Source organism: Pomacea canaliculata, linkage group LG4, assembly GCF_003073045.1.
Source record: "Pomacea canaliculata isolate SZHN2017 linkage group LG4, ASM307304v1, whole genome shotgun sequence".
Taxonomy (NCBI): domain Eukaryota; kingdom Metazoa; phylum Mollusca; class Gastropoda; order Architaenioglossa; family Ampullariidae; genus Pomacea; species Pomacea canaliculata.
The window spans coordinates 12,123,050-12,233,913 of NC_037593.1; the positions used below are offsets into that span (position 1 = coordinate 12,123,050).

Here is a 110,864-nt window from a genome sequence, read left to right on the forward strand (position 1 = left end):
ACTCGTACACACTCATACACACACGGATAAGATAAGCTTGAACTCACACGCCCTCTGGTCCATTCCGGGATGCTCGACTCGCAGAGTGCACGCAGAGAAGGTGAGGGAGGGACAGGGGTAAGGGGGTTGGGTATTTTCTGCTTTTTGATGGATATATGGCGTTTCAATCAATCAGAGAGAGGGGGAGAAGTCAGCTGGATTTTTGAATCATTGGTCGAGTCTTAAGTGTTTCTGCCATTAAACTTTCTAAGGACCTGCGTGAATAAGGCCCGTGACTGACCAATAAATGTGGTATCATATTTTTATAGAGATAAAATAAACCTTCATAGTAGCTGAAGATCAAATGGAGACGCAGTTTTACAATTAACTGAAATGCAAATTTATTACAAACGATAATTTGTATGTCGAATATGAGGAAATATACTGAATAATCAGTGTAAGAAAATTACACACAATTATACTGCCGGACCTAATCGCTCATACACTTCTTCCCATCAGTCTACTCATTAACTTACATGTGAAATATTTATATCCTCTGGTTCATTTTGCTACAAAGAAAAAGCAAAAATGATTTTTAATGGAAATGTTAGGTAATATTTTAAATAGGGAAAGCACAGGTACGACATATTAAAAGTAGGCAAAGGGGACATGCTGTCGAATGTGACATGCAGATAACAGTGACGCATTTGCCAGCCATAAACACACCCACGGGACTCGAATATAAAAACTGTATAGCAAGCACCACATGCATGAAACAAGATCCTCAGACAACCCACTTTCTCTGGGTGTAGCAAGCGCATGCGCACACCAGTCGATGTGAAATCCTCTTCATCGCATTCTGCCGAGGATACGACGTTCGTTCATATATTTCCAGCTTTCGGGTGGTGCAAGAGAAAACTTCATACTGCAGGAATTAATTTGAGGATAGGCTTGTCACCGATGAAAGAAGTGGGCATGTTCCTGATTTTACACCTCTGGGAGATGTTGGATGAACTTTGAACCTCTAGTAAGGACGAACGCATTGCACTTGTTGAAGACATTGCACTGCATCAAAGGGACGACAGTACACACGACAGTACCGGGTGAGATGTAGCAGCTAGGTATCCTGTGTACTGTTAACAGCCAAATGTTTACCTTCAAACAGAAATTTTTGTAACTTAAGTGTAACGAAGCTAATTTCAGTCTTGTAGGGAGTTGTAGTCGTATGCAGTTTGCATGCATGAGTGTTTTTAATTTTTTTTTGTTGGTATTTATGTGTGTATGTGAGCAAATGTATTTATATGTATTCGTGTGTTTACGTGTGTTTGTGCGCACGCGCCCGCGGGATCAAGAAGAGTGTGAAAAAGAGGAAGTGAATGAGGAATTTTCTGATAAAAATATTTTTTTGACAATAATTTTTAAGAATCACGTAATTTTCGGGGAAAAAAAAGAGGCAGTTTCGTATTTCCCTGGATTACACATTGATTACAAACGATAATTGAGTACAGCCCAATGAGAAAACTAGCTGTATAATCAGTGTTATAAAACTCACATTTGTCCCGAACATAATGCCAGACTTACTCGCTCTCAAATACCTGTCTGTCTTTCCTTCTCTCTCTCTCGCACACTTCTTTTCACGAGTCTGCTCATTAATTTACGTGTAAAATGTTTACATTATATGTGGTAAGTGTAAGCTGTTGTACGGTGTAGAGATTTAAACTGCTTTTAAGATTTGTGAGTTGTGCATTCAGCCCTATGGTGCAGCGCACTATCAAGTCAGTGAACATCGCGGTATGGCATCCTGACCCTCGCTGACCCTCGCTGACACTGCTGACGCGAGTTGACGTTCGTGTCGCGCAACAGTTGCGCAAGCATGTCGGTGCTGGCCTGAGGTGCCGACGTCGTCGTCTCAAGTGTTTTGCTGGGGTTTTTTTTTCCTATTTTTTTTATTCATCTGCGCCGCGAGTGATAGGAAAGTTGGAACAAATCAGCGACAGTCAGTGTGACGCGGAGTCACGAGCTAGGACAGCACAACATGGCGACCTTGAACTGCAGGTTGACACCCGCCAGCGTTGGGAGAAATGCTTTCAGCTGAAGAAGATAAGACTGAGAACAAGTGTGAGGGTACTTATGCAACAAAGCGCTGGATGCCGACATCTGCACGTAACTGTTTTAGAAGAGACCGGGATTTGCTTATGTGAGAACAAAAGAGTGCATTTCCTAAACTAAACCCTTAAGCAAAAAAAAAAACACCAAACAAAAACAAAACAAAAACACAACAAAACCAACTCCCCCTCCAAACCCCCCCCCCCCCCCTAAAAAAAAAAACCAACGAAAAAATGTATGCTCTTAGCGCTTAAAACAAGAATGAGAAAAAGACAGTATAGAAGGGACGAAAACAAATAAAAAACAGTACTGACAAAAATAGAAGACAAATATAGCAAACGCAAAGAGAAACCAAGTAACAAGAACTGAAATTATCGCGATTCTGCAAAGGAAGACGAGTAGGAAAGTATCAATAAGCTGAAAGGGATGATAGTGAACAATGACTAGCATTGTGTGGACTTTTGTTAGGAGTGATGCTGAAGGAAACGATGCGTTGTCAATGTAAATTTGAAGAATTCAATTGAAGGTAGGTGGTGGATATGAAAAGGGAGATAGCTTCATTGGTTTGCAGTGCAGTAACTAAAAATCCTGTGAACATATGTTGTTGTTCTTCTGGAGTGATGCCGATAACAGTGATGCCGTGAACACGCCGAGGAGACGCGGACATCAAGGTAGTGGAGCCAACACCACATGCATGAGACAGAGCTGTCGACCTTCAACTTTTTTTGTGTGCAGCAAGCACACCCGCTAAGTGAATGCCAGACACTGTATGTGAAATCGTCTTCATATATACATCGTTCGTTCATACACTTTCAACTTCTTAAATAATCGGGTGGGGCAAGAAAAAAAAATTCTTGCTGAAATTAATGTAAGGGTAGGTTCTGGCCGATGAAAGAATTAAGCGTGTAGCAGGTCTTGCACGTCTCTGAGATGTTAGTTGAACTTTGACCCGCTGGTGAGGACAAACGTACTTCATTTGTTGGAGATAATACCCAGCACCACACAGGCGCCGCACTCCACACACAGCACTTCAGAGATATAGCAGCTTGGTGTCCTGTGCATCCTGAAAAACATTACTAAATAAACCACAGCTAGATTTTTATCTTTGGGAATACTCTCCAAACAAAGAATCTGGTGAGTTTTTGTAAAATTTAATCGTATCGAACAAATTTTAAAATTCGGTATCGTGTGCAGCTTAAGTGCATGCATGTCTTTTTTTTATTTGTACACGTGTGTGTGTGTGTGTGCATGCGCGCACGCGAGATCAAGGGACAAGTGAGAAAGAAAAAATAAACAGAGAATTATCTGATTCAAATATTACTTTTAACAATAATTGTAAATAAGAACGCACTTTATAAAACACACATACATGACAGTGCACCTACTGTTTGTTATGTTTCTAGAACAATGGCGGCCTTGACCGCAGTAGCAGTTGCTGTGCTGGTTGCTGTAGCTGCCCTGGTGGTCTTCACACTGATGACTCCAACTCCTCTTACAACATCCATCGATGCTGAATACGATTATATTGTAGGTGAGGTCAGATTTACTTTTATTTATAAAAATGGGTACTCGAGATTTTCACACGGACAGAAGGTAAGTCTCTTAATGACCTTTAACCTTCCATGACTAGACTCGGAAGAGCGGGCAAAAGAAACCATGTCTGCCGACTTGCATAATGAGATGAGTGTAATAAATATAAATAACGACTGTCACCATCTTTCATAGAAATGAAATGTGTATGTGAAACGCCCTATGTTTTAGTGGGGGCGGGGTCAGCGGGCTGTGTGCTGGCCAGTCGTCTGTCGGAAGATGCTGACAAACGTGTCTTGCTTCTGGAGGCGGGGCCAGACGACCAGGGCGTGACAGATTTGTCCGTCCCCTACTACGGACTGTCCATCGTTTGGAGTAAAGACTTCAGCTGGGACTATTTCACCGAATCTCAAAGTCCCATCTTACAAGGCTATAAAGAACAGGTGAATGCTATCCAAATAAGTTGCACCCAAATAAATGAAAACGCTTATACTGCGCACTAACTCATTTAACTAATAAACTTATTGATTAGTTAATAATTCTTATGTCATTCCAATCATTTGTCTATTTGAAAAATGTCGATTATTATTGTTACTATTGTTGTTATAAGAATATTATTATTATTTAAAGAAAATGTCGTGGCCCAGAGGGAAAGTGCTCGGCGGAAGTTCTAACCTCAATGCTCTGATCTACATCCGGGGCAGTCGCCATGATTACGACAATTGGGCCAAGTCCGGGGCAGAAGGCTGGAGTTACCAGGATGTGCTGCCCTATTTTCTCAAGTCAGAAGACATTCGTGTTCCAGAATTGCAACGCTCTAGTATGTTGTCACCGAAAGCTAATGGAATATTTTACCTATTCATTATAAGAACACCCAAATTATTTCTCGCACAGAGCTATAACGACAGAACCAGATTTAATGTGAAATTGTAGTAAGGATATATATATATCAAGCACGATATTTTTGTCTCACTAAGAATATATCTCTAGCTTTATTTTCTGTACTTTCTTAATTAAACTGTTTTGCTATGTATCCCGAAATTATAGTTCTGAAACAATTTTCTACAAAATTTACCATCTATGAACAGGTAAGAAAGGAAGGTTCTATTTTTACAGAGTACCACGGGAGAGGGGGCCCACTGAAAGTGGAGAGTCCAGAAACAACACAACTAGGGCAAGAGATGTTACGCGCAGGGAAAGAGCTGGGCTTCCCTGAGGTGGACCCCAATGGCGAGACGATGCTAGGCAAGATGACATTATTGAACTCGCTAATTATCTTGCAATTTTTTTCAAGAAAGTATTTTGGAGAACATCACGTTAAAATTTGAAATAACTTATATTTTCGGATGTCTGTCAGGTTTCAGCAGGGTGCAGTCCACCCAGATGAACGGTGTCCGCTACAGCACGTCACGCGCCTTTTTACACCCTGTCCTTGACCGCTCTAATCTGCATGTTGGGGTCAATGCACACGTCACTCGAGTGTTGATCGAAGACGGAGTGGCGAGAGGAGTGGAGTTTTTTAAGGATGGGACCCTGCGCACAGTTCGCTCCAAGAAGGAAGTGATTGTGTCTGCTGGTGCCATCGGGTCACCTCAGATCCTGATGTTATCAGGGGTTGGTCCCAGAGACCATCTAGAGTCTTACGGAGTAAGTTCATCTACTGACCGTAAGAATCCTCTACATCTTATCAATCACCCCCCCCCCCTTTTTGTAGTCACCTCCCTGCCTATGCTGTTGCTCGTTGTAAGTCCTCCTGGTCATCGTTCGTCTACGTCTGTATCTTTGCTATGTTACCGTGACATGACACGCATCTTATCAGTTGTGTCATCCATCTGTCTCATTTCAATTGACCTCAGATCAAAGTTCATGCTGACCTTCCAGTAGGCGATAACTTGCAAGACCATCCACTTTTGGACATGGGCATTAGTGTGAACGACTCTATCGGCATCACTGAAGAGAAAGCCGCCAGCTTGTGGCAACGTGCAAAGTACTGGCTCTTTGGGAAAGGTATTTCTGGGCTACTACTTTTGTCTGGAAAAATCTCCTGGACTGGTGATCAGAGTATTATAGAGGTAATATGTGTAGATGTAGATATTCTTGTGGCTTATAGTTGTGGGATTTACTTACATAAGTTAATTGTTTACGCTTGAAGACTTACGACAAGGTACCAGAGCTCGTTCGGCTTTGTCTGTTTGTTCAAACTGATAATGTTTTTGTATATTCAGCACAAAACTTAAGATAAATTGTGAATTTAGATATATGTCTTGTCACTCAATGGATAACGTTTATTGTGCTGCTGATCACCAACTCCAAGTCTGTGGCAAATGGCGAAATGTGTTTGGTCTCATTTCATTTTATTGTTATTTTGTTAATATTGTTTTTCCTTGATATAATAAGTAAGCGCAAAGAATACTTGTGGTTGTGGTGCTGTGCGATATAAGATGTTATTATTATTATTTCCAAAATATAATCCTGCCTTCATCATGTCCACCACTACAATAATCAACACTGTTCATTTGCTTGTTTTGGGTAAATGGAAGGTCATGTGTTTATGTATTTGTCAGGTATTCTTTCTTCCACGTACGGCGTAGAGGCCCTGTCCTTCCAGGCCAGCACTGAAGAGAGGAGACAACTGGGATGGCCAGATGTGCAGCTGCATTTAATGTCATCCCTTGGTATTTTAGCTCCTCAAACACATACAACGGAGGTGAAAGAAGATTTTTTTTGAGAGTACCTTTCTACGTGACAATCCATACTCTCATATATTACATTTACATTTTCCGAAATAACCTACTTTAAATTGCTTTATGATCATACAATATTTACTATCGATGCTGGTTTTGTTGAGCGCTTCGTTGCTATAGGCAGTAAAATAAGATTATTGTTTATGCTGCTATTATGAGGTGAATTATGATTGATTACATTTTGTTCAAATTATTAGCTCTGAATCATCATCATATACATATATATACTGACGAATCGCTTAACATTAACTTTACCGTTACAAATCAAGCACTACTGACAATAAATTTGAATATCGACCTTAGTTGACTGAACTCATTAACCTTGACCTAACTCATTAGTTACTTCAGTTCAATCTCTTTTTACTCAAAACAAAACTGTAGTGATTTTACTTTTACACAGAACATTCGGCGGCTGTCAGCTAGAGGTACAGGATATGGAATAACATGCGTCAATACTCTGCTGAACGCTCTCAGCTTGGGGTCAGTGCGCCTGCGCAGTGGAAATCCTCTGGACGACCCCGTCATTGACCCGCACTATTTAGAGAGGCCAGAGGACGTGGAGGCACTTCTTTATGGTAAGTGCGGGACACAACTGGAAGTAAACGTTCGACCGACCTTTGTTTTTTATTTTTTCGGTTCTGCTGTATTTATTTTATTTGGTTCCTTTTCCTAGTTGTCTCTTCTTTCTTTCCTTTTATTGTCGATGATATGCATTGACAATGTTATTTATTTAGCTTGAGACCTCTGCAGTCGAGCTGCTTAACTTCTAGGCTACGAACTTTACCAACAAAACAGAGAAAACTATAAATAGGTATTTTTTATGTTTGAACGATCTGGTACTATGTATTGCTTCTTTTTATAGCTAATCGTAATAATTTTAGTCTACAATAAAGGTAGGCTAGCTACACAGTCACGGTAACTGCCTGGTAACGCGTCTACTTGAATAAAATATTAGAAGTTTATCTGACTAGGTGTTAGTTTTGGGGAAGCACGTGATCTACTGACCCTTGTCTGTATTAAATTATTTTACTGCACTTATTCATGCTTTCATTCCTTACATCACTGCAAGAAAATTCGCGTCACCATTCTGAACTTCCATTACCTCAAAGTGTACATCAAAACTAAAATTCACGTTTAACTATCATAAATGTTTTCCAGGTGTAAAAGCGTGTAAGCAGCTGATGCAGGCACCCGCTCTACGGAAACTCGGAGCCAAGCTGGCAGACAAACCGGTGAGCGCATGCGCGGACAAGCACGCGCCGGACTCTGACGATTACTGGCGCTGCGTCATTCGCTACTCACTGTCCACGACCTTTCACCCTACCGGCACGTGCAAAATGGGTGACGTCACTGACAACACCACAGTGGTCGACAGTCAGCTGAGGTGAGCCTCTGGAGAGACGGGCTTCTGTAAATATTCACGTCACTGGTGAACCCTAACCCTGACGTATTTAATGTAAGATTTATTGCTTTAAAACTTACCAGATAAACTATTTGTCATTCGGGATATAAGTGTCTTGGAATGGGACCTTGATACCTTGACCTGTCCTGTTTTGTTCAGGGTCAAGGGTATCCGCGGCCTGCGGGTGGTGGACGCCTCCATCATGCCCACCATCGTCTCCGGCAACACCAACGCACCCGTCATCATGATTGCAGAAAAGGCCGCAGACATCATCAGGGGGCGCTCTACTGTGTGACATCAACAGATCTTGTGATGAAAACACCTCAGGACTAAAGGAGTTTGAACTTTGGTCTTGTAGTTTTGAGGTATTCAGCCAGCCAGCTATTCATTCGTGGGAAGGTTTAAGGGGACAGTTCACTAAGCAAACCATACATTTTAAAACGTACTGCAGTATTTCTTGTGGTCTTTCTTCCTCTTGTGATGGTGGACAAGGAGGAGGACAGTTTCATTGTGATTAATATATACACAGCTTCTTTGCTTTTAGAACAAAAATGCCAGAAATTCATGTACCTTGACTCTTCCAAAAGTTAAATATTATTCCACACGTTTGCAGCGTTATATGCAACAGACAGAATAATAACAATAACAATAATAATGTAACCGAGTGATGGCCGGCCCTCTACAATAATAATAATAAAAACCGGATGATTTTAGTGCAATTTTTCTATCAAAATCACTTTAGAGAGCCGAGGTGGAGGCAAATGAAACCAATGAAACCAATGCAGTGCAAGATATTGTTCTTACGAGTTGAGCATGAGCTGCTTGGGGAAGAATTTTCCTCGGTAATGTCTAAAACATGGCCAAAGCACAAATTATCTTCAGTCTGGAATATAAACATCAAGAACAGCTAATATTTATTCTTCTATTCTCAACATATAACCATTTGCAGTTAATATCATTAGTTGGCTAACGATTGACCAACGTTTGTTAAACTACAGTCAGTCGTCTATATGTGTAATACAAGTTTTATTGCCAACATAGGACATGCATCGTCGTTATAAGATGGCTTACTATAATGTGAAGTTAGTATTTTAATGCGAAGAATTTTATTCTGATATTTACGTTCTTAATCCTTTAATATTTTACATTCTGTAAATTATCTATGTATATTTTTATATGTTTACATGACTTATAATAATAAAGTGTTTCATTTTTTACAAAAATTAAGGTTTAAAATATCAGTGTAAAGTGTTTATTCTTGTCTATATATAGATTGCTAATTTGTTAATAAATATCCTTATCAAAAAGTTTTATTATTTTCTGGCTAATATACACCTGGTCTGTAGGCGCCTATATAGGAGTGTGAAGTACAAAGATCCTGAGAAAATATACTGAATAATCAGTGTAACAAAATCGAAATTTTCTAACACAGTTATACTGCCGGACCTAATCGCTAATACACTTCTTCTCATCAGTCTATTCAACGTACATGTAACATTTTTATATCCTCTGGTTTATTTAGCTAAATGAACAAAGCCAAAAAGATTTTTAATGAAATGTTAGGTAATATTTTTAATAGGGAAAGAACAGGTACGACATATTAAAAGTAGGCAAAGGGGACATGCTGTCGAATGTGACATGCAGATAACAGTGACGCATTTGCCAGCCATAAACACACCAACGGGACACGAATATAAAAACTGTATAACAAGCACCACATGCATGAAACAAGATCCTCAGACAACCCACTTTCTCTGGGTGTAGCAAGCGCATGCGCACACCAGTCGATGTGAAATCCTGTATCGCATTCTGCCGAGGATACGACGGTCGTTCACATATTTCCAGCTTTCGGGTGGTGCAAGAGAAAACTTCATACTGCAGGAATTAATTTGAGGACAGGCTTGTCACCGATGAAAGAAGTGGGCATGTTCCCGATGTTACACCACTGGGAGATGTTGGATGAACTTTGAACCTCTGGTAAGGACGAACGCACTGCACTTGTTGAAGACATTGCACTGCATCAAAGGGACGACATACTGCACACACGACAGTACTCGGTGAGATGTAGCAGCTTGGTATCCTGTGTACTGTTAAAAGCCAAATGTTTACCTTCAAACACAGAATTTTTTAAACTTAAGTATAACGAAAATAATTTCAGTCTTGTGGTCGTGTGCAGTTTGCATGCATGAGTGTCTTTCATTTTTGTTTGTTTGTATTTATGTGTGTATGTGTGTTTACTTGTGTTTGGCGCATGCGCCCGTGATCAAGAAGAGCGACAATACTAAAAAGAGAGGCAGTTTCGTATTTCCCTTGATAACACATTGATTACAAACGATAATTGAGTACAGCTCAATGAGAAAAGTAGCTGGATAATCAATGTTATAAAACTCACATTTGTCCCAAACATAATGCCAGACCTAGTCGCTGTCACATACCTGTCTGTATTTCTCTCGCTTTCTCGCTCGCGCACTTCTTTTCACGTAGTCACGAGCTAGGACAGCACAACATGGCGACCTTGAACTGCAAGTTAACGACCGCCAGCGTTGGGAGAAATGCTTTCTGCTGAAGACGATAAGAATGAGGACAAGTGTGAGGGTACTTACGCAGCAAAGCGTTGGATGCCGACATCTGCACGTAACTGTTTTAGAAAAGACCGGGATCTGCTTATGTGAGAACAAAAGAGTGCATTTCCTAAACTAAACCCTTAAACAACCCCCCACCCCCCAAAAAAACAACAACAAAACAACAAAATACAAAAACAAAGCAAAACAAAACAAATAACAAAAAACAAACAAAAAAAACATGCTCTTAGCGCTTAAAACAAGAATGAGAAAAAGACAGCATAGAAGGGACGAAATAAAAAACAGTACTGACAAAAATAAAGGACAAATATAGCAAACGCAAAGAGAAACCAAGTAACAAGAACTGAAATTATCGTGATTCTGCAAAGGAAGAGGAGTAGGAAAGTATCAATAAGCTGAAAGGATGGTAGTGAACAATGACTAGCATTGTGTGGACTGTTTTTAGGAGTGATGCTGAAGGAAACGATGCGTTGTCAATGTAAATTTAAAGAATTCAATTGAAGGTAGGTGGTGGATATGAAAAGGGAGAGAGCTCCATTGGTTTGCAGTGCAGTAACTAAAAATCCTGGGAACATATGTTGTTGTTCTCTTAGACTGATGCCGTGAACACGCCGAGGAGATGCGGACAAGTCTGTCGACGACCCACTTTCTTTGTGTGTAGCAACCACACCCGCTAAGTGAATGCCAGACACTGTATGTGAAATCCTCTTCATATATATCGTTCGTTCATACACTTTCAACTTCTTGAATAATCGGGTGGTGCAAGAAAAAAATTCTTGCTGAAATTAATGTAAGGGTAGGCTTCTGGCCGATGAAAGAATGAAGCGTGTAGCAGGTCTTGCACGTCTCTGAGATGTTAGTTGAACTTTGACCCGCTGGTGAGGACAAACGTACTTCATTTGTTGGAGATAATACACTGCACCACACAAGCGCCGTACTCCACACACAGCACTTCAGAGATATAGCAGCTTGGTGTCCTGTGCATCGTGAAAAGCATTACTAAATAAAACCACAGCCAGATTTTTATCTTTGGGAATACTCTCCAAACATAGAATCTGGTGAGTTTTTGTAAAATTTAATCGTATCGAACAAATTTTGAATTCGATATCGTGTGCAGCTTAAATGCATGCATGTCTTTTTTTTATTTGTACACGTGTGTGTGTGTGCGCGCAGGCGAGATCAAGGGAAAAGTGAGAACGAAAAAATAAACAGAGAATTATCTGATTCAAATATTAGTTTTAACAATAATTGTAAATAACAACGCACTTCATAAAACACACATACATGACAGTGCACCTACTGTTTGTTATGTTTCTAGAACAATGGCGGCCTTGACCGCAGTAGCAGTTGCTGTGCTGGTTGCTGTAGCTGCCCTGGTGGTCTTCAAACTGATGACTCCAACTCCTCTTACAACAGCCATCGATGCTGAATACGATTATATTATAGGTGAGGTCAGATTTACTTTTATTTCTAGAAATGAGCACTCGAGATTTTCACACGGACAGAAGGTATGTCTCTGAATGACCTTTAACCTTCCATGACTAGACTCGGAAGAGCGGGCAAAAAGAAACCATGTCTGCCGACTTGCATAATGAGATGAGCGTAATAAATATAAATAACGACTGTCACCATCTTTCATAGAAATGAAATGTGTATGTGACACGCCCTATGTTTTAGTGGGGGCGGGGTCAGCGGGCTGTGTGCTGGCCAGTCGCCTGTCAGAAGATGCTGACAAACGTGTCTTGCTTCTGGAGGCGGGGCCAGACGACCAGGGCGTGACAGATTTGTCTGTCCCCTACTACGGACTGTCCATCGTTTGGAACAAAGACTTCAGCTGGGACTATTTCACCGAATCTCAAAGTCCCATCTTACAAGGCTATAAAGAACAGGTGAATGCTATCCAAATAAGTTGCACCCAAATAAATGAAAACGCTTATACTGTGCACTAACTCACTTAAACAACTAATAAACTTATTGATTAGTTAATAATTCCATGTCATTCCGATCATTTGTCTATTTGAAAAATGTCGATTATTATTGTTACTATTGTTGTTATGAGAATATTATTATTATTTAAAGAAAATGTCGTGGCCCAGAGGGAAAGTGCTCGGCGGAAGTTCGAACCTCAATGCTCTGATCTACATCCGGGGCAGTCGCCATGACTATGACAATTGGGCCAAGTCCGGGGCAGAAGGCTGGAGTTACCAGGATGTGCTGCCCTATTTTCTCAAGTCAGAAGACATTCGTGTTCCAGAATTGCAACGCTCTAGTATGTTGTCACCGAAAGCTAATGGAATATTTTACCTATTCATTTTAAGAACACCCAAATTATTTCTGGCACAGAGCTAAAACGACAGAACCAGATTTAATGTGAAATTGTAGTAAGGATATATATATATATCAAGCACGATATTTTTGTCTCACTAAGAATATATCTCTAGCTTTATTTTCTGTACTTTCTTAATTAAACTGTTTTGCTATGTATCCGGAAATTATAGTTCTGAAATGATTTTCTACAAAATTTACCATCTATGAACAGGTAAGAAAGGAAGGTTCTATTTTTACAGAGTACCACGGTAGAGGGGGCCCACTGAAAGTGGAGAGTCCAGAAACAACACAACTAGGGCAAGAGATGTTACGCGCTGGGAAAGAGCTGGGCTTCCCTGAGGTGGACCCCAATGGCGAGACGATGCTAGGTAAGATGACATTATCTATTGCACTCGCTAATTATCTGGATATTTTGTTAGATGTGAACTTGCAATTTTTTTCAAGAAAGTATTTTGGAGAACATCACGTTAAAATTTGAAATTTGAAATGTTTAGGGATGTCTGTAAGGTTTCAGCAGGGTGCAGTCTACCCAGAAGAACGGCGTCCGCTACAGCACGTCACGAGCCTTTTTGCGCCCTGTCCTTGACCGCTCTAATCTGCATGTTGGGGTCAATGCTCACGTCACTCGAGTGTTGATCGAAGACGGAGTGGCGAGAGGAGTGGAGTTTTTTAAGGATGGGACCCTGCGCACAGTTCGTGCCAAGAAGGAAGTGATTGTGTCTGCTGGTGCCATCGGGTCTCCTCAGATCCTGATGTTATCAGGAGTTGGTCCCAGAGACCATCTGGAGTCTTACGGAGTAAGTTCTTCTACTGACCGTAAGAATGATTTACATCTTATCAATCACCCCCCTTTCTGTAGTCACCTCCCTGCTACATGCCTATGCTGTTGCTCGTTGTAAGTCCTCCTGGTCATCGTTCGTCTACATCTGTATCTTTGCTATGTTACCGTGACATGACACGCATCTTATCAGTTGTGTCATCCATCTGTCTCATTTCTATTGACCTCAGATCAAAGTTCATGCTGACCTTCCAGTAGGCGATAACTTGCAAGACCATCCATTTTTGGACATTGCCATTAGTGTGAACGACTCTATCGGCATCACTGAAGAGAAAGCAGCCAGCTTGTGGCAACGTGCAAAGTACTGGCTCTTTGGGAAAGGTATTTCTAGGCTACTACTTTTGTCTGGGAAAATCTGTACTGGTGATCAGAGTATTATAGAGGTAATATGTGTAGATGTAGATATTCTTGTAGATTATAGTTGTGGGATTTACATAAGTTAATTGTTTACACTTGAAGACCTACGAACAAGGTACCAGAGCTCGTTCGGCTTTGTCTGTTTGTTCAAACTGATATTGTCTTTGTATATTCAGCACAAATTTGAAGTTAAATTTTGAATTTAGATATATGTCTTGTCACTCAATTGATAAGGTTTATTGTTCTGCTGATCACCAACTCCGTAAGATCAGCTTCAAACTTTATACTGTCAATACAGACCTCCATAATTCTCATCGTTTTTTAATTCTGTCAAATTTAGACATCTGCAACGATCTCCTTTCTTGCTGTCTTTAAGTATTTAATTCACGAAATTCAAGAAAGTACAGAACTAGGCTGGTCGTCTCATTTTCCAGACAAGGTATCCCCACCTCTGCACACCCTTCCCTGTTTACAACTAAGTCCCGAACTGACTATAAATATTAAACTCTGTTATGGATTCTTTACTGACTCCCCTAAATTTATCTGATCTCTTGTCTGTCCACATTCCTGCTCGAAACCTTCGCTCCTCATCTGACTCACCCTCTAGCTGTTTTCAAGTCTGTGGCAAATGGCGAAATGTGTTTGGTCATATATCATTTTATTGTTATTTTGTTAATATTGTTTTTCCTTTATATCCTAAGTACGCGCAAAGAATAGCTGTGGTTGTGGTGCTGCGCGATATAAGAGATATATTATTGTTATTTCGTCCAAAATATAATCCTGCCTTCATCATGTCAACCACCACAATAATCAACACTGTTCATTTGCTTGTTTTGGGTAAATGGAAGGTCAGGTGTTTATGTGTTCGTCAGGCATTCTTTCTTCCACGTACGGCGTAGAGGCCATCTCCTTCCAGGCCAGCACTGAAGAGAGGAGACAACTGGGATGGCCAGATGTGCAGCTGCTTATAATGTCCTCCTTTGGTATTTTCGCTCCTCAAACACATACAACGGAGGTGAAAGAAGATTTTTTCTGAGCGTACCTTTCTACGTGACAATCCCTTCTTTCATATATTACATTTTCCGAAATGACCTTCTTTAAATTGCTTTATGATCATACAATATTTACTATTGATGCTGGTTTTGTTAAGCGCTTCGCTGCTATAGACAGTAAAATAAGAATTAAGATGATTGTTTATGATGCTATTATGAAGTGAGTTATGACTGATTACATTTTGTTGAAATTATTAGAACTGAATCATCATCGTCGTCAGATACATATATATATATACTGACGATTCGCTTAACATTAACTTTACCGATACAAATCAAGCACTACTGACAATACATTGGAATATATCGACCTTAGTGACTGAACTTATTAACCTTGAACTAACTCATTAGTTACTTCAGTTCAATCTATTTTTACTCAAAACAAAACTGTAGTGATTTTACTTTTACACAGAACATTCGGCGGCTGTCTGCCAGAGGTACAGGATATGGAATAACATGCCTTAATACTCTGCTGAACTCTCTCAGCGTGGGGTCAGTGCGCCTGCGCAGTGGAAATCCTCTGGACGACCCCGTCATTGACCCGCACTATTTAGAGAGGTCAGAGGACGTGGAGGTCATTCTGTATGGTAAGTGCGGGGCACAACTGGAAGTAAGCGTTCGACCGACCTTTGTTTTTTTTTATTCTTTCGATTCTGCTGTATTTATTTTATTTGGTTCATTTACCCAGTTGTCTCTTTTTTCTTTCCTTTTATTGTCGATGATATGCATTGACAAAGTCATCTATTTACCTTGCGACTTCTGCAGTCGAGCCGCTTATATAACTTCTAGGCTACGATCGACTTCACCAAAAAACGGAGATAACTATAAATATGAATTTGATTATGTTTGAACGCTCTGGTACTATGCATTGCTTCTTTTTATAGCTATTCGTAAGAATTTTAGTCTACAGTGAATATCACTTATAGTAATCTTAGGCCGCCTACACAGTCATGGTAACTGCTTAATAACGCGTCAACTATAATACAATATTAATGTAGATGTTTATCTGACTATAGGTGTTAGCATAAGAAAGCGCGTGATCTCGTGGCCCCTTATTTGTCTGCTTTAAATCATTGTACTGCACATATTCATACTTTCATACATTACATCGCTGCAAGAAAACTCGTGTCCACATTCTGAAAAATTCACGTTTAACTATCATAAATCTTTTCAGGTGTAAAAGCGTGTAAGCAGCTGATGCAGGCACCAGCTCTACTGAAACTCGGAGCCAAGCTGGCAGACAAACCGGTGAGCGCATGCGCGGACAAGCACGCGCCGGACTCTGACGATTACTGGCGCTGCGTCATTCGCTACTCACTGTACACGTGCTTTCACCCCACCGGCACGTGCAAAATGGGTGACGTCACTGACAACACTACGGTGGTCGACAGTCAGCTGAGGTGAGCCGGTAGAGGGACTTCCTTTTGTAAGCATTTACCTCACTAGCGGTGACGTATTTAATCAAAGTCTGCTTTTAATTTATTTCCCTTTGCGATAGAAGTGTGCTGGAACGGGTGGATGGGATGGCATGGGGTGTCTCATGCACTGAGACCTTGACACCGTGACCTGTTCTTTTGTGATCAGGGTCAAGGGTATCCGCGGCCTGCGGGTGGTGGACGCCTCCATCATGCCCACCATCGTCTCAGGCAACACCAACGCCGCTGTCATCATGATTGCAGAAAAGGCCGCAGACATCATCAGGGGGCGCTCTACTGTGTGACATCAGCAGATCTTGTGATGAAAACGTCTCAGGATTAAGGGCCTCGAACCTTATAGTTGTTTTTTTTTTTTGTCTTAAAGTTTTGAGGAATTCAGCCATCCAGCTATTCATTCGTGGGAAGGTTTAAGAGGACAGTTCACTAAGCAAACCATACATTTTAAAGAGTAATGCAGTACACCTTGTGGTCTTTCTTCCACTTGAGATGGAGGACAAGGAGGACAGTTTCACTGCGATGGATATTTACACAGCCTCATTGTTTTTGGAACAAAAATGCCTGAATGTCATGTACTTTGATTTTTCCAAAAATTAAATATTATCCCAACACGATAACAGCTTATCCGCAACAGAGAGAATAAAAAGATTTAAAGGATAATTTTAGTGCAAATTTTCTATCAAAATTATTTTAGAGATTCAAGGGTGGGGCAAACAGCGGAGTGTTCTTTCAGTAAATGAAACCAACGCAGTGCAAAATATTGTTCTTTCTGATTGAGTATGAATTTTCCTTTTTATCATCTAAAACAAGGCCAGATGAGATTTTGTCTTATCTGTCAACACCAAGAATGAAACTAATATTTACGACGTGAATGTAGATTTTATTTTAAATAAACTCTTTTACAATCATCAAATGCTCATTCTTCTATGTTCTCAACATATGATCATTTGCAGTTAACAACATTAGTGTTAACGACTGACTAACATTCAATTGTCTATATCAGATCATAAGGTGGAATGATAAGTCCATGGGCACCTACTCAAAGGCTGCTGACAGACAAGATGTACAAAATGTCTCAACCGGTGGAGTAATCCTCTAATCGCTGGTTGTGTAGATTACTATAAATTGTTATCAAATGAATGTTTAATGTTGAAGAAAGTAGTTTTATACTAATGAAGGTATGTATTGAGACACAGATAGTGTTAATTAATTACATGTGACCGCATAGACTGTGCACATCATTAAATATTTTTTCCTTTTTTTAAAAAATATATTTTAGTTTCACCCTTATCTCAATTTTTAACTATGCATACTTTATGCATGGCCTCAGGAAATTATACATCTATGTAAGATTTTCTTGTAATTAAGCGATGGTAATGTAGGTGGAGGAGGTTAGGATTAAGAAACAGTTGCTTCACCCTTCCCTCACTTTATAGGTACTTGCATTTTGATCTATGACAAGTTTAGTTATCACTTTTTTTCAGAGGGAGAGTATTCACAAAGCCTTTAAGATGCTACCTTTTAGTTCTACTGATATAATGTTCACATCAGAGAGGTTTGAGAAGTTTTGTTTTCAAATTTGCATTTTGGCTGGAAAATATTGTAGTCTTGTTTATTGATCTAGACTGAAAAACAAATTCTGCTAAAGCCTAATACCAAACTTACAATATGTTCAAAGCCTTGAGTCTTCCAGATTGTTAGTTTTAACAAAAACAAATGCAAAATGTAAGGTCAAAACTTTTTTTAAAAAAAAAACAATGATTAAATATTGCTGGAAATTTAAAATGGGAGGGTTGGAGGCTCACCAATATGCTGATAACAATAAAAGCTGTTAATGGCTTTTAGTACTGCTTATTTTAATGTCTATATTTTGTGTTGATCGCCGCTTTTAATTTAAATTGTGTGATAGTACCTTTCTTCATTATGCATAAAAAAATGCATTTTTTCATGTCAAAAAGATTTTAAACGTGAACAGAGACTGAAATACCTGTGAACAGTGGCTTCTTGAAGGATGGGTTGTCATTAGAGTTTATATAGCATTTATAGCAATATAAGGTTACAACCAGCGATACTGAAGTGACACATTGAAGCTCAAAACTTTATGCAATTGTGTATTTTTGCTACAGCCTACACATCACATCAAAAATAATAATTCTTGTCCGAGCATTATTTATAAACTGCTGTTCATCTATAGAAATGGTTTGGTGCAAAATTGGATCCAAAATTATGAGTCCTTTTAATCATTTTCAGTAAACTTGAAAGAAACATGCAAGTTTGTCGTGTATGAAATGAACAATTTTATACAGCAAACTCTTATCCACAAATGCATCCCTAAAGAAGCAGGATAAAGAAGTGACACATGTATGAAAAACTTCTACAAAATATTTATTACCATGTGCCACATGGTCACATGAGAATCAAGTTGATCATTTTACTTATGATAATCAGATACAAAGACAGTTTGGTGCATATGTTAAATTTGCAAACCTTACACAGTTCTCCTACATGCCAAGTTATTGTATATATTGCACTTGTGTAGCTGACATTTAAATGCTTGCAATGGTTGTGTGCTGTGTATTACCCTGTGCCAGTCAGACTTTTTTGGGTGTGTTATACAGTAAAGAAAATTGTTTGAAGAATTAGTGTTATGGTAAAGCCTTTTGCACAGAATATGGCAAATAAGGCACACTCATCCTTCAACAAATCAGATGCATACTAATTATTCCTTTAAAACAAACTGGCGATAAAAAACATTTTATGGAGCGAAGCATCGCTTAGAGGAAGGCAGCAGCTCTTCTTTGCAAGGTTCTGGTTTAGGTCCCTGATAAAATGAAATGCCATTGTTTAGGAATTCTTCGCTGTTCACTTACAGATTCTGTTACCAATTACAAATTTGACATTTATACTACAGTTTCATATATAAGCTTAATGAAGTGACCATTAATTATGTTTAAGTCAACAGGAATTTTTTTTTCTGTCCAGAAAATGTTATTGGGGCAAAGAGAATTTTGCCTTACATTACATTTATAAAATTTTGTGCTGCATAAAAAAAAAATTACCTTGTATGTTTCACAAATAAGTTTCAGAAGATTCTTCACTGCTTTATTATTTATTTTCTCTGTATGAACCTGAAACAATAACTGAATTATGAAGCAAATACATCTTCAGAAAATTAGTGTTTGTATGGACATGTGTATATCCATGCACACAAATACATTCATGCGTTTAATTCACAAATGTGTCCCATAATGCCACCAGCACCATTTGTCTTATAGCCAATTAAGCATGCAACAGGTCAGACACTGAAAGACATTCCATCTCTAATAAAAACAGCAAATGACATACCCAAGTTGCTGTATGATTATAAGATGGTTTTTATCACTGAAATCGCATCAAAAATAATACTGATATAAAGCAGTAACTTGATATCACCTTCTTAGAAACTTTTGAAAATGATAAGGAATACAAATTTAAAGCACTTTTTTTTAAAACAATAATTCTTACAGGGTTAAGCTAACAGTACAAGCATATTTTCAATGTAGAATTGCCTGTTGCATTTCAGCAATTAAAAAAAGAAAAATAGAACTTCACTATCATACCCCATTCAAGGTGACCCAAGGAACATATTCATGAGAAGGCTGCAGGGCATCTGTCTTGAGTGCCATCTGGTGTTCCAAAGTGTTGCCAAGGCTGCTGTTGGCACAGTTCAAGATGTTCTGGACTGGAACTCCAGTTTTATTGGAGCACTGTCAGGAAATATTACACTTGCAGACTCATACTTCACCCTATACAGTAAAATCAGTCATGTGTGGGCGATACAAGAATATTTCAGAGCTACTATTACCAGACATTACAAAGATGGTGAAGTAGAAGGGGGCATAGTTATAGAGACTGTTGGACATCACCTCATCTACCCAGTCCAATCAATACCCTAACCCTAAAACCAAATCCTAAGTCACATGACTTTACAAGGCCGAGCCTAATTTTAACCAATGCAAAAATTCAAAAATATCATTCAACTTTCTCACTTAAAACAGTTTATTGCTTAGAATATTCTTTCCTCATAAAGGACGAGGGCTAAATGATAAAAGCCATTTTCTTGCTTATTTTACCTCTTGTTAACAAAGAATTGTCATTGTCATTAATGTCACATGACTTTATACCCCACTCCACTCTGTTCAATGTGCTCAACTCCACTACCTTCTGTCCTGATCATACCCAACACGTCTGTTCAAGTACCTAATTTCTATAACTCACTTTTCTGCAAGGGCTTCTCAACACCACACAAATTCACAAGTACGCCTAATGAGAAGTCACAAATGGACTTAAAATACCTTGATGTTATGATGTTATGTCTGTGTTTTTGCCTGTTGATATGTTTGGTCTATGTATTTAAGCTGTGTTCACTTTGAGTATATAATTTGTATATTTTTGTTTTAACTTCGCTTTTATAAAGCACATTGTGCTTCCGATAAATAAGAAAAATGTGCTACAAAAATATTTTATTCTTAATATTACTTCATTGATGGGTGTTGTAATCTGCTGCATGGTAGCTTTAGACCCTCTGGAACCAGATGCTTAGTATGATATTAACCACTAGTTGGATAGCTGACATAGCAGTCAGCTAAAGTGCTCCTAAAATGTTAGTGGCTTATTGCTCGTTGATAGGAGTTAAAATCCAATAGTGCAATTTTGCACCTGACCCAAGACTGTCAGGCATTAGCCATTCAGCTAGTAGTCAGTAGCATACTATGCACATGGTCATTTTTTTTTTTTATATATTATGACAAAGCTTCTCAGATCAAGATGGTTCTTTTAAGAACAAAGAAATACTCACAACAGATGCTGCTTCATATGGATTATATGATCGCAGTGATAGTTCCATACAGTGGATGAAGGGAAAGTAAATGCTGATGTTCTTCAACTCGTAGATAGCACAAGTCTGAGACAAAACAGATAATAATTAACATTCTAACATCTAGAACATGGATTGACACAATTCTTCCAAGAGACACTAAAGTTTTTAATTCTGTTTTATAAGGTTCCCCCAAAAGTGAGTTTTCTTTATAAAAGAGCCTTACATTATCCAACATTGTGGGTGTATAAAGGTAAGGCCCTATGCTCTTCAATGAGTAGCAAGGAATAAACTCTCTCTATATATATCAAGACAAGGAAAACATATAACCTCAATCGTATTCCCAATGCACTCCAATTCTCCATGCTGACAGGTAAATATGTACTCTCCTTGAGGTCCTTTTTGCTCCTGAAAATGCAAATATGATTCTGATTCCATCAACTGAATGTCTAATGTCTAAGTCTAGTGTCTAGTCTAATGTCTAAGTCTTTTATCATCAACAAAGCATCATGACCTACAGCCAAACATCAGTTACATTCATACCAAAGGAGACTTTTGATCATCTTCCTATACAGATTCATTAATGCATGCTGCTTCTAATGATTAACAAAGGTAAATAAAAACTTGCACCAGATGGTCAAAGGAGAAAATCTTACCTTAGCATTTCCGTAAGGAATAAGTGTAAGATTCATTATGTTGCCAACTTTCTGGAATGTCGGATATAATTGTCCTTCAATGAAATCCTGGCAGTCTGGACAGAGTGATTCATAGTAAAGCTCAAACTGCACTGGAGCAGCCACAGCTGACTGGGTCCACTCTGATGCTTTGCATTGTTCGTACACCTGGAATCAGGTTAAGCAGAGATCCTAAAGCTATGATATACAGGAAATTTAATTTAGGAATGCATGGTGTCACAAATGCAGAGATTTATGAAACTGTTGCAACTAGGATATGTTTTGAACGTCATGATACACATCTTATGAAATAAGCAAAAAAATAAATAAATGTAGATCTGTCTCCTGTCTAGGAATCAAGAATTAAGAAATTAAATGTCCCTAATTGTTATAACAAGAAAAGGGAGCATTAGGGTGGTAAAAGGGTAAATATACAAATGGTGGAAAAGGGTAACTACATAAATGGCTGGTAAGTCTGCATGGCAGAGCATGCAAAACACAGATGTATTTGATAATATGAGCACGGAATAAGAAACAAAAGACAGAATAAAAATGAAAAATCAGAGGTCACGAAATTCAAAGAGAAATGATGAGAGCAGCGATGTTTGATCAAGAAATACAGTTTGATAACGTTCAGCTTTGAATCGATACATTGTCACCGTTACTGAAATTAAGAGGGCGGTGGTTTGAAAGCTTTCTCACATGTTTGTGTTCGCGATTGTCGGCATTGGACACATGACGAGTTACCTACCTTGCACTGCTCCGCTATTTCTTCTGAGCTGCACCAGAGACTCGGTGGAAATCGGCAAACACTTGCCACAGCAGGCGATATTAAAGCAAGCAGCAGTACCGTGTTCATTGTGAGATATGAGAAGTCTAAAGACACGAAGCAAGTGACCACAATCCTCTGTACACAATATATACAAGCACTAACTTCGCTAGGGCATGTGATTTGTCATGTGACTAGGTGGAGCGGATCAAGTGACTGATCATGTGATCATTGACGTTGGATATACAGATAGCGATAAAGGCAGAGACAATGAATAAACTTATCTCATTATATGTCGCGCATGCGTTGGACTTTTATGAAGCCATGCATCGGTTAGACTCCTTTTAATTAGAGTTTAGAGGAAGGCAGCAGCTAGGTCTTCTTTGCAAGGTTCCGGTTTCGGTCCCTGGTGAAATGAAATGCCATTGTTTAGGAATTCTTCCTTGTTCACTTACAGATTCTGTTACCAATTACAATTTGACATCTATACTACAGTTTCATAATAAGCTTAATGAAGTGACCATTAATTATGTTTAAGTCAACAGGAATTTTTTTTTCTCTCCAGAAAATGTTATTGGGGCAAAGAGAATTTTGCCTTAAATTTGTAGCGGGAGCTGCGCGCTTGTTTAGGTCAGCGGGTACCACGTACTGACATTGCCGTTCCCTCCACTACGCATTCCCTCCCACCCCACGCTTGATCGCGCGAGAGGCGCGGCGCGAGACGGACAGCAACAGCGGGTGACGTATGCCCAAGCTGTCCGGTACAAATAGCGGGCGAAAAACAGCGCTCGTACCCTATCATCTTTCGGGCCGAGAGATCGACATCGTCGCAGGTTGTTTAAGGTTGAAGAATTAAGGATTTAAATGTCTTGCTCTTTTTACCAACCATCCTTATTTAGTTTACAGTTCATTCTCATGATATTGAAACTACAGGAATACTAGACAGTAACTGCATGTCATGCAAGGGATGACAATAGTCATTATTAACAGATAGCAGAACTGCTTTCTTTCTCTTGGGTACTTGATATTAATTTTTTTTTTTTAAATTTACATCCGTCATTCATATTTTTAGAAACGATTTGAGGAACTTTTTCGACAAGGATTACTAGAATCATCCTCACAGAATGTAACAAATTAAAAATAAAATATGAGCAGAAAGTAAGGGAAGATTCTCCGTGGTGTATGCGTGCATCTCTAGAACAGAAGGGCATTGCCTAGATTTGTGAAAATAGTATTTTGTACCGTGCTTTACCAGACCATTAACAATCGCACGCACTAGTAAAATATGCAGGCCTCATTAGAGGAGAAAAGAAACTCGATGTTATGGTTATCAGAAGCGCGATACAGCAAATTCTGCTTGAGAGACACATCTTGGCTCAAATACATCACAAACACACACACACACAGTGAGGGACGGGTTATAGAAAAAGAACAAAAAAAGAGAACCTAGGGCCGCGCCTTGAGGAACTGAAAGGAATGTAGATTTAGAGGTCTAAAATGACGAGCTAGTTTTCTTCGATCAGAAAGACGAATGCAAAAACAAACAAACAAAACAAAACATCCAAACAAAAACAAAAAATAACAACAAACCAAATAACAAACAAGAAAAACCAGCTAAAAAAAAGCGTGCTCTTATGACTGCCAAAGCCATTTCCAAGACATTAAGAATGAGGTGAAAACCGAACCTTCAGGCTCATCCACTGTACACAACTACCAACACCAGGAAGAGCAGCTTCGTTAGAGAGAGGACTGGTCTGAGACCATGGCAGAATACTGTTCTGCTGACACTGGCGTACAATGCAATCAAAACAACCGAGTATTTTGCGAGAAAACATTAAGCGTTAAACAGACAGAAGCGATAGCATTTACGATATATACTAGCGTCGGTTTGTTATGACAGATTACAGGTAAAAGATATAATGCTAATACTAGCATTAATGTTGTTTTTTTTTCCCTTTGCCTCGCTGGGCTCGATATCGTGACTGCATACGCAACGCATCAGTTCGTTTAGCTTACATTACCTGTTACAGCATGCTTTATTTTATGAGTCATTGTGGATGTAAGAGAGAACGCCAGTTAGCCAGATAACCAGAGACGTACAAAAGGATAGAAAATAGGTTCTATGTCAGGGACGCGTTCACTTCACGATTTCATACACCTCACACATCACTCGAACTCACTGACGGCCACATGTATGCACGTCCCCACGCGTGTTCTTTTCACACAGATATCACAGAGATTTGTCGTGGGCAAACAAGATTTATATAATTCAATATTTAAAATTAAACACATACAATATTGAAAATCATATACGGTGTAACATCGGTATAAATGTCTTTTTTTGCAGGCGTCGCTCAGTTAAGTTGGTCGTCCGTTTTTCTTTCGAAAAGTTCTCAAATTTCTACTTACAGTTTGGCTTCTGTTATTCACACTTATTCATACTTCCTCACTGTCCGAAGCGATCGCCCAAGAATAAACTTTCTGGTAAAAAATTTCACATACACTATACTGCATCCCAATTTTAATGATCGTAGTCACTCTCCTTTTCTGACTACACATTAAACAACGATGTCTTTTCCCTTTACGACATGCCCTTTCTTAAAATCCACAGTTGTAGGATTCTTATGTTCTCCATCTTAACAGAGTCGTACATTGATTAGTTTGACAATTCTTCTCTTCTTGAAAACTCTCACAATTTTCTGTTCTTATAAGGGGTAGATGCTTTCTTGGCCGACATCTAGGTGGCTACCACAAATAATTATTCTGGAACAACACACAAGTTCCCAAAACGGACAATCCATACATTCTGCCCGCTTCTCGTCCCTTCTCCCAGCCGTCTCTGTATCCACACGTACAGTCAGCTCGCTCCTCAGTTTTCCGCCCATCGTCTCTCCCCAAAAATCTTCTCCGTCGTTATGGAACAACACACAAGTTCACAAAACGGACAATCCATACACTCTGTCAGCTCATCGACCCTTTTCCCCGCCGTCTGCTTTCTTCCAAATAATTTTCCACTCTCACTACAATCTAAAATTACGTCATAAAATGACGTCGGGTTCTGACGCGAAACCACGACGCAGCAAAAACACGCATATATACTGGTAAGGGCAATAATCCCTGACTAACAACAGACAGGGGCAACAACCCCCTGTTCCTAACATTCTCAACGGGGAGTAAATTCATTTTATGTTGTTTTATAATTGATTGCTTTCACCTGGTATACTCTTTCAAAAACACAACCAGCCACATTAATGGCAGCTAGAGAACTGAAAGCTGGTTCAGGCTTTTTTTTTTTTTTTTTTTTAGCTGATGACTGAAAACAAATTCTACATTATCTCCGCATTATGTACATCATGTGAACATCATATATACATCTATATAAAATAGCCACGGTCTCTAATGCAGTCACTTTCCAAAAGAAGTATATCCCGAGTTCTATGCATAGTTGAGACTATGAACGTTAAACAACGTACTGGTGTCGCGGGTTGCTGTCTCCAATGAACGCACGTGATCGTGTTGGTCGGAGTGGAGCAGGTGTTTGGTGTAGTTGTTTGCGTTGGTCAAAGCCGCTCTCCTAACCCTGATCAGTATCTTGGGTCTCGGGGCTATCTCGTGTAGTTGGTGCACGTGAAGTTCTGTAGGCATACATAGAGCCTTCGGTATAGTTTCTGTCAGTGAGTGTGTGGTTGTTTTATAAAGTTTTCTACTAGTACTTTCCTCGCCTACGGCCATACCACGTTGAACACACCGGTTCTCGTCCGATCACCGAAGTCAAGCAACGTCGGGCCCGGTTAGTACTTGGATGGGTGACCGCCTGGGAACACCGGGTGCTGTAGGCAAACCTTTTGCTTTTCTTCCGTTGATTTAATAGTTTTCTGTATATTTGTCAGAGGCAGCCTTTAGCTGTGCCGTAAGTGTAGGCTATATACCGTATCACAAAAAATATCTTGTATCGCCTCATCCGAGCTCTTTACGATCTAGATGTAAACATATTTTTATAATTAAACTGGAAAAATAAATTACGATTACAAGTGTCCTGGAGAGGTCGTTTACCCTGGGCCCGTGCTGGCTCTCGGCGGCCGTGAGTTCAAACAAGATGTCCCTTAAAGACTCATTTATTAATAGAACATTAGAATTAAGAAAGACACTAAGTGTGATTATGTTATAGCTTTCTAGAACACAAGAAGTGATAATCAAATACTATATACAACACTACGCAGTCCCATGTCTTAAATTAATGTCAGCATGATTTACAGGATGTATGCACCTAACATCATAAAACAACTTACTGTAAACAATATTTTTCATTTGAATCAACGGGATGATAATAGTCTTGTTGTGAGGAATCAGTAGTAAAAATTCGCCAAGACTGGAATTAGTGTGCTTTCCACTTCACTGCCTTATGGTATATATCATTACTGTATCAACACCATGACTCAAAACACTCTTCTCAATAGCGCAATACCTGTCATGGCTGAAAGATTTGCTGAGCATGGCAGTTATGCTACAAAGCGAGCTAGCAAAAAAACAAAAAAAAAAAAAAAAAAACAACAAAAAACAAAGAGAGACTGGGAAAGAGAATGTGCGTGTGTGGTAACGTCGACAGAAACTATAAAACGTGTAAATAAAACCATAAATTAAAAACATTCGTGCAATGCATAAACCTTAAAAAAACCCCAAAGAAAACAAGATATATTAATGTTTTCCAAAACGCGATAGAACAAATACTCCAGTTTCACAAAGCCAGTTAACAAAAATAAATAAATTGAAAAGCTGTCCTGCTAAATAACAGGGAACATTTATCCTGTCATTAAATGAATGGAAATATGATAAATATCTAAATATCAGCCATCGGATGTGAGGCAACACCGACACTGCAGAGAATTATCCTAGATTAAGGGATTAAGAACGTGGGTGATTAAGGGATTAAGAACGTAAGTATTAGATATGAAAGACGATCAAGACAGCTTGGTTACAAAAGCAAACTGTACATTCACAGAGACGCAGAATAAACAAACCAATCAACCAACACCTTAGCTGGTTGTTTCATAAAAGCACGTGACAATCAGTTCATCTTTGTCGCATCGTTAAAATATTTTTCTAACTGTTTTCTAATCAAACACATTCATAATATATTGCTACAGACCTTGGTCAGCTTTACCATGAAACCAAAAAAAAAAAAAAAAAAAAGCGAGCGAAAAGGTATAAAAACAGGGTCGTCATCTAGTGAACTGGACTCGCTTCTGTTGCTATTGCTCTTGAAGGGGTTGTAGCTGTAGTCTGAGATGAGAAACATGAATGTGTTGGTGCTTGTCGGCCTTGTGGCCGGCATGTGTGCCGTGTGCACTGGAAAACCTTTCGGAAAAAGGGAACTGCCTGTGAATGCGACAGACCAAGGTAAACAGCATTTACTACACCATACTACTGTGACAGCTTTCTACTTCTTTGCTCCTTTGTTTTAGAAATTGAATCGCAAATTTTCATGTTGACTCCTTTACATCGTTGAAGGATGATCACGTAACATAATTAGAACGATTTTAAAATTGTAACAGGATTAAAAACATAATTAGAAGGAAAGCCATAACATTTTTATTCCACACAGCTCAAATGCACGTCATATGTCCTGAGGTGTTCGTATAACAGCTACTCGAATAACAAAATCTTGCGAAAGAAATAACCAAGGTGAAATCAAATAAAAGAAACGATGACTCGATGTATCTATTGTTCTGTTCGTACAGCTGGTACAGGTGGAAGCAACGGGACTTTGTCAGGTGACATTGATGCAGTCATCCAGGGACTACAGAAACAGGTAGAAACATTGAACGCTACAATGGCAGCAGATAAAGCAAAGGATGATACGATCAAGAAGCTTACCAGCATGGTCAACAGCTTGAAGAAAGCCAAACCACTCAGCGCCAAACAGGCTCAACCTATTGTCAAAAAGTAAGAGAAGTACAATGCATTCGTTCACACACAGTCCGTGGCGAGTGTGTATGCAATGCGTGAGTGCGTAAGTGAGTGCGTGCGCGCTGAAATATATTCGTTCTAGCTGGAAAATCTCGGCTTAAAATACATAAACACCACTTGATTTCATACATCCTTGGCATCGTGCTGAGAAAGATTAGAATTGAGTTGTCTCGCAACTATTCTGTAGATAAGGGCAAAGGTAAAGAATGAAACTTAAGTAGTCAGCTTTTTTCATTTCGTTGTTAGTGTTGTTGACATAGTGCTACAAAACATCGTATATTCAAGTATTGAAATATTTTCATAATCAATCAATCGCTCAAGGCATTTATAGTAAAGTAGTAAAGTGCTGATGCTTTATGATCAACACACAATTATAATCGAATATTTTGAACACTTCACATTAATACACATACTGGAGCCTGGAGCCTGAAGCCTGTGAGTTGAGTTAGTCAAGCAAAGATGTAAAAATGAATTTTTAGTTTTGACTGCTTAAAAGTTACTGACACGGAAAGCATAAGTATAATGTAATAAAAAGAAAATATATGACTGTTAATGAGCTGTGGCCAGACGTACAGTCGTACTTAGCTGGCTGATAATGTGTAGCTTACAAAATACTTTAGCTGATGGCAAGTCGACTATGGTTAGCATCCATCTAGTGCCACCGGTCTCTGGATGCTAGAAAGGGAAATAATTTTATTGCGCTTCTATACATTTCCAAAGGTTAAAGGTAAAGCTTTTATTTTTTTTCCTTTATTCAATAAAGTATTGCTTAGTTTGGTAACAATAAATAATCTAAAATTCTATATACATTTGTCACTCACAATATGTTGTAGTTATGAAGTATACAGTTTTATGAGTGCTTCTATGACTATAAAGCACCACACAGCGTGATGAGTGATGAGCGGGTAAGTGATGAGCGAAGAAATTGGTAAGAGTGTGAGTGAGTGCATACAAGTGTGTGAATGAGCGCATGCATGGACTGGCTTGCTGACTGACATCTTGTTTGTGTTATTTTAGAGTTGCAGCTAAAGCAGGGAAGACCAGTGCATTGAGCGGCAGTGACATACTCAAAGGTCTTACTGATCTTCTGAAAAAAATACCATTTAGTGCGAGCGGAAAAGGTGACAATGACCAGGATCCTGAGTCATCCACGTCAGAATCTGATGAAACAGATGAAGAAGACACGGAAGACCCGGAAGACCCGGAAGACCCGGATGAACAAGACCCGGAAGACACGGATGAACAAGACCCGGAAGACCCGGATGAACAAGACCCGGATGAACAATCACCTGACGAGACTCTGGACAACGACGCACCTGCAGAGAAACCAGACGAGCCAGCCTCCGATGAACAGGACGATTCAGCTCCCGCAGAAGAAACAGCAGAACAAGCACCTGTAGACGAAGAGGACGATTCACCTCCCGCAGAAGAACCGGCTGAGCCCGAACCTGAGAGTGAATCGGTCGTAGAAGAACCAGCAGAAACAGCATATGTAGACGAACAGGTCGAGACAGATCCTATTGAAGAATCCTACGATCCATCAGTTGAAGAACAGGTCGAGACAGATCCTATTGACCAATCCTTCGATCCATCAGTTGAAGAACAGGTCGAGACAGATCCTATTGACCAATCCTTCGATCCATCAGTTGAAGACCAGGTCGAGACAGATCCTATTGACCAATCCTTCGATCCATCAGTTGATGAATCCTTCGAGCCATCATATGACTCCTTCGAGCCATCATATGACTCCTTCGAGCCATCATATGACTCCTTCGAGCCGTCATATGACTCCTTCGAGCCATCATATGACTCCTTCGAGTCATTTGGTGGTGATTATTATTAACCAGTTGACCCAGAACCTGCGGAAGAACCGATCGCGGCACCTGTTGGGGAACCGGAGATGCAAAATGTTGAAGACATTGGGTCGGATGACATTGCTCTTTATGATATTGTTTCTGGCGACTTCGGATCTTTTAATAGGTTTGCATTGCGACGATGATGGCAGGTTTGAGATAAGCCTTCATGCGCTATAATGGTGGTCTTGACATACACCATTTGTCTATTTGCCTTTATTCTTCAAACACTAACCACTTCTTCTGTTGTAGTGGTTTGCACTGTCATAGAGGAGAAAACTGGCGAACGCTTGTTTTTAGAGTCTTTATTCCAATTATATCACTTCTGAATTAAAAAACCAGTCGATTTATTTATACTTTGAGAGAAAGTGAGTGAGAGGAGACACAATTACACACGAGAGAGAGAGAGAGAGAAAGCTTTTTTTTACACCGAGTCAGCAACTAAAGCTATATCATGGCAAAGCATCCGGCCTTGTAACCAGGTACCACATGCAGGGAAAAAGTATGCCCGAGACGAGATCTGAACCCAGGGCAGCCAATACATCACTATATTAGTAAAGGCTCTAGCCCTTGCAACACCGGGCCGCCTTGAGAGAGAGAGAAGGCAGAAGGGGAGAGACTGCAGAGAATGGGGAAATGCGCCCCACATAAATCCATTTTATTACTACTGCTTTATTCACTTATACAATTTACATATATTCACACAGCGGAAACAAATTATTTACTTCGTAAGTCTGAAGGTTTCCTATACCGCGCTTGCCGACAGACTTCATTCAACATAGATCGGACAAGCTCAACCTCGAACTGTCTGTTGAAAAAGCTTTCTAAATTAGTTTTTCTAGCTGTGGCTCACACACTCTCATGTAGATGAACCTGCTGTCGATACCCAAGAAGTTCCCACACTTATAGGATGGCCAAGCTTTGAGTTGTACACTACGCTGTACATTTTCATCCCTCCTCTGTCTAATTTTGTAGAAACTTATTACGTTAACAAGAGGAATAATATAAAAATATAAAACGCTACACTAAACTAACTATCGAAACGGTAGCTAATGAGAACTTGTCTGGGCAAAGACTGAAAAATAGTTGTAGCCGGTATCAATGTCACAATGTTCTCTGTCTTAAAAGGCTAGTAATTAAAGGATTTGTGGGGTCCATATTTTTAATGAATGGGTGAAATACACAGTTTTACCCAATGATTAAAAAACTTGTACTCGCCATTTCTTTGAAAACAAAAAAACGCAAAATGGTTGATTAAAATAGCCCACTGACTGATCGTTTGACCAGCTCTTCATCACGTGGACCTTAAAATGGATTCATTAATAAAAAAAAAAGTCTCTCCGAAAAAATTCCACCATATCATGTACTTGTTCTGCTGACGGTGCACTCTAAAACATGCACTTCATCATGGAATTAAAAAAATGCTCCTCCTAGTGTGAAAATTGCTTAACAAGAGAAACATTTATTAACAGTCTCGTCAAAGTGAGAATTTAATTTTGGAGGAAAATTATTGTGCTCACCTCAGTAAGTTATAACATCTTAACAAAAACAATTAAACGTTTGAATAATTCTTCGCTTACGTGCAATGATCATCCGTTTCCTTCTGATACCAAATATTGTAAATGTGGTGTTTGTGACTTTACAGCAGCTCAGCTACGAAAGTGTTTTGGGTATTAGGCCGCTAGGACAAAGTAACAGGTGATGCAACAACTCCCTAATAACCACCATATGTTTGTTTCTAGAGATGCATTAAAGTATGACAAAATATATCAACAGATGTGAGCATGCACAGCTTTGGGAGGGTAGAAGTGGTAATTAAAACTCGGGTATCAGGCCTCTAGGACAAATTAGTCACAGCCTTTATGAATAGGGCAGTTTGATAGAGATCGAAGCAGGGGCGTCCCTAGGCATGTGCAAAACTCTGCACCTGAACAAGGCCGCCACGCCAACATATATTAAATATAAAAGAGAAAGAGAAAGTAGCGACACAGCGGACGGTGTTGTGGCCGAAAAACATTGTTACTTGTTAACTAGTCCGCTGTATTTACTAATTATTTAATTGCTAGAGTCGGAACAGCAAGCTATACGTCATGATTTATTTTATTTTGATATGTTTTTTCTTCTTTCTTAAAGAATCCGTTGTTGTGTTGTTGATCGTGGAATTGGTGCATGTAACTTTCTGTGTATATTAGCTGAGAAGGGGGTGGGGGTTGTCTCGAGTGTGCGGCTGTTTAATAAAGCTTTGTAATGCTGCTGTCCTCGCCTACGGCCATACCACGTTGAACACACCGGTTCTCGTCCGATCACCGAAGTCAAGCAACGTCGGGCCCGGTTAGTACTTGGATGGGTGACCGCCTGGGAACACCGGGTGTTGTAGGCAAACTTTTTGCTTTTCTTCCGTTGATTTTAATAGTTTTCTGTATATTTGTCAGAGGCAGCCTTTAGCTATGCGGGGCCGAGAGCCGTAAGTGTAGGCTATATACTGTATAACAGAAATATCCTGTCTCTCCTCCTCTGAGATCTTTACGATCTAGATGTAAACATATTATTATAATTAAACTGGAAAAATAAATTACGATTACAAGGGTCCTGGAGAGGTGGTTTACCCTGGGCCTGTGCTGGCTCTCGGCGGCCGTGAGTTCAAACAAGGTGTCCCTTAAAGACTCATTTATTAATCGAACATTAGAATTAAGAAAGACACTAAGTGTGATTATGTTATAGCTTTCTAGAACACAAGAAGTGATGAGAAAAATCCTATATACAACACTACGCAGTCCCATGTCTTAAATTAATGTCAGCATTATTTACAGGATGTAAGCACCTAAAATCATGAAACAACTTACTGTCAGACAATTACTGTAAACAATATTTTTCATCTGAATCAACGGGATGATAATAGTCTTGTTGTGACGAATCAGTAGTAAAACTTCTCCAACACTGGAATTAGTGTGCTTTCCAGTTCACTGCCTTAGGGTCTATATCATTACTGTATCAACACCATGACTCAACACACTCTTCTCAATAACGCAATGCCTGTCACGTGACTTAAGCACGGCTGAAAGATTTGCTGAGCATGGTAGTTATGCTACAAAGCGAGCGAGCAGGAAAAAGAGAGACGGGGTTAGAGAATGTGTGTGTGGTGACGTCGACAGTAAATATAAAACGTTTAAATATAAACATACATTAAAAACATTCGTGCAAGGCATTCAGCTAATAACAATAAATAAATTGACAAAGTATCCTGCTAAATAACAGGGAATATTTATCATGTCGTTAAATGAATGGAAATAGGATGAACTAAATATCAGCCATCGGATGTGAGGCAACGCAGAGAATTATCCTAGATTAAGGGATTAAGAACGTGGGTGATTAAGGCATTAAGAACGTAGGTATTAGATATGAAAGACGACTGAGGCAGCTTGGTTACAAAAGCAAACTGTACATTCACAGAGACGCAGAATAAACAAACCAACCAACCAACACCTTAGCTGGTTGTTTCATAAAAGCACGTGACAATCAGCTCAACTTTGTCGCATCGTTAAAATATTTTTCTAACTGTTTTTTAATCAAACACATTCATAATATATTGCTACAGACCTTGGTCATCTTTACCATGTTCGGGTAAAAAAGAAATCGAGCGAAAAGGTATAAAAACAGGGTCGCCGTCAAGTGAACTGGACTCTCTTCTGTTGCTATTGCTCTTGAAGGGGTTGTAGCTGTAGTCCGAGATGAGAAACATGAATGTGTTGCTGCTTTTCGGCCTTGTGGCCGGCATGTGTGCCGTGTGCACTGGAAAACCTTTCGGAAAACGGGAACTGCCTGTGAATGCGACACACAAAGGTAAACAGCATTTACTACACCATACTACTGTGACAGCTTTCTACTTCTTTGCTCCTTTGTTTTAGAAATTAAATCGCAAATTTTCATGTTGATTCCTTTGCATGTTGAAGGATGATCACGTAACATAATTAAAACGATTTTAAAATTGTAACAGGATTAAAAACATAATTAGAAGGAAAGCCATAACATTTTTATTTCACACAGCTCAAATGCACGTAACATGTCCTGAGGTGTTCGTATAACAGCTACTCGAAGAACAAAATCTTGCAAAAGAAATAAACAAGGTGAAACCAAATAAAAAAAAACGATGACTCGATGTATCTATTGTTCTGTTCGTACAGCTGGCACAGGTGGAAGCAACGGGACTTTGTCAGGTGACATTGATGCAGTCATCAAGGGACTAAAGAAACAGATAGAAACATTGAACGCTTCAATGGCAGCAAATAAAGCAAAGGATGATACGATCAACAAGCTTCTCAGCATGGTCAAAAGCTTGAATAAAGCCAAACCACTAAGCGCAAAACAGGCTCAACCTATTGTCAAAACGTAAGAGAGATATGACAGTCCATGTCGAGTGTGTATGCAATGCGTGAGTGCGTAAGTGAGTGCGTGCGCGCTGAAATATACTCTTTCTAGCTTGAAAATCGCGGCTTAAAATACACGAAACACCACTTGATTTCATACATCCTTGGCATCGTGCTGAGAAAGATTAGTGTTAAGTTGTCTCGCAACTATTCTGTAGATAAGTGAAAAGGTAAAGAATGAAACTTAAGTAGTCAGCTTTTTTCATTTCGTTGTTAGTGTTGTTGACATAGTGCTACCAATCAGTCACCAGTCACATTAATACACATACTGGAGCCTGGAGCCTGTGAGTAGAAAGTTAGTCAAGCAAAGATGTAAAAATGAATTTTTAGTTTTGACTGCTTAAAAGTTACTGACATGGAAAGCATAAATATAATGTAATAAAAAGAAAATATATGGCTGTTGATGAGCTGTGGCCCGTCGTACAGTCGTACTTAGTGCGTCCGGTCTCTGGATGCTAGAAAGGGAAATAACTTCATTGCGCTTCTATTCTTTTCTAAAGGTTAAAGGTAAAGTTTTTATTTTTTTCCTTTCTTCAATAAAGTATTGCTTAGTTTGGTAACAACAAATAATCTAAAATTTTAGAAACATTTGTCAATCACAGTATGTTGTAGTTATGAAGTATACAGTTTTATGAGTGTTTCTATGACTATAAAGCACCACACAGCGTGATGAGTGATGAGAGGGTGAGTAAGTGATGAGCAAACTAATTGGTAAGTGTGAGTGAGTGCATACAAGTGTGTGAATGAGCGCATGCATGGACTGGCTTGCTGACTGACATCTTGTTTGTGTTATTTTAGTGTTGCAGACAAAGCAGGGAAGACCAGTGCACTGGGCGGCAGTGACATACTCAAAGGTCTTACTGGTCTTCTGAAACAATTGCCATTTAGTGCGGGCGGAAGAGGTAAAAATGACCAGGACCCTGAGTCATCCAAGTCAGAATCTGATGGAACAGATGCAGAAGACCCGGATAAACAATCACTTGACGAGACTCTGGACAACGAAGCACCTGAAGAGAAACCAGACGAGCCAGGCTCCGATGAAGAGGATGATTCTGATCCCGCAGAAGAAACAGAAGATCCAGCAGCTGTAGACGAAGAGGACGATTCAGATCCCGCAGAAGAAACAGAAGATCCAGCAGCTGTAGACGAAGAGGACTATTCAGATCCCGCAGAAGACCTGGCTGAGCCCGAACCTGAGAGTGAATCGGAAGACTATGAATATGAAGACTCCTACGATCCATCATATGAAGACTCCTACGATCAATCATATGAAGACTCCTTCGATCCATCATATGAAGACTCCTACGATCCTTCATATGAAGACTCCTACGATCAATCATATGAAGACTCCTTCGATCCATCATATGAAGACTCCTACGATCAATCATATGAAGACTCCTACGATCCATCATATGAAGACTCGGACGATCAATCATATGAAGACTCCTATGATTCATCATATGAAGACTCCTACGATCCATCATATGAAGACTCCTACGATCCATCATATGAAGACTCCTACGATCAATCATATGAAGACTCCTACGATCAATCATATGAAGACTCCTACGATTCATCATATGAAGACTCCTACGATTCATCATATGAAGACTCCTACGATCAATCATATGATTATTATTAACCAGTTGACCAGAACCTGCGGAAGAACCGATCGCGGCACCTGTTGGGGAACCGGAGATGCAAAATGTTGAAGACATTGGGTCGGATGACATTGCTCTTTATGATATTGTTTCTGGCGACTTCGGATCTTTTAATAGGTTTGAATTACGACGATGATGGCAGGTTTGAAACACGCCTTCATGCGCTATAATGGTGGTCTTGACATACACCATGTGTCTATTTGACTTTATTCTTCAAACACTAACCACTTCTTCTGTTTTAGTGGTTTGCACTGTCATAGAGGAGAAAACTGGCGAAAGCTTGTTTTTAGAGTCTTTATTACAATTATATCCCTTCTGAAAAAAAAACCCCTGTCGATTTATTTGTACTTTGAGGGAGAGTGAGTGAGAGGAGACACACATACACACGAGAGAGAGAGCTTTTTTTTTACACCGAGTCAGTAACTAAAGCTATATCATGGCAAAGCATCCGACCTTGTAACCAGGTACCACATGCAGGGAAAAAGTATGCCCGAGACGAGATCTGAACCCAGGGCAGCCAATCCATCACTATATTAGTGTATCGCAGCTCTTATCATGACAATTAGTAAAGGCTGTAGCCGTTGCGCCACCGGGCCGCATTGAGAGAGAGAGAAGGCGGAAGGGGAGAGACTGCAGAGAATGGGGAATTGCGCCCCACATAAATCCATTTTATTACTACTGCTTTATTTACTTATACAATTTACATATTCACACAGCGGAAACAAATTATTTATTTCATAAGTCTGAAGGTTTCCTATACCGCGCTTGCCGACAGACTTCATTCAACATAGATCGGACAAGCTCAACATCGAATTGTCTGTTGAAAAAGTTTTCTAAATTAGTTTTTCTAGCTGTGGCTCACACACTCTCATGTAGATGAACCTGCTGTCGATACCCAATGAGTTCCCACACTTATAGGATGGCCAAGCTTTGAGTTGTACTCTACGCTTTACATTTTCTTACCTCCCCTGTCTAAATTTGTAGAATCTTAGAAACTACATTTAACAAGAGGAATAATATAAAAATATAAAACGCTACACTAAACTAACTATCGAAACGGTAGCTAATGAGAACTTGTCTGGGCAAAGACTGAAAAATAGTTGTTATGCTTATTATCTTTTTATATTTAATGCTTAATTAATTCATTTCTATAGTTAATTTTTATGCTTATTATCTTTTTATATTTAATGCTTAATTAATTCATTTCTATAGTTAATTTTTTCCCTGAAAAGGGCGAGGGCTAAGTGGAAAAAAGCGCTCAGTTGCTTATTTTACCCCTCGTTAATAAAGAATTGTCATTGTCATTGTCATTGTCATTGTCACCTGTTTAGCCGCTGACCGGTGGAGTTATCGGCAGAGCGAGACTCGGGAGTGGTCTCCCTTACGAGAGCAAAGGTGAAGCAGACGGCAGGTACAACGATAATGACGGACGTCGTCAACGGACTGCGCTTTGCCTTCATAGGGCTGTTTCAGATTATCTTTGCTTGGGTTCAGGCCATTCTGCTGAGCATATGTCCACGTTTCCTTCGGAAACAATTTCTCTACAAAAATGTGACAGGAAAGGTAGTCTTAATTACCGGAGGAGGTAAGTGTGACAGAAAAATATTTCATATCACAGCGTGTTTGGCGTATTCTCTGTTAAAGGAAGTTTAAGAATCGTATTAAAGCACAGACTCTGGCTTATGAAAAGCTTATTTCATTTGCGTGCTGTGCATCACATAATCCACAAGTAGATTTTGCACGGTTTTTGTCGCTTGTCCTGTATTTAGGACTTGAGCGGGAGAAAAGTAGAATGAAACTGCATGACTTCCAAGATAAGGCTTTAAAAAAAAAAAAACCTACTGAAAGAAGACATTACTGGTTTACCAAAGTTTTGATATATGTATCAGAGCTTATTTTAGGGAAATTCTGCTTCAAAAACATAATTCATACATCAAAAGACTTGTTTAAGACGCAAATTTTTTTTCTTCTTGATGCACATAATGAATTACAGCTAGCATCCTGATCATTTCGAGCATTTAATATTTTATGTTTAGTCCAGCATTTGAAAGCTTAAACCTCTGAATGGTATACTCTGCAGAGTAAAAATAATGGTAGCATTGCTAGCAGAAAAATATATAAAAATAGCAAGAATGTTTAATATTAATAAAAATGCGCTTCTAAGAAAAATTGTTTGGAACAGAATTAAAAATAGTTGTCCATTAAAACAAGTAACCTAGAGAGTTTTTTTCTGTTTAACCTTAATGCCAGACTGCAGGATATTTTATTCACTTTTTTAATAGTTCATTATTGTGACGATTCAGATGTTAAATTTTTATTCTAATGTACAATAATCAGCTCTTTTATACTGCATCTTTAATCGTTATCCTTTATTCACCATTTAAAGGTTACAATGGAAATTTTCCTTTGGAACAAATTTAATGATAGAAATAAATGCATTAGAAGAAGAATTAATGCAAATCAGTTCATAGCCCTGACAACAGAATAATTAAGATTTTGTGAAGTGCCTTGAGCTTGTCCACATGGCAAGATAAGGCGCTATACAAGCCAACATTTATTATTATTTTTAATAGGTGTACCACAAGGCTCAACTGTTTGACAGTAGACACATCCTGGCATTAAAATACATAAATGTAATATCATGTGAGAGGGAGATGCAAGTGGTGAGGGGTGGTAGACACTATCGCAGTAATTTTTAGGTAACATTTCTTGACTCAAAATTTGCACATTGTGCCAAATTATATAGTTTTTAAATTTTAAAATGCTGCACAGCCAGACTGCAAAAAATGCTTTAAGTCAGGCATGTCAAACTGAGTGTCCCCCGAGGGCCACATGGGTCACATTGTGTTGTCATGAGGGCTGCATAAATGTACAGCGTCTTTGTGAGGGCCACAGGTGAACTTGCAAAGGGCGCATGTTTGACTTGACTGCTTTAGGCTATACAGATTCTTCTTAGTGATTGATTCATAGATTTATTGCCCACAGAGGGTAGGAAGCATCTGAAAAGATTTTTAAATCCTTGAAGATTTTCTCTTAACAAACTGCTGATCAATGGCACAAAGCTGCTGTTGCTGAATACTTATGATGTTACAAGCTAGTTTGACAACTTTAATAGCAATGCTAAGATTCTTACAGTTAAATTTACATACCTAGCTATAATATTAGATGTAAGAATGTTCTCTGCCAATGCCTTATACACGTTTTCTAGCAAGTGCATCCTGACATCAAAACATTTATACTTCCTCATATGGAATAGCCTGATTAGCTTTTTTACACAGACTGTGGACAGAAGTTTATAAAAAGTTTTCCTTTAATCAACAGCCAGCGGCCTTGGTAGATTAATGGCAGACAGGTTCGCACGTCTCAACTGCAAACTGGTTCTTTGGGATGTTAACGAGGCAGGTCTGGAAGAAGTGGTGAAAGAAGTTCGTGTGTATGGTGTGTCCTGTAAGGCCTATGCAGTAGATCTTTCATCACGTGAACTGATCTATGCTGTAAGCATAATTTTAAAGTCCTATTGTTATTGCTGTGTCGATTTTGCAAAGAACATCAGCTTTATCTCCTTTGTCTGACCTCTATTTTTATTCTGGGATAATATGTTGTTGCCACTTTATGGTAGATATATGTTTATGTAGTTATTTTTATTCAAAGATCAGTAAGAAAAAGTTGTTCCCAGAACACCAAGCTGGAGAAAGTACATAAAACAATCATTTTTAAGAGTTCCTGCTGACCAAAATTGTTGTTGTTGTAGATTTTTTTACTTGTTGGAATTGTAACATGCTAAAGAGAGAGGTTAGATTATCTTCCTCGTTCTTTGTGTTAACCAAGCAATCTTAACTTTACGGTATATGGTATAGAATGTGCCATAACAATTTCTTTAGTTTTCCTATTTTTGTGCCCTTGTTACCTGTGTTTTAAAGTTCATAGACTGTTGAGTTTTGCTTTTGTAAAATCTTCGTATCATTTTGTTTGTTTTTTTTTGTTTTAATTATTTATTCTTACAGACCTTCTTCTAGCTGTTTTCTGTTGATGCTGTGACCATAATAAGTAAAAAGGTCTATATTAACAATTGTTATAACAGGCTGCAGAGAAGGTGAAAGCTGCCCATGGTCATGTTGACATATTGGTCAACAATGCGGGTATTGTAACAGGAAAAAAATTTCTGGATTGTTCTGACAGCATGATTGAGAAAACCATGGATGTGAATGCCAATGCTCATTTCTGGGTAAGATGATGACTGAAATTATATAATTAAGTTATTTTTTGATACCATAAGGTTTCCTTTGAATAAAATGACAATCATTTTTTCTGTCATGGTATCTAATTAATTTGATTTTTAAGATAAGCTTTATGCTGTTTTTATGCTATTATACTTTGTTGTCTCCCTTGCATTATTGCACAGAAGGGAGGATATTCAAAGAAGTATATTCTGAGACCCTCTACATTGAGTGCTTACACTGAAGTAAGAGTACCTGGTGCATACATATACTTGTTTTCTTGCTCTATTTAGTAAATTTGCTTTTGTTAGAATATGTACTTCAGGGAGAAGGAAAGGGTGTGAAAAAAGGGGCACAAAACACCTCGTGTGTTTATTGTTCCCTGTGCAGACCGTCAAAGCCTTTTTACCAGATATGATGAAGCGAAATAGTGGCCACATTGTTTCCATAGCTAGCTCTGCAGGACTGTTTGGAGTCGCTGGTCTTGCAGACTATTGTGCTAGCAAGTTTGCTGCAGTGGGCTTTATGGAGTCGATGCGTGCTGAGCTTGCAGCGATGGGCTTGACTGGCATTCATACCACAGTTGTCTGCCCTTACTTTATCAACACAGGCATGTTTGATGGAGTCCGTAGCAAGTAAGTTGCCACCTACTTATCCTGATTCTGGCAAGATATACCTGCTCTTAAATCAGCGTGCATGGATGTAAACATTTGCATGTGTGTGTGTGTCACATGTGAAAGTAGGTTTGCTTGTGTATAAACATGGGTATGGGTGGAAGAGCATGACACATTGATTTCATAGATGGCGAGAAGATGTAACATACTTTTGAAAACTAAGCAAAATTTATGATACAAAACATTTTTAGTGCAATAGAGAAATGAACAATTTGTGCTGACGTACAGTACATTTAGGAACTTTTGTATGGCTTACAAAAATAGTAGCTATTATGAGACCAGATGTGGTTTAGAATTGTTTTGATAAGAACTAGTTCACAAGGATTTGATTTTGCGTTAAGTTAATTAGTCATGTGTGAAACTAATTGCACGTCTGTTTAGGTATTGAATTTATGTTTCATAGTTTCTCATCTATTTGCTTGTGGTTTTGGCAGATCTCTAGTAAAGATTACACAAGCATGGGAGAACAACAGTAACCGAATAAACAAAATCTTGCTGGCACCACAGAACAGAATATCTACAGACCTGAAGAAAACTCCTAAGAGAAGTATTTACAGTTATCTATAACATTTATCTCTTGTGCAGGTTCATGCCTATCTTGGACCCAAATGAAACTGTTGACAGGATAGTGGATGCTGTACTGTGTAACCAGGCTTTCCTGATCATACCCCGTTCTTTGTACTTGACTTACGCCATGAGAGGGTAGGTAGCTCCAGTAGCAAAATCTTGCTTGCTTCACATTTGCTATTAGTAACATGATCTGAATTCTCTTTGGGCTTGATTTTTTTTGTATCCTTATGATTGTGTGCAGCTTTATGCCAGTGAAAGTTGGAGCCATTTTGGCTGATTTTCTCGGAGTCAATGAGTCCATGACCGGTTTCCAGGGTCGCTTGGGACAGAAGAAAGGAGACTGACACTGTGATAATGATGGTACAAAACGTAAAGTCCAGTTTGTTTACTGTATTAGCATTACCCATCGTCCCAGTTTCTCCATGAAGTGGACTCTATCTCCTCTGGGAGTAAAATAACATTTTTCTTTGAATGAAATATTTCTTTTTACTAAATTTACTAGAATGATATAATGACAATGATAGCACTTATAAGCTGTTTCCTAAATTGAATAAAATATTCACCATGCTTTTCCTACCTTACAAAATAAAATATCATCATCCCTCTAGGCTGTACTTTCACTACACACGTTCAAAGAAACAAGAAAATGAGTAATCATACTCAATCCCTATACAGCCATATTACCCACACTTTGTGAGAAAGTGGTGGTTTTCATAGTGTGGTGAAGAAGGCAAGAGAGAAACATGAGTGTGCATGTATACATATACTTTGTGTGTGGTGGGATGATATATGAAGGACTTTTTTGTTTGATCTGGTAATGATCACAGTTGGTGTTGCCTGCAGTTTATATTTATGTTTTTCTTTTTTGCATAGTTTTATTTCAAATCTTTATTTTCTAATTCTATATATTTTTTATTTTCATCTCATAATGCATCCCATTTAAAAAAAGTGAATTATGTTCAAAGGAGTATAATTATTTTTGTGTTTGTTTGTTTTTTTTGTTTGGTAAATGCTTTAAACTTTGCCCAGGGATGCTGTTAGTGGGAGAAGGTTGATCATAATTATGCAAATTTGCATTTGAAACATGGTATGATTACAGTCACCAAATATAATTACACCAAAGAGGTATCCTCTTTGATTACACAATTACAACCAGATGTGATCGCAGATGCAGCTTAGAGCAATCTAAACAATTGTTTGTTATTTTTATTATGATTTTACAATAAAATTTTGTATCCTTTGCACTGGGCTATTCAATCAAAGTTTGACATGAGCGGTGAGCAAATGGATATCCTGTGAAAATGACTTGTGTAGACGAAGGCTTGAGCTGCATCGTATTGTGCCTTCCCAATGACTGGTACGTCCAGAACCAGTTAAGCGATAAGATGGCTTTAGCAAGTTATGCTACCAGCAGGAGAGAAGCTGTTGTACACCCCGGGCTCATAGTTATAAAGTGAGAGTAAGTCATGTGAGTTACCCCATTGTACTGACCCTCACTTCATAAATACTGCCCCTAGAGAAATACATTCAGCCTTGCTTTTCTAAATGTATTTTGTGAACAGGTATGGTTGTGCTTTCTTAGACTTAAAATAAAGGGCTGACTAAGTGAGATGATTTTATATGAATTTTGCAATGCATTGAATAAACATTGATAAATATCGGTGGTCGGGGAACAGACAGATATTGCATAAAATAAATTTATTTTATAGGAAACTTGAAAATCTAAAATATCGTGACACATAGCCAATGTTATGATTGTTTTTTATTTTTCATACTCAAGTTGTGTAATATTCAAGATGTGTGTTTTTTAGATCAACATCAGGGCTGATTTAATACAGCTTTTTCTTTGCATGAAGATGTACGCACCAAAGATGCAACACTCAGCGCATGCTTAGGATGAGGAGAATTACAGAACATATGCATATGCATGTATATGCACATAAACATAATAATCGACGCTTTCAGCTTCATATTTGTAGCAACCACAGAAAAGTCAATGTGAACAACTATCTCTCTCTCTCGCACACAAACAGCTGTTGTAGTTAAACTATCGCCACAATGACTTCATGATTTATAAAAACGTCTTGATTTGTTGCTCAGTCTTAACTCTTATTTTTTTGTAAACAATAAACTTGTCTAGCATCAACAGCTTCAGTAACCAGTACTTTGTGTCAAGAACCAAAGATGTGTACAGAAGCTGTTGAAAGGCTCGTTTGGTACTTCTCTCAACTACAGGTTAAATAAAATTACGGTGTGGAAATCATGATAGGGTGCTGTGTTCACTCAGAAGTGGTGAGTGAGAAAAATCAAAGCAATCATACAATAGGAGATAATTGTGGGAATGCTGGCTCATTCCACCGACATGACAAAATCTCCAAGACACCACCGAAGGTCAAAACCTTGAACTGACACCGTCACCGAACTGGCTAAAGCAGCGAGTCTTTCCCAACCTTCCTCGGAAAAAAGTCTTGGCATAAAAAGTAAAGTTTTTTCGCTAGACACAGAATGTATTCTGCTATCACAGTTGCCCTGGTGACAAAATGACAAGGCGGTCCTTCTGGGCTGAACATTCGCGGTTTTCACACAGGTGTTCGACAGTCAGGGTGAGGCAGGTGAAAGGAAAGGCAGTTTCTCAATGGCAGCTAATCAAGGCTTTAAAAGTCGAGGGTTAAAATATGCCGTCAGTTAGCCACACGCCCTTTGAAGGTGTCCATCATTGCTGAAGCTCCCAGATAGTCTTGAAGAAGCCAAGCGCACTTGACTGGAAGAATGCTGCACAACATCATCATAATCGTCATCGTCATCATCACTTCACAGCGATAAAAAGAAAGAGAAATTTAAGAGTATTAGTGAAAGGCAGGCAGGCAGGTCGAACGGTGGCAAACTATGACAAACGAATATTTTCTCTTAAATAAAAAATTCAAGCAGAAGACTAGGTCAGTAAATCTCAACAATCTCTAGTCAAAATAAAGAAGAAAAGCACGAAACACGAGGGCTTTAAGTGCAACAAGGAATAATTTGACGTGTACACACGCGCGGACGCACGCACGCATACTAACCCTTTCAATGCATAAAAGCAGTAGAGCACATGCGGTAAGATGATAAACTCCTGGTTGCGTAGAATGGCTTTCATGATTTGATGTGCGACATACTCTGGCTCCAGGGCATTCATGAGCCAGGGGAATCTGTCAGCAGGAATAGTTGACAAATTACACAACTTTTCTCGCCATTTGCATGGCTAGGCATTCAGAGAATGGGAAAGCTACCAGCTTGAGTGTGCAAGTAGCCTGACAGGTCTAGCAGCAACAAAATGTTCGCTTGGCTGCCCAGTATAAAAAGCAAAGATGCTTGGCAAAGCTTGTAACCCTAACTCATGTGTGTACTCCTATATGGCACTAACAATGTGCCCGAGCTGTCATAGAAATTTTATTGTTAGCTTGGCTTGTTAAGCTGTTGCTTGTCGAAATAAAAATATAATAGAGAGTCTCGTGATCTTTACGGTTAGGGAAGTTATAATTTCCTCTCTCTCTATCACTGTTTTACCCAATCCTCAAAGGTCAGGTGTCCATTCAGCAGCTAAATCAACTGGCAAACACGGGTATCGAACCCGCCACTGTACACCTTTCAGGTGGGACCCCGTAGCTCTAACCAGTAGGCTATCCACTTCTGTTGCCAGTTAATGTTGTCTGGCAGCAAGAGAAGTTCAAAGGACCAAATAGCCGCTTTGACTACACATTGTGAACCGACCATTTCTTTTGGCAGGAAAATATGTCCACACCCTGCTAAGTTCAATAAACAAATTATTAGATGTCGAGCGACGGATTTACCTGACAGAGCAGCCGTCGAACATGCCCGTGGAGATCAGGTAAGGACAGACAACTGTTGTGTGGATTCCCTCCTTGTTTTGGGCCATGAGTTCGTTGCGCAGGGATTCGTCAAAGCCCACAGCAGCGAACTTGCTGGCGCAGTAATCCGATAGTCCGGTGACCCCTAGCAACCCGGCAGAGCTGGCTATGGTGACTATGTGGCCGTGATTTCGAATCATCATACTGGGCAGAAAGGCTTTCACTGTCTGAGGAGAAAACACAGGCAGGCACACACGATGAATTATTCTGGTATGATTTGGAATTATTAGAGACAAGTTTTACTGCTATAAATACCATAAAGAGAGTTATTAATCATCAAACTGTATCGTCACCGAGAAAATGTGTGTGTGTGTGTGTGATATCATCAAGAAGATGATGAAGAAGAGTACAAGATTATAGTTGATGAGAGTGGAAAGAGATAAGATTGAGGAGTGGAGATCAAGAGTGGGGGGAAGGATGAGAGACGCAGTGACATGAGTACAAGCTGCACATACAAGAAGTAATGGTGGTGGAGGAGGTGGATGCAATGCAGATGACGATGAAATAGAAGATCTTGCAACTAAATGGAAGGCATTGAAGAAACTCACCCAGAAATGAGCCATGCTGTTGACTTGCATGGTCTTTAGCACCATGGAGTCTGGACAGTCCAGGAACTTCCGGCCAGTCACTATGCCCGCGTTGTTCACCAAGATGTCCACAGACCCGAGGTCTGACATCACCTGGACACAAGTACGCCATCAGAAAAAAGTTTCGTGTGCAGTTGGGCGCACGTGGAAGTCACGTGGATTTACAACGTGGATCAGGAGCAAGCTGCACAACACATTTCTAATTTTAATATTTTTTAGGCTTTAAATCTAGATAACCAGTTTTGTAGAAACCCTATCCACCACCGAATCATTTAAACGTGCATAAAAACACATCTGTTCCACGCGCATTACTCCGTACACCAATACACACAGTTGTCAAAGGTTGTGATTATAGTCAGTTGATTAGTCATCCTGTTCGTCTTCCTCTGCAGATTTACGACACTCTCCATCCTTACTGTTTGTTCAGGTAGTTTTTGTGGCTACGTGTACATATAATCAATGGCTTGGAGACAGGTGTTCAGTACAAGTCTCTCAGTTGCTGTTGATGCTCGAATGTAAGATATTGATGCTTGTTGTTTGTTGCTGTATGTCTTTGTATATTGTATGATGTATAACTTTACTATCGAAAATTAATTTTATTTTCAGTTTCCACACTCCAGTTTAAGTAAATGTTAATGGCTGCTGTTGTTCACTTCCCCCTTGAATTGGGCTTTACTGAAACTTCAAGTTCGAGTAGTTTGTTCCCTGATTTATTTTTGTGTCTTCTGTGTTTGTCATTACCTATATGTACAGTAGTTTGTCCTTCCGTCCTTTGTATTCTGTCCATGTCTTTTACTTGTCTTGCGCGCCTTCGTGAGCGTGATTATGGACTATATATATATATCTCCCATACATCTATAATTGTTTTGAAAAAACCGGTTTCGAGGGTTCTATGTAGTAGTTGTTATTTCCTGCTTGTGCAATGAAATCATTTATTTGTATGTCAAATCAAGAAGGAAGAAAAGGTCTTTTTGATATATCAAAAGTAAGTTTATTACTTAACTGTTGATTAGAATATACGGTTAAATCGGTCTAAACAGTTATCGCCATTAAAAGGTCGACTGAGATAAGTATGACTGTTGCCTGTCCTAAAACTAAAAGTCAGTAAGAATCAAGGATGAAGAAGTTTTAGTCAGCAGACTACCTTCTTGGCGGCGGCGTACACGTTGTCCTTGTCGGAGACGTCGACGGTGTAGGTGCGGGCGACGGTCCCCAACTTCTTGACCATGGCGGCGGTCTCCTCATTGCCCGAGCTGTTTACATCCCATAATGCCAAACGGCAACTGTGAGACGCGAACTCCAAGGCCAGGAGTCGACCTATACCGCTTCCTGGAGAACAAGATCCTCAGCTATGTCAAAATCATTGTCCTTAGTGGGATTGTCACTTCTAGTGACACACTGACACGTACACTAACATCGCCAATGACATTGATACTTTCTTTATGAAGGAAAAAAAAAAAAAGACTCACTGAAATAGTTTTACCACACACTGTCTCTAAAAAGTCAAAACACAAAGCACCAAGACAGAATGCAGAGTTTACATTTATTAATATTAGAAAAATAAAGCTAATATGAGTCACTTGGAACGTTAAGGACAATTCTTGAACGGCTAATTACAATTGTTTACAAGTGATGCAGGAAAACAGATTCGGTAGACATTGTATACTGTTCAGTGAACAGCTAACACATGACAGTAATATGATATCAATTAGAATGACTTGAGTGTTTCTTTGTCTTCCCCCTTAACTGTGACCATTCATGAAATTCTAGAAGTCTAGTACACTGTCAACACATCATCAATGCTGGCGCCTTGTAAACATAGACCCCATGTCAAAGCTATAGGGCAGGGGTGGGCAATTAATTTTCTCAAGGGGCCGCATGAGAAGTTGGGATGGTTTTAGAGGGCCGGACTAATATAATTAACTCAGTTGTACCCAATACTTTATATATAGTATATATACCAGAGGCGGCGTTAGGAACCGTTAGGAACACGCGGGGCCTGGGGCCGACCATCCGCGCGGGGCCTGGGTAATGGAGTACGTGTATCAACATCCCTATTGATGTGATGCCGGAAGCACTGATTTATATACAGTTAGATAGACTGGATGTATTTCGCGAAATAACACACGAATTTAGCGTTTTAATTGTTCGTAACTGTTTGTGACAGAAGCGGTTTTTTCTTAAAGCGAAATAATATTGTGACGACAACTTAATAAACTGCTTGTTGTTATTGTCGGGTTTAACGTGAAGACATGGGTTCAATAATTTGCTTAATTAGAACTTAGAAGTGTTTTCTGAACGTCAATTTTTTTGTCACAACTTGTTTAACACAGCTAGCAATAAGTCATAAAGATGACCTCTGGGCTAAAGCGCGGGGCCCCTTCGAGAGCGGGGCCTGGGGCGGCCGCCCCATTTGCCACCCCCTAACGCCGCCGCTGATATATACTGGAGGGTGGGCCAGCGGGCGGGCCGGTCAGAGACAGGAGGCGGGCCGGATCCGGCCCGCGGGCCGGCGTTTGCCCAGGTCTGCTATAGGGTGATTGAATCAAACAAACAAACAAACAAACAAACAAACAAACAAACAAACAAACAAACAAACAAACAAACATCGTTAGTGGAAGATGACGTCACCTGCTCCTGTGACGAGGACGGTCTGACCAGAGATGTCCTTGGCGATGAAACTGGTGGGGACGAAGAAGAGGAAGACAGCTTCGAGCCAGGCGTAGATGACTTTACCCAGTACAACAAAGAACTCGCACAACGACTCCAACATCCTGTCGAGTTGTCAGCAGCTAGTGACAGTAACAGTGGCTGTAAACAGAGAGAACAGTCTTCTTATTCTTGAGAGCTCTGAGAGATGATGATGATGATGATGATGATGATGATGATGATGATGATGATGATTAATAGAGAATCTCTCAAAATCAGTTAAATAATATACAAAGTTAAGCCAAACAATTAACGTTAAAAACCAATATTACATTTTGTGGGATTATTTTTTTCGTTTTTAAGAAAAGATGGATGTCTACCAAGAAGGGAATCAACAATCAAGGAAAGCGAAAATATTTAACTAATAGTTACATGGCAACATATTTACTATACAGGGCTTGAAATGACTCGGTAAAAGATGAATCAGGTTTTCCCAACGACTATTAGGAGAATCAGCGAGAGAGCTAATGACACTACTGCTGTATACTACAGCAGTTTTCACTGCACTTGTTGGTACATAAACACCACGCTCATTCCTCGAAAGGACGGAAGTCGGAAATTGCTCAACTCTCGCATTTTTATCTCTCATAATGAACTCGTCCGTTTCTCGAAATTTCATTCAATCAGAGCTGTTATCTGAAATGACATTGCACACCTACCCACCCCTACCCCAATTCCGAATAAAAGAACCGAACAGAAAACTGAAAGGCATACAAATGCTGGCCTGCTTGAACTGAGAGGTAGATAAAAATAGCCGGGAGAGGGAGAGTGAAAAAATGAGAGAAACCGATCTTCTGTGCTGTGTGAGAGAGAGATGAGAGAGAGAGCGCGCACTGACCTGGTTGCAGATGCACCGCCTGCAGACTCAGATCAGACTCGCAGACCGCCACTGCCCGCAGTATTCAATATTTGGCAGCAGATGCCTACAGTTACATATTTCATGATGTTTCTCGACAGCCAACCTTCTCTCCACTGGCCTGTCGGGTGTTGAGGACTCACTGACCCGCGAGCGGCGAACTAAGGCGGATCTCGGGTCCCAGGCCGGTCACCGGGCAGGAAACGTGCTTTCATCCGATCTGTTCTGTCTGCCAAAGGGCGAGACCTGGCAGAGAGAGAGAGAACTATCCGTTGCCAAGACAAAGCCGTGAACAGGAAACAGAAATTTCCCTCCTCTTCAGCGGAGAATGGCGGAGAAAGCAGCGATTTATGAAGAATGATGCTCGGCATGAGGACAACAACAGCCTGTTACATTAGTCCGACATACTGAGCCCGCAGCTTGCAGCTTGGTGTCACGAGGTGAATATTAACAGACACAATGGGGTCAAAGTGCTGTGAAAGGGCAGCATGACCTGGCATCATAAATATTTTTGAAGAGTGGAATATCTGGGTGCAGCTGTAAACCTATTTCGCCCGCAAAAAGAAAGAAAGAAAACCAAACGTGAAGCATTCGAACCTCGTTAGGTAGAGATTTATTTATTTTTGGAGAAGTAATTTCTCAAAACCTGCGTTGGGTACCGAAATGATGCCAGTCCCGTTTTCTGAAACATCGTGTGCAAAACTATAACACAGAAATCTGCCCTCAGATGCATCAAATAGTTTTGTATGCAACAGCATGAAAAGGGAAGCAGGAAGGAGTAGACCCTGAACTCTCACTCCAATCATACTGGGAGAGAAAGCGGTGAGTGAACTGTTAGCTACAAAAAGCATCGACGACACAGTTTGAACATGAAGTGGTTCAACATGACAGAGCAAAAAGAATCACTCAGCAGACTTGCAGACCGTTAGAAAGTCACAGTATGACCGTGTTCTAAACTGTTAGCTGGACAAAACCAGGTTGGTAGATGGGTATGTGTGACTAGTATGTAAACTGCTAGTGGTATTATCAGTGTGTAAACTTTTAAATTGACAGTGTGACAAGCATGTAACCTGTTACAAGACACAGTCTGAGCACTGTGTATACTGTTAAAATAACTCTGACAGGTATGTTAACCGTTAATTGGACACAATTCGAATAGTGGTAGAAAGAACAGTTTTACTGGTTTGTAAACTGTTGGAAGGAACTGATCACGCAGTCTGCTCAGAGTATAAAGTGTTAGAGATGTAAGATATTGAGCACGATGTATAAAAATTATTATAGTAAAACAAATCTAGCAAACAACTCTAACAACAACAAACACAATTTTCTTTTGAAACAGTTAACATACCTACTTGCCCAATTACTTGAACCACCGATCGTCCGGTGATACAATCGTTTATCTGACGATTCCGGTGCTCTTCACCATAAAACCTCCCACCTCCAGAAATTTCAACAAAGTTTTACAACCTTTGTGTATGAAGTAAGTTTGGCTAAAGCAGTGGAATGGTGTGGATGGCTGTTAGTTGTCACCAGCCCATGAGCTGACTACACACAGTCGTAACACTGCTTGCATGACACAATGAGGCAAAGGTCTCGCTGCTGAAGGTAAGAGTAGTGAGAGGGGGGTATGGGAGGAGAAAATGCAGAATGAGAGAGAGTCCAAAGTGCACGAGATAATAAAATGTGTCAGAGCTCTTGGCGATTTGTACCTAGACAAAGAAGCGATCAAACATAGGTATACGAGGTTACGTACATATGTTGATCTTGTTGCCTTTATGTTAATATGTGTGATGGGAGACTTGGCCTGCGGGTGTGCACGTGAGTGTGTATGAGACAGAAAACGAAAGTAAATTTTACAATAAGTTTATGTGCTTGATTTTTTGAATCTAGACCTTCCCTTACGATAGAACAGTATAAAATTGTGTTTAACTGCTAAACTGCTATAATAGCAGATATAACCATAAAGTTGGTTGTTAAAGTTTATTCCGTGCCAGCAACAAAGGCTATATCAAAATATTTAACCACGGCAAGGAATATATATATACACACAGACTGTAATCTTGTCACATTTTATTCAGGCCAATTTATTGCGCAAGTGCTGTATAGCTGCCTGGGTAGCTAAGTGGCCGACAGGTTTAATTCTCATGATCAGATCATGTCTCTCTCGTCGATGACTCGCAGTTATCGTGAGATTGGAGGACATTTAACGAAAGTATGCACAGTATATACAGGTCTAGATATTAGACACTGAACAGTTGACATCAGAATAAGAACAAAAATGTAACATAGAAATGAACCAATGTAAGTGACAGCTACTTGGGATGATGCTGATGCTGCTGCTGCTGCTGCTGATGATGATGATAAAAGTTTTCCATGTGTACTTATGTGTCAGCATAAAAAATCATATCACACGTGCACTGCGGTGATAGTTAAAAGGAAAAGAAATAAACAATCAAACCTGCAGATATAAAGAAGAAAGACACCTCTCTCTCTGTTAAGACCGTTCGCTTGCGACCAGCCAGGTTGCAGTTTGTGACTCAGTGGAACACCTGATTTAACCTTGTGAGATAACAGGTAAAACAGGTGTGTGTGTCTAATCGAAGTGCAAATATCATCTCAAACCATGGCTTAAATATTTCGTGACCGACGATGAAAATTATATTTCAAAGCCTGAGCAGAGTTCACAATCAAGGGTTTCGGTTTCTGCTATTTACTGCTAGATTATTATAGCGCGATCACGAAATATAGAAAAGAGGACGAAAAAAAAAAAAAAAACCAAAACAAAAAGAACAAAGAGACCAAAGGAGAAATATGTGTGCATACGTGTGTATGCGTGCGTGCGTTTGTTTGTGTGTGTGTGTGTGCATGTGTGTATATACACGAGCGAGAACCTTAAGATTGATATAGTTTCAAATCAGAGCACGATTATATAAATTCGAAAGGGAAATACACTTGTTTTCGATTGCTGTCATTTTTTATTCTAGAAACAAGCTATCGGTAGGGTAACCCTGGATAGCAACCGATAAGCATTTAAAAAAAAGTCGGTCGGTCAAGTACACTTCACTGAAAATTATGGGACAAAAAGGGGGACGCTTGAGAAACTGATAAAACGTTTGACGTGACGACAGACGAAACAGTCTGAGCGTTGGAATACTTAAGGGACGTTTTTGTTGTTATAACAGATAAATTTTGAATTTTTCAGGCTCCACCCTCCAACAGGATCAAAGTAACACATCACAGTGAGCTCCATAGGGCCTGTCCCATGATGGGTTTGCAGGATTAAGGACAAGATATCCAGCGCAGAAGAACGATAACAACAATAAAAATAATTGACTCTGTCAAGGCCTTGAAGATGTTCGTGTAACAGTGTTGTACCATCTGTGATGCACGTGTGCGCTTCAAGTGCTTACACCAAGACGCAAAGCAAGGGACGCAACGCTTTCACGACAGAATCGCATGAAGACACGTCGAGTTGTGAGCCTTGAATTTCAGTGCATTAAGTCCATTGCACTGGCAGATGATAACCACGATCAACAGTGAATCTAGACTGTCACGACACACTCAGCACTCGAGACTATGACATCTCGTGTCATTTCATTTATCCCAACAGAGACATGGCAATGAACTTCTCGCATCTTTGTGCTGAGCCCAAGATTGGAGTTCGCGGTAATTTTCTTTCTCTTTTCCTGATACACATACAGGATAAACATTAGGTGGACTAAACATTCAAGAACCAGAGCAAAATATATGTGTACTCAATAACGCAATACCGGTCACGTGACTTAAGCACGGCTGAAAGATTTGCTGAATATGGTTGTTATGCTACAAAGCGAGTGAGCTGGAAAAAGAGAGACGGGGTTAGAGAATGTGTGTGTGGGGTAACATCGAAAGTAACTATAAAACTTTTAAATATAAACATACATTAAAAACATTCCTGCAATGCATTCAGTAAAAAAAAAAACAAACTAAAGAAAACAAGAAATATTAAAGTTTTCCAAAACATGATGGAGCAAAAACTCACAGAGCCAGCTAACAAAAATAAATAAATTGACAAACTGTCCTGCTAAATAACAGGGAACATTTATCATTTATCATGTCGTGAAATGAATGGAAATAGGATGAACATCTAAATATCAGCCATCGGATGTGAGGCAACACCGACACTGCAGAGAATTATCCTAGATTAAGGGATTAATAACGTGGGTGATTAAGGGATTAAGAACGTAGGTATTAGATATGAAAGACGACCGAGGCAGCTTGGTTACAAAAACAAACTGTACATTCACAGAGACGCAGAATAAACAAACCAACCAAACAACACCTTAGCTGGTTGTTTCATGAAAGCACGTGACAATCAGTTCATCTTTGTCGTATCTTTAAAATATTTTTCTAACTGTTTTTTAATCAAACACATTCATAATATATTGCTATCTTTACCATGTTCTGGTAAATAAGAAATCGAGCGTAAAGGTATAAAAACAGGGTCGCCATCAAGTGAACTGGACTCTCTTCTGTTGCTATTGCTCTTGAAGGGGTTGTAGTTGTAGTCTGAGATGAGAAACATGAATGTGTTGGTGCTTGTCGGCCTTGTGGCCGGCATGTGTGGCGTGTGCGCTGGAAAACCTTTCGGAAAACGCGAACTGCCTGTGAATGCGGCAGACCAAGGTAAACAGCATTTACTACACCATACTACTGTGACAGCTTTCTACTTCTTTGCTCCTTTGTTTTAGAAATGGAATCGCAAATTTTCATGTTGATTCCTTTACATCGTTGAAGGATGATCACGTAACATAATTAGAACGATTTTAAAATTGTAACAGGATTAAAAACATAATTAGAAGGAAAGCCATAACATTTTTATTCCACACAGCTCAAATGCACCTCACATGTCCTGAGGTGTTCGTATAGCAGCTACTCGAAGAACAAAATCTTGCGAAAGAAATAACCAAGGTGAAATCAAATAAAAGAAAATATGACTCGATGTATCTATTGTTCTGTTCGTACAGCTGGCGCAGCTGGAAGCAACGGGACTTTGTCAGGTGACATTGATGCAGTCATCCAGGGACTACAGAAACAGGTAGAAACATTGAACGCTTCAATGGCAGCAGATAAAGCAAAGGATGATACGATCAACAAGCTTACCAGCCTGGTCAGCAGCTTGAATAAAGCCATACCACTTAGCAAAAAAGAGACTCGACCTATTGTCAAAAAGTAAGAGAAGTACAATGCATGCGTTCACACACAGTCCATGGCGAGTGTGTATGCAATGCGTGAGTGCGTAAGTGCGTGCGCGCTGAAATATACTCGTTCTAGCTCGAAAATCTCGGCTTAAAATACATGAAACACCACTTGATTTCATACACCCTTGGCATCGTGCTGTGAAAGATTAGTGTTGAATTTTGTAGATAAGTGCAAAGGTAAAGAATGAAACTTAAGTAGTCAGCTCTTTTCATTTCGTTGTTAGTGTTGTTGACATAGTGCTACCAAACATCGTGTATTCAAGCATTGAAATATTTTAACAATCAATCAATCGCTCAAGGCATTTATAGTAAAGTAGCAAAGTGCTGATGCTTTATGATCAACACACAATTATAATAGAATATTTTGAACAGTTGACATTAATACACATACTGGAGCCTGGAGCCTAAAAATGAATTTTTAGTTTTGACTGCTTAAAAGTTACTGACATGGAAAGCATAAGTATAATGTAATAAAAAGAATATATATGACTGTTGATGAGCTGTGGCCAGACGTACAGTCGTACTTAGCTGGCTGATAATGTCTAGTTTATAAAATAGTTTAGCTGATGGCAAGTTGACTATGGTTAGCATCCATCCAGTGCCACCGATCTCTGGATGCTAGAAAGGGAAATAACTTCATTGCGCTTCTATTCTTTTCTAAAGGTTAAAGGTAAATTTTTTATTTTCTTTCCTTTCTTCAATAAAGTATTGCTTAGTTTGGTTACAACAAATAATCTAAAATTTTAGAAACATTTGTCACTCACAGTATGTTGTAGTTATGAGATATACAGTTTTATGAGTGCTTCTATGACTATACAAGCTCCATACAGCGTGATGAGTGATGAGCAAATTGGTAAGAGTGTGAGTGAGTGCATACAAGTGTGTGAATGAGCGCATGCATGGACTGGCTTTCTGACTGAGGTCTTGTTTGTGTTATTTTAGTGTTGCAGACAAAGCAGGGAAGACCAGTGCATTGAGCTGGGGTGACATACTCACACATCTTACTGATCTTCTGAAAAAAATACCATTTAGTGCGAACGGAAGAGGTGACAATGCTCCCCTTGAGCCATCATTTGAAGAATCCTTCGATCCACCAGTTGTAGAATCCTTCGATCCACCGGCTGAAGAACCCTCCGATTTTTCATTTGAAGAACCCTCCGATTTTTCATTTGGAGATTTTGGTGGGTTTTTTTAACCAATCGACCCTGAACCTGCGGAAGAACTGATCGCGGCACCTGTTGGGGAACCGGAGATACAAAATGTTGAAGACATTGGCTCGGATGACATTGCTCTTTATGATATTGTTTCTGGCCACTTCGGATCTTTTAATAGGTTTGAATTACGACGATGATGGCAGGTTTGAGACACGCCTTCATGCGCTGTAATGGTGGTCTTGACATACACCATTTGTCTATTTGACTTTATTCTTCAAACACTAACCACTTCTTCTGTTTTAGTGGTTTGCACTGTCATAGAGGAGAAAACTGGCGAAAGCTAGTTTTTAGAGTCTTTATTTCAATTATATCACTTCTGAAAAAAAACCCTGTCGATTTATTTTTACTTTGAGAGAGAGTGAGTGAGAGGAGACACACACACACGAGAGAGAGAGCGAGAGAGCGAGAGAGCGAGAGAGCTTTTTTTTATACAACGAGTCAGCAACTAAAGCTAGATCATGGCAAAGCATTCGGCCTTGTAACCAGGTGCCACATGCAGGGAAAAAGGATGCCCGGGACGAGATCTGAACTCAGGGCAACCAATCCATCACTATATTATTAAAGGCTTTAACAGTTGCGCCACCGGACCGCCTTGAGAGAGAGAGAGAAGGCGGAATGGGAGAGACTGCAGAGAATGGGGAAATGAGCCCCACATAAATCCATTTTATTACTACTGCTTTATTCCCTTATACAATTTACATATTCACACAGCGGAAACAAATTATTTATTTCGTAAGTCTGAAGGTTTTCTATACCGCGCTTGCCGACAGACTTCAACATAGATCGGACAAGCTCAACCTCGAGCTGTCTGTTGAAAAAGCTTTCTAAATTAGTTTTTCTAGCTGTGGCTCACACACTCTCATGTAGAGGAACCTGTTGTCGATACCCAATGGGTTCCCACACTTATAGGATGGCCAAGCTTTGAGTTGTACACAACGCTGTACATTTCCATCCATCCTCTGTCTAATTTTGTAGAAACTTAGAAACTACGTTTAACAAGAGGCAGGGCTTCTGCTAAGGCTAAATTCTTTGGGGTCCCAGGGACCCCTTCTTCAGATTTTTATGGGGTCCCTGTTCTTCGCCAAAATGTGAAGGGGACCCCATTGACGAAAATTGAACGGGTCCTCCGAACTTTTAATGTGTACTGTACGCAATTTTAAGCGTAAGCAGAAACCCTGAGAGGAATAATACAAAAATAAAAAACGCTACACTAAACTAACTATCGCAACGGTAGCTAATGAGAACTTGTCTGGGCAAAGACTGAAAAATAGTTGTTGCCGGTATCAATGTCACAATGCGCTCTGTCTTAAAAGGCTAGTAATTAAAGGATTTGTGGGGTGCATATTTTTTAATGAATGGGTGAAATACACAGTTTTACCCAATAATTAAAAATCTTGTACTCGCCATTTCTTAAAAAAAAAAAAACGCCAAATGGTTGATTAAAATAGCCCACCGACTGATCGTTCGACCAGCTCTTCATCACGTGGAACGTAAAATGGATTCACTAATAAAAAAAGTCTCTCCGAAAAAAATCCACCATACCATGCTGACGGGGCACTCTAAAACTTGCACTTCATCATGGAAATAAAAAAAATGTTCCTCCTAGTGTGAAAATTGCCTAACACGAGAAAACATTTATTAACAGTCTCGTCAAAGTGAGAATTAAATTTTGGAGGAAAATTATTGTACTCACCTCAGTAAGTCATAACATCAAAACAATCAGGTTATGAAAAATTGTGTCTATTTTTGTAATATATGGTATCAGGTTATTGTTAGTTAGACATAACAGACCTCCCGAACGACGACCTTGATTATTAAATTTAATAGCCGGTTTGTAGAAACAGTGATAATTTGAAAAGACTGTAGAAGTAAAGTTTTCCATAAATGTTTCTACAAGGCAAATGAGGTCAAATGACATAATGAAAGACAGGAAATCGTTGTTCATTAACTTACCTTGCAGTCCACATACATTCCAATGTAGAAAGGAAAGTTTATTATGTATGCCAGCACTTTGTTCTTCACCACTGCTTCCATTTTCACAATCAGGGGATGTAACTCTCATTTGTTTCTGTGTATCTTCATTGGGGTTAATGTCCTTGGACTTGTCAACACTCTCACACTACCAATAAGAAACACCAGAAGGTCCCTCGATATTATGTGATAGGAATTTTAATGAACTGTGGTGGGCCGGGCCATCTTGTCACCTCCATTCACTGGGCAGGCAACTCCGCCCACTCATACGAGAGGTTTGCTTTACTTGATTACCGGTCTTGAGCTGTACGAGGGGGCTGCCTGTGTCTAGAATAGTGTCTATCTGTACAATCTTGCTCCGAATGTTCACCGTATTCACTGAATTCGCTCTGATTAGCATGCTGATCACTTGCACACACACTGCTAACAGAGCGTTCAGTAGACATCGCTCCATTATTTCACAGTTGGTGTCAGTGTCGCCAGCGAAGGATGTCTGGCGGGAGGAAGATCGGGTAGGTTGTTGACATCTGTCACTCCGATCTTGTCCATTCGATTGAGTATGACGTATGTGTTCCTGGCAGTTGTAGGCACCTAGGGTGGCAGTAGCAGGGTGGTCGGGGTCCGTCATGTACTTGCCATCTTCGTTAACTGCTTTGTTAACAGCAGCCTCGTTGTCTATGACGTGACCGGTTCTGGGACGTGTGAGTCTCGGTTCTAAGTGGAGTTGACCATTTTTGGAACTAGGGACAGGTAGTAGGCTGATTGGCAATGAAGGCTGATATATGCAGGGAGAAGAGGGGAACAAGGATTGATTATCTTCACAGTCATCTGCATGATGTATGTAATATTGTATTATTTTGTTGCTGCTCCCCCTTCAAAAAGGCCAATGGCCCCCCTGAATAAACTACTTATGCTAAAACGACAAGTAAGTCATAACATCTTAACAAAAACAGTTAAACGCTTTAATAATTCTTCGCTTACGTGCAATGATCATCCGTTTCCTTCTGATATCAAATGTAGTAAATGTGGTATTTGTGACTTTACAGCAGCTCAGTTACGAAAGTGTTTCGGGTATCAGGCCGCTAGGACAAAGTCACAGGTGATGCAACAACTCTCTAATAACCACCATATGTTTGATGCATTAAAATATGACAAAATATATCAACAGATGTGAGCAGTGGCGTAGGAGGATGCTCAGCTTTGGGAGGGTACAAGTGGTAAACTCCATGCCGACAGTGAATGTTTTTGAGGGGATGGTGTCCTACCTCTCCCCTCCGACTGATTAGCAGTGTGACATGCACCAATGTTGAATATACCTCACATTAAAATAACGAGAAAAATTAGATTAACATGCAGGGTACATTTATAGTAAGCACAAAAACGAGAACCTCCGTTAATTCTTACTCAAATGTCTGGGACAGACAGGCTCACCTGTTTAGCCGCTGACCGGTGGAGTTACCGGCAGAGCGAGACTTGGGAGTGGTCTCCCTTACAAGAGCAAAGGTGAAGCAGACGGCAGGTACAACGACAATGACGGACGTCGTCAACGGACTGCGCTTTGCCTTCATAGGGCTATCTCAAATTATCTTTTCTTGGTTGATTTAATAGTTTTAATAGTTTTCTGTATATTTGTCAGAGGCAGCCTTTAGCTATGCGGGGCCGAGAGTAGTAAGTGTTGGCAATATACCATATCACAAAAATATCCTGTCTCACCTCCTCCGAGCTCCTTACGATCTAGATGTTTGATGCATTAAAATATGACAAAATATATCAACAGATGTGAGCAGTGGCGTAGGAGGATGCTCAGCTTTGGGAGGGTACAAGTGGTAAACTCCATGCCGACAGTGAATGTTTTTGAGGGGGTGGTGTCCTACCTCCCCCCTCCCACTGATTAGCAGTGTGACATGCACCAATTTTGAATATACCTCACATTAAAGTAAGGAGTAAAATTAGATTCAGCATACAGGGCACAGTTACAGTAAGCACAAAAAAGAGAACCTCCGTTAATTCTCATTCAAATGTCTGGGACGCTGAATTGTTTTTCCTCAACATGTCACTGAAGGGAAAAACTTCGGAAGTCTTCGGAAGCGTGACGTCAGTGAGTACCTGATTGGTTGACTTTTTCAGCTGTTAACGGGAAGTAATCCATAGAGGAATAATTCCTAAAGGTTTCAGTGTTGTCTCCCTTATGTATTCGTTCATTTTCAAGCTCAGACTCTACTGGGGTTGCAACAATGTGCCGCTCACCTGTGGCCGGTGTCATTGTTATTTTGGGTAAGATTTTCGTGGAATAGTTTATACCAGCATCTAAGCAGAAACGAGGCACGATAACTGTGAGGTTGTTTATCCCGGGCTGATCTCATCAGCTTTACTGCTTTTTCAACACATGAATAAATGTGACAGTTGACACTCATTGTTCATGGGGTGCGTTTGTTATCTCGTTTGAGGCATTCCGAGTGTGACGCTAGCTCGTGTAGACTCTGGGAGAGAAGGTAGAAAAGGTTTCAGCTGGAACAATTCGACAGGTAGTGAGACATCGTCGTCGTCATCGTTGTTGTCGTCATCGTCGTCGTCGTTTTAAAGAGAAAGGTTACTAAAAGTGTCACGCCCATTCTGGTATAATGCTTACTTTCCCTCCATCCACAGCCACAATAACATGCATTCTGTCTTCTTTCTCTCATGCTCTGTTCTCCCTTCCAGTCGCCTCTTTGCTCACTCCATCACTCTTCCTTCAGATCACTCTGCTTAATTTTTTTTTAAAATCACTCTATGAACACGTTGATAAAACTACAAGAATATTTAATAGTTCGCAAATCACAGGCTTTTTCTTTATACAGAAATCGCACAAAATATTTGCTAAAAATACAAAGCGACACAAAAGTCAGTGTTAGGAAAAGCTTTAATGAACTCTGTATTTCACGTAATTTACATTCAGTAGAATATTTCTTGATTTCTAATTCTACAAATTACACGAAATAATTTATAATATATGATGATAATGTATTTTCTAACAATTCTCTGAAAATACACAAACTATGAATTAGATAGATGTTATCTGGATTTTTTAAAGATCTGGAACATTCAAGGAAATGAAAACGGAAAACCGTAGCAGTAACCTGAGAACCGACACAGCAACGGTCTGAAGCTTGCGAACTTTTTCTCTTCTTAATAAGTCCTTGTGTTTGTCAAACACAACAATACTTGAGTAAGTCACATACAGCAAGAAAACTGACAGGCTAAAGCAAATAATTAACTACTTGATATATATATATAGTTACACATCAACTGTATGTGCTATGATAACCAATAATATTATATAACAATGAAATTATCATGTATAGTTTCATATTCCTCATATTCCATTAAACACTTTGTCCTCATTATGCTACAAAAAGGTAAAACCATCGTTTCCAGGCTGACGACGAAATATTTTATTTGCTTTGTGATCAGGATGATATATATATATGTATTATGTGTAATATATAAATATAAATAATATATAAAGGCAAGGCAGCTCTAAAACATTAGAAGTACATGCAATAAAATGTAATCAAACAAAATCAAAAGAGCATGAAATATTAGGAAAATCGGAGACGAATATGTCATTGGAAGATATTAAAAAAATGCTTGGGACACATCGGTGGCTAAAGCGCCTGTCACCCCTGAAGTGAATCGAGTGTCCTGGGTTCGAACCTTCGCTCCGAATTACTTCTTTCTGGATATCATACTTGCTTACAGGGGTGACCGTCGGTGGTTTTCTCCGCATACTAAGGTTTCCTCCATGTGTATGTATGTGTTGTTCTTTTCGCTGGCTTGGTCACAGGAGTCGGTAGTAGGCCAGGACACTGTAGTTTCAAGATGTACCTGCAGTACTAATTAATTTCACGCCAGAGCTCTGCTTGCTTTCTTTTATGTCAGGTTCTCAAAGAAAGGCTCCTGTGTAGCTACTGACTGGCGGATGTTTCGGTGCCTTTAATATTATCCCCTAAAGCAACTGCAACAGTAATGCCACCACCTTCTTGGGGATGAAGTAGTGGTCCTACCCTGTGGTGATGAGCGAGAGCTGCACGTGCACAGTGACTCCAGCGTTAATGTTGGGTTTTGACAGAAGACTTTCCGATGGACGTCCCGCGGTCTGTTCTCAGGGTCATCTGAAAAGATTTTATTAAGCCTGTCATCCTCCGTGTTCATCCAAGCATAGTTAAAATAATTGGAAGGATCTGCTGGTTCTCCAGGTACTAGAGAATTGTCAAAGGAGCTATCAACACAGGTTTTGATGAATGTTTTCTTTGCCGCCATGCAATCGCCTTTACATTGGTTGCAGTCTGGGCCAATCCTGTTCTCAATACGGTCAATTAAGCATCCTGTTATAGTGGCTTTCTCTTTCTTTCTCCACAGAAAATTCATGGTTCGAAAGCAATCGAAGGCAATTTGGTTGACAAAGAGGGCAATGATGGATTTTCTGTCCTCGGGCCTGTCTGGTAGACAGCTTTTTTTAACCCAGCCGTCGATACAGACAAAGAAGTTTTCCAAGAAAGTCACCGAATGCCATCTGTTTATATTGCTAGCATCACTCACTCCATTTTTAAGCCTGATGCCATCACACGTGTATTCAAAAGTTGGAATGCCACCAAGCCTAAGAAACTCACTAGCAGCCTTTTCATTAGTTCCCCTAGTCTTGTCACTAGCAGTATCCTGAAAACATGATGAGAAAGCAACAATTACTCCAAAGTCCAACCAGCGGTAGGTGGCGCACACTGCTACCTCCTCTGAACAGGAATATTTCATACCCTCAATCTCCGCGCAGGGGATGTAGTGAGAGTACATCAGTATGATTGGATTTTCTCTGTCATGTTTCTCTCTGAACGTATTAAGCATGTTGTTAGAAATGCTGTTGTCGAAGATAAATCGTACTTCTCCGTGTACAAGATGTTTTTTATGTGAGCTTAGCATCTCCGCTATTGCAGCATCTTGCTGATTTAACAACAAGGCTACTCGGCCCTGATAGCCAGTCTGAAACTGTTTCATCCAGTTGTCGGTGCCGAAATCTACGGTTTGGGTATTTATAATTTCGCTATGAGAAGCTATCAAAACAACTAAATACTGCTTCCATCTTTTACCTTGGGGGCTTTTGTTTTTCTCGATTAATCCATACTGGCGCATCTGATCAAACAAGGGCTTTACAACCTGCGGTGTGTACTGGTCCACGTGGGGAAGAACTGCACATGTCTGTTTACAAATTGTCGCCAAAACGATCAGGGAAAACCCCACAGCCATTTGTAGTCTTCCCATGCTGTTCTACTGAGAACTTTAACTGGGCAAAATCTGAAACAAAAGTGAAAAAAAAATGATTTTTGTAATTTCAGAAAAATTAGAATGTAAATGCAAAAAGCAAGAAAAGTTACAGAAAAGAAAAAGAAGAGCACAAACGGTAGCGCCAATGAAGAGGTCTAGGATATTCTGAACTGGCCATCTTGTTAAGTATAATACTGTACTAGGTAATTGATTATATTACTGCCATGAAAAACTTTGCAAAAAAGTAAACTGGTAAAATATTTGACAGATGTATGCCTAGTTAAGAAGGCTTTGTTGCAGGTTTTCAGTAAAGCTGTGGACATCGGTTTTGTCCTAATTGGTGTTTAGTGGAAGACTCCCCCTCCACACCCACCGACCTAGAAGCTGCTCGGCAGGAATTTATCAAAGGGTAACGATGGAGGGAAACACCTTTCCCGTGCTGTTCTCTAGTGACTCTAGATGCTATGGGTCCTTGTCTGTAACCGTAACTGAGATGATACGTGGACTGACTACATGACACAATTTTTCAGGTAGACAGCAGGGTGACCATGCCTTGAGACAGCCAAAGACATTCTGCAATGAGGCTTCAGAGCGCCATGCAAAATGAATCCAACATGAAAAACAAAATCTCACAACCGTTACTAGCCTCACCATTTCGACTTACCACGAACAAATCTGGAGCAAAACTGAAACAGGAAGTATTAGAAATAAGAGCAAGAAATCTAGAAACAAGTTCCAAAACTCGAGAAACTACATAGAGCAATGACACATGTGAAGACCTTCTACAGAATTTTCGATAACTCTTTGTCATTTAAAAGATCCTTCAAACTGTCTCGGTACTACAATGTCTGGACTTACCAGCAGATCTTTGAGTGCCAGCACGAGGAGAGACAACCAGCCAGGCCACTGTCTTTCAATTTATAAAGATCGCGAGTGCTTGTTATCGTTCTTGGTAATCAAGGTTTATGGGATTATTGTAGCTTAAGAGTTCCTGATGGTGGTGACCGAAAGTTTCGTATCGACTTTATCAGTGTGTTTGTTTCCTGTAAGTCTCGAGACCGGATCCCAGTGGGTTTGAGCTGGAAGGATTGATATGTCACTAAGACTGATGACGGCAGTGTTGTTATCTGATTGAGTGGTTGTCAGTCAGTGAATGACACCTGTCTTTGTGGTGAGCACGTGGATGTATTTGGTAGCTGACAGGCCCGCCTCTCTTTCCTATTGTAGGCAGGTCCTGTACAAGACTAGTCCAGTATTTGACATTCGTAAGCCAGTTCTTCCTGTCCGGGGCGTCGACCATCCTCCAAGGTGTCCTGATGTACGCCTACTACGTTGCGAACGTCAGCTCCTATTTGGTTATTCAGCAGTGCTGCACTATTTACACTATTATATAGAGCTTCGGGGACTTGAACGAGGGGTTCTTCGACATTGAATTTTCACATCATATACCATAGTCCCTTAAAGTCAATGAAGTTGTGATAGAGGTCCCTTTGATACTGGATACGACAGTTGAAGATCTACTCAGCTGCGACTTACGGGGTCTGAATCCAGCCTGTTTTTTCCGCTAGCAGTTCCTCTGATGTGGTTCTGTATGACCTTCAATTTGCTTTGGTGGCTGATGAGGTTTATGGTTCTGGGGCGGATGTCTTGTCATGTCTCGGAAGCGACTTACAGACCGGTAAAGGCTGACGCAATCTTTTAGTGTCATGCGGGGTCTGTCTTGTCGAAACTTTAAGCCACTTCCGCCGGCCGATCCGTCCTCCAAGCTGGAGATGGTTCACCCCATCTCTAACTCGCTCGAGCCTCGCTAAAGATTCCTGCTGCCTTCTTAATACTGTGTGAAGTGGAAAGAAATTTTCGCAGTATTTTGAGAGAGAACCAATCCTATTAATTCATGGGAGGATTTACACTCTACCAGCGATTGAAATTTCGCCATCACATCTCGGTGATCGTCGATGAAACTAAGTTAAAGAGCATCGTCCACCTATTGTCTACAAAGAGGAGATCAGCGAGGCTGAAGAAGTTGGTCAAGTGTAGTCGGCAAGTTGTGGTAGTGCTGCAGCCGTGATGGTGTGCATCTTGACAGATGGAGGAGACAAACACCCTTTATCAACGACTTTCAGGGAAGAGATTATTATAACTTCATCAGTTACGATACAGTAAGCAGCAGGGAGACCTTTGAGACCAGAAAATACAACGATAATAATAAGAGAAATCATAAACGAATAGAGTTTACATTCAGCCATCACGTAAATAATAATAATTAAAAATGTGAAATCATAACCTTTAATTGCTCAGAACAAATATACAACAGGAACTGAAAAGCAAATAAAAGCTAAATTTATCATTACCAAGACAACTCGTTCTGTAATTTACATTCAACTCAAAGTTATGTAACAGCGAGTAAAAAGTTCTTGATGAGATTCCAAAAGCAAAATATGTCCATCGTCTCTTATTGGCATGGAAATGTCACAACAACCCACAATCAGTTCTCTTGTTGTCTCACTTTTCTATCAGTCTCTGAGATTTATTCACTTTAACAAATATTTAAGTTTAAAGAAGTAGAGTTTAATGTAAGGCTCACACGATATGCACACTAAAATATGAGCTCATGTAGTTTCCACATTTATGAAGAGTAGTTTAGAGGGTGTGTCTGAATGTAGATGTGCATCAAAATATTCTTAACATAAGTCATCTGTACAATAAAATAAATGCTATTTATAATAGCATAAACATAGAGCAAAGAATAGTTGTGTGTATTTCTTTTCAAGTGTGTAAAGTATCAAGGAATTATATATACAATATATGCGTAGACAACTTAGTGGAACATTCTGATAGTATTACTAAATCTCATATATACGACTACTAATACTATTACCAGTATAGTAAACTATACGTTAATAAAGTTGACATTTTTTAAAATCAAAAGCTTTAAAGGATATTAAATCTGGTCAAAATTAAAGAAAAACAGAATGCGTGAACTTTAAGAAGATTAAGAAGATCGCTTTCTGTCAGTTGCAATCAGTTGCAATTAAACAATAATGCTTAGTTTTTTGGTACACAGTGACTGGGGGGCGAGAGACTTGTCCTTACACGACACCATCCTGCCAAATTCTCTTATTTTCCTCTGATTTGCTTTGCGAAATAGTCTTGAAAGATTGTTATCATTTAAAGCCCTCCAGGTTGATTTTAAGGGATTGAAATCTTCTTCCAGTTGTCCAGGGACTAGAGAGTTGTCAACTGAGGTTTCAACGCATTTCCGAATTTTTTGTTTTTTTAACTCTGCACAGTTTTTAGAGCATTGTTTGCAGTCGGAACCAATATTCGTCTCAATATAATTGTTGAAACAATCCTTTGTTTCATTTGCATGTTTCGCTCTCCAACAAAAACTCATGTTTTGAAAACATGAGTATGCGGCATAGTTGGCAAAATATGCAATGATCTTACTTCTCTCCTCAGCCGTGTGGGATAGGCAGGCATCCTGAACATTATCCTCGAGAAAATTAAAGAAGTTAGGTAAGAAAGTCACAGATTGCCATCTGTCAGATTTATCGGCATTTTCGACATTATTATTTTGAACCAAATTCTCGTTGTTACTGTCATCCTGGTACCGGTAGGATGGAATGCCTCCGAGTTGAAGAAAATGATTAGCGGACTGTACATCTGTGCCTGTGTCTTCAGGTGTGAAACCCACAAAATGTTCAGAAAATGCGACAATTAGACCAAACTTCTTCCAGTTGTAGGTGGCGAACACAGCTAACTCCTCAGCGCAGGAATACCCGAGACCGTTGACATTAGCGCAGGGAATGTAGTGAGAGTACATCACAACAATGGGAAGTTTATCAGATACCTTTACATCTTTGAATTTATTAATCATATTGCTATAGATAAATCTTGCTTCCCAATGCGATGTTCTTTCTGTGTCAAAGAGTTTTTCTATATAAGAGTCTCGTTTATTGGGTATCCACATTAATCGACCATTGAAACGTGTTTCAAGCGGCTCCTGGTTGCTTGAGTCCATAATTTCATCATGTGAAGCAAGTAAAACAACTAAATACTGTTTTTTTCCACTGTCTTTCTTGCTTTGTTCTTTCGCGTTGAGCCCATACTCTTGCATCTTGTCGAAGAGAGGTTTGACCACAGCCGGTTGGTACAGACTTATCTGCGGAAGAACTGAGTTTGTTTGTCCGCAAAGTGTCGCCAGCACGAGCAGGGAAAACCACACAGACATTATCATCGCACTGGCAACTCCTCTAGGGAAAAATCTGAAACACATTATTTCACCAAGAAAACATTTTCAAATAATGTAATGAATAAGGCGAAGAAATAAAAATAAAAATTAATTAGTTTGAAAATTAAGAATGAAGTGCCTTTAAAGAAGTTACACCAAAAAACTAAAGAAAATAGAAGTTGTCAAACGACGTGTAAGGTTTGTGCGTTTGTAGAGACAAAACCAAAAAAAAGTTCAGCCATTTTCTAGCATCACCATTTTGACAAAAATGTGAAAAAAAAACCAGAAGCATCATCACGTAGCAAGGATGTAGGAAGGTGAAGGAAGAGAATCCCTTATCCTAATGGATAATTTATAAAGGGGAATTTAGTCGCAACCTGTTAACCCAAGGCATGAAAAGGGTGGAGTGTAAATCTTGTGTCTTGCTGCTTTTCGCTTTTCCTGAGAAACCTGACTGGCAGGTACAGTCACAGCAAAACTTTAAACATGACAATTATTTTTCCATAACAATGTGATGCTAGCATATGTATCGGGCATATGTTGACCGTTATCCTTATTGTTTCCCAAGGTGAAATTATTTTTAATTATTAAATTTACTTTGAAGTGCATTGACTCAGGTACAGTTATTGTTAATATTGTCACAAAATAGTCCCCGCACTTCCACATGCATATGCATAGGATAAGCTTGTCTTCCACTTCATCATCTTCCTTCTTCCATGTCTCGACCTTCAGGCATCGCTGCATAAAGAGTACAAGGATGAGTCACATCATCATGAAACAAGGATGTAGGAAGATGAAAGATGAGAATCCCATATCCTAATCTCAGGGGAATAAGCTGTAATCCGATCGCCGTGTCTAAGACATGGCAAGTGAAGTGTGAAGACTAAATCTCGTTTCCTGCCGCCTTTTATCTTCCCTCATTAATCTGATGGGCAGGTCTAATCTCAAGTCCATTTTGTTTATTTTCTGAATAATTTAAATGAACCTAAATTGTCAGCAGAAATTTCAGTTGTACAGTCCACAAAGCCTTATTTGTCAACATAACTACTCTCTGCTGTGTTGCTGTCTTGTGTACTCATCTATTTTGTTTCAACATAAGAAATTCTTGTTTAATGCTTATCTTAGTTCACTGATATCTTTCTAGTCTTAGACTGAAGGCAAAGGTCGGACATTGTAAGTCGGTGAAACCAACTTCAAGAGCATCTCCCAGCAAGCGCCTGCAAGGAAGAGATCAGTCAGGCTGAAGGAAGCTGGTCAAGTGCTGATGTTCATCTCGACATAAGCGGGAGGTAGATGCATTTTGTCTCTTGACCCACAGGGGGGAGATTATTATAACTTCCTCAGCTGTGATACAGCAGGCATTAGTGAGACCTTTGAGAACCAGGACCCAGACCATCATGCCGTCGAGCGATGAATTTTTTGACAATAATAATAATAACAGCAAGTACAACGATGATAATAACAGAAATCACAAATGAAAGGAGTGTACATTCATGCATCACATAAACAATTATAATTCTGTGTGTGTGTGTGATAATTCTCTCAGTGTGTTGGGGAAACAATAAGAAGAGAACTAAAATTTGCTAATAAATAAATACATCACTAAATTAATTCTTTGTTTACAACGAAATGCGGACAACGCCGGGTTACCCTGATAATGTTAAGTGTAATACTAACAGCTCACCCAGTGGGGAAGAGATCACACAGACAATAGCTGATCTCAATATTGTACTCGAATGCATTTTATTTGACTATATATGTAAAGTATTTTTTCCTGATTAGTACTTGCTTTAATGTCGATTATAAGGGTTATAGATAGACAATGTTACTACAATAGAACAGTTTGGGAGGGCTCAGATAACAGAAGAAGGACAGAAGACAGGTGCCCGACATTTCACTAGGTGCTAAGTAACTTGTCTGATCAGTCTATCAGACGGTGTACAAAAATGATTCAGGTAGAATCAATTAAACTTTGTTCTTAAAATCTGAGGTAATAACTGTCTCCCTTCCACCTCTTTTACCCGAATCCGTTCTCGAGAAATAAACCTACAAAAGTCCCCAGACACAGTAGGAGGATGTACAGATGCACACACACACACACTTAGCTCTGTTAAACTCTATAAGTAAAAATATGAGTTTAAAACCTTTATTTGCTCAGAAAAATACATAACAGGAAATGAAAACAATAGAACATCATCATCATTACAAAGACAACGCGTGTTGTAATTTACATTCAATCATACTTCGATTTTGTCTCCAGGGGCGGTAGTTATGAAGCGAGAGTAAGTCTCTGTCCTGTGGGAACATGGAAAACTCTAGGACAATCGTCTTGTTTCCAAAATTATGAAACGATGTCTAGACCCTGCAGATACTGTTTTACTAATGAAACATCAGTTATAAAGCAGTGGTGAAGTGTCCTGGGATAAAATAACAAGAAGTAGTTACCGTGGTGTCTCTACAATGCTTTATAACTAAGAAAGCAAAAACCTTTTCCTTGAGTTCACCAAGGTGAAATGTTCTACTCTCACTTCACGACTACCGCCCCCGATGAAGTGGCTGAAAACACATTGTGTTCGTGTTGTTTCAGAGTTGTATTAACATCACTTACAAGCATTTGAGACTGAGAAACTTGATACAGAGGTTTTTACATTTTCTGGTTTATGCTCAAAGGTTGATAACGACGAAATAAAGAGAGACGGAGTAGTGAAAATCCCACAGTTATTTTTACAAGTATTTGACACTGTGCAGGCGTGACTATTGGAACAAAGTAAACAATCTTATTGTCGGTGTATTTAATAAATGAAAAAGCACAAGACAAAAAAAAAAAAAAACCAAAAAAAAAAAAAAACCATAAAAAAAACAAGGGTGCAAAACTTTGGAAACAGCTACTTTTAAATGAAAGGTGTGTGAAATTGAAAATTTCTTGTTAAAAAGCTTTGACACGTGTTTTACTTACTCTTGAAAAAATAGAGCTGGTGAGCTGCCTGGAAAAAATGAGTTGAGTGACGGGTTGAGGTCCAGCTACGAAGACTTGACAATCCGGAGACAATCAGACGAGAGGACAGACAGGAGTTTATAAAAGTCTTGGACTTTCCGGTTCAAGGTGATGTAGTATTTTCGATTCCAGCAAGTGAATCCACTTCTCTTAATTTCAATAATAAAATTGAGATTTCTGAGAGTTGAACACCTACTAGACCAGCTTCCTCAGGCTGATCTCTAACTTACAGCCTGAGGACTTCGTTCCTCGTGCTTACACTTGACTGACTTTTATCTTATCCTTTATTTATGCTGTACTTTTTTAGGGTCCAGATGTTCAGTGTGTCTCTAGACTCTAGACTCTAGCTCTGTGCTAGTCTTCCTCAGATGCTCACTACAATTAGCTATGGAACTATTCCCGAGGTTGTGAAACTGGGGTAACATGGCTCTGCTTGGGTTCATACAGAAATCTCGTAGACAGTTCAAAGAACCTATATTTCACAGAATTCTTAAATATTCAGTATGTTTTCAATCTTTGATGCTTTAAATAAAGTTATACAATCTTTTTGTGAAATGTGTAATATACACTACAATACATATTTGTGCATTTGACAGTCATGAATCCACAGAGTTCTATTTCTTTATCTGAGCCGAAAAAAATAATGAAAATTTCCTTGTGTCTGTTAAGTGTGTTGAAGTTGGGGCTTTACTACTTATAGAATAATAGAAAGTAAGTCTTTGGCACATGACAACAGACTAAGCATCGAGTACATTGAAGTGTGTCAGTCTTCTGTCTATTCAGTCACTTTACTGATTGTCTACCTCACTTGTTTCACCTTTCGCATCTCAGACATATTATCTTGAGACACTTTTTTATGTTTGGAAAATGTGTTTACCTCATTTTGAGGTAGTCATAGTCAGCTGCATATTACCTGTATATAATCTATTTAAATTTCTCAACATAAGCGTGCACTCATAGTGTGTGTGTGTGTGTGCCTTTTGCCATATTCCTCTTATGAGGGATTTTTTTTTTTTTTTTTTTTTTTTGCCAATGCAAAGGATTCGTGCATTTTTTTTAGGCTGAATGTGGGTAGTTGAGAGTAGAAGGTGAAATTACTGGAAAAACTTCTTTTTAAATGTTAGTGAATCATTCAACTTGTTACTTGTATACGTTTCATAAATATTTTAGTTTGGTTATTTGCATAATTAAAAAGAATACCCAGGGGCCAGGGTGATAAAATGACACATATACTCACAAAACACACATACACTCTCTCTCTCTCTCTCTATATATATATATGTATAAAATTGGCTTTTTAGTTCAATGTCTTTTAATCTCAGAAAGAAGAAAACATGTCAGAAAATACAACCTAAACCATCTGATTATAATTAACAAACTCCATCACCTAATCACACACCTGTGTATATATATATAACATGTAAACACTAGCTTTATATATATATTATCTTTAAAGACAAGCACTAAGCACTCTGCAAAGCTGCACAAAACCCATTTTCATTTACCACGTGATCTGCGTTTCGCTCTCTGTTGGTGACTTTCGACAATAAATAAAAACAATATTTAAAAACGTTTGCTTAAAATAATTTGACTTAGGTAAACAACATTCTAAAATTATGTTTATGATTTTCCAAATTGAAGGATTAAAAGAATACTCGATATACATACAGAGTTTAAGACGAAGGTGATTGATATTCCAATATATATCAACAAGGAAAAAGATGCAAACTTGTTATGATACTAACTTATTATACAATACGTGCTTTAGAGATGCTTTATAGAAGTGAATATTATTGTCAAATACAGGTACACAGAATTTGAAATTATATAAACAATAGTTAAGGGTATATATCAAAGACATTTTAGAATGCAATGACCAACAAAAGTATATCTAAGAAAACTTTAGATTTTTTTCAAATGATAACAATATTGAAAACTGCTAAAGTTATTGACAAAATGGACTGAGAATCGAATGCATAACCTTCAGATTCAACCATCGACAACAAGGCACAGTGTCAGTTGGAGCTACTTTAAATTAACCAGATACACGTGTTTATGGGTAGACAGCGGTTTAGATGAGAATGACAATTCTTCTATGTTTTCATCAGTTTGAAATAAATACTTTTCTTCATATTGTATTTATCAAATAGTCATTGAAGCTCCTCATGCCTTATAGCAATCCAATGTCATTTAATAGCTGTAAAGAATCATTGACTGTATGCTTAGAGATTTTTGAATAATGTGAACAATATTTCGACTTTGATTTAAATTTTCTAACAATTTAGAATCTTCACAAAGGTCATGAACTGCAGTTCTAACCCCTGTAAAGTTCGCATTGAGAGCTGCAGGCAGTTCAAGGAGGTGTTGTTCCTTTCTTGGTACACAGCGACTGCGGGGTGAGGGACTTTTCTTTACAAGATACATTTTTCCAGCTTGAAACCTTTTCAGGAAATACTTTTGAAAGTTTCTCATCTCTTGACACTTTCCAAGTGTAATCTAGAGGGTTCGAATCCTTTTCCGGTTCTCCAGGCACTAAAGAGTTACTAACTGAGCTTTCAACACATTCCTGGGCCGCTTGTTGTTTCACAGCTCCACACTGTCGACCACACTGTTTGCAGTCCGAACCAATATTCTTGGAAAGATAATCATTGAAAGAGTTCTGTATTTCATTTGCTTTCGCCGCTCTCCAACTAAAAGGCATATTTTTAAAACATTCGTAAGCAGCTGTATTCACGAAAAATGCAAGAATATTTTTGTTGTCCTCTTTCGTGTTTCCCAGACAATTGAAATGAACATTTTTGACAAGGCAGTCGAAGAAGTTCGGCAAGAAAGTCACGGAGCGCCATCTGGTCATCTTATTGGACTCATTGTTAGTGTCTTGAACGAGCCGAAGATTAGCGCCAGAATTAGTGTACTGGAAAGTTGGAATCCCCCCGAGCCTTAGAAACCGAATAGCCTCGTTGTCATTAGTTTCCCCTTCACCAGTAGTTTGCTTATAACTCTCACTGAAAGCCACCATTACTCCAAAGTCCAACCAGTGGTTGGTAGTGAACACCGCTACCTCCTCTGAACATGAATATTTCATACCTTCAATCAGCGCGCAGGGGATGTAGTGAGAGTACATCATTATGATTGGATTTTCATTGGGATGTTTCTGTCTGAATGACTTAAGCATGTTGTTAAAGTTGTTTGTGTTGAATATAAATCTTACTTCTCCGTGGGCGAGATCTTGTTCCTCTAAGCTTAGCCTGTCCGTTACTGCATCATCTTTCTGATTTAAGAACAACTGTACTCGGCCACCATAGAGTTTTCGCAAATCATTTCCGTTTTTAGGATTCATAATTTCGTCATGACTAGCTATTAATACGACTAAATACTGAATCCATGATTCTCTCTGTTTGTCTCCATACTCGCGCATCTGATCAAACAAGGGCTTTACAACCTGCGGTGTGTACTGTTCCACGTGTGGAAGAACTGCACATGTCTGTTTACAAATTGTCGCCAAAACGACCAGGGAAAAGCCCACAGCCATTTGTAGTCTTCCCATGCTGTTGTACTGAGAACTTTAACTGGGCAAAGTCTGAAACAAAAGTAAAAACAACAAAAATGATTTCAAACAAATTAGAATGTAAATGCAAAAGCAAGAAAAGTCAGAGAAAAGAAGAAGAAAAAAAAAAGAGCACAAACGGTAACGCCAATGAAGAGGTCTAGGATATTCTGAACTGGCCATCTTGTTAAATATAATACTGTACTAGGTAATTGATTATATTACTGCCATGAAAAACTTTGCAAAAAGTAAACTAGTAAAATATTTGACAGATGTATGCCGAGTTAAGAAGGCTTTGTTGCAGGTTTTCAGTAAAGCTGTGGACATCGGTTTTGTTGTAATTGGTGTTTAGTGGAAGACTCCACCTCCACACCCACCGACCTAGCAGCTGCTCAGCAGGAATTTATCAAAGGGTAACGATGGAGGGAAACACCTTTCCCGTGCTGTTCTCTGGTGACGATGAACCACGTTCACTGTCTAGACTCTAAAAGAAATCGAGGTTATACAACCTGTGAAGTGTATTTTAACACTTGCGGCATGACAGTGAATTTGTCCGCAAAATGAAACCAACAGGAAAAAAAAATCTCACAACCGTTACTAGCCTCACCATTTCGACTTACCACGAACTAATCTGGAGCAAAACTGAAACAGGAAATATTAGAAATAAGAGCAAGAAATCAAGAAACAAGTTCCAAAACTCGAGAAACTACAGAGAGCAAGAACACATGTGCAGACCTTCTACAGAACTCTTTGTCATTTAAAAGATCCTTCAAACTGTCACGGTACTACAATGTCTGGACTTACCAGCAGATCTTTGAGTGCCAGCACTGGTGTCTGACGAACGAGGAGAGACAACCAGCCAGGCCACTGTCTTTCAATTTATAAAGATCGCGAGAGCTTTGTTATCGTTCTTGGTAATCAAGGAGTTTGGGATTATTGTAGCTTAAGAGTTCCTGATGGTGGTGACCGAATGTTTCGTATCGTCTTTATCAGTGTTTGTTTCCTGTAAGTCTCGAGATCGGATCCCAGTGGGCTTGAGCTGGAAGGATTAACCGTAACCCTGTCACTAAGACTGATGATGGCAGTATTGTTATCTGATTGAGTGGTTGTCAGTCAGTGAATGACACCTGTCTTTGTGGTGAGCACGTGGATGTATTCGGTAGCTGACAGGCCCGCCTCTCTTTCCTATTGTAGGCAGGTCCTGTACAAGACTAGTCCAGTAGTTGACATTCGTAAGCCAGTTCCTCCTGTCAGGGGCGTCGACCATCCTCCAAGATGCCCTGATGTACTCCTACTACGTTGCGAACATCAGCTCCTATTTGGTTATCCAGCAGTGCTGCACTATTTCTATTATTATATAGAGCTTCTGGGACTTGAGCAAGGACTTCTTTGACATTGAATTTTCACATCATATTGCATAGTCCCTCAAGGCAACTTCTGTTGAATGCCTTTTTAAAGTCAATGAAGTTGTGACAGAGGTCCCGCTGATACTGAAAATGCTTTTCTTTAAGGATACGACAGTTGAAGATCTACTCAACTGCGCCTTACGGGGTCTGAATCCAGCCTGTTTTTTTCGCTAGGAGTTCCTCTGATGTGGTTCTGTATGACCTTCACTTTGCTTTGGTGGCTGATAAGGTTTATGGTTCTGGGGCGGATGTCTTGTCATGTCTCGGAAGCGACTTACAGACCGGTAAAGGCTGACGCAATCTCTAAGTGTGATGCAGGGTTTGTCTTATCGAAACTTTAAGCCACTTCCGCCGGCCGATCCGTCCTCCAAGCTGGAGATGGTTCATCCCATCTCTAACTCGCTCAACTCGCTTCTTAATACTGGGTGAAGCGGAAAGAAATTTTCGCAGTATTTTGAGAGAGAACCAATCCTATTAATTCATGGGAGGATTTAGCACTCTACCAGCGATTGAAATTTTGCCATCACGGCATCTTGGTGATCGTCGATGAAACTAAGTTAAAGAGCATCGTCCAGCTATTGTCTACAAAGAGGAGATCAGCCAGGCTGAAGGAAGTTGGTTGTCCAGGCAGGTTGATGACAATCAAGTAAATTGAGTACTTTGAGGCAATAACCGCCTCCATTCCACCTCCTCGAAGAGTAAACCGAGAAAAGTCCCCAGACACAGCAGGAGGATGTACAGATGCACATACACAGGCACACACACACACACTCTCTCTCACACACGCACACACACACACGCTCTCTCACACACGCACGTATACTTACAATTCGCCCTGTTAAACATTGTAAGTAAAAATGTGAAATCACAAACTTTAATTGCTCAGACCAAATATACAACAGGAAATGAAAAGCAAATAAAAGCTAAACTTATCATTACCAAGACAACTCGTTTTGTAATTTACATTAAATTCAAAGTTATGTAACAGCGAGTAAAAAGTTCTTGATGAGATTCCAAAAACAAAATATGTCCATCGTCTCTTATTGGCATGGAAATGTCACAACAACCCACAATCAGCTCTCTTTTTGTCTCTGTTTCTATCAGTCTCTGAGATTTATTCATTTTAACAAAAATGTTGAAGTTTAAAGAAGTGGAGTTTAATGTAAGGCTCACACGATATGCACACTACAATATGAGCTCATGTAGTTTCCACATTTATGAAGAGTAGTTTAGAGGGTGTGCCTGAATGTAGATGTGCATAAAAAGTATTCTTAACATATGTCACCTGCACAATAAAATAGAAGCTATTTATACATGTAATAGGATAAAAATAGAGCAAAAAAATAGTAATGTGTGTATTTCTGTTCAAGTGTGTTAAATATCAAGAAACTATATATACAATATATGCGCAGACAACTTAGCGGAACATTCTAATAGTATTACTAAATCATATATAGACGACTACTCTACTATTATTACCAGTATAGTAAACTATACGTTAATGAAGTTGACAATTTGTTTTTAAAACTTTTAAAGGATACTAAATCTGGTCAAAATTAAAGAAAAAAAGAATGCGTGAACTTCTGAGATAACAGTAAGAAGATCACTTTCTGTCAGTTGCAATCAGTTGCAATTAAACAATAATACTTATATTTTGGTACACAGTGACTGGGGGGCGAGAGACTTGTCCTTACACGACATGTCCTTGCCAAATTGTTTTATTTTGTTCTCATCTGCTTTGCGAAATAATCTGGTAAGGTTTTCATCATTCGAAGCCCTCCAAGTTGATTTTAAGGGATTGAAATCTTCTTCCAGTTGTCCAGGGACTAGAGAGTTGTCAACTGAGGGTTTAACGCATTCCTGAGTTTTTTTTAACGCTTCACATTTGTTAGAGCACTGTTTGCAGTTCGAATCAATATTCATCTGAAGATAATCGTTGAAACAATTCTTTATTTGATTTGTATGTTCCGCTCTCCAACGAAAACTCATAGCTTGAAAACATGCGTATGCGGCGTAGTTGGCAAAATATGCAATGATCTTACTTCTCTCCTCAGCCGAGTCGGATAGGCACCCACCCTGAACATTAGTTTCAAGACATTTAAAGAAGTTGGATAAGAAAGTCACAGATTGCCATCTGTCAGATTTATCGGCATTTTCGACATTATTATTTTGAACAAAATTCTCGTTGTTATTGTCATCATATTGGTACCGGTAGGATGGAATGCCTCCGAGTTGAAGAAAATGATTAGCAGACTGTACATCTGTGCCTGTGTCTTCAGGTGTGAACCCCACAAAATGTTCAGAAAATGCGACAAGTAGACCAAAGTTCTTCCAGTTGTAAGTGGCAAACACAGCTAACTCCTCAGAGCACGAATACGGAAGACCGTTGACATTAGCGCAGGGAATGTAGTGAGAGTACATCAGAACAATGGGAAGTTCAACATTTCCGTATACATCTCTGAACTTTTTAATCATGGGATCTATCATATTGCCATAGATAAATCTTGCTTCCCCATGCGATGTTCTTTCTGTGTCAAAGAGTTTTTCTATTTTAGAGTCTCGTTTATTGGGTATCCAGTTTAATCGACCATTGAAATGTGTTTCAAGCGGCTCCTGGTTGTTGAAGTCCATAATTTCACCATGTGAAGCAATTAAAACAACTAAATACTGTTTTTTCCCCTTATCTTTCTTGCTTTGTTCTGTCATTTTGAGCCCATACTCTTGCATCTTGTCGAAGATAGGTTTGACCACAGCCGGTTGGTACAGACTTATCTGGGGAAGAACTGAGTTTGTTTGTCCGCAAAGTGTCGCCAGCACGAGCAGGGAAAACCACACAGACATTTTCATCGCGCTGACAACTCCTCGAGGGAAAAATCTGAAACACATTATTTCTCAGAAAAACAACAACAAAAAATTTCAAATAATGCAATGAATAAAGCGAAGGAATAACAATAACAATAAAATTAATTAATTTGACAATTAAGAAGTGCCTTTAAAGAAGTGAAAAACGTTAAGAAAATGGAAGCTGTTGAAAAGATGTGTAAGGTTTGTGCGTTTGTAGAGACAAAAACAAAGAAAAGTTCTGCCAATTCTAGCATCCCCATTTTGACAAAATCTAAAAAAACAGAAGCATCTTCACGTAGCAAGGATGTAGGAAGGTGAAGGAAGAGAATCCTATATCCTAATCTGATGACCGTGTGTAAATCATGTAAAGGGTGGAGTGTAATTCTCGTGTCTTGCCGCTTTTTGCTTCTACTGAGAAATCTGACAGGCAGGTCCAGTCACAGCAATAAGCAAGCTTTAAACAGGACATTTCTTTTTCCATAACAATGTGATGTGCGGAAGAACTGCACATGTCTGTTTACAAATTGTCGCCAAAACGACCAGGGAAAACCCCACAGCCATTTGTAGTCTTCCCATGTTGATACACTGAGAGCTTCAACGGTGCAAAATCTAAGTTAGCAAAAGATAACTCTGCCCGGAAGTTGTTCTTTTTAAAGAGAGAAAGGTAAATTTGGCGAAACAGTTAAAGGTTTTTATCATAAAAAATGAAGACGAACTGGCGGTACCCGTATCTAATCTCAACAATATCAAACATGTCCTAAGAAACACAAAACAGTGAAATTCAAGAAACTGGATCATAAAATAAAAATTATCTATGCTACATTTATAATAAATTACAATTATTATTTTTTGAGAAAAGTACAATTTGTCTTGTGATAATTCACTAGACATTTATAAAAATTTCGTATTTTCTCAAAGGTGTAAAAGGTGTTTGTGGTCATTCGTGCTATTATTAAGCTACCTTTTAATTACCAACATATTAGATAATGGAGTTATCGAAATTTAGTTAGGCAATGGTTAACATATTACAAATGTTTTTCAATATATTTTGCTTTCTTTTCAATCCTCACCATATCTTTCAAAGACGGACTGTAAATCCATATTACTTTGAGAGAGAAGTATATATATTAAATGATTATTTTGAAGCATTTTACAGACAATAAACTGGTGTAGATGGAAATGACTAACTACTTCACTAGAAATCAGTGATGTATTAGAAAGTAATGTACCATTACTGCTGATGTATTAGTCCTTACAATTATTAGTCTTTGCAATCACTATTTCATTGACTATGTATGACTCGTTCTACATCGCAGTTGTACTTACTTCCAGTCAATGATGATGGACTTCAGAAGTGTGGCTCTCCTCCCCAAGGTTCAGCTTGAACAACTTTTATACACGAAAGTGACAGAAAAAAAAAACACGGGCATAATCCTCACGGATGTCCTCTATCATTGTTCTTCTCGATACCGATGTTGTTTTGGCCACGCATGACAAACGCAAAGGAAACTGGAGCTGATGTTCTTTGTAACTTTCGTCTACTGACAACACCCAGCGACTCTTTTCTGGGAAAGCTGTTTCAGCATTCCATATCCTGTTGCACAGACATGTTTGTAAAAGCATTTTCATCGAGTTTTGAAGATATATATTTCAACAGGATGCAAAACAAAGCTGTTGACAAAATAGCGCAGAACAACGCAATCACACAGATTAAGGAAACATTAAAGACCAACCTGAGCGATCTACGTTTTTTTCCCCAGATATCTGTAGATATGGGCGATATAAAACTAACCTGTAAATTTAAGCCTCCAAAACCCATCCATACATTATCCGCTAGCAAAGTACGATTCGTACCTTCGATCAACGAGCGCAGCTTAAAGTGTATTACGTCACGCTAACGGTGCACTACGTCACGTTGGTACATCATTCACAACATTGCCAGCAATCGACAGTAATCAGAGCGACAGATCGCGTTACTGAGATGTTGAAAGTCTGAACTTCTGTTAGCAAAGAAGCAGTTTTTCAGAACCATGAGAAATGTAGAATGTCAGCATTCCAATAATCCGAACAATCGCTCACTCTCTCTCTCTCTCTGATTGGTGTTGACTGCTGACAATGTTGTGAATGGTGCACCAACGTGACGTAGTATACCGTTAGCGTGACGTAGTACACTTTTAGCGCCGCTCGTTGATCGCAGATGCGAATCGTAGCGGAAGCGGATAATTTATTAACGAATAGGCTTTGGAAGCTGAAATTTACAGATTAGTTTTATATCTTATATATCTACTGATGTCTGGAAAAAAAAAGCAAACCGTTCAGGCTGGTCTTTAAAATTGTAAAAATGACCCGTGCAACTATGTACCGCAAGGCGTAGCAAACACCTGGAGAGCTCAACAGGACAATGAAGTCTTGCTGTGGTATCATGAAGGTGAGAGGAGACGATTAAGAGATTTCCTGGCAATGCTGTATGTGTTGATTCTATGCATGATTTATAGCCCACAAATATTTTATCATATTATTTTTTTTTAGATGCTACCGAGAAAGCCACGTCCGTTGTGGACACATCCGTGAGGATGTTGCGATTGTGCTGATGTTGAAAATTTGAACTGATGCAGTGAGGACTTCTCTGTAAGTATTGCTCAACACTTTTTAATGACTTTTTTGTCAGGTCTCTCAAAACCAAGATAAGCAGACCATATGTTAAAGGTGGAGACCAGCAGGGTGAAGGCCAAATAAAGGTTCTAAGAAAACTGTCATTAGCCTGTGTAGCAGCAGCAGCAACAACAACAATATAATTTGCAAAGCGCATTTCTCCATATGGTTGTGAGCTCAATGCGCTGCCCAAGAAAGACTACAAACAAACCGTCGGCTCGTACAAGAAACCTAAATGTCAGCAAACAGATGACACCAAGGCAAAAACTTGAAAAAAGTACATGGATAAAGAACTGAGGAGAAAGCGGAACAGTGCTCTTGATTATGCAAGCTATTTCTTCAAGAGAAAGGGTTTAATGTCAGATCTGAAGGCTTTGAAATTAAACAACTCAAAGAGAAAGGTGAAGTGGAGCCTGATGAGGGAAAGGAGCGTCTGCTGAACTTCTCCTGTTTGACAGGGACACAGAGAGAGGGCGACACACAGACCAAAGAGACAGACAGGTGTTACAGTGTCAGACATGTTGTATAAAGCTAGGAACGTGGAATTGTGTGGGCTTCTTTTGAGAGCATAAAATCTGCCTTGTCCTTTAATCTCCTATCTCTCTGATTTTAACTTTTCGTGGATTTATTATTGAATTATTGCTTTGATTCCCTCTCAAAGAGCACGTGGTATTGTAAAATCGAGGCTGACTTCCCTTTTCTGTCGCTTTGAGGTTGAGGGAAAAAACTTGTCCAGTGTCTGTTGCTTCTGGCTTTTTTGTAACACTTCGGTAATACGACATCACATTATCATTGAACATGTTAAGGGTCCTAATGATTATCGCACTGTTAGGGAAAGACTTTTCTACAAACATTTGCGATTTCCCCGACTTCACACACATTTCTTTAATCACAAAAATCACTACACAAGAAGGATGCGCACAGATAAAGATAACGAACGACCGATCGTAACTGTGTCTGTAGCGCGAGTGATGCTTGGTCTGAGATACTGGTTGGTCACGTGTGGGTACTCATTCAAGTGTCTTATTTACACAAAATACTTATTAGACAGGTGCAGTAAAAGTGTATGAAAGTCGCTACTGAAAAAATTCAGTATGATGCTCAACATAATTCTTTACAGCATAACATAAAAGCAGCCACAGTATTCATTCTTTTATCACAGAAAAGATTCCGCTAGAACACGAATATCCCTGGACTGCTGGCAGACAATTTTTTTCCAGTTAACTACTAAAACGAAGCATGAGACTTCAAAGCTTTCGATTTAGTCACATTCTTTGTGGAGGCTCGCCGAGACCAACAGCGGAGAACTTCGCAAGAGGCTACGCGTTGGTCTCGGCAGACAGACAGCAGTCCACCTACACACGTGCGTGGTTAGAAACAAGTTGCATGGCAATCAAAGGGACATAACTGTCAAGCCTCCAATTATTCCTTTAAGAGTGCATTCCCTTGAAGGTTTACAAGATGCTGTGAGATGGCGGATCTGCTTCACAAGCTGCGAAAATATAAAGCATACTTGAAGGTGCATCCTGATGGCGATAAGGTAACATGGAATAACACTAGGTTCCTTCTAGTTTACGGTACCTGTTGATGGTCTTTAAAAGCTTAATATATTTTTCATTAATTGCTAAATATTTTTTTTTCTTGAAAAAACATATGCAGATGCATTCTTTCTGTACCGCGTACAATACTTCCTGTGGTATTTTATATCTGCATGTAAATAGGAAATAAACTTGCAGTCTAGAATTCAGTGAGCAGTCAAAAGTAATTAGCTGGATATATGTGGGCGCAAGTATTTTTAACAATGTTATGTAATTCCTTTGTACATCACCAACATTGATTCTTCATATAATAACAAATCTGTGATAATTATAGAATATTTGCAAATCAACCTTGATCTGTTGATGTTAAATTCTCAAACATTAAATTATGTAGCCAAGGTAGTGTCATGACTAGCCTTAGCATAGTGGTCCAATTTCTTTTCATTGTTGTATAGCCTTGTTCTCATGCGGTTTTCTCCCTCAGGTGCTGCCTGTACTTCAGAAGCTTTCCACTCTTCCTATGTCAATAGCAACATTGCAGGTACATTAATTGAATTCACATTTATTTGGGTATATATATGTGTGTGTGTGACCTAGCTGAATGTGCATCATGTGTAACAATCCTTCCTTCCACACAATAGCAGTGGCAAGCTTAGCCTTAAAGTAGAAAACTGGTTTCCTGCATCTCCTTTGTCTAGTTGTGATAATCTGATCCAACTGGTCATTAACTGTGACAGATTTATCTTTACCCTTTCCACCTAGCACCTTGGCAAATACTTTCAATTGTTCTCTTCTCTCTTTCTCATCTTTGAGAAGACTCAACAAGTAAAACCGCGCTGACTAAATGTTTGCTGCTTAAAATTAGTAGAAAAGTGGTTTTCTTCAAGAACTCATTATCTCTTAATAACCATTTTCTAATATTCTATCAATAGAGCATAACAACAAGCTGTCTGTTCAGACTGAGTGGTCCCATCCATCCTAGGGATTGGTCCCGAACAGCCCCTTTCCTATCCACCAAAACCCTCTACCTCCCTGCTGGTTAGTTGGTGACTTCAAATGCGCCCTCAAATAATAGGCCTTCCCTGTTACACATGAACTAAGAAAATTGAATGGTGAAGTGAACCTACAAGCAGGGGAAAGGTGTTGTGCAAATGTCATTCTATGAAAATGATATATTTTTTTCCTAACACTATTCATCACTGAAGAAAAATCAAACAGAGACCATTTTTTATTTATGCCTCCCCATTCTGTGATTGTGCCACCACTGCCGTCCCCAGGCCTTCTCTGCCCTCTAATTGCCCGCTGGTAAGCTGGTCACTGCAAATGTGCCCTAGAATGATGAGGTTTTACTGGCAACTGCCTAGTTCGCCTTATAGTAGAAGCGGCCCTGGTGACTAATGCAACAGTGCGGGGCAAATTTTAAAAGTATGTAGTTATGTGACTAACACTTGTTGCACAGTAAACATATTTACCAGTTTTAATTTATATGTTTCTAGGATGGATAGTTTGCTTGCTGAAATGTGCTTGCTCAGACACTCACCTCTTTATCCATCTACCCACCTTTTGTTTGTTGGTTTGCTATCTGCTGCTCTAATGTTTTGGCAGCCATAAAGTTTAGAATTAAAGTATTTAGAGATTTTACTATGCATATTTGATGTTTTAGGAAACTGGAATTGGAAAAGTGGTTAACGGTTTTCGGAAACAGGATGGAGATGTTGGTGATTGTGCAAAATCTTTAGTTGCACAATGGAAGGATCTGGTGACTGCAGAGGCAAAACAGAGGCAGCATGAAAGTGATGAAAGTGGTGATGACAGAGCTGCTGAATCAGAACAGGATGAAAACAGAGATGAAGCAGCAGAAGAAGAAGAGAGTATGAGACATAATGAAGAGAGTAGTGATGAAAACCATTATCAAGAAACATATGAAAACTGTGAGAATGAAGATGAGCCTTATGATGATGGAAGAGAAGCTTCTGACAGTTCTGATCACGTCCAAGAAAGTGAGAATGATGATCAAGATGACTCTCACTGCAGCATGCAACATGATGACGAAAACAACTCCGATGAAAGTGAGGAAGATACTTGTCGCAAATCCCATTATAAAAGCAGACAAGATGACGAGGATATTGGTCAGGCATTTAAGATGGGAAAGCTTCACAGTCATTATTCATCCCATAATAATGCCACACTAGAGCACACCTCGACAAAGAGAGATGCTCGAAGAGAAGTTAAAGAAAAGCATCGTAGTAGCCACAAGTCTTCATCTTCAAGTGCCAAACACCACATTAACCATGGAGATTTTGACCGAAACACAGACATTAAGCACAGCAGTCATGTTAAAACTGCTGACAGACAGCCAGATGGACATCATGAAAGTGCCTCCAGGCACAAGGAGGACAAGAACAGATCATCCTCAAGAAGTAAACATCCACATAAAAGTGAGTCTGAAAATCAGGCTTCTAAGAGTCATCACCAAAATTCATCACGCTCTTCAACGCATTCTTTGTCATCCAAAGACCAGACCTCAACAAAATGTCATAACAAGGAGGGGTTACACTCAAGCACTTATCAGTCTTTATCAAACTCAAGCTTAAAAACTAACAGCTTTTCATCCCACACTACACCAGATGACAAGCAGTCTTCTAAATTAGAAACTCGGCATTCAGACAGCAGCAAATCTTTAGGCAACAAAACTGTTTCATCCAGACTTTCTGATTCAGGTAGCACATCCAAACCAACAAATTCAGGTAGCAGTAAGTCCACAGATGAGAAGATTGTTAAGTCTGGTTCAAAGCATCAGAATCATGAAAAATCCAGCAAACCAATGCCAACGTCTGGCCTGCGGCATTCAGGTGAAAAAGATTCATCTGCAAGAAAAAATATTTCCAAGACAGATCATGGATCAAGCAAAGATAAGGAAAGACAGAAACACAAAGAAGGACATTCCTCAGAAAGCAGGCAGGCATCCTCTCAAGACAGACATTCAAAACATGTTGCAGAACCACAAAGGCAAACTTTAGGCCAAGCTAGCAAATCTGGCAGGAGTAACCCACTTTCAGTCAAAGAGACCTGCAGACCTCATCTTGAAAGTGAAGAGGAGGAGAGAGGAGGAACAGCAGAATCCTGTGATGATTATGAGGAATACATTGACAGGTGGGTAGAGGATGGTGTTGTTGAGTACAACCCTAGTGCTGTTAAGCCAAAGGCTGCAAAGAAGAAGAGGCTGTCAACATCTGAATCGGAAAGAAGTCAAAGCATTGAAGACTACGAAGAATATATAAGTAAGCAGGCTGCGCATGCCTCTGCAGATTTTGTAGAGTACACCCCTGGGCCTGTGAGCAAAGACAGTGACAAAAACCACTCTCGGCACAACAAGGACCAAAAAAGTTCTAAACACAGTCATTCAACAAGTGACAAACATCATTCCCGTAGTGACAAGAGCAACTCTAAACTACAGAAATCTTGTGAAATACATTCTGTGGACTACGTTCCAACAAAGATACAAAGAGACAAAGTCAGTTCACATGAACCTAATAAAGCTGCAGATCCTTTGCACAAAAAAGTCAAGTCTTGTGCCCATGAGGAGTACACTGTGCTTGAAGACAGTGACGGTGAGAATGAGAATGCTGAATACATCCCAAGCCCCATCAAACAAGGAAAAGAGCGTAAGCCAGTATTCGAGGTCTTCAGTGGTGACGATGAACATTTGGATACAGAATGCAGGAGTAGAGAAACAAAGACCAAGACTAAACATAAGGAGCAGGTTCAAGATGAAAAGCTACATTACGGAAATGAGCAAAGGAAATCCTCCCATTCCTTATCCTCACAGAACTCGAGCAAAAATTATAATGATGAAAAACAAGTAGACAGGAAAGTGCGTTACGATGGGAAAATTTTTAGTGAACCAAAGCAAAATTTTACAATGCACTCAAAGTCAACAGGCTCAGGAAAAAATACAGAGAAGCAAAAACATGGTGAAAGTCAAGACACAGAAAGCAGGAAGCCGAGCGATAGGAAATCCAAGCTTGATTCACATGTCACCGGAACATCCAAGAGTGATCGGAATGTCAAAGGTGTTCCATCCCATTTAGGTTCTTTGGATACAAAGAAAGATAGCACATCTCATGGCAAGGGCACTACATCTTCAGCCTCGAAGCCCAAAAGCAAGTCTCATCTTGTGAGTGAGGCTACTGAATATAGCCTCTTCAGCTGTCCAGATGATCACACCATCAAAACAAGCATCAAAAAGGAATCTAAAGTTCCTGCATCTTCATCTGTTCGTCATGCAGACAAAAGCAAATCTTATGACAAATCTGTAGTAAAAGACAGCAGCAAGGTGCAGGGTAGACATTCAAAAACCTTTCCGGATGAAAAATCTTCACAAGACAATAAATTGTCATCAGAAAAGACCTATCACAGTGTCAGCAGAGACAAACACAGTGAACACAAACAAATATCAAAGTCAAAGGAAATTGTAGACAAAATCTCTTTCAAGCCAAAGGACAGAGATATCAGTGATGATCACGAACACAAGGGAAAGTCTTTCAAAACAAAGAACAGTGAGGTCGGTGACAGAAAGTCTGATATCGCAGAATATTCCATGCCTGTTGATGACGGCGTTTCCTTTGAAGACTTTATGAACTATGATGAAGCATCTGTCAAGAAGAAGAAGAAGACAGCAGACAAATCTTCAAAGATTAAGGAACCTTCAAGGAAAAGTGAAAAGACTTCTCCTGTGCCTGCTAGAGAGGTGAGTTTTAGGTATATTTGTTTGCCAATTATGATTTATAGTTGTACAAAAATAATTGTTTCTTTGAACATGAAAGACGTCTATCCTTTTTATTTTTACCCAAAAGCTTAGTTCCAAAACTGATATGAAAATAAGCATAGATACTTTCTTAAATCTGATGAAGTTCCTGTAAATATTGAATATTTGAATTTATTACCATTTTAGAACATGATAGATTTTTTTTCATAGAAATTTCTCCTTTGTAAGTTGGCTAGTTATTGTCTGTTCTTTACTAAAATAAATATGAGCTAGCACATTCATTTCTTCCCTTTGTTTCAAGTTGCTTTGTGACTGCATTATTAATGAACTGCAGTGAACAGACTGAGCTGTAGGTTGTGAGTGTGCTGCCAGGATACATATGTAATAGCGTTCAGGCTGAAAGGAGAAAAGGGCAGCTACCTAAGTTAAGCAGTTTTGATTCAATGGCAAAGGAAAATATTCACCATTAGAAAAATTTTTAGGGCTTTTCTGAGCTTTTCAGTGGAGTTTGTGATAGTTTCATTCTTGGCCCTCTTAGATCTGAAATGTTGCTTTAGGATTTTTGTATACATGTGTATGGCGTGCATTAAAATTTTACACTGATTTCAGATTAAAATCACAAATGAAGATATTTTGAACATGCTACCAGAGACGAGTGCCAACTATAGACCTTTCCGATTTCACCCCATTGATGAAGAAAGACACAAGGAAAAGGGTAAGCAGGCATTTTTAAATACATTTGTATTGCACAGCATAGGAATTGTACTTTTAGGGGTAATTTTCATTTCAGTTTCTATTTCTAGGCGTTTTCTTTATTTCTGAAGCCAGTAGATAGAGTGAAAATTGGTAATGAGACTCAAAGTTTTGTGGCCATAGGGGCTGTGAATGTATGGGGATCAGCATGTCTAGTGCACACCATAAAAAGGATGAAGCCCAAACCCTCTCTTTCTACTGCCTTTACCTTCTCTGATAGATTGGGTACCCATTTCTTCTGAAAAGATGCAAGGCAAACTATGCACCCAAGAGATAGTGAGCATTTTAGAGAACTTGTCTTTTCACATGCTACCCAATAACAGTGGAATTCATTTCCATTTAATCTGTCATAATAACCGTAAATTTGAAACAAAAGCACTAAGGACTTAACTGTTTTTTAAATTTCTTCACATGCTAGGTCCAATCTGCTTTTTTCTTCTATGCTGGGAGTTGATACTGATTTAGTGCTTACATGGTGTTTAGAGTGGGTGTTATGGGAGACTATTCAGTAGAAAGTGAGGGAGGCAGTGTGTTGCATGCCTCAGTTAAAGAGTGAGTGTAAATGTTTGTATATGGGACTTTATCACTTTATAAAGTGTTGGCATCATGTTGTACATTTTGTCAGCAGTTTTCTTTGGTCTTTGTAAAGTGCAGTGAACCTGGTTCAGATTTGGTTACAGCACAGAATAATTGTTCTGATTATGATCGCTATACTTGTTATATTGGAGTCTTTGAAATTATATTATGAGAGTAAATGTGAGCTTTTGTACAAGAGTACTCACCTGATACTTCTTCACTTTCTTCCTGTTATAACCCTCTTATTATAGTAATGGTGAAAAAAAAAAAGCAGAGGATACTTAGTATATCAGCTGTCATGAGTGTTTGTGTTCAGTACAAAATGGTGATGATTATTTACAGAGTCCTACCTTTTTGTTGCAGAAGGCATCTATGTGGACCCCATGCTGATTGGATCAAAAACCACCTCTCGTACAAAAGTTTATTCAGGGCAGCGTCATGGTTTGACGGGTGTGGCTGGCATCTTATGTTGATTTCTAAATTTCTCATATAACGAAGGCCAAAAGACGAAAGTGTATTATGAAGGCCTGTATCATTAAATTAACCTAGCAACAGCTGTTTGTAAAAGGTGAATAATTTAACATAAAGTATTTAATAGTATTAACAAATTAAAGGCCAGCAACAGTAAAATGAAAAAAAAAACCCCCAAAAATCTCTTCAGTTTTTGGTATTCTTACATATACAGACAATGGAGTTGTATGGCTTGGTAGTGAAAGGTTAATGTATGCCGTAGAAAGGAGAACAGCAGCTGTTTGAGTTGGGGAAAGATGTTTATATTAGTCTGACAACACCAGCCCAGTGCTTCAGCAGGAATTAAAGATTGGCAACAGAAAGAAAAATTACCATGGAGACTCAAAACTCAAACTAACTATTGTGAAAAATTAATGTGTGCTAAAGGTAGAAAACTGGAGTAGATGTAATGGAATGTATAGGGAAACAACCACCTAAATAAAGAAGCAGGTTTCTCACTGAATGTCATCACCGCAAAAATGAAATCTGCATAAACTTAGAGTTTTAAGTCAAGTGTAATTAAAATGTTGGCTTTTTTTAAAATAACTTTTATGGCTATCCTCTTGATATATTCTGACCACTGTTGTTTTTGTTTTTTGTTTTTGCTTCTTACAGAGGTGAAGTCGTTGTTCGACCTTTGCACTCAGGTCCTGATTGACAACATAGATGGTAAGTCATTTAGTCAGATTGGATTGTACTACAGTCCTTTTATTCCTTTTTTTTTTTATACAAGTGATATGGCTTAACTGCATCAGCTGTTTCAACTGACTTTAAGTTTGTCGATAATCAATAAAGCTTGAAGACACTGGCACAGATGTAGTGAGGTGTGAAGGGAAAGTAGGAGCCTGGCTGACTTTGCTAAAAAAAATAGATGCCTTTTCCTTCCAGCCATTGACTATGTTGGCGGCATTCCCTATGATATCTTGAGGCCTGTGTTGGAGAGAGCTACACCTGCACAACTGTTCAACCTGGAAAACTATAACCACGTGAGTAAACTAAGCTTGGGGAAGTCTTCATCTTGTTCATATGGCATGCAACAGAGAGCTGACAACATCCCTGCTCCCTTTCACACACACACACACAATCCATCCCCCCCCCCTCCAACTTCTAACTTTTGCCATATTCACTGAGAGTTAAGCTGTCAATGACTAAACCAGGCTTAGATAAAATATGATCTTGTTTTGCTTCCTGCTAAAGTAGTGTGTTTCACATCAAATTCCAACAGAAGAAAGCTCATTGCTAGATTTCAGCTATTGTCTGCAGCTGTCCTCATATGACCTTCTGTAAAATCTACTGTTGTTATTTGTTTTGACTTTTGACTTATCTCTTTGACAAAATTAACATTTAAATTGTAGTTGTTGCCTTTTTAAGATTTTCGTTTTCATTGATAGCATTTCCTGGAAGATACTGACAGCTTGTGGCAGGCACACTGTGAGCGAGACTTCCGTGGCTGTGAGCCAGATGAGATAGAGACGTGGAGAGAGCTGTACCTGGTGAGTCTGCAATGACACAAGATATTTTGGGGCTTGAGGGTCTTTTTTTAAGCATGTAGGTGCAGGATTGGATGATTTCTTGGGGAGGGGGGGACATATCTGAAAAGTTCTGAGGCGTAGCGAATGCACTTTACAAGCTGGCTGAATGTTTTGGCGAAATTGTGCCCATGGGAGAATTAGCATCTGCAGAATAAATTTACTTGATTCTAGCCATTTTGCAAGTTGACATCATATTTTGCTTTTGTCTTTTGAGGAATATATTTTTCCTTTGCATTTTATAGTACTTGAGGGCAGGGTTTGCGAATATGGAAGCAGTCATGCATTAAGCACCCCTTATCTTTTCCCTGAAGACTTTGTCATAGTGTACTATGACTTGAACTTAACATTTATTTTTACTTGGAACCAAATCTACGATGACTTACCTCTGATGCTGACAATTATAGTTAGAGTGACTTACTGATCTGTAGGTTAAGTAAGACAATTATCCTGACTTGCTGATCAATTGCTTAGCATAAGTATGATGATTATCCTTAGCATGACTTGTTGATCTGTAGGTTAACATAAATATGACAGCTATCTTCACCGTGACTTACTGATCTGTTGCTTAGCGTAAGTATGATGAACGAGAGGCCAAGTACCAGAAGCTGAAGACAGCCATGTCAAGCACCATCACTCGTGGCCAGGCTGGTAAGATGCATGTTCTTTTCGCTGGACACCCTGATCAACATTTTTAGCATTATCATATTATTTAGTTCTGTTTTTGATTCTTAATGTGTACTAGATTCATAGTACTTTTCTTTGCATACCATATTTAGGTGGTTTATTTGTTTTGCTTTTTTTGAAGTAGGTGTTGAATGTCTCCCAGAGGGAAAGCTTATTTTCAAGTGATTGGACTGAGCTCAGTTCAAGATAGTTTGAATTAATCTTGGCTTCCTGTTGGCTGACCCTCAACTTCCTATGTAGATTCGTGTATGGTTGTGACGTCGCAGTTTGACCTGTTACTGTGCATAGCAATGTTTGTAGGCATATATCTCAAGAACAGAATGGATTGTTCTCTTAAACTTTGGGAATATTTGCAGAGGTCAACATCTGCATTAAACATTGATTGTGGAAAAGAAAGAGCCATCCAGTAATGGCCTATTATTTTGTTTGTTTTTTACAAAGGAATTATTAGTGTAACATATAGCTTTGGGTTTCACCAAAAGTCAACCATTCACCAAGTAGGCTACTTTGCAATGAACAGATTTTGTCTATTTTTCTGCTTTTTTCAGGCCGAAAAGTTCGACTAGCTTTTACGGATACCATTGCAAAACCACCACGAGATGTCCTACGCAGACAGATGAAGTATGGCACAGCTGGAATTTCACGTGCTGGTCGGCCAATTCCATCTGCCAACAAAAGGTCCATGGATGGATCCTCATCTTCTGGTACTTTGCAACATTTGAAAGATTACCGACAGATAGGTGCCTCAGCAATCGCTTTGGCCACCAGAGTTGACCCATTCCAGACTAACAAGCGTAAGTACTGGTTGTACTTTTGGAATAACACCACAAACAAGGCAACTCTTAAATCAGAAAAACAGGCTTTAGTCTTTTGTTTAGCTTAGTGTTATGCAAGGAAGGAGTCTTAATATTTTTAAAATATATTTAAATTATAAACATGTGCATTTATAGCGATAGTGGTAGTTGGCGAAGGGGTATGTTTTGTGCACCATCATGTATTTGTTAAGGTGACCTGTCAAATCCTAAAAAAGGACAGAAAGGCTTCCCTTTACTGTTCGCTTCTACTGACCGCTACCCACCTATAATTATCTACCCAACCTCGACCCACTTGTTCTGGCCTTAAAATAGGTTGGTTCGTGACAGGGAAGTTAGGAATACATGCGGTGCTGACAGATAGCAGCCAGGGAATCGGCACTGCCTGTGATCTCCACCCCACCTATTGTCGGTAGGGAAAACTGACCTTGTGTAAAGTGTAAAAGTCTGCATTATGGGTGTTGCTACCTTCCCTCGCTGGGCTAAACCATTTAAAAAAATGCCCTCAAAAAGTTCTACCTTTAGACCTTCAAGGACCTGTTGTGGCCCACGGGCTGTAGGTTGGGCACCCCTGATCTAGTATGTATCAGATATAGATTGTGTTTGGCATGTGGTTGAGTTGCAACAATGCTAAATATATTCCTACAATATATGTACTGATCAAGCATTCAAATTTCAATTTTTTTTCTCTTACAGCAAGGATAGTGGCTCCAATGATGCAGAAGACACTCAAAATGCTGAAGAAAATGCGACACTAAGCAAGAGTCTCTGCACCAGAAAAAACTCCCAGCTTCTAATGATCTCACATCATCTGTCTCTGGTCTTAACAGCTAATAGAATTGCACCATAAAGTGAAAGTGAAGTTTCAGAAACATGGAAAACATATTTTGTTTTCTGCTTGTTAATACCAGTAGGGTAGCAAAGAGGGTATGTTACATGGAAGTGGGCAGGATCTGACCACACAAATCCTGAATTCCCGTCCCTCAACATATCCACTTGTAGTAAACTGATAATGCAACATCTTGCATAGTTTTTAGCAGGTTATTAGGGTGTGAAATTCTTGAAGGTAGTGGTCTGTAATACTGAATCCTACACAAAGCTGTTTATTACATTGACTAATATTCCTTGCCTAGTGAACCACTGGTGCAAATTATGTGAGAAAGTGACATGCATGGAAGGGCAAGAAATGTGTGCTACATATCTGTGCAGACGCCGTAGCATTCTGCTGGATTTTGTTCCACTGCGTGCTTTGACACTGAAAGAGAGAATGCAGAGGTACTTCTTGTGTTTGTTCTTCAAAGGCCTACACACATTTAAAAATGTGTTTTATGAACACTCACCACAAAATTTGCTGTGCTTAAATTTGTACATAGGTGTTCTTGAGTCTTCCCTTTTTGACTGAATCGTGCAAAGAGTTTAACAGTTGACAAATAGTTTCCTCATGCGGCTGCCTGAAGTGTTGGATTGCTTCACTTGTACCCATAGGCATAAAAGTGTTTTATTATATAGTTGTTTAATCCCAGATTTTATTTTTGTTGTTTTGCTATAGTGAAGTAATAGAAATGTGTGTGTATATATATATAGATCTGTTGAAGATAGATCACTTCCCAGATAACTGTCACAAAACTTTTCCCACTTTCCTGATTTTAATGTCTGTATGCAAAGGAAGAACTGACAAGTTTCTAAAATAATTTCTGCAGCTTTCTTTTGCATATGTAAATTCTCCATATAAAGTGTGGCTTCTTTCATAGGTTTGAGAAGATAATTTAAGCATATTTTGTGCTAGCTGCCAAGTGTGAAAAAAAAAGATTTTAAATGTAGAAAATGAACCAACACGACATAAAGAGAGTATTATTATTATTGTGACTTGGTGCTGAGGAAGTAGATAATTTATGTGCTAAAATTTGAACAAGTCTTACTGAAATTTGAGGCTTATTACTTCCCCTTCCCCCATACATACTTTAATGCACCTTTTATATGCCCTGAACAGGGTATGGCTTTCGATGACATTTTTTTGTATTTTAAGTTTTTTTTTTAAATAGATTATGCAAAAAGCATGCTGAAATTGATAACGAGAAGTAAAAGAAACACGGATTAAGCAAATATCATCCATTAATGTTGTAAAAAAAAAAGTTGATCACAAGTGCCTAGAAAAGAATGAGTGGCACCTAATTTTTTTTTTATTGTGTAAGTGCATACTTGTGTCTTTGTGCATGCATGTGTATTCATTTTTTATGTATATAAAGCATGTTTTTTGAACATGCAAGGCAAGGTTTTGCCTGAGAGTCCTGATAAATATTCATATTCATTTGAGAACGTGTTACTTTACATAAACGACACTGCATTCATTTTGACATTTGTGTCTGTTGGCATGAATGGCTGTACCTCTTCTTGAGGAGTTTTAAGAACATATGTTAATATTGCTTTTAGAAATGTAGAGGGGCAATGATTTGTTCCTTGTTATAAACTTTTTATTGTGTGACTAGTATTTGACATACAGTCATTCTGTAAAGATCTATGTCTTATATGGTGGGTGGTTCCTTGAAGTGAAATGAAAGTACTCTTTTTGCCTGGTGCAGATTCCTTACTGTGGTATATGCTTTATTGTGTGTGTAGTCAAGTGCAATCAGCATGACAGTGTGTGTAGTAAAGTATGTTGGAAGAATGTTGATCGTGAATAGCATATGAGGCAGGTGGCTTTGTGATGTTTGCAACTATAAGTTTGCAAAGTGATGTCCATGTTGAGTTGAAAATACTTATAATCATTTCCTGGTGTTGTACGTCATGTTGTATTCTGGCAACACATTCACTGAGCCCTGCTTGTACCAAAACAGCATACCTGAATTACGACATGTCTATGATGATGGTGTGTACTGTTAAGAAATTTTTAAACAATATTTTTCTTAGGAATCATATCTAAGAAAATGGATTGCAAGCTACATATGTAGATATATTGACAGGCAGGGTAATTCACTGAATGTTCATGGTGTTAAAAAGGAATACGAGACAGTTTTAGGATTGTGTACAGCAAGTGTACAGCAAGTATACCCTGACCTATTTAAGTTCATCTATGGGGTTTGCAAGTTTACCGTCATATTTATTACCTATGAGAAAACTGGAACTTTAGCTTTTCACTCTATTTAGTCATATTTATTATAGTGATAATTTTTTAAAGAGGTGATAATAGAATGATGACATTTTTTTTCTGGAGCTGGACTGATAACATTTTGTAAACTTTTCTTGACAGTTCTATTGATGTTTTGCAGAAGTATGTTTGCTACAGGCATACGGTTTGGTACTAGAATGATTCATGTGACTTACACAAAAAGTCTTGTTATTGTCTTTCAGTTGGGATAAATTGGTAGAGCAAGAGAGTGAACTGTCTTTTGAACACTATAGCTGTAGGCCTTACACAAAATGATATCTATTGGCCATCTATTTTGGTGGCCTCCTTCCTCACGTTAGGCAGTCTGTAAACCACAGCAACGCACAGAAAAATTTCTTTTAAACAGATTTGCCAGAATGAATCCCTGCTGAATAGTAACAGTTGCCTGCCTTGCCACATTGTTTGAAAGTTGACTTCTTAGCTTTCTTTTGAGATGCTAGTCATGACTGGAAGGAAGAAAGTGATCATAAAATGCTGCATATAAAGTTAAATGCCCCATATTGCCTTTTTAATCTGTGCAACGGGTATGTGCCTTCTAGTGCGGTTTATTCTTTTTATCAGCCATATTTTGTAGCTTGATCACACTTGACCCAAAACAGATTGAGTCATCATTTGAATGGGTAGCAAGTAGTAAATGTGTTCATGGCTTGAAAATGATTTTGCAGTTTAGCTTCTGTTCCTTCTTCAGACCTTGCCCCATGAGCCCAACCACAGGGTGTAGGCTTCAGGACTGAATTCATTCTCTTATTGCCTATGTTGTCTTGCCAGCTAGTTCTTTTTTCAATTGTTATTACTGCTTATAAACATATGCCTACTTGTGCATGAAACTCAGAAGCCAGTTAGAGATTTAATAAACAAAAATGAAGTATATTTACAGCACAGTGCACTTTACAAATTTACATGGGAAATATACAAATACAGGCTGTCAATGTACAAAAGTGTCGACTAAAACCTGTCAAAATGTAGAGACGATTATAACCAAATTTAACAGGCTGCGGACATCGATAAACAAACTGTCAGATCTAGAGTTTCTATGCCCTTCCTGTGGAAGACAACCCTCACAGCATGACTGAATTTTTTTTTTTTTTCACTCGGGAATTTTTATTTCTTCTGGTCCAGAAATTATTTGTGCACATTAGTAGGTAAAAGCAATACAATTATTAAAGTGAGATCAAGACCAATAGATTTTTTATGAGAATTTTTGAAGTTATTGAAGAGATTTTTGTCAAGTTTTCATTCATGATTTTATGGAATGTTAAAATGGTTTAAAGATGGGACACATCCAACTAAAAGTTTTATATTTGTAGGGACAAACGAAAAACTGACATGCTTATGATATTTTACATGGGGTTGAATGTTGATTTATTTTATATGGAGAGATCTGTATTTGGCTATGTATTTGAAAATAATTATTTCTTTTTCTTCGTTGAATCTGCAGATTTTATATTGAGGACTTGATACAAATCTTTATCAGTGTATTAGCAGGCCTATACGATTGTACACCATCCTATGTGCTCTTGAAGGTGACCAACCTTATTTCTTGCGCCTGTTGTGCATAGTGAGTGGAAAATGGAGCTTTTACTCATAACCACACTTCGGCCTACCCGCAGATCCTGCTTGCAAAGAACTTGGCTCTGCATCTTATGACCTACCGACCACAAATCAGTTATAAAATTCTTAACCGACAGAGTTATTTTCCCTTTTGGGGACAACTACCCAATATACTTGTGTGTGCATGTGTGCACGTGCCTGCATGTGTTGCAGAAGCAGCGAACATACTGTGTTAAGTTGAGTGTCAGTATTGTGACAGGTAACTGTGATGTATTAAAAGTGATTTGTGCAGAAACGCACTCACACCATACCTTTTGTCTTTTCTGTTTTTACAGCGCGAGCTAGTGAGAAGGAAGGCATATAAGATGGTTGTGTGTGTGTATTTGAATATGCCTGCATCAGCACACAATACTATTTATGGCAGTGTTCTTGAAATTCCTGTCAGATTTGCAAGTAGCGTTGATTCTTGAGGCAGGTCAGTAGTTGCTTGGCCACACTTGCCCTTGTATATCAGTGATGTCCTTTTGCCTAGTTGGTTCGAAGGGACTGTTTTGTTTCTTTCTTTCTTTTTTTTTTTTGTTCCTGAATCTACATACATCTCGCTACCTTGGGGTCTTTGTTGCGCTTATATCTCTGTTTTCACTTTTCTATGCCAACACCAAGACGCTTCCACCTGTAGACTTCTTCCACTATCGGTCTCTGCAGCCTATTAATTACAGTTTGTTTAGGCCACCTTGAGATATGGTCGTTTGGTGTTCGCTAATACAACTTACTGTTTCTGATCTAAAGACCTTGTATTCTTCACGTCTTCTCTTCTACAGGCCATGTGCTTCGTCGCTACACATTCCGTGTTTATGTACACAACATCGGCTTCTGTACCTCCTGCTTCATGCTTTTCTCTCGTTCGTGAACACTTATACTTCCTCGGTTTAAGAATTAACGACCTTATGCTCCTAACAGTTATTATTATCGTGCCTTGTTTTTACAAGTGATGTGAACCCTTGATGGTGGGGAAAGGCTGTAGAAATTATTATCATCAACACTCCCCATCATCCTAACACAATCTCTCCATGGACGTGGCTTTGGCCTATCTGGTTTGGAATGTAAGCAGATTGACCATCAGCCCGACTGTCAGGCAGAGGTGGGTAGGTGTGACCCCTGATGACCTGGACGTCAATCCCTTGGACACTAATCCTCCGCACACCTCCTCGTTCTTCTCATTCGTGCAGGTGCACCCTGTGCGACCATCAGGCAGCTCACGCGTTACGATGCCGCGGCTGCCATAGCAACAGACAGCCACCTCAGACGACTCGCAAATGGCGCTCGGGTAGTTGTCACACCCGGAATTATACGAACAGCTCTCCCCTGGAACAAAAAGATCGAACCACAAGCCTCTTAAAAAAATCATTTAGAGAAGGAACAGGAAACCGAAAAGGTGGGTGGATGGCGCATGATTCGCGCTAGAGGTTCGAACACATCATAACAGCCGCTTTGTCTTTGGTGTCATGGCGCCGCTGAGAGGCTTCGCTAGTATACATTTGAAGATCAGGGCAGAGGCCACAAGTGATATTGCTTTGTGTTTGTTCTAGAATGTCAAGTCCTGACCAGACTTATCAAAGGAGTGATAACCTATTCACATGAAAACCGTTTAAGTCGGAATCAAATTTTGTTTTTGCGCATGCGAATCTCGCTGTTTATACTGAAAATTGGGTTTTATAATCTGTGACTGTCAGGCAATATTTTATACACGCAGTTGCTACCCCAGCGACCCTCAAACCTGTAAAATGTTTAAACGCACTAAATTACACAGGTAGATGTCCGCCCCCAATCAAAGTCTACCTGTGGAGTTGAAGTAGCCAGCCTCCGGCACCACATAGGCTCCAGGCACTGGGCGGGGAACGGAGGTGTTGGCGCACCGGCAGCCGACGTGGTCGTAGTCGCTGTCCAAGCTGTAGACGGCGTAGTATTGAGTGCCGTTGGTCTGGCGGCAACACATCGTCAAGGTCGCGGTCAAAAAATACTTCACCCGCAAGTATAACTTCAGCCGGGATGAGAGGCTTCCACAGACTGGTCCGCTCTCACACCATTGACCTGACAACATGTCGTCCACGCAGCGCAACTTTTAAAAGGCGTCCCAACTGTCATCGGGAGAGATATTCATATTTAACGGACTGCCGAAGAAGCAGAAGGACAAGCAGACAAAAGAAGTAAAGAATAATCTTTTCAAAGATCAAAAGGTATATTTATCGGTCTAAAAGTATCACTCTCTGTATAATTCTTACCATAGTCCTTCGTCAGCTCGGCCCACTCACGAACCTTCTCTTCAGGGGAACCTCTGTCCTCGCCGTGAGAGCTGCAGCTGCAGACGTCTTTAGGTGTGGCGCCCTGCACGGTCTGCACGTGAGGCTTGTGGATGAGGCTCGGACAGCAGTACGTCACCTTCACGTTGTTGGTTGTTGTCACGACCGTGGTGTTGATCCCCACAGGGCAGTCGCCGTCGGTCAAGCACCCTGCAATGGTAGCAGGAAGAAAAGACATGACGGGACATGATCCCCCGGCCTGTAACATTTACCTTGGCAGTCCACACAGTGTCACTACTTTTCTAATGGACTGCTGACTCCGCTCACGTGACCTACCAAAAAAGTTCCTTCTGGAAAGAGATACTAATGATGTCCGGCTTTGCTTCTGGTTTGTATGGGTGACTTATCTGTCCAAACCTGATTCAGGTTCAAGTCGTGTGTGTGAGTGAGTATCTCACCATGGATGTGTATAGGTGGACTGCTGACTGCCAAGACCAACGTTTAGCCTCTTGCGAAGTTCTCCGCTATTAATCTCGGCGAGCCTAAACAAAGAATGGGACTAAACCGGAAGCTTTGTAGTCTCATGCCTCGTTTTAGTAGTTAATCTGAAATGTGAATAAACCGGAAGCTTTGTCGTGTTGTGCCTCGTTTGTGTAACAGGCTGGACATCACTCACTCTGTTCTGTGAAGGGAGCTGGCTCCTGGTAAAGTCCGCACCGCCCGCCCCAGAAGTCGTTAGTGCACGTGCATGCGGTGACGACGGGTGGGTCCAGGTACTTGGTGTGGATACCCCGGCTGTTGTAGCAGCAAAATACGTTGTCTCGCCTGCTGCCACACTTGAGACTGGGGGAATCGTCACAGAGGGCGTTGTATAGACACGCCTCTCCTGCAAAGCAAAACACCTTTGTACATGGAACTGACTGACAAGCTTGCGGTGGAGCTCTGCAGAGTCGGTGAATTATGAAAGAAACCATCAGGAAAAAAATGATAAACTGAATTTACACGACGACCATTACTAGAGAAACAGAGTATAGAAACACAAACGAATGATTGAGATAAACACGAGTTCTTAAGAAGTACAAACATATTTTGTGAGGCTTACCTGAAGAGTTGTAATCTCCAGTCAAGGGAGGAGTGTAGGCACCTGGAGGGATGACAGGGGCAGTGTTTCCCGGACACCTACACCCACGGTAGATGACTTCACCGAAACTGGCAACGTTCATGGAGATACTGTTGGAGCAGCAATAGGGCCTACTTTTCATCAGGCTATTAGTCATGTCACGGCAACTCTCTGTGCCGTACGTACAACTGTGACCTTTACAAAAAGAAAACAGGTTTTAAACGGGTATCAGTCACCCCTGTGTTTCACTCAGCAGGCCTGATGAGAGGATGGGGTGGACAGAGGAGGATGCTGTACAATGATGATAGTATTAGAGACTAGTGTCAGTCATCCGACCACTATACATAATGCGTACACGCAAAACCACTATAGGCTTGCGACAGTGAACACTACAACACAACTGGCCAATACCTGAAGGGGTGCAAGCATCATACAGCTGCAACAAGACTACTGTATTAACTCAAGCCATGTAGACATACCCAAAAAGCAAATTTTCTCATTTCTGCATCATCAAATAAAAAGTTATAGTATTAACTCGTAAACAAAGCCATATAATGCCAGCAGATTAGTGCCAACAACAACAGAACATTTAACAATGAGAGTCGGGGTAGAAGTGGACGTGGAGAACATTTCAAGAATGATTGTCGTCAACGACTCATTCGCCTCCTTCGAAGAAGGAACCAATAGTTCTCATGCAAACTCACTTGAAGAGTTGTGCCCCCTTTTCGAGGATTTTTTCCGACATTCACAGCCATGGTAGTCGGTGGGGTCGTAGGGATTGGAAGCAATGTGCAAAGAATGACCGCGAGGACAGCAGAAAGTGTCCTTCCTCGTGTAGGTTCTGCTCGCACCACCACAATCTTCGTCCCCGTTTAGGCACATGCGACCTAAAGGAAAGAAAAAAAAAGAAAAAAACAATAATTTGTTCCCCCAGTGTCGGTTATGGGGAAGACTGAGCAGTATTCACGAATGACATGACATCAGAGATCAAACGTTGGAGATTACAATCTACTTTGTTACTTTTCTACTCTCATCCGTGGATTACAGTTAACCCTTCTCCATTATCCCTCATTTGTCCTTTTTTGCCCCTATCCACGACTCCATTTTCTGTAACCGCTTTCTGTAGGATAAAGGAGGATACAAACGTTTCGTAAACAAACAACTCAGACCTAAGAGCGGCCGCACGAATTACTGCATTCTTCTCTGGAGTGATGCTTCCTGTTTGTATTAGCTGCTCTTGTGATACTCGGTGACTGTGCTTCCGTTGGACCTTGACACGCAGATCCGACAACAAGGAGACGGATGCTCGTAAACATTACAGGTCGGCAGTCTGTCTGCAGGCTTATGATGCTATGTTCATAAATTATTTTTATTAAACTAGCCCTAAATAGGAGCTTGCGATACTGCCTTTAGTACAAACCCACCATACTAGCCTACATGAAATGCTTGTAACACTAGTTGGAGTTACAAGACGGCGTTACAAGCTTAAGATACAAACTGAAATATGAGCTAGCAGATGTGTCTGATATACAGGTCTGCATTATAGTCAGATTTTAATGTACTTTGTACTTCAAAACAACGTTTTTGCGGGTTTTTTCTGTGATTTGCACTGAAGATTTTCACATCACATTGGATCATAGTCTGTCACATGACATCGTCAGCCTCCTGACTAAAGGACGGACGTTGCCAGGATTTTTATTGCCAGTGGCTGTTGAAATCCTTGCGACTACCTCTTACCGTCATTCATAGTTGTATCGGCCCACATTTTCATCTCTTCATCCTCAGGCTGGCACTCGCAGGTGCCATCAACCTTCACCTTTGGCGATCCAGTGACGTCACTGCAGCAGTACGTCACGCCTCCAATGGTCTCTTTGTTCACGGAGTTACTACACGCATCACCTGTCAGACAGCCCTGACTCGCAGCGGCACCTGCACAATATTTGTACCACGCATACGTCGGTCTTCACACACGACAACGTCCACACAACAGCAAAACCGATGCAGCGACTGTGCTGCGTGCTACGACTTGCAATGCGTGAGAGAGGTAACGGTTGTCTGTGGGAGACTAACACTAGTGCAATGTCATTGTTCACACAAGAATTTGAATGAATAAAGGACGATTTTTCTTTGATTGTTATCTTCTTACTGGGATATAAAAGCAGATGCGTGTTTGTTTGTTTATTTGTTTGTTGGTGGTTGGTTGGTTGCTAGAATACATCGACTCCATGGTATACACGAGTTAGACATAACTGCTGCTCTCATACTGTCGTCTGACATGTTTTAAACATCCCGATTCAAATGTGACTGTGACGTCATAAACCCAACGTTCTACTCTATGAGTTTTGACGTCACAATGTTCGCTTCTCCTTACTTGCAATCATAGCAACTGCTGTGCACAGCGCAACACAAGTGGCGGCCATGTCGTAGAAGGTTTTGTTGTTGTTGTTGCTGTTGTTGTTGTTTTTGTCCCAAGCGAGGTGTCTTCTAAACAGTTCAAGAGAAGTTTTTTTCATTGATGAGATTTCACTGAACACCCAAAGACAAAACTGACATCGATGCACCCGACAAGATGTTGGTCATTCTGCGTTATAAACAGTTGCTTGCTAACTGACAAATATCAAAGTTAACTTGTACTTACAGTCTCCATCACTACTGTCCTGACCCATTTCTTAACATAAAAGTATTCGCCATTCACACCCATGCTCTTGTGTTGTGTGTGGGGCACTTTTTTTCACCCCGGACCTTCCACCCTTCAGCCCAATAGTTACCAAATATAACTTAGAGAATCAGAAGCGTCATGTTACAATAACATTATATACTTCCCTCTACCTCACAGTTTAAAAAGAGAGTCTACATGCTCCCTTGAGAAGTCTGTCATGCAGTGTAAAGTATGAGACAGTATTGTAAAGCTGCAGTATCGTATTATCAAGTATTATAGCTGCAGAACCGCTGGTGCATGTGAACCTTAGTCATGGCGACAAAAGGGTAGATGTTACTTAATTTCAATATCTTAAATTTTGTTGAACGGACTTTCAGAAGAAAGATATATATAGTAATTAAAAATAGAGAGGTAGTAATTGACAATACTTCTCTTTGTCTTGATGGGTTAGGCTGGTGTGACTGCGAATCACTACCCGAGACAGAAATGGTCGACTGATCAGACAAACAATTGTTGTCCTCGCCAAGTTCCAAGACAACCGAGGGCAACGAACGATGCTTGATGGATGCGAAGACGAGACCAGACAAAGTCCACAATTGACTCTTCCTTGTTTACTTGATTGAAGCCTTCTATCGTCTCTTCTCTCGTCTGCTCGTCTGTCTTATTTCTAGTTCGCTGGTGTGTGTTCCAGGTCACGTGTCAGGATGATGTGCGCAGTAGACTTTGTTTACTCCTCTGTCGCCGGAAACCCGTGACATTATACACCTGATACAAAGGGTTTGTTAAAAGTAAAGCAAGAAGAATGTGATTCGTGTGATCAAACAGACCTCAGATGTCTACATTTAACCTTAAAGTCCCGATCCTACCTCTGGGTAATAGTCGTAGCCTTCGGAGTCACCCAGCTGTGTCGGTCAAGGCCAGTCTGAACCGGGCAAAGTTCCAGTGTCTCAACTTTCCGTTGTATTAGCAACTTGAGACTAATAGCGTGTTGACTACAGTTCCAACGCTCTGAACTTTCACCCCAAAACTATTCTGACCTTTACACACAATGAGTCGTATTTCACGTGACGTCATCAGTTTTTGCGGGCTGCTTCAGCGGCCATCTTGTTACAGAAGAAAAAGCGGAGGCTACACAATTAAGTTTGTTAGCGACTGTTCAGTTATTATGGTCTGTGGTACAAAAGGATGAGGAAGCACGCCCGGTGATAAACAACAACAGATGAATGTGAAGTGAATGTGAGTGAATGTGAAGATAGTAAAGTGAACATAGTGAAGTGAACATAGCCTTGCAGTCAATTTTACAGAACTCATCGGCCCTCCACATGTCCAGCAGACTAGAATACAATAACACACACACGCGCGCGAAGGCCGTACACACCTGTCGTAAGCGGTTTCCGGGGTCACACGGGAGGTAATCCGCGGTGACGTCACTGGGCTCCTAGCACGTGCTACGGGGAACTGAACCAAAATCACGTCGATCACAGAATGGTCCTGGGAGGCGATTCTTCATTATCCAGAAGGCTCCAATTGTTCAGCCCATACACTTGAAACCTGTAACTCGAGGTTACACTATGTTCTCCAGTTCTCACATCTTTTTCTCATATTATTATGATAACGACTTCCAAACTTTCATAATATCCATTACAATTTCACAAAACATTTCATTAATACAATTTCATAAATAATACAGAAAAAGATGTCATACGTCGTTTAGGTGAGGTTAGTCCAAAAACGGGGGACTACCGCGCTGTCGATAGACACTACTCTACTACTATACACAAATCCCAACTAGGAAGATTTACAGCTCGTGACTCAGGCACCACTTCTTCTCTAGGCATCCCGGGCCGCTGATTTTTGTTTTGTTTTGTAAAGGTCTCAGTGAAGGGTAAAACTTCGGGAGACTTCGGAAGCGTGACGTCAGCAATCTCTCAAATCGGCGCTGAGAGGGGCCTTCTGCTTCAATCATTGCGAGTCATAAAAATTTTTCTGTCGATAATTCAACAAACATTAAAAACTATGAAGAGCTGCATAAAATATAATAAGACAATCAAAATCACTCAAGGCATTAAACTGATGACAGGTAAAGGTCCATGACAATATGGCGACGCTGACCGCTGACTCCTCTCACACATGATGGCGATGCACTGTCCACAAGGAGAGGGGCTGGAAGGCAGGGCTGGGGATTCTGGCATGGCACCTCCCCCATCGCCAGGTCCAGAGCACCAACCTGGCTGGAAGGCAGGGCTGGGGATTCTGGCATGGCACCGTCCCCCATGGCGCCAGGTCCAGAGCACCAGCTGGCTGGAAGGCAGGGCTGGGGATTCTGGCATGGCACCTCCCCCATCGCCAGGTCCAGAGCACCAACCTGGCTGGAAGGCAGGGCTGGGGATTCTGGCATGGCACCTCCCCCATCGCCAGGTCCAGAGCACCAACCTGGCTGGAAGGCAGGGCTGGGGATTCTGGCATGGCACCTCCCCATCGCCAGGTCCAGAGCACCAACCTGGCTGGAAGGCAGGGCTGGGGATTTTCTGGCATGGCACCTCCCCATCGCCAGGTCGGCAGAGCAACCAACTGGCTGGATCCCCATCGGGTCAGGCACTCCCCATCGGGCTGGGGAGGGCTTCTGGCATGGCACCTCCCCATGCGCCAGGTGGGGATTCCATACCTCCCTCGCACCAACCTGGCTGGAAGGCAGGGCTGGGGATTCTGGCATGGCACCTCCCCTCATCACCCATCGCCAGGTCCAGAGCACCAACCTGGCTGGAAGGCAGGGCTGGGGATTCTGGCATGGCACTCCCCCATCGCCAGGTCAGAGCACCAACCTGGCTGGAAGGCAGGCTGGGGATTCTGGCATGGCACTCCCCCATCGCCAGGTCCAGAGCACCAACCTGGCTGGAAGGCAGGGCTGGGGATTCTGGCATGGCACCTCCCCATCGCCAGGTCCAGAGCACCAACCTGGCTGGAAGGCAGGGCTGGGGATTCTGGCATGGCACCTCCCCCATCGGCAGGTCCAGGCACCACAGGCCTGGCTGGGGGGGGGGGCAGGCTCAGGGATCTGGCATGGCAGGTCCTCTGGAAGCCTGCTGGCATCGCCAGGTCCAGCACCAACCTGGCTGGAAGGCAGGGCTGGGATTCTGGCATGGCACCCCCCATCGCCAGTCCAGAGCACAACTGGCTGGAAGGCAGGGCTGGGGATTCTGGCATGGCACCTCCCCCATCGCCAGGTCCAGAGCACCAACCTGGCTGGAAGGCAGGGCTGGGGATTCTGGCATGGCACCTCCCCCATCGCCAGGTCCAGAGCACCAACCTGGCTGGAAGGCAGGGCTGGGGATTCTGGCATGGCACCTCCCCATCGCAGGTCCAGAGCACCAACCTGGCTGGAAGGCAGGGCTGGGGATTCTGGCATGGCACCTCCCCCATCGCCAGGTCCAGAGCACCAACCTGGCTGGAAGGCAGGGCTGGGGATTCGGCATGGCACCTCCCCCATCGCCAGGTCCAGAGCACAACCTGGCTGGAAGGCAGGGCTGGGATTCTGGCATGGCACTCCCCATCGCCAGGTCCAGAGCACCAACCTGGCTGGAAGGCAGGGCTGGGGATTCTGGCATGGCACCTCCCCCATCGCCTCCCCAGGTCGCAGAGCACCAACGCTGCTGGAAGGCAGGGCTGGGGATTCTGGCATGGCACCCTCCCCATCGCCAGGTCCAGAGCACCAACCTGGCTGGAAGGCAGGGCTGGGGATTCTGGCTATGGCACCTCCCCATCGCCAAGTCCAGAGCACCAACCTGGCTGGAAGGCAGGGCTGGGGATTCTGGCATGGCACCCTCCCCATCAGAGCACAGGCCTTTTGGCTGGAAGGCAGGGCTGGGGATTCTGGCCATGGCACCTCCCCATCGCCAGGTCCTTGAGAGCACCAACCTGGCTGGTGAAGGCAGGCTGGGGATTCTGGATGGCACCTCCCCATCGCCAGGTCCAGAGCACCAAAAACTGGCTGGAGAGGCAGGGCTGGGGATTCTGGCATGGCACTCTCCACACCAATCCGCCAGGTCCAGAGCACCAACCGGCTGGAAGCAGGGCTGGGGATTCTGGCATGGCACTCCCATCGCCAGGTCCAGAGCACCAACCTGGCTGGAAGGCTCAGGGCTGGGGATTCTGGCATGGACCCTCCCCATCGCCAGGTCCAGAGCACCAACCTGGCTGGAAGGCAGGGCTGGGATTCTGGCATGGCCCTCCCCATCGCCAGGTCCATGAGCAGTACCAACCTGGCTGGAAGGCAGGGCTGGGATTCCCTGGCATGGCACCTCCCCATCGCAAGTCCAGAGCACCAACCTGGCTGGAAGGCAGGGCTGGGGATTCTGGCAGCTGGCAAACTCCCCCATCGCCAGGTCAGAGCACAACCTGGCTGGAAGGCAGGGCTGGGGGATTCTGGCATGGCACGCTCCCCCATCGCCAGGTCCCAGAGCACCCAACTGGCTGGCTGAAGCGCAGGCGCTGGGGACTTGAAAGCCAGGCTTTCAGATCACCAAACTGGCTGGAAAGGCAGGCTGGGGATTCTCGGCTGGCCACCCCCCATCCGCCCAAGGTCCCAGAGCACCCCAACTCTGGGCCTGGAAAGGCAGCACGCCCGGGCGGGATTTGGCATGGCAACCTCCCATCGCAGGTGCACCACCTGCTGGAAGCGGGCTTGGGGATTCTGGCATGGCCCTCCCCATCGCCAGGTCAAACACCAATGGAAGGCAGGGCTTGGGGATGCTGGCTGCACATCTCCCATCGCAGGTCAGGAGCACCAACCCTGCCTGAAGCAGGCTGGGCTTCTGGCAATGCACCTCCATCCGCCATCAAGAGCACCAACTGCTGGAAGGCAGGCGCTGGGGTCGGTATGGCCACCATCCTCATCGCCAGGTCAGCAGCACACCTGGCTGCAACATGGGCTGGGGAATTCTGGCATGGCACCTCCCCCATCGCAGGTCCAGAAGAACACCTCGGCTGGAACCGGCAGGGCTGGGGATTCTGGCATGGCAACTCCCATCGCAGGTCCAGAGCACCAAACCTGCCTGGAAGGCAGGGCTGGGGATTCTGGCATGGCACTCCCCCATGCCAGGTCCAGAGGCACAAACCTGGCTGGAGGCAGGGGCTGGGGATTCTGGCTGGCACTCCCCCATCGCCAGGTCCAGAGCACCAACCTGGCTGAAGGCAGGGCTGGGTTCTGGGCATGGCACTCCCCGCATCGCCTAGGTCAGAGCACAACCTGCTGGAAGGCAGGGCTGGGGATTCTGGGCATGGCACTCACCCATCGCAGGTCAGAGCACCACCTGGCTGGAGGCAGGGCTGGGGATTCTGGCATGGCACTCCCGGGTCGGGCCAGGTCGGCATGAGCACCAACCTGGCTGAAGGCAGGGCTGGGGATTCTGGTGGCACCTTCCCATACGCGCAGGTCAGAGGCACCAACCTGGCTGGAAGCGGGCTGGGGATTCTGGCATGGCCACTCCCCTCGCCAGGTCAGAGCACCAACTGGCTGGAAGGCACGGGCTTGGGGATCTGCACTGGCACTCCCCATCGCCAGGTCCAGAGCCCCAACCTGGCTGGAAGGCGGGCTGGGGATTTCTGCACTGGCCTCCCCCATCGCCTAGGTCCAGAGCACAACCTGGGCTGGAAGGCAGGGCGGGATCTCTGGCATGGCTACTCTCCCATACGCAGTCAAGCACAGACCTGGCTGGAAGGCAGGGCTGGGGATTCTGGCATGCACTCCCATCGCCAGGTCAGAGACAACCTGGCTGGAAGGCCGGGCTGGGAATTCCTGATGGCCGTCCCCATCGCCAGGTCCAGAGCACCAACCTGGCCTGGAAGGCAGGGCTGGGGATTCTGGCATGGCCACCTCGCCCATCGCAGGTCCAGAGCACAACCTGGCTTGGAAGCAGGGCTTGGGGATTCTGGCATGGCAACTAATACTCCCCATCGCCGGTCCAGAGCACCAACCTGCTGGAAGCAGGGCTGGGATTCTGGCATGGCACTCCCTCGCAGGTCCAGAGCACCACGCTGGCTGGAGGCAGGGCTGGGATTCTGGCATGGCACTCCCACGCAGGTCCAGAGGCCAACCTGGCTGGAGGCAGGGCTGGGGATTCTGGCATGCAACCTTTCCCCATCGCCAGGTCCAGAGCACCACCTGGCTGGAAGCAGGGCTTGGGATTCTGCATGGCCTCCCATCGCCAGGTCCAGAGCACCAAACTGGCTGGAAGGGCAGGGCTGGGGATTTCTGGCATGCACCTCCGCATTCGCCAGGTCCAGAGCACCACCTGGTGGAAGGCAGGGCTGGATTCTGGCATGGCACCTCCCATCGCCAGGTCCAGAGCACCAACCTGGCTGGAAGGCAGGCTGGGGATTCTGGCAGGCACCGTCCCCATCGCCGAGGTCCAGAGCACGCAACTGGCTGGAAGGCAGGGCTGGGATTCTGGAATGGCACCTCCCCACGCCAGGTTCAGAGCACCTAACCTGGCTGAAGGCAGGATGGGGATTCTGGCATGGCACCTCCCCATCGCCAGGGCCAGCAGCACCAACCTGGCGGAAGGAGGGCTGGGGATTCTGGCATGGCATTCCCCATCGCCAGGTCAGACACCAACCTGCTGAAGGCAGGCTGGGGATTCTGGCCATGGCACCTCCCCATCGCAGGTCAGAGACCAACGCTGGCTGGAAGGCAGGGCTGGGGATCTGGCCATGGCACCTCCGCCATCGCAGGTCAGAGCACAACCTGGCTGGAAGGCAGGGCTGGGGATTCTGGCATGGCACCGTCCCCATCGCCAGTCCCAGAGCACGCAACTGGCTGGAGGCAAGGGCTGGTGGATTTCTGGCATGGCACCTCCCCATCGCCAGGTCCAGAGCACCAACCTGGGCTGAAGCAGGGCTGGGGATTCTGGATGGCACTCCCCATCGCAGGTCAGAGCACCACCGCTGGAAGGCAGGTGGGATTCTGGCATGGCACCTCCCCATACGCCAGGTCAGAGCACCAACCTGGCTGGAAGGCAGGGCTGGGGATTCTGGCATGGCACCGTCCCCCATCGCAGGTCCAAGAGCGACCAACCGGCTGGAAGGCAGGGCTGGGATTCTGGCATGGCACCTCCCCCATGCCAGGTCCAAGACAAACCTGGCTTGGAAGGCCAAGCTGGGGATTCTGGCATGCACCTCCCCCATCGCCAGGTCCAGAGCACCACCTGGCTGGAAGGCGGGCTGGCGATTTGGCAGGCACTACCCCAATCGCAGGTCAGAGCACCAACCTGGCTGGAAGGAGGGCTGGGGATTCTGGCATGGCACTCCCGCATGCGCAGGTCCGAGCACAAACCCTGGTGGAAGGCAGGGTGGGGATTCTGCATGGCACTCCCATCGCCAGGTCCCAGAGACCCAACCTGGCTGGAAGGCAGGGTGGGGATTCTGGCATGG

At 40.8% G+C, this 110,864-nt stretch overlaps 13 protein-coding genes and 2 non-coding genes across 33 annotated transcripts; 8 read left to right on the top strand and 7 right to left on the bottom strand.

Annotated features, from left to right (window-relative positions):
• The first annotated feature begins 619 nt into the window (after positions 1-619).
• On the top strand, positions 620-9,071 carry LOC112562927 (glucose dehydrogenase [FAD, quinone]-like). Of its 2 annotated transcripts, none has more exons than XM_025236547.1 (11): positions 620-1,082; positions 3,489-3,616; positions 3,847-4,058; positions 4,246-4,435; positions 4,732-4,860; positions 4,973-5,262; positions 5,472-5,622; positions 6,180-6,322; positions 6,760-6,934; positions 7,518-7,743; positions 7,921-9,071. In XM_025236547.1, exons 2-11 carry the CDS (start codon positions 3,493-3,495, stop codon positions 8,054-8,056), a joined length of 1,776 nt encoding a protein of 591 aa, XP_025092332.1. In that variant the 5' UTR covers positions 620-1,082; positions 3,489-3,492; the 3' UTR covers positions 8,057-9,071. The 2 variants fall into 2 exon arrangements, with proteins under 2 accessions (XP_025092332.1, XP_025092333.1); XM_025236548.1 differs by lacking the exon at positions 620-1,082 and adding an exon at positions 2,471-3,219.
• Positions 9,072-9,277: 206 nt separating this feature from the next.
• On the top strand, positions 9,278-18,695 carry LOC112562923 (glucose dehydrogenase [FAD, quinone]-like). 2 transcript variants are annotated; one of them, XM_025236538.1, is made up of 11 exons: positions 9,278-9,818; positions 11,662-11,789; positions 12,021-12,232; positions 12,423-12,612; positions 12,911-13,039; positions 13,179-13,468; positions 13,680-13,830; positions 14,739-14,881; positions 15,331-15,505; positions 16,093-16,318; positions 16,503-18,695. In XM_025236538.1, exons 1-11 carry the CDS (start codon positions 9,721-9,723, stop codon positions 16,636-16,638), a joined length of 1,878 nt encoding a protein of 625 aa, XP_025092323.1. In that variant the 5' UTR covers positions 9,278-9,720; the 3' UTR covers positions 16,639-18,695. The 2 variants fall into 2 exon arrangements, with proteins under 2 accessions (XP_025092323.1, XP_025092324.1); XM_025236539.1 differs by lacking the exon at positions 9,278-9,818 and adding an exon at positions 11,263-11,401.
• Positions 18,696-18,717: 22 nt separating this feature from the next.
• On the bottom strand, positions 18,718-22,839 carry LOC112562930 (gamma-interferon-inducible lysosomal thiol reductase-like). Its single transcript, XM_025236550.1, has 7 exons — positions 22,632-22,839; positions 21,863-22,048; positions 21,537-21,614; positions 21,189-21,293; positions 19,951-20,097; positions 19,411-19,479; positions 18,718-19,172 (listed from the first exon to the last, which is right to left on the bottom strand). Exons 1-7 carry the CDS (start codon positions 22,737-22,739, stop codon positions 19,107-19,109), a joined length of 759 nt encoding a protein of 252 aa, XP_025092335.1. The 5' UTR covers positions 22,740-22,839; the 3' UTR covers positions 18,718-19,106.
• Positions 22,840-26,369: 3,530 nt separating this feature from the next.
• Positions 26,370-26,488, top strand: LOC112563390. Its single transcript, XR_003099024.1, has one exon. It is a non-coding gene; the product is annotated as a 5S ribosomal RNA (ribosomal RNA).
• A 1,392-nt stretch (positions 26,489-27,880) lies between these two features.
• Positions 27,881-36,535, top strand: LOC112561540 (acidic repeat-containing protein-like). Its single transcript, XM_025234096.1, has 4 exons — positions 27,881-28,046; positions 28,388-28,592; positions 29,634-30,033; positions 35,948-36,535. Exons 1-4 carry the CDS (start codon positions 27,935-27,937, stop codon positions 36,533-36,535), a joined length of 1,305 nt encoding a protein of 434 aa, XP_025089881.1. The 5' UTR covers positions 27,881-27,934.
• On the top strand, positions 32,731-32,849 carry LOC112563403. The gene has a single exon (XR_003099037.1). It is a non-coding gene; the product is annotated as a 5S ribosomal RNA (ribosomal RNA).
• Positions 36,536-37,928: 1,393 nt separating the features above from the next.
• LOC112562173 (epidermal retinol dehydrogenase 2-like) lies at positions 37,929-43,259 on the top strand. The gene is made up of 6 exons (XM_025235243.1): positions 37,929-38,139; positions 39,876-40,048; positions 40,636-40,779; positions 41,162-41,406; positions 42,031-42,147; positions 42,257-43,259. Exons 1-6 carry the CDS (start codon positions 37,977-37,979, stop codon positions 42,357-42,359), a joined length of 945 nt encoding a protein of 314 aa, XP_025091028.1. The 5' UTR covers positions 37,929-37,976; the 3' UTR covers positions 42,360-43,259.
• A 502-nt stretch (positions 43,260-43,761) lies between these two features.
• On the bottom strand, positions 43,762-52,674 carry LOC112562174 (epidermal retinol dehydrogenase 2-like). Of its 7 annotated transcripts, none has more exons than XM_025235246.1 (7): positions 52,531-52,674; positions 49,139-49,318; positions 47,652-47,836; positions 46,469-46,600; positions 45,843-46,087; positions 45,075-45,200; positions 43,762-44,787 (listed from the first exon to the last, which is right to left on the bottom strand). In XM_025235246.1, exons 2-7 carry the CDS (start codon positions 49,278-49,280, stop codon positions 44,697-44,699), a joined length of 921 nt encoding a protein of 306 aa, XP_025091031.1. In that variant the 5' UTR covers positions 49,281-49,318; positions 52,531-52,674; the 3' UTR covers positions 43,762-44,696. The 7 variants fall into 7 exon arrangements, with proteins under 7 accessions (XP_025091031.1, XP_025091033.1, XP_025091032.1 ...); XM_025235248.1 differs by lacking the exon at positions 52,531-52,674 and adding an exon at positions 51,425-51,628; XM_025235247.1 differs by lacking the exon at positions 52,531-52,674 and adding an exon at positions 51,421-51,628.
• A 1,892-nt stretch (positions 52,675-54,566) lies between these two features.
• LOC112562175 lies at positions 54,567-56,842 on the top strand. Its single transcript, XM_025235251.1, has 3 exons — positions 54,567-54,737; positions 55,079-55,283; positions 56,255-56,842. Exons 1-3 carry the CDS (start codon positions 54,626-54,628, stop codon positions 56,505-56,507), a joined length of 570 nt encoding a protein of 189 aa, XP_025091036.1. The 5' UTR covers positions 54,567-54,625; the 3' UTR covers positions 56,508-56,842.
• Positions 56,843-61,378: 4,536 nt separating this feature from the next.
• On the bottom strand, positions 61,379-64,803 carry LOC112563180. Its single transcript, XM_025236964.1, has 2 exons — positions 64,651-64,803; positions 61,379-63,822 (listed from the first exon to the last, which is right to left on the bottom strand). The coding sequence occupies exon 2, from the start codon at positions 63,787-63,789 to the stop codon at positions 62,476-62,478; it is 1,314 nt and encodes a 437-aa protein (XP_025092749.1). The 5' UTR covers positions 63,790-63,822; positions 64,651-64,803; the 3' UTR covers positions 61,379-62,475.
• Positions 64,804-66,064: 1,261 nt separating this feature from the next.
• Positions 66,065-71,311, bottom strand: LOC112563181. The gene is made up of 2 exons (XM_025236965.1): positions 70,980-71,311; positions 66,065-68,057 (listed from the first exon to the last, which is right to left on the bottom strand). Exon 2 carries the CDS (start codon positions 68,027-68,029, stop codon positions 66,824-66,826), a length of 1,206 nt encoding a protein of 401 aa, XP_025092750.1. The 5' UTR covers positions 68,030-68,057; positions 70,980-71,311; the 3' UTR covers positions 66,065-66,823.
• Positions 71,312-72,312: 1,001 nt separating this feature from the next.
• On the bottom strand, positions 72,313-75,598 carry LOC112563183. 3 transcript variants are annotated; one of them, XM_025236969.1, is made up of 2 exons: positions 75,301-75,598; positions 72,313-74,598 (listed from the first exon to the last, which is right to left on the bottom strand). In XM_025236969.1, exon 2 carries the CDS (start codon positions 74,563-74,565, stop codon positions 73,372-73,374), a length of 1,194 nt encoding a protein of 397 aa, XP_025092754.1. In that variant the 5' UTR covers positions 74,566-74,598; positions 75,301-75,598; the 3' UTR covers positions 72,313-73,371. The 3 variants fall into 3 exon arrangements, with proteins under 3 accessions (XP_025092754.1, XP_025092753.1, XP_025092755.1); XM_025236968.1 differs by having other exon boundaries at positions 75,370-75,597; XM_025236970.1 differs by lacking the exon at positions 75,301-75,598 and adding an exon at positions 74,947-75,252.
• Positions 75,599-76,823: 1,225 nt separating this feature from the next.
• On the bottom strand, positions 76,824-80,411 carry LOC112563182. The gene is made up of 2 exons (XM_025236966.1): positions 80,142-80,411; positions 76,824-78,846 (listed from the first exon to the last, which is right to left on the bottom strand). The coding sequence occupies exon 2, from the start codon at positions 78,816-78,818 to the stop codon at positions 77,619-77,621; it is 1,200 nt and encodes a 399-aa protein (XP_025092751.1). The 5' UTR covers positions 78,819-78,846; positions 80,142-80,411; the 3' UTR covers positions 76,824-77,618.
• Positions 80,412-81,232: 821 nt separating this feature from the next.
• On the top strand, positions 81,233-97,121 carry LOC112563177 (elongin-A-like). 3 transcript variants are annotated; one of them, XM_025236951.1, is made up of 11 exons: positions 81,233-81,443; positions 83,490-83,546; positions 84,669-87,755; positions 88,383-88,488; positions 89,466-89,552; positions 90,228-90,281; positions 90,501-90,598; positions 91,004-91,105; positions 91,714-91,792; positions 92,377-92,622; positions 93,337-97,121. In XM_025236951.1, exons 2-11 carry the CDS (start codon positions 83,526-83,528, stop codon positions 93,396-93,398), a joined length of 3,942 nt encoding a protein of 1,313 aa, XP_025092736.1. In that variant the 5' UTR covers positions 81,233-81,443; positions 83,490-83,525; the 3' UTR covers positions 93,399-97,121. The 3 variants fall into 3 exon arrangements, 2 of the variants coding, with proteins under 2 accessions (XP_025092736.1, XP_025092735.1); XM_025236950.1 differs by lacking the exon at positions 81,233-81,443 and adding an exon at positions 82,454-83,007; XR_003098976.1 differs by lacking the exons at positions 81,233-81,443; positions 91,004-91,105; positions 91,714-91,792; positions 92,377-92,622; positions 93,337-97,121 and adding an exon at positions 82,448-83,007 and having other exon boundaries at positions 89,466-89,670; positions 90,501-90,574.
• A 600-nt stretch (positions 97,122-97,721) lies between these two features.
• Positions 97,722-105,667, bottom strand: LOC112563178. Of its 7 annotated transcripts, none has more exons than XM_025236955.1 (10): positions 104,815-105,667; positions 103,865-104,201; positions 103,149-103,261; positions 102,515-102,706; positions 101,482-101,664; positions 100,760-100,972; positions 100,334-100,543; positions 99,640-99,867; positions 99,197-99,448; positions 97,722-98,722 (listed from the first exon to the last, which is right to left on the bottom strand). In XM_025236955.1, exons 3-10 carry the CDS (start codon positions 103,195-103,197, stop codon positions 98,445-98,447), a joined length of 1,605 nt encoding a protein of 534 aa, XP_025092740.1. In that variant the 5' UTR covers positions 103,198-103,261; positions 103,865-104,201; positions 104,815-105,667; the 3' UTR covers positions 97,722-98,444. The 7 variants fall into 7 exon arrangements, with proteins under 7 accessions (XP_025092740.1, XP_025092739.1, XP_025092738.1 ...); XM_025236954.1 differs by lacking the exon at positions 104,815-105,667 and adding an exon at positions 104,303-104,618; XM_025236953.1 differs by lacking the exon at positions 104,815-105,667 and having other exon boundaries at positions 103,865-104,618.
• Positions 105,668-110,864: the final 5,197 nt, after the last annotated feature.

Bases quoted from the DNA above. Each gene is read 5' to 3' on its own strand.
- LOC112562927 (XM_025236547.1), top strand. From the start codon at position 3,493: ATGGCGGCCTTGACCGCAGTAGCAGTTGCTGTGCTGGTTGCTGTAGCT. The intron at 4,861-4,972 runs GCAAGATGACAT...GATGTCTGTCAG, and splicing joins CAATGGCGAGACGATGCTAG to GTTTCAGCAGGGTGCAGTCC. The intron at 5,623-6,179 runs GTATTTCTGGGC...TGTATTTGTCAG, and splicing joins GTACTGGCTCTTTGGGAAAG to GTATTCTTTCTTCCACGTAC.
- LOC112562930 (XM_025236550.1), bottom strand. From the start codon at position 22,739: ATGAACACGGTACTGCTGCTTGCTTTAATATCGCCTGCTGTGGCAAGT. The intron at 22,049-22,631 runs GTAGGTAACTCG...ACCTGATTCCAG, and splicing joins AAATAGCGGAGCAGTGCAAG to GTGTACGAACAATGCAAAGC. The intron at 20,098-21,188 runs GTGAGTATTTCT...ATTTCCTGACAG, and splicing joins CATATGAAGCAGCATCTGTT to TGCTCCAATAAAACTGGAGT.
- LOC112561540 (XM_025234096.1), top strand. From the start codon at position 27,935: ATGAGAAACATGAATGTGTTGGTGCTTGTCGGCCTTGTGGCCGGCATG. The intron at 28,593-29,633 runs GTAAGAGAAGTA...GTGTTATTTTAG, and splicing joins GCTCAACCTATTGTCAAAAA to AGTTGCAGCTAAAGCAGGGA. The intron at 30,034-35,947 runs CCTCCCGCAGAA...GAGGATGATTCT, and splicing joins TAGACGAAGAGGACGATTCA to GATCCCGCAGAAGAAACAGA.
- LOC112563180 (XM_025236964.1), bottom strand. From the start codon at position 63,789: ATGGGAAGACTACAAATGGCTGTGGGGTTTTCCCTGATCGTTTTGGCG.
- LOC112563182 (XM_025236966.1), bottom strand. From the start codon at position 78,818: ATGAAAATGTCTGTGTGGTTTTCCCTGCTCGTGCTGGCGACACTTTGC.
- LOC112563177 (XM_025236950.1), top strand. From the start codon at position 82,939: ATGGCGGATCTGCTTCACAAGCTGCGAAAATATAAAGCATACTTGAAG. The intron at 88,489-89,465 runs GTAAGCAGGCAT...TTTTTGTTGCAG, and splicing joins AGAAAGACACAAGGAAAAGG to AAGGCATCTATGTGGACCCC. The intron at 90,599-91,003 runs GTGAGTAAACTA...TTTCATTGATAG, and splicing joins ACCTGGAAAACTATAACCAC to CATTTCCTGGAAGATACTGA.
- LOC112562923 (XM_025236538.1), top strand. From the start codon at position 9,721: ATGAACTTTGAACCTCTGGTAAGGACGAACGCACTGCACTTGTTGAAG. The intron at 13,831-14,738 runs GTATTTCTAGGC...TGTGTTCGTCAG, and splicing joins GTACTGGCTCTTTGGGAAAG to GCATTCTTTCTTCCACGTAC. The intron at 14,882-15,330 runs GTGAAAGAAGAT...ACTTTTACACAG, and splicing joins CTCAAACACATACAACGGAG to AACATTCGGCGGCTGTCTGC.
- LOC112563181 (XM_025236965.1), bottom strand. From the start codon at position 68,029: ATGATAATGTCTGTGTGGTTTTCCCTGCTCGTGCTGGCGACACTTTGC.
- LOC112563178 (XM_025236952.1), bottom strand. From the start codon at position 103,290: ATGAAAAAAACTTCTCTTGAACTGTTTAGAAGACACCTCGCTTGGGAC. The intron at 101,665-102,514 runs GTAAGAGGTAGT...TCTTTCCTTTAG, and splicing joins CGATACAACTATGAATGACG to GTCGCATGTGCCTAAACGGG. The intron at 100,973-101,481 runs GTGAGTTTGCAT...CTTTTTGTAAAG, and splicing joins AAGGGGGCACAACTCTTCAA to GTCACAGTTGTACGTACGGC.
- LOC112562173 (XM_025235243.1), top strand. From the start codon at position 37,977: ATGACGGACGTCGTCAACGGACTGCGCTTTGCCTTCATAGGGCTGTTT. The intron at 40,049-40,635 runs GTAAGCATAATT...TTGTTATAACAG, and splicing joins CACGTGAACTGATCTATGCT to GCTGCAGAGAAGGTGAAAGC. The intron at 40,780-41,161 runs GTAAGATGATGA...TTCCCTGTGCAG, and splicing joins ATGCCAATGCTCATTTCTGG to ACCGTCAAAGCCTTTTTACC.
- LOC112562174 (XM_025235246.1), bottom strand. From the start codon at position 49,280: ATGTTGGAGTCGTTGTGCGAGTTCTTTGTTGTACTGGGTAAAGTCATC. The intron at 46,088-46,468 runs GTGAGTTTCTTC...TTTTCTCCTCAG, and splicing joins ACAGCATGGCTCATTTCTGG to ACAGTGAAAGCCTTTCTGCC. The intron at 44,788-45,074 runs GTTAGTATGCGT...GATGTTGTGCAG, and splicing joins TGCTTTTATGCATTGAAAGG to CATTCTTCCAGTCAAGTGCG.
- LOC112563183 (XM_025236969.1), bottom strand. From the start codon at position 74,565: ATGGGAAGACTACAAATGGCTGTGGGCTTTTCCCTGGTCGTTTTGGCG.
- LOC112562175 (XM_025235251.1), top strand. From the start codon at position 54,626: ATGAGAAACATGAATGTGTTGGTGCTTGTCGGCCTTGTGGCCGGCATG. The intron at 54,738-55,078 runs GTAAACAGCATT...CTGTTCGTACAG, and splicing joins TGTGAATGCGGCAGACCAAG to CTGGCGCAGCTGGAAGCAAC. The intron at 55,284-56,254 runs GTAAGAGAAGTA...GTGTTATTTTAG, and splicing joins ACTCGACCTATTGTCAAAAA to TGTTGCAGACAAAGCAGGGA.